Source organism: Lampetra fluviatilis, chromosome 26 (genome assembly GCF_964198595.1).
Source record: "Lampetra fluviatilis chromosome 26, kcLamFluv1.1, whole genome shotgun sequence".
NCBI classification, from domain to species: domain Eukaryota; kingdom Metazoa; phylum Chordata; class Hyperoartia; order Petromyzontiformes; family Petromyzontidae; genus Lampetra; species Lampetra fluviatilis.
Genome location: NC_136300.1, coordinates 7,509,255 through 7,653,433, shown reverse-complemented (window position 1 = coordinate 7,653,433; position 144,179 = coordinate 7,509,255). Strand labels below are relative to the sequence as shown.

The 144,179-nt window shown below is 48.3% G+C and overlaps 1 protein-coding gene and 1 long non-coding RNA gene across 6 annotated transcripts; both read left to right on the top strand.

The window, feature by feature from the left end:
• The first annotated feature begins 65,311 nt into the window (after positions 1-65,311).
• LOC144942024 (uncharacterized) lies at positions 65,312-72,988 on the top strand. Of its 2 annotated transcripts, XR_013639306.1 has the most exons (4): positions 65,312-65,594; positions 67,965-68,663; positions 69,063-69,112; positions 71,558-72,988. It is a non-coding gene; the product is annotated as an uncharacterized LOC144942024 (long non-coding RNA). The 2 variants fall into 2 exon arrangements; XR_013639307.1 differs by lacking the exon at positions 69,063-69,112.
• Positions 72,989-74,486: 1,498 nt separating this feature from the next.
• LOC144942022 (uncharacterized) lies at positions 74,487-120,435 on the top strand. 4 transcript variants are annotated; one of them, XM_078868633.1, is made up of 8 exons: positions 74,487-74,806; positions 78,662-79,039; positions 98,990-99,241; positions 102,751-102,955; positions 103,163-104,302; positions 105,548-105,679; positions 112,342-112,402; positions 117,783-120,435. In XM_078868633.1, exons 1-7 carry the CDS (start codon positions 74,786-74,788, stop codon positions 112,374-112,376), a joined length of 2,163 nt encoding a protein of 720 aa, XP_078724759.1. In that variant the 5' UTR covers positions 74,487-74,785; the 3' UTR covers positions 112,377-112,402; positions 117,783-120,435. The 4 variants fall into 4 exon arrangements, with proteins under 4 accessions (XP_078724759.1, XP_078724758.1, XP_078724760.1 ...); XM_078868632.1 differs by lacking the exon at positions 74,487-74,806 and having other exon boundaries at positions 77,361-79,039; XM_078868634.1 differs by lacking the exon at positions 74,487-74,806 and having other exon boundaries at positions 77,363-79,039; positions 105,575-105,679.
• Positions 120,436-144,179: the final 23,744 nt, after the last annotated feature.

Here is a 144,179-nt window from a genome sequence, read left to right as displayed (position 1 = left end):
CGATACCATGCATCGCTCTTTGGTTCTGTCGGTAAAGTCACGTAATGAGAACAAATTTACTTGATAGAATACGACGTTTCGATTGCAACACAAGCAACCGTCATCAGGTACAAATGAATGAGAAAACACACGTAGTAAACTTGGAAATATAATGCAAAGCAACACAGAGATTCGGCCAACACAACAGTCAACACCCCACCTGGTGGATTACGTTCTTCCAAAGATTGCTAATTTTGAGAGACACGGAGACACACAAGCAGAGAGAGAGACTCACACAGAGACAAACAGAGAGAGACACACACATAGGCACACAAAAATCGTTAAATTGTCTAATATTGTCCGACTGACGTACACATGTCCACACACAACAGCTTCCATCCTCAGCTTCGTGGTGACCTAACCAATCCATCCGTGCCAGGTTAGGTGCACTTTGAGACCATGTAGACTTGGGTGATGAAGGTTTTATTCATGTAAAATTGCGGAGATGAGGGTGACTGGCAGATGCACACAAAGACAAAGATCCCCCGTGTAGATTGTTGGGGCAAGTGCTGTTAGCTAGTGCATATGACAGCCGGCACTGCACACGAGGTGGTGGGTGGCCAACACCACACCCGGTCGCCTTCACGTCCCGAGTGACGGTGTTTAGACACACCGCACCAGGTACTCATTTCAGGCTGAGTCGAACTAGGGGAGGCCAAAGGACCTGTTCAAATAATCCTCGCTGGTGAGGGGGAATCGAACCCGAGTGGACGGATTTCTAGCCCAGCGAGCTAACCGCTGCACCACCGCTCGCTCCCCGCTACCGCTAGCATGCACACACACAGACACACGACAGCAATGGCTCCCGCACAGACACACACAAGTTCTGAGCAACTGTTGTTAGCAAGAACCTCTTAAGGTCAGAATGGCATACAAGAAGGTGGTGTGATCAGCACCAGGCCCAACCGTCTTTGTTTGCCCACCGCTGATGTGTAGACATTGCGCCGAGTACTCAATGCAGGCTGAGTAGACTTAGTAGTGCCCTGGGGTAAGATAGCATACACAAATGCCCCGAGTGTTGTGCATCATGGTCATGGACCTGGGGTTTCCAGAATTGCAGTGTGATGCGCTAACTCACCACTACGCTATCAATTATCACACACACACACGTACCTAAAACAAAAGACAGACAGATGCAGCGCATCCCCAAAAACAAAGACAGCCGACACACGCTGTTGGGGCAACTGCTGTCACCGAGCACCTATATAAAGGCAGGAATAGCTCACGAGAGGGTGCTGTGGCCATATCCATACCCGGCCGCCTTTGTCTCCCCGGGGCCTTGGCCTCTCCGTATGAAAACCGCTGTCGACTTCTGATGAAGTGGTGCTACTCATTGTATCGACCCCAGAGAGATGGTGGATTAAATGGATCGATCCCCAGCTGACATCTGAACTCGCAACATATACGCGTGTGAGCCAAGTTCTCTCACCCACAGCGCGGCATCTGTGCCGACTTGAGAAGGCCACCGTCCAGTAGTGGGTAGAGCGTGGCTCGTGACGCTCCTGTGTGTGTGTGTGCTCGTGTCACTAGCCAGGACCAAGGGCAGAAGATTATGGCTCTCGTGGTTATTTTAGGGGGACCCCCCAGCCCGCGCTTCAGATGCATGAACTCCGAGTGTGCATGCATGTTGAACTTCATTCGCACCGTACGTAGCCAACCATGCTAACCGGAGGTGGAGGGTTGGTGGGGACAAAACACTAAACACAACAATCGGTTCTCAATAAACGAGTTTTAAAATCCGAATGATTTAAACGTGCATAGCCTCAGCGGCTTCCTGATATCGGAAAGGAAGAGCGTTCCAGACGGCCGCAGAAGCGCACCTTAAAGCGCGCGAGATGACAGCAGAGAAACTACACAGGAGACGGAGGCGTAGCGAAATGAGAGATGCAGACAACAGAGATGTGGCGACACATTGGACATGAGGTTAGCGATTTGAGACGGAGCGAAATGAGAGGCGCAGACGAGTGACAGCGCTGCAGCGACAGCAGCGACGTGAGATGCAGACGCGTTTATAGGAAGCGAGAGACTTAAATTCGCCGTGTTTCACGTTAATTACGATTTGAATCCGAGCGTGATATTTGGTTCACCCATTGTTTGGTTCGTCAATACCCCGGGCTCCCCCTTGAGCTGCTTTGGGGGTCCTTAGCATTCGCGTTCTTCGCTTACGAGTAGCGCCGAGGCTTCCTTGTACACGGTGTGGCCGGGGCCGGGGGGTGGGGAGCTAGGGAAGAGATGGATACGAAATAAAGAAACAAAGTGGCGTGCTCCCAGGAGTAGCGTGGCGTGCGCGACGAACACTCGAGCAGGACAATAGGCTCTAGCCTCCGTCTCGTCTCTACACACATCCCCCCTTTACCCTGACCTTTGCGGATAGTGGGGGCGGAGAAGGCAGTGGGTCATTGCCTGGAGAAAAATAAACACATCACTTCATAACCGCTGCCCTTCCAAATTGTTTGGTTTTAGGGTCGCGGGCTGCGCGGGTTAAGCACATATTTAAAATGTTTTAGAAAGTGTCTGATTTTCCATTGCAATATAAACACGTATTCTTTTAACGGCAAGTGAAAGATTGGAGTGTAAATTTGACACGGGAACCTGGCAGATCATTATAATAATGTGCCGCACTGATTTCTGGCCAAAATAAATTTACGACTAGAGAATAATATAATATTTTGTATATATGTGCTACATATCATTACTGGTGAAATAGTAAGAGATTTGCAAAAAAAAAAATCACAAGCGTGACCCTCCTTAATAAAAAAAAACATTTTGAGACCATACATCTTTCCTAAATAATTAGTATACATCAATAACAATTAGTATTTACCAACACATATACTACTTGATTAAGACGATTCTTAACGCGTACAAATCTCAAATCAGTTCTAACAGCTCCTGATTTTTATGTTCGTATATATTTCTGATGCAGTGCTTGAACAGACACCGCTATGAATTGGGGGCTATAAGTTCGATTCTTGGTTACAGTTGACATCAGTTGTGAGCGATATCTGAAGCAGTCCTGAGCCTCGCCCCCACCCCCTCCCCCCCTCCTTCACCAACCCGTACTGAGTTGCGTGGTGAAGTATGGTCACAAACCCCCCATGAACAACATGGCTTTGGGGCAGACTTCATTCAGAAGTGGATATCAAAAAGGGCTGATACGTGAAACGAAATGATTCAGGTTGCTCTGTTGGTTAAAGCACGTGGCTTCGAATCACAGGGTCGTGAATTGGAAAGCCAGTTGTCCGTCGACTCTTCCTGCAATTACCCTGAGGTTCATAACATAAGTATCACTGTTTCGGGAAATCAACCCTTGTTTTTTTGCGGAAAGACTGGCCCCCAGTATAGGAATGTGGAATTGTCATCAATGTCTTCGGGCCGTAGGCTTTGAATGTGGAAACACAGCGTTTGACTTGACGAAATAACATCGAACATATTTTAAACGAACCAAGAAGCACACGTCTCCCATACCAGCCCTACTCCAGTAGTGGACATTCCACATTGCTATGACTATTGCTAGTCTCTCCATATCACACCCGCGTGTGGCTTCCCACAGAGTGGCACGTATCACATTGAGCCTGTGGGATGATGGTGAGCGAAGGTGGCCCCCACCTGGATTGGAACTTGAAGCCTCCCGATGGCCTCAAAAGCCAACAGGCTGATGGCCTAAAACAACATTTGCATTTATATGTGGAGACAGAAAAGCCTTCTGCCTATATTTCATTTTACCCACAAAGCTTCGCGGCACTAACCACGACGCCGCACGGCCAAGGCTCGAGTACCCTGTAGGTGAAACGACATAAAGAATGAAGAGAGAAGCAAAAAGCCAAACAGCTGGATAGAGGGCGTGATCAATGAGTGGGCCAAGAGACAGACGGATGGATGTGTGCTAAGAGAGATAAAATAGTATAAATTAGTACCTCCACAGGCTTCCCGCGGCCCTGGCCCTGACTCCCATCCATTGCGAGCCTTGGGGTGACTCGCTGATTTATTGCCTGGCCTGCAGATCCATTGATATATCGTTGTAGAGACACACAGCAGAGGGACCCCTCTGTGCGGAGTGTGTTAAAATAAATATATGAACCGCCGCTTTATACAATCTGCAGTGTTGCCATGTGCGTGTTAGATTGCGGGTTTGGTGTCAAAGTGGTCGGCACTGTGATCCCGATATCCAAGTTCAATCCCTAGGCGCGCACATCGGTGGCAATTGGTTTTTCAACCTGGGCTCGGCATCCCCAACGTTGACGCTGCATAAAATGAACTTCTGTCACGGTGTGTGAACATCAGCAATAGTGTAGACGAGGGTGGATGGGGGCATGTGCGGTGATGTCCCCACAATCTCCGCAAATGTTTGGCTTGCTGGCCTCAATAGGTCCTCACGCAAGTCTATACGGCCACAATGGGATCTTTAAATCGGTGTGCTTTCAGATGCGAATTGAAATGGGGTGCAGTGGTACGATAGTTTTGCCAATCTGTTACGGGCTTTCTCTGAGGTCAACTTGGCTGTAAAGGAGTACCCGGCGCAACGTATTAACATCGTCACTTGGAAGACAAAGGTGGCCAGGCATGGAACTGGCCATGTGTTGTTTTTTTTGTTATTAAGAGGACCATAACGCACTTCTTCAGAAACTGTGAAGAGTTTTTTTTTTTTTTTCAAATGTTCAATGCACAAAGGCTTCGTGATTATATATTTTTTGTTAACACGTTATCGTGCGATGTTTGAAAATCAACGCGGTCACTAACTCTCATACTCTTTGTTTTTTTCGGTAAAGTCACGTAGGTAAAAAATTGAAGACGGAAGCTTGTGTTGCCTCCGAAACGTCGTGATTTAATTTATTTTAATTTTTTACCTACGTGACTTTATACCGAACAAACCTTGCAGTCACGAAAACTTCAAATCAAGAAACACTAACTCTGGGGTCAGTCATACCCCGGTTTACGTCGAGGATGCGTTCCTGAAGGCTGCGACTAATCTCGCAACAACGTAAATCAAAGCAATTTTTTTCTCCCCATTTACAATCACCGTGCGTTTAGAGTATTTGGCTGCTATTAATTTCCACGCGATAAGCCACTTTCTTTGAGCTCTCATTTGTGGCCCGTTTGCTTCTGAAAAAGAGCTAGATAGCTCAGTGGGCCTTACCTGGTAAAATAAATTACAAATAAAAATTGCTTATAGTTGAGTTTAATTTGCAGGACAGTTGGTGGAGGCGAAGGCCGAGAGGCGACGGTTACAACAGAGGGTGTACGATGCTGTCCGCGACGTGATTGTGGGGTTCAGGCGACGCAAACTCGGGGAGCGGTATGAAGAATAAAGTGACGACGCATTTGGCGAAACGACGTCAAAAAATGGGGGGGGGGATGGGTGCGAGAGACGTAAATCGGGCTATTGCCGTATGAGCCTACGTTCGTAGATTTGTTCGTGCAATAGTGTTCGTGCAATAGTGGTTATACGTACTCGTCAAAATTCAAAGTGCACCCAACCCGCTGAACACGCTCAATGGAGCGACGCTCATCTCCGTCGGCGGTCCGGAGCCAAAGTGGCCCAAAATTTCCCACTCCGCCGTTGACTTTCCCCCCGTCTCCCCCACACAGAGTCGGTACTCATTTTATAAGCCACGGAGGAATGATGATGATGATGATGGTGGCGGTGGGCTGAGTCGACACCCGGCTGGGATTTGTTGTTGTTGTTGTTGCTGTTGTTTAACTCGCGGCCTTCCGACCGCGAGCCAAATCGCTCTGGTCGACCGCGACGCCAGGTGGTGGCTGCTCTGAATGTAAACGTCGCGTAGGGAGTGCAGAGCAATCTTCGCTGTTGTTGTTGTTGCTGTTGCTGTGTTGTTGTGTTGCTGTGTTGTTGTGTTGCATTGTTGTGTTGTTGTGCTGTTGTGTTGCGTTGCTGTGTTGTTGTTGTTGTGTTGCTGTGTTGTTCTGCTGTTGCTGTGTTGTTGTTGTGTTGTTGTTATGTTGTGTTGTTGTGTTGTTGCTGTGTTGTTGTGCTGTTGCTGTGTTGTTGTGCTGTGTTGTTGTGTTGTTGTTGTGTTGTTGTGGTGATGTGTTGTTGTGGTGCTGTGTTGTTTCGTTGCTGTGGTGTTGTTGTGTTGTTGTGGTGATGTGTTGTTGTGCTGTTGATGTTGTGCTGTTGTTGTTGTGTTGTTGGTGTGTTGTTGTTGTGTTGTTGTGTTGTTGCTGTGTTGTTGTTGTGCTGTTGTTGTGTTGTTGTGGTGATGTGTTGTTGTGCTGTTGATGTTGTGCTGTTGTTGTTGTGTTGTTGGTGTGTTGTTGTTGTGTTGTTGCTGTGTTGTTGTTGTGCTGTTGTTGTGTTGTTGTGTTGTTGCTCTTCCTGCGTGGAGGAGCGGGAGCAGGAATGCGACGGCGCCATCGGATTTGCGCTGCTGCGCAACACCGCACAGCCGAGGAACCCCTCACCATGAATCACCGTGCTAATGAGATGTCACCCCGGCGCTAATGAGCTCGCTAACCAAGGCGTCGTCTCAAGACGTCGACTGGCCACGCAAATGTGCGCGGCGTGGCCGCTTGCGCGCTGCGCCACCCTCCGAGCCCGACCCGGGTTCGAATCCTGAGCCGTGGTGTCGCGACAGACCAGGAGTACGCGTGGCGTCACCCGGGCCTCTGCCGTGAGCTCGACGCATCCTCGATGATCAACTGGGGAAGACGTACGTGGCAGCACGTGTGCCGTTGCTCTTCTGGCCGTAATAGATGATTGCTCGAACAACCCACCAGAATGCATGACAGATGTGAGTGTATATGCGTCTCGACGTTTGTATAGGTCTGGGTGTGACTTTGTGCGCATATGTGTTTCTGTACATATTTACGTGAACGTGTGTTATTGTATACGCGTACAATATCAGCGCGCTAACCGCTACACCACCGATCCCCAGACTGCACACACACAAAGACTCTCCCCTCCCCCCCCCTTAACTTGTATTTTAGGGCTTCTCTCTTGGATTTTTCCTCACTTGACACAGTAAATTTAGCTGTGACGGTCCCACCTGATGACGGAGACTTGTGTTTGCCTCCGAAACGTCGTGATTTATTATTTTATTTCTATTATTATGTATATTATTTGTATTAGTTATTTTTATTTTTTACCTACGTGACTTTACCGAAAAAACCTAAGAGTGTGAATCCTTGCAGTCACGAAAGCTTCAAATCTAGAACACAAAGACAAGCCAAAAATCACTCGTCGAGCCTTAGCAGACGTGTAGGGCCAGTGCTGTTAGCGAGCACACACACACACACGTGGGCAGGCATGACCATTCGAATAGCGGTGTCCTATTGTTTTTTGTGTTTAGCCCGGGGCATATTGGAACACACAAACACACACGGCACGGCACGGCACGGTCGGGGTGCGTGCACAGCAAAGAGGCTTCAACGCATGGGGCGCATGGGGTGCACGTTGTTACCACCACGCGAGCTTTGTCTGCCTCGCGACAGCATCTGCTCCGACTTGGCCGGTTGTTTGCTGCTGGAGCTGCGGTTCACCCGTTAGCCTTCAATTAAGAGACGTTATGTAAATAATGTGCATGAGGGTTGGGGCGGGGGGCGGGGTGCTGCCTTCATCTGCTGCTGCTGCTGCTTTTACGCAATCCGCAGCCACGCATCGCCGTAGCGAGGGTCAACTCCGACGATGTACTCCAGGATTTGTCTTCACCGTGCGGCGGTACGGAGGTGGGGGGGGGGGCGGGTGGATCGCACACAGTTCAACTTGGGTCAGTAGTAAGCCCCTGTCCGTGATTACGCTTGCGGAATATTTTCTTCTCCGAAATTTGCTCATCGTTCCAACGTGCATGTTCATGGCACCGACGGTTGAGTTTGGTAATATCACTGCAGGCCGAAGTTGATATAACTATTAACCACCGCTCACAGATCCTTGAGCAGATACACGGTTGAAAACCAAGTGGCGCCTTGCGACGAGTCTAAACACAGTGACATGCTCGATATATTAACAAAATACTCCTTTGATATCCCCCCTTCTATCCCAACTGGTGTGCTCCTTGCCATGTAACTAAAAAGGAGTCCATCTGGAAGTCGTACAGACCACCGTGCATCACCCTGTGTGCCGGAGAATGGCTTCGGAAGAGACGTTTCGCAGAATTGTACGCACAATTTGAATCGGGAAATCCATTGCAAAACGTAATTCGGCGCGCGGTGACAAATACGAGCCCGTGCAACGATGGTACCTTCTGCTTAGGAGAAGAGAAGACTGCGTGGTCATTGATGACTGGGCTAAGACCATCGACTCACTACGCTTAAGAGCCCAGTTTAATCAAGGGTGGCTAACCCGGATTCGAACTCAGGTCATCGGCGACGCTGGCTCCGTGCTCTGAACCTCTGAGCCACTCGGTTACCTGCAGTGTTAGAGGCAGCACTGGCTGCCGTGGGCCCTTTGCTTCTGCCCTCCAAGATTAGGCCAGGATCTTTGCGCAGAGACACGTTGATGGCCTCGGTTAACGAGGAGGACGGTGAGGGCTTCTAATGCAAACGGACGTTTAGTGTGGGCGACAATGATAAGAGGCATTGATGGCTGTGCCGGTGGAAAGGTAAAGGTACATCCGTGGAATTGCCTGGTAATGCCACTGCAGACGGAAGAAGCTCCAGAGAGCCTGTCATAGACGTATGTGGGCCTACTCGTCAATGGTGACCAGGCGTCTTTGAGGAGGCGAAAGCACCCGCACTCTACCCCCCACCATGTGCGACCCACCAAATCGACTGACTGTGACCGATCGTGGCCGAGCGGTGTGCGCCGCTGGGTGGGCGGAGTTGCGGTTGGGGGGGGGGGGCATTGAGGAAATTTGTTACCGTCGTCTGAGCTGCCGCGCCGGGAGGTTTGAATGGAACCGTCGCACTTCCCGAGTGCGAGCCCGGTGCGCTCGCTGGCCGTTGACGCGATGGGAGCAATGTTGGGATTGTGGTTTGGAGGTACGGAGACCGAACGGAGTTGTTTATTCTTCGATTTAAAGCTTTCGTGACTGCAGGGATTTATCTTCTTGGTTCATTCGGTAAAGTCACGTAGAAGGGAAGTAATAAAATAATAAAAATAAAACATAATAAAATAATTCACACGACGTTTCGGCCACAACGGGGAGACCTGGTCTTCACCTGAGGACGGATGCTTGCGTTGTGGCCGAAACGTCGTGAGAATTATTTTATTATGTTTTATTTTTATTATTTTATTACTTCCCTTCTACGTGACTTTACCGAAAGAACCAAGAAGTTGTTTATTCTTATTTATTTTCCCTGTCATGATGATTTTCTCGTTACGTGCCTTTGTTTTCTCGTTATTCGCCTACTCGTCTGCTAGTTTGTTGTTTGCCAAGTAGGTGTTTTTTTTAATGTAATCTGTGTAAGGGACTGGCTCATTGATGTGCAGCGTTGTAGGATGCAATTGCATGAATGGCGCTCTATAGAAATGTTTTTATTATCCCATCGTTGAGTTCCTGGTTTCACATACAGGTGTCGGACACCCGGACCGTGCGACACTGCTTGCTGCCGCTGCTTCTCGCCACACGAGGAAGGGCCCCTCTCGCAGCGAGATTCGAGCCTTGCTCACCACTGGCAGGACGTTTTGACGTTCAGCTGTAGCGAGCTGAAGAGGGTTACCAATGACAGCACTGAACATCGCAACAAACTTGGGTTCGGGCCACATTCGCTCATCTCTACGGCTTAAGATATCTCTCACCACCGGTTGTGTAAGACAGACCATTAAAGGACATCAAATGCCTCGTGTGTTAACGTGACACGTGACTGTACTGTCTGCAAGGCAGGCGATGGATTCGTGCCGGGGGAGGGAGGAGAAATAAAGTTTTAGCTTTGTGCTCAGCTGCCGGCAGCATAATCGCGATGACATCGGTGAAAAATGCAAAAGCGAAATTTCAACATAATCACGAGCTGTGTTCGCATCGCGAGATTGACCGACCCGTGTTGTGTTCGCCTGCCCGAGATGACGACGGGAACCCAAGTGGAAGCCACATTTCTATATTTTAATCACAAGGAATTAAACATGTGTCACTGAAATTGTAATGAAGCCCTCGCTAAGCATTGTGCTGCATGCATTTGAACACTACCCATAACATGCGCTCACACTATATATATAGGATGCACCTGACACCAGCAAGATCACACATCCCAGGGGTCTTAAGATAAAACACACACATACACACACACACACTCTATGCCGACATGTGCATGCACCTATGGACATATATATTCCTTTTATATTGCTTAGGCTGCTGATGTAAGGATCGTTAGTGAGTGCCTATTAATGCTCTGCACAACACGTAACCATATCATTCTTTCATACACACGCACACACACACACCTGCATATTTCGACGAAGGTCCTCTGTGCTGACGGCTAGGGCAAGCAAGTGCTGTTAGCGAGCACCCATTAAGGCGAGTAATGCATCGACGGGAGTGGTTTAGCCAGAACATGTGTACAACTTACATGCAGACCGTAACAGGTGCTTTACTTACGTCTGAATTGACCTAGGTTCAGAAATAAAACCTTGTTTTTTTTAGGACTGTAGTGCAGTGTGCTAACCACTGCACCAACGATCCCCACTCATATGCAAAGGCAAATATCTACCGTATAGCCTTTAACAGACTGCTGGGGCAAGTGCTGTTCGCGAGCAGCGCCTATGAAGGCCGGCACGGCACACGATGAGGTGGGTGGCCAGCACAAGGCCCGGTTTGCCTTTGTGTCCCCAGTGGCGATATTTGCACACGGCACCAGGCACGCATTTGAGGCTGAGTCGACCTAGGGGAGGCCCAGGACCGGTTCAGATAATCGTCACCGGGCGTTGGTGACCGCGAGCGGGAATCGAACTCGGGTCACCGCAGGAGCAAACAAACATCCCTCTGCCATAAGTGAACACGACGGCAAGTGCGAAGACGACGCAGAGACCGCACCGTCTCGCTCCCACCTTTCCCTCCACAGTGACAGAGTCACCGTCAGCCTGACGGAGTGATTAGCACCCAGCAGTGAACACAGGCAGGCAGGCAGGTGGGGGCGATAGGGTGGGTGGGGAGCAGTGGGGTGGGTGGGTGGAGGGACGAAGGGGGAGCAGAGCGAAGTGGCCATACATCATTGAGATGCACGAGCGGAGCAAGGCAGACGTATTACTTACAGCGCCCCGCGTGAAACTGATAAGCTTCTGTGCGGCTGATAAGAGCCGCAGCCACCGCCGCCACTACTCGGCTTGCCGATGGATTTAATAAAGAGAGAGTGAACTTGTAACGGCCAGAGCATTGGGAGTAATTGGCTGGGGTACTCTCCGATAAGCCTCGCAACAGCATACTGCCAAGTGATATTTAGTTTTTATTTTATTATTTCAATTCGACCAATTTGGTCGTGCGTTTTTAAGCCGGCTAGTTTTTTCGCGGCTGTACGCACCAAGGCTTGTCATCTTGTCGGATTATTAAGCATCGTGTCTTCATGTATTTTCCCATTACTGTGTCATTCATTGTGGGCAGCAGACCTTTTGTGTCACCCCCCCCCTCTCTCATCCGCCTCTCACTTAATGTGGTGGTCGTAAAAATAAATGAAATAAAATAGCTGTTTAATACGTTAGCGTAATCCCGCACTTTGATTTCGGCGTAATTAATTCTCCGTTTGATTTCCCGCGTAATTATGCCCCATGACATTTTTAATCCTTTTTATTCAGCAATATGATTAACAAATCATTTCTCCACCAATTATACATTTGTCCAGAGGCGTATGCATAAAGGCATGCGGGCCAATTCTGGAAGGCGCAACTTTGATGATTAATAATGCTTTTCTTTGTTCTGCAAAATGCTACCAACCGAAAAAAACGTACCTATTATTATTATTTTTTTTGCTCGCAAAGAATTTCAGGAAATTAAATTCGGGCTGCGCTATCTGCTTGTACGCAAAGTGCTTTATAAACGCCCGTAGATGCTCAACTGAGGGTGCAATATTGCGCGAGGGTGAACACATTTTTTTAAAAAATCGCCCCACCCAATAACGACTCGTAAAGGAACACTGCGCATTAGCCATTAATTCTCCCTCCTCTCCCCCACTATAGTCCTTTGATTAGAAAAAAATGCAATTACCCCACCTTCCACCCCACCCATTCCATTTTAGAGTATACTATTGCAAAAAAAGAGGGCTTTTCAGGTGTAATCCTAAAAGCCATCAGATAGATTTTTTTTTTACAAAAAAACGCACACAAGCACAATGCAATTTTGAGCAACGGATCTCAGTGAAGCCCATTGTGAATCACGCCGTTGTTATGCACACAGAGCTCTCGGCTGCATAAAAGGGCACAACATCAAGTGCATGGCATGATTGAAGGAAGCGGAAATGTTGAAAAACCACATGCATCAACTTTGGAACAAGATAGCGCCGAGGGAACGCATCAAACGGCCTATGAATGAAAGCAGAAAAATGCTAAGTGTGTGTGCGCGTGTGTCTGCACAGTGGGACGTTTTTAATGATGGGCAGCCAGCATCCCCTCATATTCAAGAGCCGCTCCGGCTTTCGGAAAGTTATACCGAGGCGGTTAGACAACAGTGACATTGATGAATCGCGTTGCACGGCAGTGGAACGGGTGTCCGCCGTGCAACATTCAACCGAACCTTCTGTCAATCCACTGCTGGATGAGGGCCTCCCCACGCCGTGCAGGTCGTGGGGGTTATTTGACCATACTTCACCACGCCGTACAAAAGAAATTGTTACTGCACCACCCTCCGCTGTCAACCGCATGTTGGTATGGGGAGGTGGGGTGGGGTATAGGAATATGGGATATCCAGGACTGGCTGAGAAAAGGAACTGGAACGGATGCCACGGTGGCGAGATGTAAACTCCTTCGCCTGGATTGCAGGAGGTCGTGGGTTCGATCATGACCCTGACGCCTTTATATTTGGAGTCAGCATGTCTCTCTTTCTCCCTGTTGTTGCATGGATTTTGCTCTGGGTCCTCTGGTTTTCCCCCTCCACGTTTGGAAACATGCAGTATTTAGCTGCTTTACCTTTTCACACTATGAGCTACTTCATTGAGCTATCATTTGTGGACAGGTCGCTCCTCATATAGAGCTATATAGCTCAGTGGGCCTTGCCTGGTAAGTTTGTTTGTTTATAATTGACCAATGCCTCATGCTGAATTGAGCAGCGAGATACTTTTGGTCATTGAAGATAAGGGATTCGTTTATTCTGTACAGAGTCTCAAGACGGTTTTTTTTTTATCTGAGGAAGGTCCTATTTGGGATGTTTGGTAAATCCGTTCGTGAACATTCGTGTCCACGTGGGGGAAGATCCAACCGACCTGGAGGACATCCAGACGCAACGGGAGAATCCTCTAAACGCGGCACGTGGAGGTCAGAATCCTACTCGCTGTGCTGCATCACACAGGCACCTCAGTACCCCATAAACAAATCCATATCCCTTTTTGCAAAATGACGTGAAAAGACGTTCAAGGTTAGTGTGTCTGTCAAATACAAATACGTGTGATCATGGCCACTGTCATATAAATTAAGAGTTTCCAGCTCTGACTCAAGGCTGCTAGTAGAGTTGAGTGCCAACGGATTGCTCATGAGAACGGAGGCACTGGATTGTGTATGTACGTACACAGCCAACCGTGCTAATTACCGTGGAGACTGGGACTGTAATGAAGATTCGGCGAATGTCAGAAAGGTGGGAGCGGTGGCACAGTGCACTTTGCTCATAAGTTCGATCCCTGACCACAGTTAACGTCAGTGACAAGCGGTAACCGAACCCCAACACAATTCCCCTTCATGAACTGGCTATGTATGACCAGCGTGGTAAAATATGGTCAAGCAAATCCACGACTCCATCTAGCAGTGAATTGATAAAAATCTGAAAATAATATAATTCCCACGAATATTTTTTGTAAATACGTGTTGTTTCAGTGATTGATGTCTTTGATTTAACCAGATTTTGGTCCCTATTTGTTTATGGGTGAGGCCACATAGCAATACTACTGCCATGGGCTCAATTCTATTCCAATGTGTAACGTAAGGATAATAAAATAATGTGTATATCGGCCCAACGTTGGCCTAACATTGCATATTTACCGGGGAGATGCCTCATGCCAGTGGTATTGTATACCATGGTCAGGAGTGAAACCCAGGTGGTTGGGATTGTGGCGCAGTATGCTAACCACTATGCCACTGTTCCACACATAAACATACACTACATAGATAAACACAAACACACATGTACGTAACTACGCACAAATACAGGCGCATTACCAAAGTCAAAGTGAAAACGTATCTACGCTTAACACAAGGCGGAAAACATATACTTACCTACACTGGTGGCAGAGCGTCAGGGGTGCACACTTGGGTTCATACCAACACACCGGGATGCATACTTATGTAGTGAGTCCATCTGAGTCGCAGACATTATTATTTAGAGGCAACACATTTAATTAACATCAACACGTTAACACAAAGCGGTAACTGCCCTTTCACCAGATACAGCCTTGGCTGGTGACCACCCAGCTAACTACGCTATACGTAGGAGTTACAGCTACGAAGGGTCGGAACCTCACTCGGGTCCCCGACCACGTGTTGATGCCTCGTAGGACGTGGAGCTTCCAGCTTGTCGGACGTAGAGCTTCCAGCTTGTAGGACGTGGAGCTTCCAACTTGTAGGACGTAGAGCTTCCAGCTTGTAGACGTAGAGCTTCCAGCTTGTAGGACGTAGAGCTTCCAGCTTGTAGGACGTAGAGCTTCCAGCTTGTAGGACGTAGAGCTTCCAGCTTGTAGGACGTAGAGCTTCCAGCTTGTAGACGTAGAGCTTCCAGCTTGTAGGACGTAGAGCTTCCAGCTTGTAGGACGTAGAGCTTCCAGCTTGTAGGACGTGGAGCTTCCAACTTGTAGGACGTAGAGCTTCCAGCTTGTAGACGTAGAGCTTCCAGCTTGTAGGACGTAGAGCTTCCAGCTTGTAGGACGTAGAGCTTCCAGCTTGTAGGACGTAGAGCTTCCAGCTTGTAGGACGTAGAGCTTCCAGCTTGTAGACGTAGAGCTTCCAGCTTGTAGGACGTAGAGCTTCCAGCTTGTAGACGTAGAGCTTCCAGCTTGTAGGACGTAGAGCTTCCAGCTTGTAGACGTGGAGCTTCCAGCTTGTAGGACGTAGAGCTTCCAGCTTGTATACGTAGAGCTTCCAGCTTGTAGGACGTAGAGCTTCCAGCTTGTAGACGTGGAGCTTCCAGCTTGTAGGACGTAGAGCTTCCAGCTTGTAGACGTAGAGCTTCCAGCTTGTAGGACGTAGAGCTTCCAGCTTGTAGACGTGGAGCTTCCAGCTTGTAGGACGTGGAGCTTCCAGCTTGTAGACGTGGAGCTTCCAGCTTGTAGACGTGGAGCTTCCAGCTTGTAGGACGTGGAGCTTCCAGCTTGTAGACGTAGAGCTTCCAGCTTGTAGGACGTGGAGCTTCCAGCTTGTAGACGTGGAGCTTCCAGCTTGTAGACGTGGAGCTTCCAGCTTGTAGACGTAGAGCTTCCAGCTTGTAGGACGTGGAGCTTCCAGCTTGTAGACGTAGAGCTTCCAGCTTGTAGACGTGGAGCTTCCAGCTTGTAGGACGTAGAGCTTCCAGCTTGTAGACGTGGAGCTTCCAGCTTGTAGACGTAGAGCTTCCAGCTTGTAGGACGTGGAGCTTCCAGCTTGTAGGACGTAGAGCTTCCAGCTTGTAGACGTAGATCTTCCAGCTTGTAGGACGTAGAGCTTCCAGCTTGTCGAATGCAGCGACCCCGGTCCCTCTCAGGGACCCGCCTTATATCCCCCCCCTCCACCCAGGTCGGGGCTGGCTCTTCCCTTGGCCCCGCGCGCCTTCTCGAGCGTTCCAGCTCTCTCTCGATCCCTCTTGAGAGATCTCCCCAGACACGTGATCACCCCCTAGCCCCCCCCCCCCACCTGGGGCCCTCTCTGTGGACACTCCGGATCACGTGGCTACGGGGTCAACTAGAGTGCTATGGCCCGGGGCAACCCTGTTCCTGGGCTGACACTCTCCTTCTCCCCCTTGTGGGAGCCCGCACTACACGGTGCAGGGTGCCCGCGCTATCCCAGCGCTCACCAAGCTCCGCTAAGGCTGGTACTACACCCGCCTACGGGGTGTACACGATGACGCTGCATCGCACGCTTTGCCATGCTAAAGCCGGCATCACACAGCAACCTACCCGGTGCTGTCCGCGATGTAGCGACATCGCACGCCACGGCCCTCCCGGGCTGGCACCATACAGTGACATCCCCAATGTCACTACATCACCCCCCCCCCTTTCATAGCATTCAGCCGTCCCGGTTCTCAACTCCCCCTCCAAGCGAACAGGTAAGTGAAATGCAAGTAAAATAAACAGTGTGACTCAACAATAACAAGAACAGAAATAAATACCCCAACCCACCTGTACAAAAATGACACTATCCACAAATGTACAAACCAATCAGGGAGAAGGGTGTAAACCGACGAACCCATAGCACTAACACATCAACAAGCAAAATAAGCGCGTGAAACCTCGGAATCCCCCTACCACCACACCAACTGAGTCACAGACGTTATTCTTTAGAGGCAACACATTTATTTAACATCAACACGTTAACACGAAGGGGTAACTGCCCCTTTACCAGATACAGCCTAGGGTGGTGACCACCCAGCTAAGTTACAGCTACGAAGGGTCGAATCCTCACTCGGGTCCCCGGCCACGTGTTGATGCTGCATAGGACATAGAGCTTCCAGCTTGTAGACGGAGAGCTTCCAGCTTGTAGACGGAGAGCTTCCAGCTTGTCGAATGCAGCGACCCCAGTCCCTCTCAGGGACCCACCTTATATCCCCCTGGGTCGGGGCTGCTCCGCCCAGTTCCCGCCCACCTTCTCAAGCGTTCCAGCTCTCTCTCGATCCCTCTTGAGAGCTCTCCCCGGGCACGTGATCACCCCCTAGCCCCCCCCCCCAACCTGGGGCCCTCTCTGTGGACACTCCGAATCACGTGTCTACAGGGTCAACCAGAGTGCCATGGCCCGGGGCAACCCTGCCCCTGGGCTGACACTCTCCCGCTCCCCCTTGTGGGAGCCCGCACTGCACGCTATGCGTGGTGCCCGCGCTATTCCAGCGCTCACCAAGCCCCGCTCGGGATGGTACTACACCCGCCTACGGGGTGTACGCGATGATGCTGCATCGCACGCCGTGCTGTGCTAAAGCCAGGATCACACAGCAACCCACCCGGTGCTGTCCGCGATGGAGCGACATCGCATGCTACGGTCCTCCCGGGCCGGCACCACACAATGACATCCCCGATGTCACTACACGTACATAAAGATAATTGCCGTTCACCACGAAGTGGCGGTGATGTCACAATGGTGCTTGTGCCATGCTAAGTGCACATACGTGCAATGACAAAGATTCCCCCTGTAGCCTTAATAGACTGTTGGGGCGAGTGCTGTGAGCGAGTACCTATGAAGATCAGCACGGCACACGAGGGGTTTGGGTGGCCAACACCACGCCCGACTGCCTTTGTCTCCCTCGTTACGATGTTCACAAATCACACCAGGTACTCATTTTAGGCTGAGTCGACCTAGGGGAGGCCCAGGACCGAATCAGATTATTCGTCACCGGTTGTTGACCGTGAGCGGGATTCGAACTCGTCACGCAGCGCGCTGACCACTACACTACCGCTCCCACAAACACACAAACGTACACAACGTGCAGACAAACATTAACACTCCACAATTTAATTTCTAACCGAGCATCAAATAAATGTTGGAGACGTGCGATATAACTTAAAGACTCGGCTGACTTAAAAGTCTTCCTTGTGCAAAGAAAAAAAAATGCTTTCAAAGTTGGGAGGGGGGGGGGACAGAGTAACGTGCTCTGTTTAGATAACATTCGAAAAATATGTAGGGCAATAAGTGTATGTAAGTGATTGCGGGCCCCACCTTCGTGACAGATTTGTTGTCTGCCTTCATTACAAACACGTGGCGATAACGGGGCCCTTCTTAAGCGTACAGCGGTACATGCGGCTTATGATAACGCCGAACGTAAGAAGAAGGAGAACGCAAGTTTGTTTGCGGGCGTCAGGGCGGTTCGCTTCGCGGCTCATTTATCACGCAAGGCACGAAGGGAGAAAATTGGGGTCAGTTACGAAAAAAAAAATCCGACAACAAACAAGGCGCGTGCATAGGTGGGTGCCTTGGGTGGGCTCCGAGCTTTCATGGAGGTCGTGTCAGAGGGGCAGAGCCGCTGAGTTCAAACGCAGGTATAGCCCACCCGTCATTAGACTGGCTTAGCCTGTCACCAATGACTGCACACACACACAGACACAAACGACCCGTCATGTAAAATATTGAGTCAAAATTATGTATCGCTCAATTGAGCATGTGATGGGAATTCCACGTTCCGATGATGAGGGCGATTCGATGCATGTACAACGGCTGTTGACCTATCCACTATCGTGGTACCTATTTTATCGACCCCCGGAGAGATGATGGGCTGAGTCTAACGTTCCAATTGCGACCCGTTCCGTCTGCAACTGAACCACCTGACCTGAACCAAGCTGAAGTGAATCTAAATTTTATAATTACTTTTAATTAATAATTAATATCAACTATTAATTATATACTCGTAATTAATCTCTCTTGGCCAAATATATTATTTGACAAAGGATAACAAATAAATTATATGGCAATTATTTATTTTAAATGTTGACATAGTGTGTTAGTTTAATTATTGTTTCATTTTACATAATGCATTAAATCCATGAATGTATTTATTTCATTATAATGAGGAATGAAACATAATGCATATGATTTGCCAATTAGGGCATAATTGAAATTGTGAAATGCATACTGACTGCTTAAATATTAATAATAATACCAACGCACAAATGTATCCTGGACCTCGCCATAGCAACGTGGAATTGCTACCACGACCGTTGGTTGACAATGCCGATAAATGCCACCAAAAATAGACGATTTTGAGAAGGGAGACGCTTTGGATTGACTTCCTTCGTCATACTGGCGCTTGCTCATTGTGCGTACGAGTAGATACCGGTGTGCGGTCGGTTTTGTTTTTCTTCGCTTCGGTGTAGCGCTGGCTACGTGGCCAGAACATCGCGCTATGAACCCGGTGACCTGACTTCGATTCCAGGCCGTGGCTTACATCATCAGCGACGAGTGATATCTCAACTGTCCCCCGCCCCGCCACCCCCCCCTCCCCACCACCACCACCACCAGAGTGGTGAAGTATGGCCAATGAAACTGCCATGACTAAAAAAAATTGAGAGGCTTTATCCATCAGTCAATTGACAAAGATGAATAATAATGATAATTATTATAATCATGATTATGCATATTTGTTATTTTACCAGGTAAAGTTTGTAGAAACTTAACAATCGTTGTCAAGGGAGATTTGGCCTAAAGGTAAGCACATGGACTTAATCAGAAAATACACTCACCGTTCAACACAACGGACGGAATAAAACATGTTTTTTACATGAACACAATCAGCACTAATTTGCGCTGCGCTCAATAACAAAGCGTGATGCAGCGGGTGCTGCAATACTTGCCTCTAAGTTTGAAACACGTCAAACAACATGCCTGTGCACATCCACTCTATACCGACGTAACACAATGTATACGCGTTGTACGTCGACATCCGCCAAAAGCATTCTGCACAAAAACAAAAAACCTATTTAAAATTGATGTTTACCGATGGCAACGCTGCAGCAGCAGCAGCAGCGTGTGATGGACCGCGCGCTGCGAGAGTTTGTCATGAATGGAGGCAGTAGCAGGAGTGTTTGCTGATAATAGATTAAGATAGAGGCAGTGCGGCTGAACGATAATCGCACATCATTCCGCAAGAGAAAATTTCCTGAGGCAGAGCCCGGCCTGGGGAAGTGATGCTTATCAGCCAAATTCAATCACCCCATTACAGCCAGAGCTCTCAACGCTTCCTCCCTGCGCTCTCTTAAAGACCCAATCTGCTGGGACTCCAATCTCTTCTGCTTATCTTTTCGCTGCTCTCTCTCTCTCTCATTAACAAGTTCCCAAACACACCTTCTCTCTCCGCTTCTCTCCTTGTATTCTTGATCTCTCTCTCTCTGTGTGTGTGTCTGTTTCTGAGTCTCTCTGTTGATTAGTCAATATGCTTCTTTACAGCAACAACAAACATCACAACTTCTCTCTGCAGAGTGAGCCTACTCTTCCTAATGTTGTCTTTTGTTTTCCATTGTTTCGCCCAAAGGCCCTAAATGCCAAGTGGTCAGCAACAAGCAGCACTGTTAAGAAGTTACAATAGTCTGCTATCGCATGGCAATATGTTCTTGTATGGCCATATGTTCAGGAGCGAAATGCCAGTGTCGAGGTCTGGTAAGCTACCTGGTAGCCACGATGGGCTTTAGGAGAGTGAGCGAGAGAGTGAGCGAGAGAGTGAGCGCTCACTCCTCTCTCGCTCACTCCTCTCTCGCTCACTCCTCTCTCGCGAGAGAGGAGTGAGCGAGAGAGGAGTGAGCGAGAGAGGAGTGAGCGAGAGAGGAGTGAGCGAGAGAGGAGTGAGCGAGAGAGGAGTGAGCGAGAGAGGAGTGAGCGAGAGAGGAGTGAGCGAGAGAGTGAGCGAGAGAGTGTGCGAGAGTGTGTTTACATAATGCAAAGTTATTTTTTTTTAAATTACGAAATGATGAACGAAGCAAAGTGCCGACTACACCGAGCATCTTCTTGTTTCCACTGATCGTAAAAAATAAAGAGAGAGAGTTTGTGGAGTGTTGCTATTCCGCTACTGAAGGAGTGCAGGCTGCAGCGGTTTACGATGTGATCCATCGTGTGGGTTGCACGGCCACAATCACACGACCGTGGCTTCTGTTTCAATGTTACATTTATGAAGATGTTGCGGATCGAGCTGGCGATGTTCTGATGCGGTTGATGGTTTACACCACCAGCTTCTTAGAAGTGGAGGAGGAGTGTCAAATCCTACGAGGTGCGATGTGTGGAGCTCGAACGAGGTGTTTGTTCTGGACGTTGTTCCACTCTGTTCGCCAGCGATCTTGTGGACACGGGTGAGCCTCCAGGATGATGAGAGCGACGCGATCTCCTCGGAGGGACCGGGACTTGAGTCAGCGGCGCGGTGCTTTTTGACGTCTTGATCGATGTGTCGGTGCTTGTCGTTGTCAAGAAAATAAAACGTGATTTAGAGAGAGAGAAAAAAAGTGAGGCTCTCTCTTTCTCTATTCCCATAGGAGGTGGCTGGTTGCACAAACTTCTGGCAAGAGTCCTCCAATGTTGGTAATCATCATGACTCAACTGGTGCTGATGTTTACATGACATCCCTCTCCATCCGAATGACTCCTCCAACTCAAGTCGGTTTTTGTTTAGGTTTAGGCCGTGTTGACTCTCTCTCTCTCCAGGTTATTTCATTATCCGCGACCACGTTGATATTATTTGATTCTACTATTAAAAATGGCTCTCATAACAAGAACCCAAGCCCTCTCTTTTTCATTCTCTCTCGGTTCCTCTGTCCATTTTGACGAGTTTCTTCCGCCATAGCAATGTGGAATTTCTACCACTGACCGAGGGCTGCGGACCGGATATGAGCACTGCCTCAACGCTTCTTTGAGCAAGACATCATGTTTGATATATTACAGCACAATTGTGATGTAGTTGAACGTAACATATACATTTGAAATGCGTTCTTGTGCCACGTGATGTTGGGTTCCCCTCTACATTGTAAGGACGTTCACCCATCCCCTCTTCTGGCTTTTTTTCCATCTCCACTGCCACTACTATGTCATCATTGCTTCCTTATCTTACACCCTTCAAAACTGTTTACACTCTGCTGCAATAATGGCTCTATAAATCAATTCAAATGGATTTACGACGGGAAATAGACAAAACATACAATTTCAAGCATTCACAGTCAATACGCTTTTTTCTATTAACTAAATCTATTATCACGAGTACACCAAATACCAGCTGTAGTGATATCACCTCATTGTTATTGCCGACAATGATGTGACTTGGAATTCTGTAAAAACATGAATTGCATTTTTTTGTTTAAATTCATGGTGTTTTTTTTTATCAGCCATGTGATTCATTCCAAAGGTTGATACTCTTATCTTCTAAGACATCTGGCCAGCTTGGAAGAGTTGGCCAAGTACCCCCAAAAGGCGGGTTATCTAGAGCCCCCAATGCCTTCCACCATCAGTGGCATAAGCAGCAAATGCAGGGCTGCACCTTTATCTATGCACTGTGGAAATTTGGTGGAAATGTTCCATTGTTATGGCAGAGGGAAGTTGATTCATAGGACAACAAACCAGTACTAATTTTATTGGCCCTAAAGAAACGACGGGCTGAGTCAGCCCCCATCTGGGATTCACTCACTTTTTTAATGGAATTAATTACAATATTCTATTAAATAACTAATTGAAAAAGGCTACAAATTTGGGCCCAATATAATATTACAATGGATCTCTGGCTACACAGAAAAGCCTCAGTGTCAAAACCCATGAGCAGAAGGTTCCTGCAGTGGGTTGTTTGGCCATTTTTATTCCAATATATTTTTGCCACGTGACCGAAAACTGGAATGTGCAGAGGTAACCCAAGCAAGCTAGCGGAGAATACCAATACCAATGCCCGCCCTTCGCCACAAAGTAACGGTGTCGTTACCACGGCGTCTGTGCCAGGCCAGGTGCACTTTGAGGCCACGTGAAGTGTTGACGGTACACTGACATGAGGTCACGGGACAGACCCAGCAGGTGCCATGTGTTGGCTGACTGAGATGACTGGTAGATATATCAGCTGTACCCCCCCACTGTGCCAACTTGCCGCATTTTATCCGCCCGGCGCTCCGCTGGTTGTTGTTGTGAGCATCGCTCCTCTGCCATGAGCTGTTGTTGGAGGGACGACTGCCTCTAACTGCCCAATAGCGTCCTTCAAATACACACACGCACCCACTTATTCTCTACCGATTGACTACCATAACCCCCGCGTGCTGTATTCCACCTGCAGGCATCACCTCATCGCTCCGCAGTCGTTTATCAAACGGTCGATGACTATCCTGGGAGGTAGTGAGTGGATGGGTTGGTGCGTGTGTGGGAGGGGGGGGGGTCTACGCAGCCTCCGTCATGATCGCGCGGTCCACCAACCCCACCCTACAGCACCACCACCACCACGCCCTACAGCACCACCGCCACCACCACGCCCTAGAGCACCACCACCACTACCCCTACGCCCGTCCACCGGCGAAACAGGCCCCGGCCTGGACCGCACGGTGGGTGTTATTGCGCGCGTGCGTGCGTGCGTGCGCGCGCGTGCGGCGGTGACACGCGCCATTCTGGGCTGTCCCCGCTCGGGTTCACTCCCGGCTCGCTTCATCAACACTGCCCGCAGCCAAAAGCAACATCGAGGAGGAGGTGGAGGGAGGAGGTGGGGGCCTCCCTTTAATTTCCTGCAAGTTAACACCTCTCCATAAAATGAGCACAATCGTGCCGCTTCAGACTTGCTGCGTGTCCCCCGCCACCCCTCGGCCGCCCCTCGATGTTTGGACAGGCCCGCCAGAGGTGGCCGTGTGACGTCGTTTTTTCGAGGCCTTTATTGTTGTCCGCAGGAACACCGGGGTTTTTTTTGTGTCTGTCGCCGTTTAAGTGTCTCGGAGGTGGGAGAGAAGTGTGCCGCGTGATTAATGTGTTGTTGATGAGTCTGGCTCGCATTGCCAACAGTTACCCCCCCCCGTCCCCCTCCATACTCGCCATGCGGTTGTTTATTTATTTATTTTGCTGGTTACGCTTCGAGTCTGATATGGTTGAGTCCAGGAGTGTCCGTGTCTCGCTGCCGCTGCTGGACTTTGTTGTACAGTAATTGGTCGCGCACCGCGATTGTCAACTAATAAATTATGAGTTTCAATTTTCTTTTAGGCGCAAACTGCCAAGCGGCCTGCAACAAATAGCACTATCTTTACAAACAGAGCGTTTCTGGATGAGTGTGGATGTGCGGGGGGCCGTCCTCATTTGTGTTGACAGTCCTGAGATGTCTTCTTCTTGGTTCTTTCGGTAAAGTCACGTAGAAGGGAAATAATAAAATAATAAAAATAAAACATAATAAAATAATTCTCACGACGTTTCGGCCACAACGCAAGCGGCCGTCCGGAAGCTTTACATCAAAAGCTTTAAATCAAAATTTTGCCCTGAGATGGGCTTTGAAATTCCACATTGATATGCCAAGGCATCTGTTTGTCCGTAAGACGATCAGTGTTGACTAAACGGCAAAAAGACACGTGAGAAGGAATTTGCCAAACGACTCAATGCAGGATCCTGCTGAGAAGCGATCCTTTAACTCGGTCACACTTACACGGTTGTATCATCGACATTCAGAGATTGCACTTGTGCATCCGTTTCGTCAATCCACTGTTGGATAAGAGCCTCCCCATGGCGTGGGTCAGGAGGGTTATTTGACTATACTTCACTACGCTGGGCAGTGGGGCTTGTTGAACGCAGGGAGGGAGCATGGTGCAGTACAACAATGCATTTTGCTGCACGGCCCTCTGTTGACACCATAGCCGCACATCAAGCCTATAATACCTGTTATATGCATGGGGGTCGTTCATCCAAGCACTACCAAGGCCAAAACCCTGTTTGCCTTCTGATATCTGATGAACAACTTCAGATATTTGGATAGTTTGGACTATGCATGAATGTTATGAGTCTGCGTGTTAACACATATATCGTCACCCGATGTCGCTTGGTGTCCCTTTTGGTGATAAATCCGAGAGACAGAAAGAAAAAGACATAGATTATAGAACAAATAGACTCAGGTGATAGGTGTCAAATTGGTTGTCAAAAGTGGCCTTGCGTAGGACACTTCCTGGCTAGCAGAACACGTGGTGTCTAGCAGGACACGTGGTGTCTAGAAGGACACGTGGTGTCTAGAAGGGCACGTGGTGTCTAGAAGGGCACGTCGTGGCTAACAGGAGACGTGGTGTCTAGAAGGGCGGCCAGTGGCCGAGATTAACGGCGGAGTGACAGCCAAATGAGGAAATGCGCGCGAGAGGGCGAAGGTAACACCTCGTGTGGAGGTGTTACATGGATTATGGCCGCCTGTGAAATACTGCACTGGTGTTCAGGTTATGTTACTAACTTACAAGGCCCTGAATGGTACATCTCCTTTGTACCGGAAGAATCTGCCCTTCTGCTGTGTATCCGAACGTGACCTTCGCTCATCACACTCTGGACTCTTTCTGGTCCCGACAACGAGGCTTCTCTCTGTGGGTCACAGGTAATTACGTTCCTGCACTCTGATACTGTGGAATTCATTAGATGCCGTTGGTATTTTAAGATATAATCTCAAAACGAATGTTATTCACTTGGCCTTTTAAAATAAAATAAAAATCCTGCCTCGTGACAGCGTTTGTTTTGTCTTTGTGAATTTATTCTGTTTGTGATCGTACAGTGCTTTGGAACATTTGGTTTTGCGCCATACACAAATAACTAGGTTTGTTGATGTAGACTTGGCAAGACAGTGGAAGCCGGTAACGCCACGGGGAGGCCTTCATCCAACAGTGGATAGATGATGACGATGATGATGGTGACGAAAAGAGCATGGGGCAAGAGAGAATACAGCATAATCTCTGTGTCGTCATCTTCCAGGTGTTGATCCTTGACTTGGTGCGAAGTTCCTCTGTTGACTCCGCAAGGGTTTTCTTCATCTGTTGCTGGCGCAAAATTATCGAGCACCTGTGACGCAACTGGCAGTCGTAAAAAAATAAAACGGCGGAAGAAAAGTCCTCGACAGCGAATATTTTAATATTTGTTCAAAGCGCGTGGGCACTTGAGTAGTAACGTCACAGCTATTGTGTATTAATGCAATATTCATCGGAGACAACATGCCAGCATGAACACTTTGAAATTAAAATGAGAAATTGGATGGGTTTCTCAGCTGACAAACGCGCATCACAAATGCAATCATCATCCAACTTTACCGTTGCACGCACAGATTGTGCATCGCGGCTGCCTTGGCGAATTCAGCGAAAGCACAAATGGTGGTTGGGCACGTGGCCGTGGTGCAATGGTTCGCACGCGACTGGCGCCATTTTATTAACCGCCACCCCCCCCTCTGTGCACCCAGCATTATAAGGGGCCACCCATTGAGTAGATATGCAAACATCTGTCAAAACTTGACCCTCCCCCCCTCCCTGTACGCAGGCGGACTTTGTACACCCCCCCCCCCCACCTGCGTACGTACGCTTGACGCACCCCTCCGAATCCTATAAAACGGCCAATATGTAATCCACGCAGAAACAATTAAGGATTAATAATATTAAAGTGTTTAAGCAAACAGATAGTCCACCGCCGGACTATCTAACTCATTTGAAGGCCAATGTAGACAATTATTATCGAGGCTTCACCCCCCCCCCCCCCGTTTCCTATGCGTACGTACATTGTCAGTAGATCCCCCCATATGCAAGCGTACGCATTTGGGTTAACCCGCCCCTCCCCCCTCCATGCGTACGTACTCAATGAATGGCCCCTAAATGGGTGCCAGAAAAGTTTGTCGATCGGCAGGTCGCGCGGAGTGGGCAAAAGCGTGGCTACTCCCACATCTTCGAACACGTCTGGACGTCGTGGAAGAGGAGGCGAATGTCGCCTCTCGAGAACTTATTCGAGAGCAGGAGCTTCTGTCAGCAATGGTATGAGCGAGCAATTATAGGGCTGCATCTTTATACAAAATCGAGATACAAGGTGACGGAATCGGCCAAATATCTCCTAAACAGGGGCGTTGGAAGTCAACAATTTTTCTTAAATCGCCATCTCATCGCCCCACGGTTAAGTTTCTAACAGTTGATTCTCAGGAGTCGACTCAGCCCATGTTTTTTATGCGTGATCCACGAGCCTCACCTCTTTATCAAAGCCAGCGTCCCAATGAACAAGAATGTTCATATGCATTGGCGTGCGTGAGCCAGTGGTGGAAATTTCACATTCCCACTGCAGGGACAGTGTCTCCACAAGACGATTATTGTTCATCATTTATTCATTTTCAGCCTCTGCTCGATGAAGACCTTTTGACTCGACATCGAACATCGCAAGATTTCAGATGCGCGTCTGCGGGCGTCTGGAACCCTCATTCCTTCGATATTAGGAATTCACTGGAGCTATGCACTTTTAAATCATCAAGATTGAAAACTTGTTTCTTTAGAACTGCTTTTCGCGTTTAGTTTGTTGTCCTTCCACACGCTCCTCCGATTAGCACGGTTGGCAACGTACGGTGCGAAAGAGTGTTCAACATACATACTCTACATCTGCATGCCAAGTCAGTAATGGATGTTTGACCATACTTCACCATCAACACCGAAAAGACAGTTGGCAAGACATGGTAGCTGTCGTTGCCACACCATCGTATGTTGTCCAGTTTTAATAGGCGCTCACTAACAGCACATGTCCCTACGGTCTAAAAAGGTTAAATAGCAGGACATTTGTAGAAATTATGCATATACTCAACACACAATCCCTCTGGGGTAGATACAAAATTAGTAGCGCTACTTTGTTGAAAACCAACAATGTTTGAACTATCGGAGAAATGTTCCCTGCCACATGAATGTGGAATCTTTCACCAGTGGCTTAGGTTTGCTTATGGAGATGAGCACCACACAATGCGTCTGCATTCAGCGGATAAACTTTATCTCTTGACTAGAGTGAGAATATTCACGGAAACCTATTATCACAAACAAGTCATTCTGCTATATTCTTTGGGTTTTTTGGTAAAGTTACGTAGATAGGTTCAAAGAAAAATAACAACAATAACTACGACGTCTCGATGGCAACACAAGCGGTCATCTTCAGGCAAATGAGTCAGCCTCTGAAGGCCGCTTGTGTTGCGATCGAAGCGTCGTAGTTTGCCTTTTTTAACCTATCTACGTGACTTCACCGAAATACCCAAAGAATATGAATTCCTGCAGTCACGAAAGCTTTATGTCAAGATTCAAGTCACTCTGCTATATAAATAAGAAATATGTCCGTACGCGTGTGGTGCATACAAACAGCACCGCGTGTAACACTTTGCGCCGAGTCCTTTGGCCACTAATTGCTACATGAAATAGATTAAAAGGGCAAATCAACTCACTGTGATCTGTTTCAAACTGCGGTTTGAGGGGCGCAGACTGTGGGATGGCGACCGCGCAGGAGAAATGTCGAATGTTGCGGTTACAAAACACACCAACAAACAACGCGAAACGAATGCCTTACTAAGACAAACCACCCCGAAACACAAACATGAAACGCATGCCTTAGGGGCCGTCCATAAATGACGTCACGCACCTAGGGGGGGGGGGGGTGTCAGACATTTGTGACGATGTCTGACGAGGGGGGGAGGGGTTTGAGAAATGTGACGTCACATCAAAATGCGTAACTTTAAATAAATATAGACAACACGTTCCACTTAATTAAATATACTTATTAATAAATGTTATCTCTCACAACATCAGAGTGCACTACAATGACAATAGTTGAAAGCGATTTGAAGCATGTTTTATTTTCAAAATGGAAATATGGTTTTGGGGGGGCAGAGCTTTGTGACGTCATATTTGAGGGGGGTCTGACTTTTTGTGACGCCGTGTGACGAGGGGGGGGGGGGTGTCAAAAATCGTCAAAAATCGCGTGACGTCATTCATGGACGGCCCCTCACTAACGCAAAACACACCTATACACAACGTGAGACATAACTTACCAAGACAAACACACCGAAACACAATGTGAGAGATGCCTTACCAACACAAACACACCGATACACAATGTGATAGATGCCTTACTAACACAAAACACACCGATACACATTGTGAGAGAGATGCCTTACTAACACAAAACACACCGATACACAAAGTGAGAGAGATGCCTTACTAACACAAAACACACCGATACACAAAGTGAGAGAGATGCCTTACTAACACAAAACACACCGATACACATTGTGAGAGAGATGCCTTACTAACACAAAACACACCGATACACAAAGTGAGAGAGATGCCTTACTAACACAAAACACACCGATACACAAAGTGAGAGAGATGCCTTACTAACACAAAACACACCGATACACATTGTGAGAGAGATGCCTTACTAACACAAAACACACCGATACACAAAGTGAGAGAGATGCCTTACTAACACAAAACACACCAATACACAAAGTGAGAGACATGCCTTACTAACACAAAACACACCGATACACATTGTGAGAGAGATGCCTTACAAACACAAAACACACCGATACACAAAGTGAGAGACATGCCTTACTAACACAAAACACACCGATACACATTGTGAGCGAGATGCCTTACTAACACAAAACACACCGATACACAACGTGAGAGAGATGCCTTACTAACACAAAACACACCGATACACAAAGTGAGAGAGATGCCTTACTAACACAAAACACACCAATACACAAAGTGAGAGACATGCCTTACTAACACAAAACACACCGATACACATTGTGAGCGAGATGCCTTACTAACACAAAACACACCGATACACAAAGTGAGAGAGATGCCTTACTAACACAAAACACACCGATACACAAAGTGAGAGAAATGTTTTACTAACACAAAACACACCAATACACAAAGTGAGAGACATGCCTTACTAACACAAAACACACCGATACACATTGTGAGAGAGATGCCTTACTAACACAAAACACACCGATACACAATGTGAGAGAGATGCCTTACTAACACAAACACACCGATACACAAAGTGAGAGAGATGCCTTACTAACACAAAACACACCGATACACAAAGTGAGAGAGATGCCTTACTAACACAAAACACACTGATACACAATGTGAGCGAGATGCCTTACTAACACAAAACACACCGATACACAAAGTGAGAGAGATGCCTTATTAACACAAAACACACCAATACACAAAGTGAGAGAGATGCCTTACTAACACAAAACACACCGATACACAAAGTGAGAGACATGCCTTACTAACACAAAACACACCGATACACAATGTGAGAGACATACCTTACCAACACAAAACACACCAATACACAAAGTGAGAGAGATGCCTTACTAACACAAAACACACCGATACACAAAGTGTGAAACATGCCTTACCAACACAAAACACACCGATACACAAAGTGTGAGACATGCCTTACCAACACAAAACACACCGATACACAAAGTGTGAGACATGCCTTACCAACACAAAACACACCGATACACAATGTGAGAGAGATGCCTTACCAACATAAAACACACCGATACACAATGTGAGAGAGATGCCTTACTAACACAAAACACACCGATACACAATGTGAGAGATGCCTTACCAACACAAAACACACCGATACACAATGTGAGCAATATGCTTCACTAACACAAAACACACCGATACACAACGTGAGAGAGATGCCTTACTAACACAAAACACACCGATACACAATGTGAGAGACATGCCTTACTAACACACAACACACCGATACACAGCATGACACAGCATGGGACACGTGCTGTGTCATGCTGTGCATGTGGTGGCTTGCATGGCACGTCGCGGCCGACCGCCTCGGCTAGAGGTGAGGCCATCTGGCCTGAAGGTCTCCCACCACCTGATCTTAGGTCTTCTCTTCCCCTTGGTCGCCGGCTTCGTGGAGACCGCTCCGTTTCCGGTTGTGGGCAATCGGTCCTCATCCGTCCTCAATATGAAACAAACATCAATGTGCCTCGCGTTTTGTTTTGCATTAGAGCAGAGTACCAAGTAGCGTCAGCGAGCACCTAATATTCAGGGCCTACCTTGGCTCCTCCCACCCTCAACCAGTATATATATAAAGATACGGTTTTCTTGGAATTTATCTCACTTGATACAGCTATCGTGCTGTGACTGTTCCACGTGAAGACGGAAGCTTGTGTTGCCTCCGAAACGTCGTGATTTTTATTTTATTTTTATTTTACTTTTATTAATTTAAATTTTTTTACCTACGTGACTTTACCGAAAAAACCTAAGAATACCTATTGAGGTCGCGCAGGATGCACGACGATTCGGTGGATGTGCAGGTGGCTCCGTGACATCGCAACGTCGCGGCTTGGGGATGCCTTCATCCAGCGGTGGATTAGATATTTAAGACAGGACAAACATCAGACGTTTCTACATCCAAAACTCATCCATAATAGCTATATAAACACACACACATTCACAAGGGATGAATTTTAAATTCGAACATTTTGGATTTTCAGATATTTAAGGATAATTTTGTATATTTTTCGGATTTTCGGATCGTTTCAATTACGTGCATACACATGTTTCTTATCATCATCATCATCACTGCGTGGTCAGGAAACTAACCAAGTTAGCTGTAATACAGCTATTGGGGATTTAACAACACATTTATACTTACGCGATCTAACCCCCCAAAAAAACCTGCATTATGAATGGTATTGGTCGCGAAAGCCTACGCGTTAAACCAAGTTAGCTCTTATTGTAGAGCAGTATACAAACCACTCTTTAAACACACACACACACACACAAATTTCGACTTAAAGCTTTCGTGACTGCGGTAATTCATAGTCTTGGGTCTTTCGGTAAAGTCACGTAGATAGGTTCAAAGAAAATAACTAAAATAACGCACACAAAGACGAAATATTGGGGCAAGTGCTGTGAGCACATATGAAGGTCGGCTTCGCACACCAGGGGGTGGTGTGGCCATAAGTAAATGCGCGGCCACCTTTGTCTCCCGACTGGCAATGTTTTACACACCGCACCAGGTACTCATTCGAGGCTCAGTCAACCTAGGGGAGGTTCAGGACTCGGTTCAGATAATCGTCATTGGCGTTGACCGTGAACGGGAAACGAACTCTGGTCACCGATTACGTAGCGCAGGGCGCTAACCACTGCACCACCACTCCTCACTTCACACACACACACTCACAGACGCGCGCACACACGAACACACACACACACACGCGTGTGTGTGTGTGTGTGCATGCATAACCCCGGCAAAGTTATATTGCTGAGCAGATGAAATAAATATATATTCATGCCCGGAGCGATGTGTTTTCCAGCTCTCTAACAGTGTGTGCGTGATTGACACTTTAACAAGGCCACCCTCTAAAGAACCCTTCACATCAGTGAGTTTTTCTCTCTTCGAGTCGCTCGCCCAAGCGCGCGCGTGTCTCCGCCAACCCAACCACTCCCACAGCCCCCCACCCCACCCCCCCCAAACGCCCTTCCCCAACCGCTCTCGCATTTTTCATATATTTAAAAAGCCAGGAAGCATTTGACTTGCAATGTGGTCCCCTTTGGGAAGAGGGATGACAATTTTTGAGCGAATAAATATTAATGCGTAGGGGAAGGAGGAGGCGGGGGAGGGGGGGGGAAAACTCCCCTACGCGGAATGGCAAAGCCGAGCAGACTGCGATCCCCCCCCCCCCCTCCCTGTGAAGGCAAATCCGAACAGGTGGCGTGCATGCTAACGAGCCGTTCATAATAATTACAGTCACACTTGGCGCTAAATGATTTGCAATCGCTCGCTTCGAGGTTCACCCCCCCCCCCCCCCGGTTGAAGTCGCCGTGTGATGATGCGAAGTTCACCCGCTAATTCTTGCGCCCGCAACGCACCGCGCGCGAGTCCGTTTCGTTCCGTTTCGTTCCGTTCCGTTTCGTTCGTCGCGTGCAGGCTCCATCGTCCAGTCGTCGTCGTTGTTGCGGGCGAACCAGCCCATCGGCCTTTCCAGTGTCGGCCAAAGTGTTCCGTGCGTACGTGGGATTCTAGAGCGCTTCTGCTTTGCAGAGGCTGTAACCCCCCCCCCCCACCGTTTTGGAATTTGGAAGAAAAAAACCACGTGACACCAACTGCCACGTGGGCGATAACGGAGATGAACGTGCTTCCTATAACATGCCTTCTGGAGGTAGAAGTTGAAGCCCCTTGCAATTGTTTGCTGACGCCACTGCTGGCAAAAGGGGCCTTTGCTCGAGGCAGCCCGAGAGAGGCCCTCCCCAGTGGGTTTTCGGCCTACTCTTCCACGCTAGCCAGATGTCTTGGAAGAGATGGGTGTGCCCACGCTTTGCCCACCATATGCGACTTGCCAACCGACTAACTGCGGCGCAGACATTCATACTGCTGGGTGAAAAGCACCGGCGGGGCATTGTGGGGGGGGGGGGGGGTGCGATTGAAGCAACTTGTTCATGATCTCAATTGCCGTGCCGGGAAACGGAATCGAGCCGGCGACTTCTGGAATGCGAGTCCAGCTCGCTCACCAGTTACACCGCGGCATGCAAGCATCCTCTGAGAACGTGAACACTTTAAATTTGACTCTGACATTTTGACTTTTGTCGCTACAAGACCAAGCGCGGCGGCTGCTTTATCGTCTGTGGCCATTCAGGCTGAGGTTCTCAAAATGAGCCATTCCATTCTCTCCACCGGCGTTTTTTTTTGTGATCACAGCCTTACCTCTCCATTGTGTGCAAATCCAGCCAGTAAGTAATGTATTTCCCGCAGAATGAAAGGGATTCTCTTCAAATTAGTGGGAACCGTTACTCACTGCTGCGAGAAGCTCTGCAAAAAGGGGACGCGTTGAAATCACGGTCAGAACACGTGGATGCGTTTGCAGACTGAAGCGTGTCTTCCTGCTGCATGCTGCAGAATTTGGTTGCTTTGTTTGATTCCAGGCTGCAAGATCCCTCCTGTACGAAATCGCATTGTCCATTGTTGTAGAGCATTATGGGTCAAATCATATATATATACGGATATTAAGCAAATCTAATTCTGCTGGAGAGACATTGAATGTCTAACCGGTCTACAGTTTGCTTGCAAACCAATGCCTCTAAAAAAATTCACTCCCAGAAGGCAATGCAACATGACGCCCAATGGTTATTATGTGCTGTACAACATATATAGTCCATCGGCCTGTTGCACCTCCGATGATAAATGTCAATATTTGTTTTCCAATTTGAAATTTAAAACAAATTGCAGCAATGTTATGTTATTTGATGTGTATGGTCACGTGGTTGAATTTCCAACCCTTTATAGGTCGATAAAATTATTACCATTTTATGTGGAGGTGAAGTGTCCTTTGATTGTTTTGGTCGCTACCACCTGGCCATGCCATCGCCCTAGAATCACGGCCCCTGACTGGACATCGAGACAACTGAGGTCGATTCCCGTGGGCACAGTTACCATCAGTGCGCACGTGCTAACTCAACCAAGGCTGGCAACCATCTCTCATTCACCAATCCGCACTGACTAGCTAGCGTACGGTGAAACGATTTCCATGGCAGTCGCGGTGACCTTAACGTCTCCGGTGTAGCTTGTAGAAAGGAACCTTCAAAACGGACGACTGCACCGGCCAATGGGAAGGCACCGTGGAATGTACTTACGTTCGGATCTCTGTTGGAGAACATCCGATTGGCTCGGGGGAGACACACCATTGGCGTGCGCTCGTACAAGATTCAGTTACGAACAATGCTGCTTGAAAAAATAACTAAATAAATAAATGCAACTTCCTCTCTTGGACATTGTAAACAAATGAGATGAGATTTGGCTCATGGTCATTTCGGGGTGTTGAAAGGAAGTGAGCCCCATTAACCCGCACGTGGCACCAAACCAGAGACCAACACCCCAATCTGGCACGGAGCGATGTTTTCGTTGGACGGGGCAGCGTTTCTTTTATTGTGTCAAATGAAAACACAAGCCACGCGCTGCCACGGAAACACGAGTAACCTTTGCCCAAGACAAGCAGATCCACCTGCTTGAGAAAACAAAGGCCCCGTGCGCAGACGTCACCGCGCCCCGAGCGCGCGCGCTGCCGCCCGCATACCTCCACACGGATGAGTTGGACTTCAGATTGCGACGGTAGCCATCCGTGTACGTACGGGCACTAGGCACAAGGGAATCGTTAGCGCCGTCGTGGAGAATTTAAGTAACAACACGTACACAAAATACGCTTGACACATCTCATCAGCCTTATCTGAGTGCATCATTTCAGAAGTATTCGTTCAAAGCAACGCATTGGTTCTCCCAGAAGGCCGTGTGGCTGATGGTATGTGTAAACATTCCTTTATTTTTATGCGGAGGGACACATATCTGAAGGAGGTAAATTTTTGCTTATTGTGAGTGTCAGATTTCCTTTTTTTTTGGACTTCGATATTTTAAGCACAATTTAAAATGTATAACTATTTTCGTATCTTCGGGAATGTCATAATCACTGCAGGTCAAAACAACTTTCTCCTTAACCAAACATTGGACAGTTGCTAATTCCTGTTGGCCACCCATATTCAGCAGTGGAACATCCACATCTCCGGGGTAGGGAGCAAGTTTATCCATAGGACAGCCAACTGCAGTAGACTTCACACAAAGTGGCAGCTATATTATCGACCCTGGAGAGATGATGGGCTGAGTCGACTCCCGACCGTAATTTAAACTTTACGATTGGTTGTCGAGCGTTCTATCCTCAGTTTCATTGAAGCTGGGGATATTATTTCGGAAAGGAACATTAACCGGGCAAGAGAGAGAAAGAGAGAAGGGTGACGCATTGCACGCGTTTTATATTTTACAAGCAGCCTAGGAGAATGATGGGTCTCGGCAGAGACAATGTAAGAAGTCTGGCCCTTCACTCGTCTATCCGCTGATTGGCGTCACCACACACACACACAAAAAGTCGGCAGGCGGTGTCAATTCTGCCCATTTGAGCAACGGTGGCATGGTGAAGGGTGCATGGTGAAGGGTGCTTGCAATGGGGGTGGGGGGGGGTGATGGAGAGATGGCGTGGCACATTGTTATACGTAGGTAAATGGCTGCTGTGGCACGGGGTTATCAATGTCAGCATCTCTGTTCCTGAAAGTCAACGATGATATCGTGTCCCGTGCTCGCGCACGCTATGGGTGGCGCTCATCATCGGAAGGCCACCCTGAATCAGTGGCGGCAATTGCACGTTCCTATGGCAAGCGCCGGTATCTCCGTGATGTGGGGATACTGGCAGTTAAGAGCAACCACTGTTGACTTCTCGCACTCGTTTGATCAAACCTGGAGTGGTGATGACCCAAGTCGATCCCGACCCGGATTTTAACTGATGATCTTCAAGTCTCAGTTGAGCTTTCATACCCGTTATGAGTCCATTGCTTGATAAAGGCATCTCCACAGCAGGTTGGTAAAAGTTTTTTTTTTGTTCTACCATACTTCATCACGCTAGTGCATTGCGGCTCGGTGAAGGGTCAGGTGGGCATTGGGGGTTGCTGGGGGTGGGGGGACCCAGGACCACTGTCGCTACCGATGTTAGCCATGGCCAGGAATTGAACTCAGATTTCCAGGTTTATTGTGCAGATCGCTTATCACTGCCCCACCGCCACTCCACTCCGGAATGGGTTTAAAGTCTTTATTTAACAAGGCAAAGGTAATGGAAATAGTTTCATGAACTACACCATTTGTTCAGCCGTTGCATTCCTGTATTGCAAAAAAATACTCGAGGTGCGTGCCTCTGTTGTTTGCAGTTTTAGGGTTTTTGCCGAAACAACATCCAACAGTTTAAAATAATAATGATGCCATTACACACGACCACGCACAACGAGCATTTCAATCACGTGACAATCGCGGGAAAAGCTGAAGAAGGCTGTGTTATCACGCCTGCCAACTTCCCCTCTGAATGTGAGGAGGTGCGCATAAGATATATGTGTATTCAATGTTCCCCTGTCATCTCAATTTCAGATTCTGAATTTACATTCTCTCCGGCTCTTCGCCCGTCCACACTCCCACACGCTCTCCTTTCATCTCCAAACCTTTGCCTCCTTGAGCTAAGATTAGAAATAATTTGATTCAATTCGTTGTCCTTTATTTAACTAGGTGAGAACCCAATGAAATTCATAATCTCTTTTGCAAGTCAAGATGTGGATAACCTTCGTTATGATGCAAGAGACAGGCAATATTTTTAAAGATGTTTTTTTATATACATATTATATAATTCATAGAAGGGTGATTTTACAATGTGCAATTCATAAGCGGCAAATTTCCTGGAGGGAGACTGACCGTTGCCATAGGAATGTGGAATTTACATCGGAAGACACGATAACTTTGACGTCACTATTTGACTCTGGCTTGCTCTTGTGAAATACTATCATCATCATCATCACTTCTTTCTCACATAAAGAAGGGCCAATTGCCCAATGTGTCACCTATTATATATCTCCACTTCATGGCGATGTTATGTACGAATGTGTTGAGTTTTTTTTTGTTAGTCGTGTAAGAGCGCTGTTTGTTGATGACTGCTTGGCGCTTTGGACCTTTGGGCATGTGTTCAGAGACCATGGAAAAGAACACAGAATCGCAAAAAAATACATGCAAATACAGTGCTGTCATCATAGTGTCTTTAACATCCACTTAACGGCAGGTGGTACGCCTTGGCAATTCCCATGCAAAATTACTGGAGCACTGGAGCAATGTCGAACCATTGGCACCAGGCAGACTGACATCGTGGAAATCTGGCTTTAAAGCAGTGCACAGCCAGGGATACAATGACAACTTTAACGGCTTCACGTCTCGTCGGTCCATAATGGCCATGAAAGCAGCTGATGATGATGATGTTGGCCTGGATGACAATCCGTGTTTCGCCCACCGATGATTGAACCATAAAAATCCCAAAGACCAAAGTCAACGTCAAATTTTGACTTAATAACCAGGCTACAGTCTACATTATAGACTGCCAGTACACTCACTCCGATTAGGAACCAGGCTACAGTCTACATTCATGTTTTTGTTTCATTTTTTTTCATCATTTTAATTTTTTCACTTTATTTTTATTATTATTTTTCTATCTACGTTACATTACCGAATGAACCAAATAATACAAAGTCAACGTTATTCTCCAGCTGCCCGCAAACCTGTCACGCTACCTACTGTATGCACATCGTGTCTCTGGACTCATGCCCTATTGAGCAGCTTGACAACTTTAAATATCTTGGCATTATCCTGGACTCGAAACCAGATTTCAAGACCCACATTGACCATATGGTCAACACGATGAAAACAGAAAACAAATGCTGTGTTCCACCTCGACACCATCTGAAGATAGTGAAAGCCACCATCCTGCCCATATTTGATTATTGTGACACCATCTACCGCATAGCTTCTGAATCTGCCTTCAAACGTCTGGTTCCGAGATACGACCCCGCTCTCTATTCTGCCCTTGACGCTTCCTTTAGAACTCATCATGCAACCTGTCCATTAACTCAGATCTGCCCGCCCCTCCCTCCCCCTGGATAACCAGTGACCATCACTGTGCTGTCTTCATCCTCAAGGTCCTCTTAAACCAGGGGTGGGGAACGTCCGGCCCGCGGGCCGTGTAAGGCCCGCGAAATCATTTGGGTCTGGCCCTGCCAAGGCAACCGCAGGCGGGACTCGAAATTCAATAAATCTAGGAGCAAACCTGGAAAAGCAGTTGCGAGTAGCAACATCATCAATACCAGCTAACATCACACGCCTCGCCAAAGAGAAGCAGTTCCAGCCATCGCATTAGGGGCGAGTTAATTAAATGTTTGACCAAATATAACGGGCTAATTTTTAAGTTGATAATTTGGTACGGCCCGCGAATGATGTTATAAACATCCAAATGGCCCTTGGCAGATACAAAGTTCCCCGCCCCTGTCTTTAACAATATGATTATTCGGCTGCTATAAATTCCCACGTGTGATGATAATAAGCCATTTCGATGGGCTATCAAGTGTGGGCCAGGTCGCCTCTGAAAATGAGCTGAGAGCTCAGCGAGCTTTACCTGGTAAATAAAATAGCTCAAGTTGATATCCGATGGGTGACAGAGAGTGATGGAGCCCCATCTAGTGGCGGGAGAAAGAGGTCTGTTGAAGTAACGCCAGGAGTCGTTACATGCTAAAATCATCCAGAACCAACCTCTGATGTGATGTGACGCTCTCCTGACAAAGATAATCTTGACGACGATGATGACGATGATGATGATGATGATTGAATAAAAAGAGATGCTGGTGAATACTTCATGAAGGTGATGATTGTGGCGGTGACGCGGCCCATCGGCAGCGCGTTTGCCGCTTGTTGCAGAGGTCCGCAGTTCGAATCTGGCGGGCTGCCCTGGTTATTACTGCGGGTGTATTAACCATCAAATATTCGCCGTCTTATTCACATTGGATATAAAAAAATATATATTCTGAAATGACTAGGCCATTGCGTGCTGGCACCATGATCACCAGTTGCCAAATTTGTCAAAAATTACTCACAAATCACCCAATTTGGATTACACACAACACTCATTGCTGCCTATTGGCAGCAGACTAACGCCCGCTCGAAAGCTGCTGGGTGACTTTGTGCCACACAGAGGACAGCTGTCACTGGGGGAGCCCTTCGAATGTTTGACATGAGATGTAAGCCACTTCGAGCTGCTGAGGCATTCAAGCGAGTGGCATTTAAATAAAAAAAAATCCTTATTACTAATAGGGTTTTTCCCCTTTTTTCTGGCAACAAAACTGACACCTTTTGCAAGGAATCATGCTTACATTAACCACAATACTTGCAGTCAAATGCAAACAAAAAACAATACTCTGATAATTTATGCATTGTCTTTAACTGCAAGTATTGTGGTTAATGTAAGCATGATTCCTTGCAAAAGGTGTCAGTTTTGTTGCCAGAAAAAAGGGGAAAAACCCTATTAGTATATTTTGGTACTGGCAAAGGAGGTCCCATGATGTTAAATCCTTATTAGTTTAAGATGGTCATGATAATAGTGATGATGACGACGACTATGAAGTTCCATAGCACGACGGCCTGCAATCAAGCGACAATTACAAGGGTGTTTTCATCCTCACGACAATCCCCGAGGCGAGGGGACCATCCCGTCACGGAGGTCACGGAGGTCCCTGATGAGCGATGATTGAGTGCTCAGGCTCCACCCCAACCTCTAACCCAACAGCGTAAAGGGCCGGGAGGAAATAAAAACAAAAGTGAGTTTCCTTCAAGACATGTGCAGTAAGATCAGATAACGGTGGCCCTCTTTTTCCCATGTTAGGACCTCCCATGCGTCGCCTGTTGTTTTCATTCGAATCAGAATCTCTCTCCTCCAAAACAAACTAATTTTCAGCAGCTGCCATTGCCTCCCTTGTCTCCCCCCCCCCAACCCCCCCGTGACCCCCCCCCCAACCCCCCGCTACTCCCGCCCCACCCCCGTTATGGAATAATTCAGAGAGTAATTGCCTGGCCGTTTCAAAGATTACGCCGCTGACTTGATGAAGAACGATAGCGTGCATCGAACAGTCCCGCTTGTTGCTCGAGCAGATAATGCGCCGCAATAAACTGACGGCTTCATTCGCCTGATCGGGTACGGCTGGGGGCTTCCACAGGGCCGGTGGAATGGCAGTGCAGCCAACCCCCCCCACCTCGCCTCCCCCCCCCTTCGCTAATTGATCGTGAACCATAATCGATGCTTGCGTGGATTTTGTGAAGACAAGGAGATCACGCGTGTGAAATTCACGACAACAGCCGACCTTTATTGTTGACAAAATAAAGAAGCAGATCATTCATCTGCTTCGTATATTTACGTGTGTATATATATCTGTGTATAGAAATGTGTGTATGTGGGGAGCGGTAGTGTAGTGGTTAGCGCGCTGCGCTATGAACCCGGCGACCCGAGTTCGATTCCCGATCACGGCGAACACCAGTGACGATTATCTGAACCGGTCCTTGGCCTCCCCTAGGTCAACTCAGCCTGACATGAGTACCTGGTGCGGTGTATAGTAAACATCACCACTGAGGAGACAAAGGCGGTCGGGCGTGGTGCCGGCCACCCACCCCCTCGTGTACCGTTCCGGCCTTCATAGGTGCTCGCTATAACAGTACTTGCCCCTACAGTCTGTTAAGGCTACACGGGGGATCTTTATCTTTGTATATATATGTGTGTATATATATAAATGAGTATCTCCTTCCATGTAGAACAAAACAAATGAAAAGTACAAATTATTCTTGACGCTTCCCGTCAATCACGAGGTGAAGAATAACAGCGGAGTGGCGGCCAAGGAATGGAACTCGTCCGAGCGTCGCGTCCACAGAGGGAGATGGAGCGATGAGATCAGCTCGCGTGCAGCTGCTGGATCGATTATTGCATTTGCAGGATCGCGAGCGGCGGGTAACAGGTTGGGGAGGTCTTCATCCAGCAGTGGATTTATCGTGGCTCACGTTGATGATGAATCACGCGGTGTCTCTGTGTGCACGTGTGTGCCAGGCTCCACCGTGTCACGATCCCAGTGATTATATTCTAATTCCTGACAGCCTAAAATGAGAACCTAGTCCAGCGTGTGATCACCGGCACTTGGTGAGTGGTGCTTGCCCTACCACTTCAACCTTAATAGGTGCTCACGAACACCACTTGCTCCCAACTGGCTACAAGGGTTTTGTGTTAATCTTGCGTGGCAGAGGGCAGGGGGGGGGTGCGGTTGGTTGTTGCTTGTGTGTGGATGTGTGCAGACACATGTGTTGAGTGGTCAATGAAGACTCGGAGGCAGATTTGCAGGTAAGGGGCTTGCGCCGGTTTATTAACAAAGAAGATGGTAACTAAACAACAACCAGGGGTAGGTGCCCTACACTCGGTCCTTCCCGTGAACCCTCGGCTCCATCTGTGCCGAGCCTCGGCGATCTCTTCGGCTCTCCTACTCGCAAAACTCGGACGGGGGATCAGCCAACACCGCCCGGTCAAGAGCAGCAGAATCTTTCTCGAGACGCTCACCAGAGGTCGCAAACGGGTTTTGATTCCTTATCCGTACCCGTACCCGGCCGCACCAGGGTCGGAAATGGGTACCCGTACCCCGGCCGGGTACGGGTAGGGTACGGGTATCGGGTACCCGATTGCGACCTCTGGGATGAAGCCATGTTGCAGGCGCGGGTGGGTTGATTCTAGGAACTTGAATTGTGAGAAGAGACAAGACGTTGGGAAATGAGTGACAAACGGTTACTCACCAGTGACTCACGGCCTACCCGTACCCGTACCCGGCCGCACCAGGGTCGCAAACGGGTACCCGTACCCAGCCAGGTACGGGTAGCCGGGTATCGAGTAGGGTACGGGTATCGGGTTGCCACCTCTGACGCTCACCATCCCCGGGGTCCCCCCTTCCTTAAATACCTCAGGTGACATGACGTCATCGCGCCTCACCGCGCGCATGACGTCACGTCGCCATACTACTCCTCTACACATGCAGTAGACAAGGGTCCTCAATTAGCCATTGAGATTCTCGTGGCAAGCGCTGTACGCGAGCACCGTGCAAGGCCACCAAGGGCTCAGAAGGAGGCAGTTGTAGCCGGCACTGCCTCGAGTCCACCCTCTCTCTCCCCAGTGCCACACCAGGGCCTCGTGTAGTGCTGCCACTGTCAATGACTGGGATTCAAACCCAGCTCACCACGTCTACAATGAAAAAGATCCCCCGTATGGCCTTAACAGACTGTTGGGCAAGTTCTGTTTGCGAGCAACAATGAAGGTCGGCACGGCACACGAGGGGGTGGGTGGCCAGCGCTACGCCCGATTGCCTTTGTATCCCCAGTGGCGATGTTTATGCTCTTCACCAGGCACTCATTTGAGGCTGATTCGACCTAGGGGAGGCCCAGCACCGGTTCAGATGATCGTCATCGACACTGGACGTGATCGGGAATCGAACTCGGGTCGTCGGCTTCGTAGCGCAGCGTACTAAACCACCCGGACTCACACACACACGCGCACACACACACGCGCACACACACACGCGCACACACACACGCGCACACACACAAGGAGTATATGTACCAGATACGGCACATGGTAAATCCCTCAGAATGTGTTAAAAAGAGTTTCGGAATCCTGAACGCTCTTGCCGCAAATAGAGTAGACTGGACAGCTCAGGGAGGTAATGCCCATTCCAGGGGACTGAGCCAGTCTGGCTTTAAGTGATTTGCCCTCACTTGAGTCTCAGCCCATCCATCGATGAAGTGTTCTCCCTATATATGGCTCGCTGTTAACCTGTGGCTGTGCCTCTCTTGAAACTGGCTCGCTGAGCCTCCGAGCCTCTGGCATTAAAGCTGAACCTTGAGAAGTCATAAAGGTGCCTTGGCCCAACTTTGTCATCTCCATGTGTTAACGATTTAACACAAAACCCTTCGGAACTTAAAGGTGACGTAGTCTGGCCCCGTGAGCCTTGGATATAAATAGTGAACTCTAATAATCTGGGACATGTTAGACTTACTCTATTAAACTCAGAGACGCAAATACTTAACCATAAGAATAATATTGGCACCTTAGACTTGGGGAATGACATTGAACCCTCATCATCATCATTATCAGCCATGGTCAATCCACTGCTGGATGAAGGCCTCCCAAAGCCACTGCCACCTCCCATGATCTTACGATGTGCTAATTCACCGAGAACCTGCACAAGAGCTGATTCCATCGCTCCATCTCCTTAGAGATGGCCTTTACGGGGATGCATTCCATTCCTTGGCGGCCACTCCAACATTGGTCTCGACCAATTGGCAATCGTCCCTTCGAGCGATGAGTTTTTTGCCCGAGCCCACTTGTTTTTTTAAAACAGAATGAATGACGTCAATAACCCCCTTTCGTTAAGTAATTATCAACGTGTTCCTCTTTCTGTGGAGCAATGTAAATGAGCATGTCCCTGCGCTTCTTTGCACACTTTTCGGTTTTTGTTGTTATTCATGACAATGTTTGCGAGCCACGTGTTACATTCAAGTTCAAGTTCAAGTTAATTTATTAGGTATAGCCCTGTGAGCCATTCGGCTCTTGAATCGGGTGCAACCGCAACAAACAGAAAACAAAAACATGAACAAGAAAACATCTTAAAGTGACTATGTGCAAACAGAAAATCCAAGAAAAGACAGTAAAATATTGCAGAATAAGCACCGTACACCAACACTGTGTGCAAAAATCCCAGTGGGATGCAAGTCAAACAACAACAACCACAAGACAACTTAGATTAAGGCCATCAGTCTAACTCTGTACTACAACAAACAAACATGGCCAAACCAAAAAAACTTTCGAAAATCACCAAAATAAAGCCATAAAAGCAATGAAACAGTGGTCATAGGAACTGTGACCGAATTTTCACAATAAACGACGTAAAGAACATGTACTACCAAACTCTGCAGCCATAGCTGGCTGCATGAGTCACTCCACAACAGCAGGAGCATCAGTCGGAGTATCAACATTTTTCAATGCACCTTTAAGATCAGCGCACTAAATCAAAACACAGATCATACTTTGCAGCGATCATCCAGAGCGAAACAACCTGCTATATTGCAGGTTGTACGAAATAATATAAAATAAACGAAGAATCCTAAAGGTGCCTTAGTTTGGTTCTCTAAGCCTCATGCATTGACGTTAATCTCTTGGAATATAACATGTCCTTATACTCAAAAACGTCAGTTTAAGCATCTCGCTATTCAAATGCATCTGCAGCAACATTAAATATCATTGGTGGGCCTGAGCCAGTGGTGGAAATACCACATTCCTATGACAGTGAATTATTCGATCAAAAGCACACGCACTGTTGCTTTCACGCAAAGCGGTCCACATTTTTTGTTTACATCACCCGAAGGGACAACGGCCTTGAAGTCAACCCCTGTCCACGATTGAACTCGGAACGTTCCAATTGCGATATGTTTCCTGGACGGCAGATACAAGGTGCTCATTGTTGTGAGCCGTGGGGGCGAGGGCTTCACTGTGGCTAATTCCAGGCCGGTTCCCCGTCAGGATGTGTCACTCTGCTCTCGCTAGGAAGTGACAAGAATAGGCCAGGCCCTGACGTCAAAATCAGAAGGACAATACGTAAACATGTGATGTTACCAATGCCGTTCGCGGCAATAAGAGACTGGAAAACACGGTTCTGGCGAGTGAATAACAGCGCGTACGGAGGATGCTGGGAATGTAGTGGCAGGAGAGGGTTAAGCAACTTGGAAGTTCTTAAGTAAAACGTTTCAATAAGCAAATGCCAGATGCAATTAAGGAGAGGCGCTTGTGATGGGTGGGACGTGTCTACTTGGGGCGGAGGAGCGCAGGTGAGCGAGGCAGGCATTGGGGTCAAAGGTCAGGTGGGAGACCTGACGCCAGATGGTGGTGCTGATGAGCTGCAAGAACGGACCTTGGAGGTTGGGTGTCAACGTGGTAGCAGCTGTAGGATCGAGCAGAAGGAAGGAAGTGATGGCAAGGTGCGGTGCGATCAACGATATTGGCCACAACGACCTCTTGATCTTGACAATGGCCTTACAACTCTGGTGTTCGTGACTCCAGTTGGGAAAACATTTGACTCTATGAATAGTGGCATTGCAAAAAGGGGCGAACCCCTTTCGTAAATCCACTGCTGGATGAAGTCCTCTGCAAGCAGCGACGAATCACGGGGGGGTTGTTAACCATACTTCACCGCACTGGTCAGTGCGGTGAAGTGGGGGAGGCAGGCCTGGCTTAAACGTCCCTTACCGAAAATGTTGGCTCGGTTTCGCCACACAAAGGCATTTCCATAGTCGAGGTTTTTGGATTAGATCGCGTAAATATAAATGTGTCGTTAAGCCCGCCACCACCCGACACAGCCAATTAGTAAGGTTGGTCGCGTAAACAAACCATGCCAGCTCGTTTCCTTCGCGCGGCAAACCTTATTAATCGGCTGTGTCGGGTGGTGGCGGTTTTAACGACGCATTTATATTAAAGAAAACAAACTATTATGGGAAATATTGGTCGCAAAAGACTCCGTGTTAAACGGACAAAGAGGGCTTTTTCTGGGTGCTATGTTGAAACAAAGAAGTGAACTAAAATGCAATGAAAAAAGAAAAACGAGGCTCGCTGCTAAGTGGTCGAAACTGATGTAACGTAATTACAGGATGCTAATACCGAATGAATTGCCGGGGTTGCGACACGACAATTCGGGGGTGGTGGGTGGGGGTCCGTTAAGCTGAGACAATTTACCGTGATTAAGGACCGTAAGTGAAGACATTCATGACGGAGCTCTTCATTGCCTACGCGATGCCATCCCCAGCCGAGGCCGGGGATGGCCTCTGCGAGGCGCCTGCTTGGGGCGATTCGTCAATGGAGGGAGATTGTCCGCCTCGCCCGGAGCGCAGGGAATCAGGCAACGCGTCGTCAGACGCCGTGAGCACAAAGGCGGGGATACTGGCGCAGGCCTGCAATAGCTTGCCCACGTCACTTGCCGGCAGAAGGGCCCTCCGCTATAAGGCGCTGTAGTGGGGTATTTGGACTACCATTGCACGCTGGCCAGATGTGTTCGAAGAGGTGGGAGTACCGGCGTTTTACCCCAGCAGAAGCGACCGGCCGATCGACTAACTGTGATGAACCCGTTCATACTGAAACTAAACTCAACTTTTTATTTGACCAGGTAAGGCCCACTGCGCTATGCAGGCATTTTCCAGAAGCGACCTGGCCACAAATGATAGCTCACCGAAGTGGCTTATCATGTGGACATTATGACAACCAACTACGCTAAACGCATGATTCTAAATGTGGAGCGAAAACCCGGAGGACCCGGAGAAAAATCCACACGACCACGGTGAGAACAAGGAAACTCCAAATATACAGGGTCGGGATCGACCCCGACGCCTGTCACTGCACAACAAGCACAATTACTTGTTGTGGAGTGCTCGTCTCTGTTAATGGCAATGAGCCAGTGGTGGAACATTCCACATTCATATGGCGGGGGCCCGTCTAGTCACAGGACAAGTAGTGTCATGTAGAGAGATTATTGATTCCTGACTGCCACGCGTACAATGCGATGCAAGTACCTTGAGAAAAAGAATGTACTTTGATCAATGAATCGGTGAGTGCTTACATTTCTAGCTGTATGCACCTTAGCCTGGCTCGCTGAGCCTCGGGCATTAACAATGAACCCCCGGGGTATCGTATGCAGGAGTTCACAAACGATAGAAGCCGGTTTGAAGCCACACGAAGTATGAACTTGTTGAACTATCCCTCAACAAAGACACCGAGCATTATGGGATCACAGCTGCCTTACAATTAACTTCTTTCGTGCATGACAGCTCACCGCACAATATTAGGCTTAGCCAGCTTTTTTTCCCTCCCCCTCCCCTTCTCTTTAAGGCCGTATCCGCATCAGAATAATGTACGTGCCATGTGCTTTGTCTTTGGAGGTGGCAGAGTGACGCATAGGGCTCACGGTGGCCGTGTCACAGCTATTGAGTCAGCAGCAATGCCGACTTGCGACCATCAACTTGCAAGTCTAGAAAAATTGATTGTCTCAGCCCAGCCACCAATGGCACATACCTACCGGACAATCTGTGAAAAGGATCTTCATGGCTCATTGGGTTCTTCCAGTCTAAATAAAGATTCTTATATACAGGTGCAGCCCGGCAAATATCATGCTCACTCCGCTTTTAGAGGAAGGTGGCTCTCTAGAGCTCCTTTGAGTGGGTAATTGGACTACTCTTCCATGCTGGTGACATGTATTGGATGCCAGGAGAGTACCCACACTTTTCCCCATCACATGGACAGGCGATATAAGTGTAATAAAGGACTTCGTTACACACTGCTGGTCTCCTTTGCTCTTTTATTTAGCTTCTTGCTCGCACCCCGCTGGTCCCGACAGCGGACCAGTGTCTCCTCACGCGCGCCCGGCACGCGCTCCCTCGTCAGTCCTTCCGCTCCCCCACTCCGCACACCGCTGGCCGACGCTGTGCCGAAGCTCCTCAAGCCACGTGGCTGATGGCGCGGATCCCCTCCGGCCACCCAACGTGGTCCAGCTTCTTCACTACAACAACTGACCCGGAGCTCTTCTGGGCTCCCACCTATATCCCCTTTACCACGTGATCCTGTCTCCTCCCCTTCCGGACCGTCAGATCCGGCCTTCCCATAGCACCCTGCTGGCTCCACCCCTATTCACCTCGCTTCGGATTGGGCCAGAGCCCAGCAGCGAACCCCGTTTACGCTCGCATTACAGAAGTGTAAGAAACTTGCGCAGTTGTTGCAACCGTCATATCGGAAGATCGAACCCGCGACCTCTGGATTGCAAGCCCAGTGTGCGAACCGTTTCACCACGGCAGCGTCATTCACCACTCACTGACTGCATGCACAAAGATCAAAGACAAAGATCCCCCGTATAGCCTTAACAGACTGCAGAGGCAAGTGCTGTTAGCAGCACCTATGAAGGCCGGGACGGTGCACAAGGGGGTGGGTGGCCAGCACCACACCCGACCGCATTTGTCTCCCCAGTGGCGATGTTTACACACCGCACAAGGTGCTCATTTGAGGCTGAGTCGACCTAGGGGAGGCTCAGGACCGGTTCAGATAATCGTCACTGGTGTTGGCCGTGAGCGGGTATCGAACCCGGGTCGCCGGATTTGTAGCACAGTGCGCTAACCCCTACACTACCGCTCCCCACTGCACACACACACACATCACAAACAAACACACACACAGACACACACACACAAAAGTGTTCACTTATGTTTTGTCCAAAAGGCTGCGGCGGGTTGTCGTGTCTCCCATCCTCAAGCAAACGTGTAAGCCGGTGCCTCTCAAAACGGAAATAAGGGCAGACGTTCCACAATTTTATGGTGAAGGCCAGTCACCCTAAAGGCCAGCCGCCGTTCGAATTCACGCCGAGCGAATCTCATTTTATTGGCAACACGAAGGGATGATTAGCTTGGAGACGATCCCCAGCTGGGTGATGAACTCGCGACCCTTAGACTGTGAGTTGCCGAGGGGAACCGCTGCGCACAGCGTTTGGGACGACAGATGCCCTGCGGGAGAGGGCCTCTATAAATAGTCACGTGGCGTCATCCTGCAGGGCTGCCCTCTCGTGTGGATGTGAGGGCTCTCTCCTGACTGAAGGAGCTCCAGCAGCGGGACGCTTCACTTCCTCGTGATACGACTCCCGATAGCGCTAATGGAACTTCGTTGGTGATAAGATTTAAAAAAAATATATATAAACGGACTCGACTCATTATATATGAGCAGCATTTCATATTGCGTCACCATATATGTGTGAAAAATGAAGGTACATTTTACGAGTACATCATCCTTTTCAGAGCAATATTAGCTGGCAGCTTTTAATCAAGCGAGCAAACTCCAGACTGGTTTCGACCTTCTGGGTCTCATGAATCTGGAAATCCAACAGGCTTATGGACTAACAAAATATTTGCATGTATTTTTTGGAGACACTGAATGGAGTTCTGCGTATATAGGCGCATACCCACAATGCTCCATGGCAACACATGATGAGTTTGTAAACGCATTTTTCACTGTTGTGTTGAAATGTGGGTACAATGAAAAAATATATACGGCTCACCACGTACAATGTAAATTAAATTGCATAGCCTTCAGGGATGTGCTCGGAAACTGTGATTTAAAATAATATTTCCCTTTCCTATATCTTTGTATTCCTCCCTTTATCCATCTCCCTTTTCAAACTTGTGTATTATTTCTCAGATGCTAGCTGGGGGTTACTGTTGTAATCCTTGTTTGCGGACCCTGCGCGGTTATCTTCCGCTCTGTTCTTAACCTTCTCGTTGAAAGTACAAACGATGAAGGAACATCCACACGGCCACCCAGGGTGAGCGAGTCAAGAACGTCAACAGCTATCTACGCAGAACGAGTCAAAGCGGATGCGTTCAACCTAAAATACGATTTGCCCACACGACTAAGTTAGCATGAACGAGGAGATGGGTCGCCCCCGGCTTAATGGCGTTCGAACAACACGTGGCAGGTGCGCTTATTTCATTCACACAAGCTGGGGAAATGAAAGAGTCGCCCAGTCGATTGAGAGGGCGCCTAAGTCGCGACACTATCCCTTCATCACACAACCGAGCGCTGCCACCGAGGCTACGTTTACACGCGAGGGAGGGACGCAAGTTCTGACAGTGTCGAACAAACGGTTATATAATGATGTTGTGGTCAGGTCATTTTCGAACGCCTTCCGAGAGAAGCAATGTTATACTGGTAGGAATGAAGTGGACCAGACCACCAATAGATTAATGTGTCCGTCCGTCCGTCCGTCCGTGTATCAACATCGCCCCCTACTGCAAACACTTGGCATGACCCTGTCCGACAAGATGGCCGCCCGCTCCCCCTGCGATCTGTGAATTAAACAAGATGGCCGTCGCTTCCGGCGCATCACGGCAAAACTTTAAACTTCGCTTCAAAATTACTTTACTGAAACGCAGCACGTTTTTAAAAAAAAATTACTTTACTGAAACGCAGCACGTTTTTTTAACACAGAGACAAGAAACATTTATTAACACAGAGACGAGATACATTTAATCGCCTTATTTGTGCACGAAAAGCACGGCGCGAGGCCTAGTGCGGCAGGCTTCGCGAGGCCTAGTGCGGCAGGCTTATTAACACAGAGATGAAACGCAGCACGTTTATTTAAAAAAAAAATTACTTTACTGAAACGCAGCACGTTTTTTTAACACAGAGACAAGAAACATTTATTAACACAGAGACGAGATACATTTAATCGCCTTACTTGTGCACGAAAAGCACGGTGCAAGGCCTAGTGCGGCAGGCTTCGCGAGGCCTAGTGCAGCAGGCTTATTAACACAGAGATGAAACGCAGCACGTTTATTTAAAAAAAAATACTTTACTGAAACGCAGCACGTTTTTTTAACACAGAGACAAGAAACATTTATTAACACAGAGACGAGATACATTTAATCGCCTTATTTGTGCACGAAAAGCACGGCGCGAGGCCTAGTGCGGCAGGCTTCGCGAGGGCTAGTGCGGCAGGCTTCGCGAGGCCTAGTGCAGAAGGTGGTGGTGGGGGGTGGTGGGGTGGTGGTGGTGGGGGGGTGGTGGTGGAGGGTGGTGGTGGAGGGTGGTGGTGGGGGGTGGTGGGGGGTGGTGAGGGCTGGTGGGAGGGGTGGTGTTGAGGGTGGTGTTGGGGGGTCTTTAAATCTCACAGCGTTTCTTGTCAAAACAAACACTTTTAATTAACATTACACTAGAATACAGTAATTTTTTCTTTAACTCCTCTATACCCGGTCGATATCCCTGTACCGGTACTAAGTATTATTCCTACCAGCCCACCCCGCAGGGTCCTGTTTTACACACACATATATATATAAATAACCTAGTTTAGTGGTGGGTTAGGGGTAGAGTCAGCCCTTGAGTAAACGGCGAATCGAAGCGACCGTCCCGGGCCCCGCGCTTTGGGGATGAGGCAGGGGCAGCGATTCGACGCCACGTGTCAGATGTGATACTTCCACTTTAGATTGAAGGCGTCGTGGGGGGGGGGGGGGGGGTCGGGGGGGTCGGGGGGGGCGGTCCCCTTACCTCCCGATGGGCGGCCCCGTTCATGAATATATTTTGAGATTCGTTTATTTCATTTGTTTCGCGTAAAACAACTGCTATTAGGCATCACCGCAACGAGCGCGCTCGCCGGTGAAGGCGGCGAAAGGAACGGCGCAACTCTGAACTTAATAAAAAACTGAGCGAAGCGCCAGGTCCCAAACCTTCGTAGCGGGCCTCGGTTCTGTGACGAACAATTCCAGATGTTGAAACGAGCGGTGGTGATAAATAAATAAATGAATGCTTCAGAAATGAAAATACCGCAACTTGTAAAAAAAAAAAAACTTGAGCCGCTGTGAAACTCGATCCGGTCTCGTGCACAAATTCTCAAACGTGTGCCACTTGGCAGCGAAAGAATGGGACTGCATTTTTGTCCTTCCCGCAGTAAATAAATCCATGTCATCTTTAATCACCCACAAAAGCCCCACTGAGCCTCAATATTTCTGTTCCAATAGAATCCTGCAATGGGATGTTTTCCCATTATTTGGGCATATTTTGTAAAGGTACGCTTGTGTTCCGACCGAAACGTCGTGTTCTATTATAATTTTTTCTACCCACGTGACTTTACCGAAAGAATCAGAGAGTATGGAATCCTGCAGTCGCGAAAGCTTCAAATCAAGATTGTAAAGGTGCAGCCCTGCAATGCCTTTCGCATGCCACTGCATGGCAGAAGGGCATCCATAGGAGGGAACTCTGGAGTTATAAGGCCTACTCTTCCACGCTGACCAGATGTCTTGGAAAAGGTGGAAATCCCCACACTTTTACCCCACCACATGTGATCTGCTGAGTGACTAACTGTGCTTCACCCATTCGTACAGCGAGGTGGACAGAGGCGTGGCAATTTAAGAATCCAGTCCACCTGTAAATTGATGCTGAAACCCATAATAGCATCGGCGTTGGCCGGAAAAAAATGACGGGAAAATCGGTGTACGCCGGAAACACTAAGCATTTCAAACAACACACATGCAGGTGCAGAACAAGCATTCAGCCTTATGCATTATGCAAAAAAGCCATCATCAGATCCTGAAGTACTGCATTGTTTTCCCCATGTCGGAGTTCACCATCAAATACATATCAGCAAATGTAACCGACTGACAGCAGCAGCAGTAGTGAGACAGAGACAGACAACGGTAGGCTGGTTTCATCCGTTTTAGGACCCATCAAACTTGCCCGTTATTTAAATTTGCCGTGCTGGGGGGTGGAATCGAACGGGAGACCGCTGGATTGCAAGTTCGATGTGCCAACAATTGCACCACTGTGGCAGAAAATACACGCGCACCAAGGGGATAGCATTCCAGAGTCTGGAATTGTCAGGTCACACGCCTACTTGCTGTGCCGCCGTCTCGTAACTGTTGACACTGCTTATTCGTAACCGCAAGGGCTTTAAGAGCACAATGAGGGAGTGACAGCAATTGCGTCCGATACTAAAACTGAACCTCGAACAGCAATATAAACTGTACGGTGATTTAAACAGCTTCAGCAGTACTCGAGTGTAGAGAGTTGCAAACAGAGAGAATGCAAGTGGGCGGTTAAGAACACGTGACCACAAGCACACGTGCGTGTTTACACACTTGAATGCAATGCATGAATAATAATAAGAATAATGTTTAATGTGGCCGGATGGCTTAGGGGAACCATGTTGTGTTAGTGCACTGAGCCGGCACTGTTGAGATCATGGGTTCAAATCCTGGCAGCCACCCGTAATTAAACCGTGTTCTCAAGTGGAGCGCGTTGAATGTCGCAGCCCACAAACAATTACTGGACAATGCTGCTGTGTATGCTTTGCTGCCGGTTGCACTGCTGTGAAGCACTCCGCTGGTCCAACTCATATGAGACTAGGCTCTAAGGCTCTAAGGAAAGCTGTCTCGGGTGTGGACCAATCAACTTCTTCAAGGACAGTGCATACATTATCAGAGTTATGTTTTTGTTTGCATGATGACTGCAGGTATTGTGGTCTATGCAAACATGACTCCTCGTAAAAAAGGTGTCAGTTTTGTTGCCAGATAAAAGGGTAAAAAAACAATTATCATATTTTTTACTGGCAAATGAGGTATCAATGGTGTAAATGCTTACCCCGAGCTCTCATACTCTGATGGTGCATTGTCTTTGAGTTGTGCACCTTTTGGCAGCATCTGGTCCAACCCATATGAGACTAGGCTCTAAGGAAAGCTGTCTCGGGTGTGGACCAATCAACTTCTTCAAGGACAGTGCATACATTATCAGAGTTATGTTTTTGTTTGCATTATGACTGCAGGTATTGTGGTCTATGCAAACATGACTCCTCGTAAAAAAAGGTGTCAGTTTTGTTGCCAGATAAAAGGGCAAAAAAACAATTGTCACTCCGCTGTGGTTCGCGGGTCGTACCGTATTGTGTCCAACGTTCCGCTCCAGGTGCCCCGAGGGATATTTTTTTCGAATTCAGTTGCTGAAGAAAGAAGCTTCCCAGCGCATGAAGCGAAACGTCGGACATCGTGCCATAAAATAATTGGCATGAACAGAAAACACATCAGAGAGCAATTACTCGACAACAAATATATAAAATTCGATGTCACTTAATTCGCTATAGTCCATCTCGGAGGACTACAAACATTCGTCCTTGATGAACCATGAGATGAATGCCTCTGCAGCTAAACGATTTGCAGAAGAGAGGGTATAACTGAATGTAAATGAATTGTGTTGAGTGGTGTATACTTGTTCTTGATATTATTACGCAATTGATAAAAAAACGGGGGCTTTGAATGTCCCCGGAAGACTGAGAGATTTCAGAGGAAAGCAGCTGTCTCAGCAAGAAGACACTTCTTGGAAAACCAGGACAGGTGGTAATCCTGTGGTCCTCTGTTCGGTGTGAAAGTTCCAAATGGACATCTGTTGCTCTTACAACATAAACTCAGGAAATCATGTCGTCAGCACATTTGGTATTCGCGCCGTCCTTATAGTGGCAAGGCCATCACAAATACCCTATATTTCTAGATTTGAAGCTTTCGTGACTGCAAGGAATCATCTTCTTAGGTTTTTTCGGTAAAGTCACGTAGAAAGTAAAATAAAATAAAAACAAAAATCACGACGTTTCGGATTGGCTACCATAGTCTGATGAGCTCCCCCCTCCCTCTCCCTCCCCCCTCAACTCGCTTTAAAGGGATTACATCTTGAATCATTGCCTCACTTGATACAGCTAATCTGGCTGTGACGGTCCCACCTGATGACGGAGACTTGTGTTGCCTCCGAAACGTCGTGATTTTTGTTTTTATTTTATTTTACTTTCTACGTGACTTTACAGAAAAAACCTAAGAAGATGACCCTATATTTCGCAGACAAATTCACTCTACAGTATATTCACAATCAGGGCCGATGAATGCTACGTGTTTTTACCATATTAAGTAACTTCTGGGCAGTTGTTCCAAAATTGGACCATGACACCGACACACACGGTCTGTTGTTGTTCGAGTAACATCACTGGAATCTCTAAGATCTACTCTGAAGCGGACGGCGCAGAGTGTAATTACGGTTAACATACCCCCAGTATTAACCAGGGCAACCGCACGGGGGTTCGAACTGCAAACTTTTGCAAGAAGCGGCATACGCGCTGCCACCCGGCCATGAAATGACACCGTGAACACAGCTGGAATACAAGTGAGATGATGAAACCAGATTCTCGGGAATCAGGTGGTGTCACCTGAGACACACACAAGTCAAACTAAAGACATTAAAGTTTCTTTGGCTTCAGTGCAATCAGACAAGACTCAACAAAAACCCGAAGCTAATCTTTCGGAGAATTCTCAGTCGAAGGGCAGAAACATCCCACAGCTACCCTAACACAACTGTCCTATTGTTCTTTTTTTAAACAATGCTTTATTTTAATCTGTGTTTGGCAGGTCAGCGACTGAATGCGACGCTTTGTGCTTGAGAGCAGCATTCTGTCAACACCTGCGCAGCTCGTGGAGACAGAGGGCTCCTCTGTTGGAATCGTCGAAGAAAATAGGTGAGAAGTCCAAAACTTTGGGGCCCTGTCATCGGAGCACTCGACTCACAATCAGAAGGTCGCAAGTTCAAATCCCAGTCGTCGTTTCAGCCCCTCATTATCCCTCCTGGGGTTGACAGCAGTTATCAGGTAGGCCCACTGGAACCCTGCCACACGAATGTGGACTGTCCTCCTCTGGCTCAGTGCCACCAACAGAGATGAGCTGCCGATGCACACACACACGTGGGTTTACAACGGTTATCGAATAGTCCGACAGGCCCCTGGCATACTAACGTGGGATATCCTCCGCTGGCTCAGTAAGATGAGCGCTAATCTAGATTTGAAGTTTTCATGACTGCAGGATTCCATATACTCTTTGGTTCTTTCGGTAAAGTCACGTAGGTATAAAATAAAATAAATTAAATCACGACGTTCGCACCTGATGTTGATTGCTTGTGTTGCAATCGAAACGTCGTGATTTTATTCATTTTATTTTATACCTACGTGCCTTTACCGAAAGAACCAAAGAGTAAGATGAGCGCTGACCCACATTTGTGTGTGTGTGTGAGACACTTTGAGACATTTCCAATAGCAGCGTTTTGACAGTGGCTCACGGAGCAGTAATGGGTGACACCTTGCACAACACGCATCGCTTAGCGACAATTCACTGTGGTTGTGTCACGTACGACTTGAGCAATCTATAATAGCGCGCGTAAATTGACAAGTGAGCAAGACATCTAAGCGTAGCTTAACGGCCTCGGAGTTGTGATGAGAAAGTGGGACAGGTGCGATCTCAGGTTGTCCAGCGTACATGTACAGAACTGTTCCATTCTTGTTTTGTAAGCCCCCGCCGCCCCTACCGATTCCGCCAATTATATTGCAATTGTACGACCGTATCCTACGGAATACTCGACGCACCATCTCCCCTGTATTTTAAAGCAAATGTTGGAGTCGGTGAACGTGAGAGATCAGATTTGTAAAACTTCGTTGATAATGAGGAACATGTATTTATTTGCATCTTACTTTCTGGAGCGTCCTACAATTGGGAGGATACCGGCATCGCGTCTTGTCACCGGATTACAAATCCATTCGGAGCTTTTGCAGAACAGTGGATCACTCCGAGTTAGAGAAGGGCCCGTGGAATGGGATATCACAGAACTGTTGCTGAAATCTGATATATCTTCCAGTGGCCACTTATTCACACTGGGAGAGGGGGGGGCAGTACTTTCCCACCCACCCTGTCAAATAGTAATGTTTATCGCATGTGATTTGGCCAGATTAAGTAAAAATAACATTACGATGGAGGTGGTTGTGTGCAGCTATTGATAATTCCCAGGCTAAGACCATCAACTCACGACACTTGAGACCCCGGGTTTGATCACAGGTTCGAAGTCGGAATCGAAAGCGATGTCAGCACAGCACTAAGATCTTTCAGCCGCCCGGCCACCTCCTCGTGTACGGCACATTACAAGTTTCTTATTCATTCTCAATGTGTCTCCTTTGCAAGGGAGATCTGGGAATATGGGGTGAATAAAGACGCAGTCCAAAAAAACGCACTGCTATCACAGCAACGCAGCGGTTGAAATTTGCTTCTATGGGGCCGTCCATAAATGACGTCACGCACCTGGGGGGGGGGGGGGTCAGACATTTGTGACGATGTGTGACGAGGGGGGGGCGGTTGAGAAATGGGACGTCACATCAAAATGCGCAACTTTAAATAAATATAGACAACACGTTCTACTTAAATAGACTTTTCATAAATGTTTTCTCCTACAACATCAGAGTGCAGCGCCACATAAAATACGCACTGCAATGACAATAGTTTTACGTTTTTTGAAGCATATTTTATTTGGGGGGGGGGGCAGAGCTTTGTGACGTCATGTTTGAGGGGGGTCTGACTTTTTGTGACGCCGTGTGACGAAGGGGGGGTGTGGTCAAAAATCGTCCAAAATCGCGTGACGTCATTTATGGTAAAAAAACAAAGTGACAAATTGGCTCTCAAATTCCCGGCTTCCTTCTACAGGAATACTTACGGCAACATCACAGACTTCAAATCCCCCTATTCGCGCTGAGCTCCATAGATGAACATATGAGCACAGCGTTTGCCGATATACCTAGGATCGTGAAGTTCCCACCTCATAAGTGGAAGTAAGGGGATTATTGCGCGGCTGTGACGTCCCCATGAGGCGCTCTGGCAGCGCACCTGAAAGTTTTGCAGCGTTCACTTTCAGCTCGTCGCCCTGATTAGAGACGTCTTTAACTCGTGGAAAAGAGATGACGTGATCACTCTACCTCTTATTGAAGAGATTTCTCAATTAGATTTCAGGAGCAATTCTGTGATATCTCCTTCCACGGGCCATTCTCTAACACGGGGTGAAACAGAGCCCAGGCAAATATCACATCCTTACGTTGCTTCAACAAAAAGCATGGCTTAGTTACGGCGTTTTTGGTGATTCGGATGAAAAATAAATTCGAATTGTTCCACAAATGTGACGTCACAAGAAGTGAGGTCACTTCCATGACATCACACCGGTGCTTTTCCCACGAGAAGCGGCGTAGCGTGGTGTTAGGTGACCTCACTGTCGTTGGTACGAAGGCACGAATAATAATTATGACGCGATGAAAATGTATACGGGAATCCCAATGATTCGATAACACTTACAAAGTACTGCAACTATTGTTTAACGATGTGTACGACGCTTGAAAATTGTATAGGTGTTTATACACTCATGTAATTTCTAACAATTTTGGATTTGGGATGCGATTCTGTGAAAGCAATATGTAAGTGGAGAGGACAGACTTATGTGTGCGATAACTCATGAATACTGGTCTCGTGGTGTGTGAACGGTGGAGCTATTTAACAACGAGTTCGAGTCAGCGAGAGGGGAGAGTGCAGTATTTTTAGACATCTGCCTGACAACAGGACACAGCGGAGGCAAGTCGAATCTTGCCGATATAGTCACTCGGGCAAACGGAATGACGCAACGACATTATCCGACACATCCTCTCGATGAATGGTCAGTGTGAACGACGGCGTGGCCCTGTAATCCAGCGACTTAGAGGTGGGGTTAACGGATCGCATAGAGATGGAGTCATATTGTTGCATGAGACATGCGACTTGAGGTTTAAGTGTTCTCTGCGGAGGGTGAGTTTTCTCAATGCACTCTGGTCTTCTTCCCACGAACTGACTTGGTCAAACATTTTCGATTTAAAGCTTTCGTGACTGCAGGGATTAATATTATTAGTTATTTCGGTAAAGTCACGTAGAAGGGAAACAATAAAATAATAAAAATATAAAAACAATAAAATCTATAAAATTCTCACGACGTTTCAACTGTAACACAAGCAATCATCATCAGGCGTTTTATTGTTTTATACATTTTTAAATTATTTTATTGTTTCCCTTCTACGTTACTTTACCGAAAGAACCAAGAATATTTGGTCAAACATCTCAAGCAGGTCCACGCCGATGATGCCACAACCTCCCCGTTGCTTCCTTCCTTATGCCAGAGCCAATTGCTGTTGTGGGTTTGACATCCAATCTCAACTATCTGCTCTCATAGTAACGCCTCATCATCTGATTGTAGATCTTCCCTCTCGTCGTCAAACTATGATTGCAACTCCACTGGCGGTGTCGGTAACAATCCCTCCTCTACACAAGTGTCCCACTCATCACAACCTTATCTCTCCCATATTCTTAGGTTTTTTTGGTAAAGTCACGTAGGTAAACAAATAAAATTAATAAAAGTAAAATAAAAATAAAATAAGGACGTGATTTTTATTTTATTTGTATTTTATTTTACTTTTATTAATTTCCAACACAATTTTCTGTGATGTTGTTGTATTGGCAGTCGTGCATGGACACACAAAACGAAACCGCTTCAACATATCCGTCAACAGCATTGCCCCCCCCCTCACCCCCCAAAGAGGAAATATTATACAATCGGGGATGTTTAAGGCAATTTCCCCTTCTTCATAGCGCCTGTAAAAGGTAAGTAAAATATTTCGTGACCGCAGGAATTCATCTTCTTTGGGTCTTTCGGTAAAGTCACGTAGGTAGTAGATATTTTCAAAGAAAATGAGAAAATAACAAAAAGCTACGACTTTTCGATCGCAACACAAGCGGTCGTCATCAGGAAAATGAAAAACGACCGCTTGTGTTGCGATCGAAACGTCGTAGTTTTTTGTTGTTATTTTTTTTTTACCTATCTACGTGACTTTACCGAAAGACCCAAAGGATACTTAAGTAAAATGTTTCTGTTTATAATTTCAATACTTTTTAATGTATGGTCAACTTCGTTCGCACTGTACGTGGCAAACCGTGCTAATCAGAGGTGCGGGGGACGGACAACAAACTAAGCACACAAAGCAGTTTTAAAGAAATTCGTTTTCAATCTAGATTTTAAAATGCATAGCTCCTGTGGCTTCCTAATGACGGAACGAAGAGCGTTCCAGACGGCCGCAGAAGCGCATCCGAAAGCTCGCGATGTAGTGACCGCCCTTCTTCGATGGCTAGTCAAATGCCGCTGCGAGGATGACCGGAATTCGCGTGATGGTTTATGTTCCTTGACACCTGAAAGATACTGAAAAGAACAGATCTGCATTCGCTAAATATAAATATTAAGTCTCACCTGTTTAAATGAACACAAGAAACAAGCAATTCGGCTTTTCTAAAAACAAACAATGCATATTCTTTGGTTCTTTCACGTAGAAGGGAAATAATAAAATGATATGAAGATATTTATATAAATATTTTTATATAAATATTTTTATATATTTATATAAATATATTTATATTATTGTATTATTTCCCTTCTACGTGACTTTACCGAAAGAACCAAGCATATGAATCCCTGCAGTCACGAAAGCTTTAAATCAAAATACAAACAATGCAGTCAAAGTTTTTTGTCCACCAAAGTTGGTGCTGTCATTAGAGATTCACGTCACAAGGGGAAAGTTGTAAGTTCAAGTCCTGGTCCAGGGGGTCATCCTTCTGTGCTTAATACATTGAGTACCACTGTCTGGGACATCAACAGCAGTCTCTCCAATGGAGAGACCTGCTTCCGCCATGGGAATATGGAATGTACACCACTGGCTCACGGCCACCAAAATACATGAATTCCAGGCAACACTCGGTTGAGCGTGATGACACTGGCGACCTTTTAATAGCTTGTTCAATAAATCAGACACGTTTGGCTTATGAAACGATAAGTTTCTGCCAAAAAAATATTCCAGAAACAGCGATCCTCATGCAAGAGTACTGCGCGATACACCCTACATGCATGCATGATTGTGCATATCTGACTAATGGACTGTTTAAACTTGTACGACCATTAAAATGCACAGCCACATTAAATAGAGATGATAAACATCTGCAAATTGCAGAATTAATTGGCTCCACAAACTCCTGCATATATGTTTCTTAAGCAAAGATATTAATCCGTTTTTAGCAGGCTACATTAGGCAAACATTAGCATTAGCCCACAAGGGATAATTACAGTCGAGACCACACAAATATAGTTGTGGGTAGCATTTACTTTGTGAGATATATTACCCAACATTAATAACCTTAAATGGCAATAATTTAGGAGCTGGTAGACTCTACAAAGCACTTACACTTATTAAAATGTAACACACAGCACTGGACACAATGAGGCTTTATAGAAATCAGATTTCTCTTAATAAACTACAATGCAAGAGAGAGAGAGAGATTGTATGCGGCCAGGTGGCACTGCGATTAAAATGTTTGGTGCGCATACGGAATTTGCAAGGTCATATTTTGGTCATGGTTCGGCTGAGCCTACCTATATAATCATTCCTACCACTGTGGGAAGGCGACAGTGATCGTTATGTGGAGAGACCAGCCCCAGGCATGATGACGTGGAATTTCTAACAGTAACACAGGGCCGCCACTAGAGTTGACCACCACTGCGTTGCTCATTCTTGACTTTGGCACAGACATACAAAGACAAGCCTCAACCGACTTTTTTGACAAACGCTGTTAGCGAGCACCTATTAAGGCTCACACAGAACATAAAGAGGTGGGGTGGTCAGCATCCACGCCTGGCCGTATTTGTCTCCCCAGTGCTGATGTTAAACACTGCATCAGTGTCATTATTTATGGCTGAGTTGACCTCGGGGAAGGCCAAGACAATTTCAGACGTGATTTTTTCCCCCTAAAGTTGAGCATTATGGATGGGATTTGAACCTAGATCTCTCAGATCGTAGCACAGAATACGAACCACTGCTCCACGACTCCAAAGACAAATATCCCGCCATATAAGCTACATAGGCTGATGGGGCAAGTGCTGCCAGCAAGCCCCTACAAAGGCCCGCACAGGGCTCGAAGGGGTATTGTAGCCAGAAATATGCCCTGCCGCCTTTGTCTCCCCAGCGCCAGCCTTAACAGACTGTGGGGGAAATGCTTGTTAGCGAGCACCTATGAAGGCCAGAGCGGTACACGAGGGAGTGGGTGGTCAGAACCTCGCCCGACCGCATTTTTCTCCCCAGTGGCGATGTTTACACACCGCACCAGGTACTCATTTCATGCTGAGTCGACCTAGGGGAGGCCCAGGACCGGTTCAGGTCATCGTCACCGGTGTTGGCCGTGAGCGGGAATCGAACCCGGGTCGCCAGGTTCACAGCGCAGCGTGCTAACCGCTACACCACCGCTCACCACTACCCACACGCACACACAAACACGTGCACAAGGCAAGAGAGAGAGGCGAGTCACAATATGCCAGCGAAACAAAGACAGTCGTTAATAAAAAAAAATCCTGAAATTGTGCATTTGCTCAAATTATTGGGCTCTGTTGATATCTGAAACAATGAACCCTCTGTGATGACCGACGACCGGGCGCTTCAATTCAAAGCACGGGGGAGCTGGCAACTTCGCTCACGTTTCCACGTGTCCACAGTATCACGAAGCTCGATCGTCTGAGGTCACAATGTGGGGAGCAAAACAAAAAGGCTGGGAAGAAAAATAAATCCGGGTCAGGTAACAAGTGGGGACTGGAAGGGCTTATAAGGCTGGGGTCTTCAATAATACTATTATTATAATGTATAGCACAATTTACTTTTGTCAAAATCATGAAAGGAAGGATGCTGATGTTTGATGATGATGCCATTTTAGGCCTTTGGGATTGTTCTCAGCAACTTTTTTCAGTAAAAAAATCGTCATCAGCAGCCACGGACAATCCACTGCTAGATGAAAGCCTCCCCAAGCCATCTGCATCTCTCACGATCCATCATCGTCAGTCGCTTGCCTCTGGCAGTGCCCCACGAGGTGCCATCAGAGCGAGTGGTTGGTATTTGTCGTCAGCATCGACGGTGGCGGTGCGTCCAGGTCAGCCGTGGCCTGCTCCGAGGTCGGCTGCAGTCCCGCCGGTAGCCCCGTCGCCGCGATCGATGGTGGTGTTGTTGGTGGTGTTGGTGGTGTTGGTCGTATTGGTGGTGGTGCGGGTGGTCGTGGTGTAGTTGGTGGTGATGTTGGTGGTGGTGTGGGTGGTGGTATTGGTGGTGGTGTAGGCGGTCGTGGTGTTGTTGGTGGTATTGGTGGTGGTGTTGGCGGTGTTGTTGGTGGTGTTGGTGGTGTTGGCGGTGTTGGTGGTGGTGGTGTTGGTGGTGTTGGTGGTGTGGGTGTTGGTGGTGTGGGTGGTGGTGGTGTTGGTGGTGGTGTTGGTGGTGGTGGCGTTGGTGTTGCATCTACCAGTCATCTCAGTCAGCCAACCCATGGCACCTGGGTCACTCCACACACAAACAAATCCGTGTACAAGCCCATGCACTAGCACTAGGAGCATTAATTATGCAATTGATTTATACAGTATATAACGTTGTATTTATATATGTTTCAAACATACACGAATTAACCTATACGCTTATGCACGTCAAATTGCGTGTATTCGTGCACTCCACGTGGCCTTAACGTGCACATAGCCTGGCACAAGCGCCGTGGTGACGTCTCCGCCACTTAGTGGCGAATGGCGCCTGGAGATCGAACCGGTGACCTCTGGGTTGCAAGTCCGGAGCACAGTAGGTGCAGTGTGTTGTTGGACGTGCGATAATCCTTGTTGACAGTTGTTGTCGAGCAGTCGCCTCTGCTCTCCCCTGAACCAGCAGTGGAAATTCCACATTTCCATGGCAGGGTAACGCGATATCAAAAACGGACCACTACTGACTTCCGAAAAAGTGGTACCTATTTTATAGGCCTGAGAATTATGATAGGCTGGGTCGACCAAAAATCCGGAATGGTAATTTTAAATAATCAGAGTGTGGGTATATATCGCTCTAACCGTACAATTAGGGGTTAATAAAGTGACAAATTGCGCAAATTGTAACAGAAGTGAGAATTGAGAGCCCATTGTCAATCCACTGCTGGATTAGAACCTCCCTCCCCACGCCGTGTCGTTCATGGAGGTTGTTTGATCATACTTCACTACGCCGATTATGCGCGCATTGGTGAGGTAGGGGTGGAAGGGGTCGCTCCGGACCGATATCACTCGCCATTGATGTGAGCCGTGGCTTGCGCGTTCACAGCGCACTGAGCTCACAACATCGTCACGGCTCCCTGATGTGGTCAACCATTAATTTGAAAGACGTGACGTATGTGCATTTACGTGGCCTAACGATCAGTTATCGTCTGTTGCCAATGTTTACACGCATTGTATCATCTGTCCACGTCGAATTGTGTTGTTTTGATGAGAGCGTGATAATGAGAAGATTGTCCCGTGTCGGCCTTCTGCGGTCCTCGCTGGCAGCACTTGCCCCAACAGTCTGCTAAGGCTATACGGGCGATATTTGCCTTTGTGCATATGTACGTGTGTGTGCATGAAGTATGTATGAATAAGTAGGTGCGTAAATATCCACTGATGTATTTTCATGCATATACGTGTGCGCAGATGTATCCACGTGTGTGTACACACTCGCGTGTGTGCATTTGTATAATATCGATCATGATTGTACAACAACAACAACAAAACCTGAGGTTTATTTGCAAGTCTGATGATCGTTAATTAAACACGGTAAAAATCGGTTAGCCGTTTGGCGCACGTATATGTCTGAAGAAATAAAAATTTTAAAAAATATAATGTAACCTTTTAAACTCAGAAGCGAATGGAGTTGCCGTGGTGTAGCGGCTCGCACACTGTGACTGTTCCAAAGTGTAGCAAATTCGAAATCGCGATCGATTTAAAGGTTCGGGAAAAAACCCACCAACCGGACATCGTTTCCAGCGGAATTGTCGAAATGAACGTCCCGAACGTACAAACGGCACGGCGGCCCGAGTCACCGCGTGGTTACATCTTGCCCTCGTTTCTCAGTTTAAAAGGGTGGAGATGTGCAAGCCCTGCTATTGCTCACGCCGCTGCTGGCAGAAGGGTCCTCCGCTGGGGCGAGGGTACTTGGTCTACTCTTTCACGCTGACCAGACGTTTTCGATAGGGAGGGCCGTTCTCACACTTTACCACGCCACACGCAACCTGCCGATATAATTACTGTGGCATATCCAATGTATCCTGCTGAATGGAACACGGGCGGGTGGGATTTAACACACTGGCTATACTGTTTCAACCGCTGCGCCGGGCGATAGGACCGAACTGGGGTCCTTTCATAGGTGCTCGCTAACAGCACTTGCCCCAACAGTCTGCTAAGGCTATATCGGGGTGAGATCTTTGTCTTTGTACTATAGTGTAGTGGTGAGCGCACTGCGCTACGAACCCCGGCGATCAGAGTCCACCTCGCGCTCTCAACCCACATCGGTGACGAATATTTGAACCTGTCGTGGGCCTCCCCTATGTCGACTCGGCCCTAAATAAAAACTGCACCTGGCGCGGTGTGTAGACATCGTCATTGGGCAGGCGAAGGCCACCCACACCAGCGCGTGCCACGCGCGCGCGCGCGCCGACCTTAAGAGGTGCTCGCTAACTAACAGCACCCCCCCCCCCCCGCCCACCAAGCAACAGTCTGTAAAAAAACAAGGCTATACGGGGGATCTTTGTCTTTGTAATACATGGCGAGGTGGCTATAGGTGGTGGTGGTGGGGGGGGGGTCACACGAGAATAAATATCACGAGGGCGCTTTGGCTGGCGTGCAGCGTCACCTTTGGGTCACGCATCGAACACTGCCGCGAGCGCTGCACTGGGCGCGAGAGACAGACCCCCTCTACCTCCTCCTCCCATCGCAGTGCCTCTCCCCCACAACGACACAAAGATCCCCCGTATAACCCACGCAAGGCTGCTGGGTCAAGTGCTGTTAGCGCGCGCGCACCTATGAAGGTCGGAACGGCGCACGAGCGGGGTTGTGATCTCAACCACGCCCGACCGCCTTTGTCTCCCCAGTGCTGGTATTTGCACCGGGTGCCACACGCGTTTAGCTATACGGACATCAGCGCAACCATCCGGCTCGCACGCGTGTGTGCTATGTTTGTGTGTATGCGTGTGCGTCTCACGTGTGTACGTGCGTGTACGTGTGCATCGTGGGGAGCGGTGGTGTAGTGGTTAGCGCACTGCGCTACGAACCCGGCGAACTTAGTTCAATTTATGCGAGTTAGATTCTGAGGTGCGTTCTATATGGACGTGTCTGTGGGCGCAGTATTGTGTACGTGTGTATGTGTACGTATGAGTGGGGAGCGGTGGCGTAGTGGTTCGCGCATTGCGCTACACCGGTGACGATTATCTGAACCGGTTCTGGGCCTCCACTAGGTCGACTCAGCCTCAACTTAGTACCTGGTGCGACGTGTGAACATCGCTACTGAGGAGACAAAGGAGGCCGGGCGTGCTGGCCACCCACCCCCTCGTGTACCGTTACGCCTTCACAGGTGCTCGTTAACAGTACTTGCCCCTACAGTCTGTTAATGCTATACGGGGGATCTCTATCGTTGTATGTATATGAGACCCAAGTTCCATTCCCGCTCACGGCGAACATCAGTGTCAAATGTCTGAATTTGTCCTGGGACTCCTCTAGGTTAACTCAGCCTCAAAAAGAGTACCGGGTACGGTGTGTAAACATCAGCTTACAGCACTTGCCCCAACAGTCCGTGAAGGCTACATGGGGGGTGGGGGGGGTATTTGTCTTTGTGTATTTGTGGACGCATCCGTATGAAAAGTATTGCATGCGCATGGCCGTATATGTCTGTGCCTGTACGCAGTTCTTTTCATATCGAACGACAATATTGCCGTGTTTACGTTCCATGTACATACCTGCTATGTAACTTGCATGCCAAGAGGTCATCGCTAACAACGCTTGCCCCAACAACGCTCTATGGGGGATCTTTGGCTGGCTGCCTTGCATACATATGTGTTTGCGGCGGTGCAGCTATTGGTACCAAACGAGTTGTGGGTTTCTCGAGACGAGGTAGACTCAGCCTTAAATAAACATCTGGTTCGCTGTGTGAACATCGACACTGGGGAGACAAATTCGGCCGGCGGTTGGGTGCCGACCACACCACATCGTCGCGTCCTGTCAGCCCTAATAGGTGCTCGCTAACAAAAAAAGCAATTGCACTTACAGTGTATCAGGATAATCCGATACGAAGGTTAACGTGCACGTGGGTCTTGGAGCGGTGGCGCTGTGGTTTGCGCACTGCTCTATGAGTCAATGTAGCTGACCGAGTTAGATTCTCGGATGTGTCTTGAACTGGGAATAAACAAAGCCTCACTCACCAGCGTGGTGAAGTATGTTCAATCACCCCCCCATTACCAATTTGGCACGGGGATGCCTTCATCCAGCAGTGGATCGATAAAGGGCCGTACGTGATTACGTGCTTGTGTTCAGGTGTAGTTATACATACGTGTTTATGTATACGTAGTGAATATGCACGTGTGGATGTGTGCATACACATGTGGTACTGTTTTCCAGCACCGATGAAGCCGACAAGCCGAACGGGGGGTGTGTGGCTAGCACCACTCCCGGCCGCCTTTGTCTCCCCAGTGGCGATGTTTACACAACGCACCAGGTACTCATTCGATGCCCAGTAACCGTTTCAGATAATGGCCAATGGTGTTGGTGGAATCGAACTCGGGTCTCCGGGTTCGAAGCCCATTGCACTACCACACACACACTTACAAGCAAACGTGAACGTACACGCACGTCGAACATTTACTCAAAAGAGATGATCCATTGAGCCATTTAAACCGGATGAGAAAACGTGTGTTAGCGAGCATCTATTTGGGCGGACGTGACGCACACTACACAAGGTAATTAGTTCAGGCCGAGTCAGCCTAAAGGCGGCCCAAGTGGCCTGGAATCGTAGCGCATTGCGGTGTCCCACTGGACACACAACACGCGCGCACGCGCACATATCAGCCACACGGATTGAAGACTGCATGTGTGATGCTGCTGTTTATTAGATGACAAAGATCTTCCGTATAGCCTTAACAGACTGTTGGGGCAAGTGCCGTTAGCGAGCACCTATGAAGGCCAGAACGGCACAAGAGGGGGTGGGTGGCTAGCACCACGCCCGGCCGCCTTTGTATCCCTAGTGGCGATGTTTTTACACACTGCACCAGGTAGTCATTTGAGGCTGAGTCGACCTAGGGGAGGCCCAGAACCGGTTCAGACAATCGTCACTGGTGTTGGCCGTGAGCGGGAATCGAACCCAGGCCGCCAGGTTCATAGCGCAGCGCGCTAACCGCTACACCACCGCTCCCCACTACACACACGTACACACGCGCATGTAAATATGTGCACACGTGCCCTTGCATGTGTGATGCAGGTGTTAGGTGGATTATTGCATCGCGGGATCGTCAGAAGTGGCGTCGTCTTGGCGAGTGTTTCATCCAGCAGAGAATTGATCATGGCTGATGGTAATGATGACGGTGCGCGCTTACTACATGTGCACGTATAGCTTCACAGCGTATCGGATTCCTCCATCCTCAATGAAGATTCCGTATCTGTACGTGAGTCAAATCCACAGCTGAACGCGTCTCCCGCTGTTCGCTGACGCCGGGGTGCGTGTGTGAAGCAACTCTCATCGCCGGTTGGCGGTGGCCAACCGGCGATGGCAACTCCACGTTCCCCTGACATTGAGCAATATAATGTACCTACAGTATACACAGGCGCTTGAATTGCAGTGCTGTGCCGTTTGCCCAATATCGCGTGGGTCGTCATTACGGCGGTCTTTGACATACATGGAGATGACGCGCTCGACATAGCAATGTGGAATTTCCAACCGCTGGCTCAGCGCTTTGACCTTTGACGCCGCATACACGCCTACACGGCAGATGCCACAATCCCGCTTAGCCAGAGGCTGCACGACTGTTGTGGGAAAAAGCGTTGTTTGCGAGCACCTGTTACAACCTAACGATGGCGCGATCATCACCATCGTCATCACGACTACCACCAACCACCACGCCAGCAAGTCACTTGACATCTGAACCTGCGCCCACCACCCTCTACCTCGACTCGGACTGAAGTGAGTAAAGGTACCTCGTTGTGTTGTGCCAACATCGGCACTGGGGATACAAAGGCGGCGAGGGCGTGATGCTAGCCGCAACAGTCCCGCCCGTGCCCGCCTGCCCGCTTTCATCGGTTGCTTGCGAACAGCGACTTGGCCCAAAAGAACCCTGCAATGTCTATGCGCCGACACACGTCGCGTGCTGTAGGTGCTTGCTCAAAGCACCTCTTGCGATGCGGCGGGCAGTATATTAGGCGGCTCGCTCTGTATGCTCGCTATTCAAGAAGGCGCCCCATTATTGTGACTTATGAGCCTAAATGCCAGGCGAGGCTATACTTAACAAGGGCGAGTTTGTGTCCCGAAATTATAGCTCTCTCTCTCTCTTTCCCCACTGCCGTCCCCGTGCGATCGATTAAGGACGAGGGGATTAGTGAGGGGCGGAGCGGAGAGCGTGTTACTGCACAGGGGTGAGACACGAATTTGCCCTGAAGACATTTGAACACAGACACACGCACTACACACATTACATTCTGACACACACGCACACTCACACCTGCGGCCACGCACATATATATACACAAGACAAATGTCCCCCGTATAGCCTGCGCAGACTGTTGGGGCAAGTGCTGTTAGCGAGCTCCTCTTCACACGAGGCGGTGGTTGACCAGTACTATGTCCGGCTCCATTTGTCTCCCGTGTGGCGATGTTTACACTCAGCACTAGGGACTCGTTTGAGGCTGAGTCGACCTAGGGGAGGTCCAAGATCGGTTAAGATAATCGTCACTGGTATCGGCCGTGTGCGAACCGGGTTCGTAACGCAGTGCGTTAACCACTGCACCACCGCTCCCCAAAGACAAAGATCACCCGTATAGCCTTCAGTAGACTGTGGGGGCAAGTGCTGTTAGCGAGAAGTATCGCTCACCACAAAGACAAAGATCCCCCGTATAGCCTTAACAGACTGTGGGGGCAAGTGCTGTTAGCGAGCACCTATGAAGGCTGGAACGCTACACTAGGGGGTGGGTGGCCAGCACCACGACCGACCGCCTTTGTCTCCCCAGTGGCGATGTTTAAACACCGCACCAGGTTCTCATTTCAGGCTGAGTCGACCTAGGGAAGGCCCAGGACCGGATCAGATAATCGTCACCGGTGTTGGCCGTGAGCGGGAATCGAATCCGGGTCGCCAGGTTCATAGCGCAGCGCGCTAACCGCTACACTACCGCTCCCCACACACACTTGCATTCATTCACGCACACACATACAGCCACGCACACTTATACACAAAGACAACGATGTTTCCACAGCCTTTGACAGACTATAACTATTGGGGCGAGTGCTGTTAGCGAGCACCTATTAAGGGGGGGGGGGGGAGGTGTAAGCTGGCTACACACCCGACCGCCTTTGTCTCCTCAGCTCTGACCTTCAGCTATTCACACAGCACCACGTACTAATTTAAGTCTGAGTCGACCTACGGAAATGCGTTGACTCAGATATCAATTTCATCTGATAAAACACACATACGCACACACATAAAGCAATAAATAAATCTGTACTAGTAAAAGTGTATAAATATCGTTTATATAGAGTCAACGTGTCCCGGTGCCTCAACCAGCATCGGAATTTGCTCATATCTGTTACGCATTCACAGCTTCCTGGACATTCCACGTTTCCTATATGATGACTCGTACATCCATACACGTATTGACTGCCCTCCTGCATCAAGTGAAACAGTATCGCCAGTTAGTTGATACTCATCTTACCGACCGCTGATGGATTACAATAATTATTATTTGAAAGATGCGTTGACCATTGCTGTGGGTTTGAACTCATGTTTTCAGTCGTGGACGGTCAATTTACTCGGGAAGAGCTGACACATACACTGCATAGGCCGCCGCGGTGGCGAGATGTTAACTACCTCGCCTGGTATACAGGAGGTCGTGGGTTCGATCCCGATCCCGACCCTGGCGCCTGTATATTTTGAGTTTGCATTTCTCTCTCCCCGTGGTCGCGTGGATTTTTCTCCGGGTTCTCCGGGTTTTCCCTCCACATTTATAAACATGCCTTTAGAGTGTTTGGCTACTATAACTTTCCACATGATAAGGCAGGCACATCGTTGTGGCTATCATTTGCGGCCAGGTCGCTTCTGAAAGAAAATCGATATAGCTCAGCGAGCCTTACCTAGTAAAATAGTTTATAATAATACACACACGCAAGACATCCCCATCTCCTGGTTCCAGTCCTAAGCCAGGAATGGAAATTCATCGTTCCTATGGTGGGGGCGAGTCCATCTATGAAGCAACCACTGTCGACTTCCCTCGCAAAGTAGTAGGTGTTTTAGCGACCCCTGGAAAGATCGATGGGCTGAGTGAACCCTCAATCAGGATTTGAACTGCTCACTCTATTGAGTCACCTCGCCGGCTATTAGCCCAGTAGACGTTGTTTAGTAGCGACGATTGTGTGACTTGTAAACTATGTTTACACTGGTAAGTATTTCACACGACATATACTATATAGACTGTATAGCACGAAGTCAATATCGCACACAGTCTATACAGTATATAGATTAATGTCTACTGTACTGCATACACAAACAATAATGTATATTGTGTATGCAATGCCGTACATTAACAGTACTGTGTACTGTATTAATATGCAATCATCTTAACACATGTGCACACATACTGACAGCTCCGTTTACGGCACTAAGCCCAGTGATGGCAATTCCACGTTCTTATGCTGGGGTGCAGTACTATCCATTGGACGACCACTGTCGCCCAATTTCACGTAGATAAATCACACATTGAAGCGCTGATTAAAAAAAAAACATGTAAAAATGAATATGCACGCAGAGCGGTGGCGCAGTGGTTAGCGTCACCGCACTGTGAACACAGCGACCGTGAGTTTCTGCTCCCCAGTTCGGCAGCGAACATCAACAACGGCGGGGAGATGTCTAACGCCAAGTCAGCAAGCCGCGCAGGCCAGCGTGGTGAAGTATGGTCAGACAACGCACGTGATCGACACGTCGCTACGGAGCAAAGGTCAATAAATCACGCGAATTTATTTGTACACCCATCAAGAATACAACACAAACCTTGCATACACCATTCTGTACTAACGCCGTCTGTGTGTTATTGCATTTCAATTACGCGCAGACCACACAACTCACACACGGTGTAGGCAGTGTATTATGCAATCTTCATATTAATATCCTGTATGCCCCCGCCATAGGAATGTGGAATGTTTCTCATTGGATGATGGCATGCCACGCAGCGCGTCTGCACGCTAAACATTTAGCGATAAGCGGGGAAGTCTCCTGCACACCCCCCTCCCCTCCCCCCAAGCCGACCACTGCTGATTTACCGCAATGAGATAGTGCGTGAAAGGTTCCACTAAGCGGCGCAGTGCGTGAGTTGGTGGACTACACAGCAGCAGCAGCAACAGAGGGTGGCAGAAGATACCCATTGGCATTTAGCAGACGCTGTCGAACGCCGCAGGATCGCGTTCGCAGGCTCGATCTCCTGGTGCGGCAGTTGAAGCGATAGTAAGACGATAAAAAAAAAGTTCTGCCCGTAAGTCGATCGGTATGCGGATGTGGTATGTCGTGTGTGGTGGGGTACAGTTTGTGTGTGTGTGTACTTTCACTCGTTCCGAGTCGTATTGGCTGGAGTTGAAGAGTAGGCCGAATACCAATCCGGAGGGTGCTCTATGGAATAACGAATAAGGCAGAGGCAGCCAAGGAGTGGCACGTGGACGGGAACACGTGCACCCGAGGAGATGGAACGGGTGAGATCAGCTCGACATTTGTGCATAACAGCACAACAAAACGACGCGATAACTATGACAGTACTACGTAGTCACATACAACAGCATAAAACATGCCGTGTAAACAAAGCGTTTATTTATTAGAAGGTTAAACAAAACAGAATCGGCCATTGGTTAAAAAAATAACCCGTTACAAATACAAAACAACCACGACAGGAACTGGCTACAAGAATGCAGGACCGCCTAAAAAAAACATTGCCTTAAGACTTAGTGAAACTCTTCTAGATGAGCGAATATGAACGCGTTACGATACACCGTATAGATTACATTTCGCTGTCGTCTGCTGACCTAACATAACGTCGTCATTCCAGGGTCGATACAGTTTGTACCAATGTGTGGAGAAATCAAGAGTTCCCGGAGACGACCTTACTGCTTCCGCCTCGAGAATGTGAAATATCATCCCACAACTGGCTCATGCAAAGTTCGTAACAAGCATGAGCGCTGAATAAGCTCTATAACTAGACCGCATGGCATAGCTTTTCGATAAAAGCCTTAACATAATCTTGATTTGAATCTTTACATAATCTCAAGCGGCCGTGCTGTATTGCGGGGAGCGTTGGCGTCGTGGTTAGCGCACTTCGGAATCCTGAGTTAATTTCCTTCTTCAGCGATGATTACCTTAACCGATTTAACAACAGCAACACACGAGGATTCAGCACGTACCAAGAGCTCTGGGCCTTATCCAGACCATCATCTCAATAGAACTGGATGTGTGGTCGCGTTATTGTTTAGAACCCCAACTCAAAGGCTTGACACAACGTGGCCATCCAATGAGTTGCTGTTCTGCTACATATTTGTATGGTAATCTTAACCGCATACTCGGTCGACTCAGCCTCAAGTGAGAACCCATAATGCGGTTTGCAAACATCAGCACTGGGGAGTGCGTAGTTTCTGACCACGCCACTCACTCGTGCGCCTTAATAGGCTCTCGCTTACAGCACTCGCCCCAACAGCCCGTGTAGGGGGAGGGGATCTTCATCCTCATTGTTCGCGATGTACTGAAGCCGTCACACTCTCCTACGTAAGCTTGAAACACCTCAGAGCTTGTGTGTCTTAATCTTGATTTGTCTTGTCGCACACGTTTGAAGGGCGCGCGCGCGCGCGCGAGCAGGAAATACAATCACATCTGGTTGTCTCTCCTCGAGCATGCATTTTCTCACGGAACATGATCGGGGAACGCTGGCAGACTGGAGTAGACACGTGACTGGTTGCTGGGAGCCACAGCCCTAGCGAGAGGGATACTCGACGTGGTGGGCCGGGTGCGGAATCTTCCCCCCCTCACTCCAGGCTCGCCAACCCGGACTGACTCGGAAGTCCCTGCCTTCAGTTTAGGTGGTTTATATAAGTTGCAATAACAGGTTACAGAGCACAGCAAGGCATACGGCTTGCTGTTCATACATTGCACGAGGCTTAGAATAGCGTTGCACACTTTTACCTGTGGAGTAGATAGATGCTATGGAATAACATAATCCAACCTGGGGCATTGCTTTGTTGCATGTGTATATATATATATATTTTGTATAACACGTAATTAATGAGTCCCAGGATTAACGTTTCAGGAGGTTCCTACATTGGCGACATCACTTTTGCAAAGGTCTTTTGTATATTATTCATTCGTAACTGTACATGGGTACAAGTATTCATTTATCAGCGCTTAGGTACGCGAGTGTGCATTTGCACTAATAGCAATCCCGCCATTCGCCACCACTAAGTGGCGGAGACGTCACCATGGCGCTTGTGCCAGGCTATGTGCACGTTAAGGCCACGTGGAGTGCACAAAAACACGCACTTCAACGTACATAAGCATATAGGTTGATTCGTGTATAATTGAAACATAACAACGTAAAAACTGTAAAACTCAATTGCATAATTAATGCTCCTATGGCATGGCATTACACACGTACATGTTTGTGTATGAACTGAATATGCTTAAAATGTACAATATTACACATTCTATCTGTATACATTGGGTATATATGAATGTGCGATATACTCAATTGGCATGACGCGCACCAATCATCGCCCCTACTGGAAGATTGCTGCCCACTTGGAGACCATGGGGGTGCTCTTTAAATGTTTGACATGGGATGCGATCTCAGGCGATGGGTTGCTGTGGCATGGTATTCGCATCGTCCGTGTACATATTCATGAAGTACATATGCTGTGCGCGGCTGTGACACATTGCCCGTTAATCAAGTATACATCCGTGTGTATGTGCCGTGAGTATCGATTGAAGGTATGATTGCCAACGGCGACGAATAATCACAGGGGGAGCAAGCCACGGAGCGGAACGCGCCCGAGAGGGGACATCAAGGGGGGAGATGGAGCGATGGAATATGCAGGTGCTGGTATCGCAGGACCGTGAGAGATGGTGACGGAACGAGGAGGACCTAAACCAGCAGTGGATTGACAATGGTTCATGATTATGTCATTCCCATGCACACGTGTGCATATTCATACATACGCAATGTCCCATATCTCACGCACACGTCATCTCGTTATCACGGCTGTGACTATCACAGCCGTCAGTTTCGATGCATACCAAACCAGCAACGTGTACATGCTCGCATATAACAACAGCAGACGCTACGCGCAGAGGTGTATAATGATATATAACGTGGGGATAATTATCTATTCATCATTTTAATCCTCTGGCACACAGAGTCAATGATCCATATACAATGCGATGCCTGTAGTTAAAACACGTTACATTCACACCAACATACTTCAACACGCTTTAAAATAAAATACATGATACGTATTATATCAACAGCACACGCGCGCGCGCACGCACAAAAGGGCAAAGAGCCCCATATAGCCTTACAGATTTTTGGGGCAAGTGCTGGGAGCGAGTACTTCTGAGGATCGGCACGGCGCGCCGGTAGCACGCCCACTGGCATTTGTCTCCCCAGTGCTGATGGTTTAACACAACGCAGCAGGTACTCATTTCAGGCTGAGCGAACCTACGGGGAGGCCTCCGTTGACGTTATGCATCGCCGGGAATGGAACTCGGCGACAAGGAACACACACACACACAGATCACAAGTGGAGCTTAAAGACGGTTGGGGTAGAGTGCTGCTAGCGAGCGAAGCTCTCATGAAGACAGGATGACACACATGCACGAAGGTCCCTCAATCAACCCAACAGACAGTCGTGGAGAGGGTAGTTAGCGAGCACCCATTCATTTAGGTCGCTACATATATGTGTGTGTGTTTATTGGGGTGGAGCTGCGGGACAGCGGTTAGCACGAGTTCGATTCTGGGCCACATGCGGAACACTGGTCCAGGCCAGCCACTAGACGAGCGTGGTGAAGTATGGTTACACAACACGTCCTCGTCCAGCTGTGGATTGCTCTATGTATGTTGAACTTCTTTCGCACCGTACGTTTTCTTACCGCGCTCATCGGAGGTGCAGGCGAGTGACAACAATTACAAACTTGCACACCCAACCGCCTTTGTCTCCCCGGTAATGTTGTTGAAATGCACACCACGCCACCAGGCAGTAACCTACTCGATATTCAGCCGACATTGAGCCCGGGGACTTTCAATTGTGATTGGCCCACTGGTGATCTTGATGATGTGCCATGTAATGCACGTCACTGGCAGGGGTCGAACTCAGTTTTCTGGGATTTGTAGTTGAATGCAAATGTGCTCGCAGCTGCACACATTCTTACACGAATCGTAACCTACGCTTAACCCTGCAGACCACAGGAGGCAATGCTGTTAGCGAGCTCCTATTATAACAGACATGGCACACTTCGCGGTGGTGTGGCTATCACCACGCCCGGCCGCATTTGTCTCCCCGTTTAAGGCTGGACTCACCTAAAGGTTGCCCAAGACGGGTTCGCTTGACACTGATATGTGCATGGTCAGGAATTGAACTCAGTTTGCCAGACACACACACACATAACGTACACGCAAAAGCAAAGGATTCAGCATTTATCGTTGGAACCTCAGGGCAAATGCTGATCACACACGCACACATGCTCACGCCCATGTGCACTCATGCTTATACACACACTTACACACTGGTACATGCACACGCATCACACATGTATTTACACATGCAAATACAAAGACACACATACTTACACATATACACCATATATGCAGGCACTATACTAATACACACGCGCATACCCACGCACGCATACATGCATACCCATGTACATAGCCAAAAGACGCACGTACACAAATGTTTGCTTGCACACACACGCATTCTTACACATGCGTGTGTACGTACGTACACACGCATACTTGCACGTACATTATGTACGTATGTGTACATACGGTGCATATATGCACAAAGACAAACTTACGCACATACCGTATACACAAATGCATTCTGACACACGCGTACACACTTGTATACACGGGCACATACAAAGACAAAGATCCCCCGTATAGCCTTAACAAACTGTAGGGGCAAGTGCTGTTAGCGAGCACCTATGAAGGCCGGAACGGTACACGAGGGGGTGGGTGGCTAGCACCACGCCCGACCGCCTTTGTCTCCCTAGTGACGATGGTTACACACCGCACCAGGTACTTATTTGAGGCTGAGTCGACCTAGGGGAAGCCCAGGACCGGTTCGGATAATCGTCACTGGTGTTGGCCGTGAGCGGGAATCGAAGCCGGGTCGCCGGGTGCATAGCGCAGCGTAGCGCTAACTACTACACTACCGCACCCCCAAAGGTATCTATACATACACGCCAATGCGTTCACACATACACACTAACGCGCACTTACACGTCTACACACGTGTGTGCGTGTGTATATGTATGGGCCAATATACCGTACGTACATACACACATTCGCATTTAGACACAAACGCATTCTCCAAAAAACGATAGCACTCACGTGCACACAATGACAAAGATCCCCTGTATAGCCTTAACAGACTTTTGGTTACAAGTGTTGTTAGCGAGCACCTATGAAGGCCGACACGGAAGCGCGGGGGGGTTGTCATGCACCACGCCCGAACGCCGTTGTCTCCCCAGTGGCGACGTTTGACACACCGCGACAGGTACTCATTTGAGGCTGAGTCGACCTTGGGGAGCCTCAGGACCGGTTCAGAACCTCGTCACTGGTGCTGTTGGTGGCCGCTCTAACCGATCCACGACGTGACACACGCGCGCGCATACTTGCACACACCCACACGCGCAAGCCAGAAATACAAGCTAAACCGTCTCCACCCATCCCAGCACTAGAGGCGGAGCTGGTTTGTAGTAAAAAAAAAACCCGACGAGACCCCCATGGGCAATGAGACGCACACACACACAGAGACCACAGCAGTTTGCGCTGCATGCACAGTGCAGAGAGTAAGGGACGCGCGCTTAGAGCACACAGGCAGTGTAGCCCCACGCCGTACGCATCGTGTACACACGCGGAGTAGAACGCACGGGGACACGGGCGAGCTAGAGGAGGTTGGCGGTGTTGGTGGTGGACGGGAGCGAAGGGAGGAGAGGGAGAGAGAGAGAGAGGGGGGAGAGAGAGAGAGGGGGGAGGAAGGAGCGAGGCTGGATGAAGTCATACCGAGCCAGCAAGGCTGCGTGCGTGTTGTGTCAGACTGTACAATAGCCTGCACGGCAGCGAGGGAAGAGAGGACGCTGTTAAGGAGGGGCAGGAGGACAGGCGAGTAGGTGAGTGAGTGAGTGGCTAGGGAGGGTTATGTGTGCGTGCAGCCCTTTCTTTGCTCATAACAACAACACCGGGTCAAGTTGTCAGCGCACGACGCTAGCACGTTGCGAATAATCGCTACAGCGGTGAATCTACCAAATTGCAATTACAATAGCTATTAAGGACTCAATAGCCGGGCCGCGTTAGCACATCGGGGAGGCATAGCAGGGGCCCCCCCGACGCAGTGACAGCGCTCGCCACGCCGGGCAAGCGGTGCAGCACAGCAAGTAGCGCGGCTCGTTTTAAAGAGACTCTCTCTCTCAGTGCTGCTCAACGCCAGCCGCTCTGAGTGTACACACAGAGTGAGCGGGGGCCACACATGCGCACGCCGTAGCCGTGGGTTGTTACCCTGCCGTGCCCCCCCCCCCCAGCCCCAACCCACCCAGTCGGCCGCACGCCACTGTGCATGCTGTGCGCGTGTGGCTCGAGCCGTCTATGTAGTCGGAGCCACCCCTCTCGTTGCCCGCGAGCGCAGCAGATCGTCCGCCAGACATGTCTTACCAGCACGCCTTCTTGTACCAGTCTCCCGCCGCATCGCTCGCTGCGCTCTACCCATCCGGATCGTCGTCGTCGTCTTCGGCGGCCGCCGCGGCTGCTGTTGCAGCGGCGGCCGCGGCTGCTGCGGCCGCGGCTGGAGGCGCGGGGCCAGGGGGGGGAGGAGGAGGAGCGGCCGCGGCCGCGGGGCTCCTGATCGGCTCCGCAGCCGGCGGCGTGGGATCCGTGAGCGCCGGAGTTGGTGGTGGTGGTGGAGGGCCAAGCGGAATGCTTCACGCGGGACGAGGAGCCGAACTTGGACGTTCAGGGTCTGCGTTCAGCCCCTACCCCGGGCTAAGAGCCTCCCTCTACGCAGGCCCCTTCCAGTACGCGGCCGCCGATGGCCCCCCCTATGCGGCGTACATGGTGAGTGAGCAACCTTTACGCTCTTTTACACACGAGGGACATTGCCCGAAACGTCGACTGTTATATTTATATTTGGGGGGGGGGGGGTCACAGTGTTATTGTGTTTTTTTGTGCATGTACATAATTTACAACGCAGTATCATGCTATAATATACAATCTCGTTGTATCATACAGGGCGATCCATTCGTAGATACCCCATCAAAATAAACAGGGGGGGGGGGAACTAAAGAGAGAACAAGATATTATATTTCAAAGCCTCCGCATGACACCCGCCCAATCGCAATGCGTGTGTTCAATATTCCAACACCCTTCCGAAACACTTTGACCAACATCACACGGCTGCGTTTGGCCCAACGTGTTTAGAAGTAACAGGGGTCATGCGGGGGGGGGGGGGGAATCAGTGGGGTGTCCACAAATGGATCGCCCTGTACGCGGACACGCAAGTCGCGCAACATTATATCGATGGTCCCTTCCGAGGCCATCGATATCATTTAAACCCGTCTATCGTAGAGATCTGCAATGTTGCGCGAACACAGTCGCCGACGCTCATAATTTGGAGCAATCTGAAAAGGCAACGTTCAATTAAGGAACTTACAAAAACATTTTGCGAGCTCCCAGATATTGATGAGGGGGGGGGGGGGGTATCGGGAGGTTGATCGGTGGCACTGACTCCCCCCGCCACAGCGTCAGAGTCTAGAACAGCGATCATTTGCGTTGCGTCTCGCCACACATCGACGCACCGTACGATTCAACTCGCCACGCATCGACGCCTCACCGTCGGCGAGCCGAGCCGTCTTTATCCGCCTCTTCGCGGAGCGTGCAGAGGGGGGGGGGAGTTGCGATCGGAGAGCGGCGCGGTGATTCGCGCACGTGCCGCTACGAAGCCGGCAACACAAACAAAAACAAACGAACCTGGGATCGAATCCTGGCAAATGTGCGCATGTTCCGTTAACGATTATCAGCGGTGCATGCCGAGGGCCACCTCTAGGTCGACTCGGCCCCGATACGCATTTGGTGAACCGTAAACATCGCCGGGCGTGCGTTGTTCCTCGCCACCAACCACCTCCTCGTGCCCGTAATAGGCGCTCGCTAATAGCCCGATGTCCCCACGGTGTGTGACGCCGATAGGCGGATTTGTTGTCGTTGCTGTGCGTGATGAACCGCTCCCCGGCGTGCACGTGGCGACGTTGATAGGTGCTCGCAGACAAGGGCACTTGACTCCGACAGGTTGATGCGGCTGCGCGAAGGCTTCCCTGGTTGTGAATACGGATGTAGCGTGCGGTGGGTACTTCGCCCGGGTTTATTCTTCAAATTACGACGCCTTATACCATGTGTGTGTGCGCGCGCGCGTGTGTGTGTGTGTTTTAAGGAAGGCAATGGATAAGTGGCATTCAGCTTGTGTTACCGAATTTGTTCTCGTATTTTGACAACACTTACACAGACGTGACTGGTCCTACATTCGTTGTTGATATTGACAACAGTCTACGCTGGCGTACACACACTGTTTTAAACACCCCCCACCCCCATACAATCACATACCCGTGCACGGTTAACGTCAGTGACGAGTGGTATCTGAACCGGTCCCCGCTCCCCTACCGGAGCGTGTTGACCAGCCTGGTGAAGTATAGTCTAACAATAGGGGGACGATGGGTCCCGTCATCCAGCAGTGGATTTAAAAAGGGCTGAACAGAAGTGCCATCATGTAAACATTGCACAATTCTATCCGTGTAAACTACGCGTTACAGCGTTTCAACAGATGTAACTGTGTTGGATAGTCGTACACGTGCGCAGGTGTGTGCGTGTGCGTGTGTTAATCGTAAGCAACAGTTGCGTACATGGTTTCATATAACTAAGACACCGTATGTGCATTACACTATATAAGCATAAACGTAGGTACGTATATACATACATACACAAAGATTCCCCATATAGATCCGGCCGGCTGCTGGGGCAAGTGCGGTTAGCGAGGGCTGAAGAAAGCCGGCAAGGCACACGAGGGAGTGGGTCACCAGCAACCACGCCAGACCGACTTTGTCGCCCCAGTGTTGATGTTTACGCATCGCAGGAGGTACTCGTTAATGGCTGAGTCGACCTAGGGGAGCCGCAGGATTCCTTCAGATAATCACCGCCGATTGTCAGCCGTGTCCGGGAATCGAATTCTGGGAGCGGGATCCGTAGTGCAGTGCGCTAACCACTTACGCCACCGCTCCCACGCCATTCACAAACAAAGACAAAGCTCCCCCTTGTTTTCTAAACCCAGGCTATTGAGGCGAGTGCTGTTAGCGAGCACCTATTAAACCCGGAACGGCGCACGATTGGGTGATATGGCCCAGCACATACACAGCACACACACAGCACACACACACACACAGATAAACTCTGTACGGATATCAGTCACGTGCGCTCGTTAATTGGAATCATCTTACCGCCCAATAGTTTCACTTTGACCTCGTGGTCATTTCAAGTGATTTTTTTTTCAGGAATATATATATTCCCCTCCCCACGTCAATCGGAGGAGATGCGACAATTAACACAGCGCACGGACACTGTATCGCGTCAGCAGTGGCATCGAATGTGAACAAGTGTGTATGTATGTGCGCGCGTGTGCGTGGTTACGTACATGGAATAGCGAATTGTGTAGCGAATAGCGCACTGCGCTACGCACCTTGCGCCCAAAGTTCGATTCCCGCTCATGACCAATAATAGTGGCGACTATTTGATCTGGTTCCGGGTCTCTCCTACGTCGACTCAGTATTAATTGTGTGTCTGGTGCCGGCCTCAATAGGTGAGCGCTAACAGCACTTGCCCTATTAGTTTGTTAAGGGTATACGGGGGATCTTTGTCTTTTTCTCTACATGGTAGAATTAACGAGCTCGCGTCGCGTGTGTGAATGCGTTTCACGAATGTGCATTTAAATATTGTTGACATGTATATTCATTCCGTGTTTGGGTGAGCGTTAAATAGTGTATGCAAGGTGCGGCGTGTGTCTGTGCGTGCTTCAAGTGCTGTAATAAATGCCTTTTCGGCAACATCAACCATTGTCGATTCATTGCTGGATGAAGGCCTGACCACTCCATGGTTTGTTATACTCATGCAACAGTTGGGTTACTAATTACCGTGTGCACACGTATTAAGTTGCAATCGATGTATGTGTTTGTGAAGTTATAGATATGCGTGTGGGGTTAAGCTAATCTCGTATGTGTGTGTATACGAGTGTGGAATAATTCATACGCCTGTGTTTGTTTGAGAGGTATAAGTTACTAGGCGAGTGAATTCATTTATATTTCAAGCACATAATTTGATGGGCGTAGCGATACATTCAGTTGCCGCGAAGAAAGTCCATTTCCTGAAACGTCGGCTATTATATATTTGTTTCCTCTAAAGGCTTCATATATGTCAAGTTATTTCTGCGATATATATGTCCGTGCGAAGCAATTTGTACGTGGGTGTGTACGTGCATGAATGTGGACTAACTATAGATATTCGTGGGTGTGTGTTTGTGTGAAGGAATGTCCGTATTGTGTGTGTGTGTGCGCGCGCGTGTGATTATAGGTGCTCGCGAACAGCACTTGCCTCAACAGTCTGTTAAGGCTATACAGGGGATCTTTGTCTTTGTTACGTGATTCTTCTCTGGATTATAAGGACGCTCCGAAAAAGTGAGATGCACTCAAAATGTGTGCTCGGCGTGACTCCAGTTATTATAGAAAGTTTTGCATTAAAATATGAGGAAGCAACTGCGTCTTAACGTCCTCGTTGCGTGGATATATAATAAATGCTGAGCGTTAATTAAATTATTCATAATAATCATCATCATGATCCGTGGGAAGAAAGCCCGAGGTGCCCACTGCACATTTCGTCATTTGTTCCCTACACTTATCATTCAATAATATTTAATTTTCAAAGCGCCTATTAAGTTATACATGTGTACGATTGTCACGGCAGGTTATTGTCGTGTGTGTGTGTGAAGTTGTGCGCGCGCGCGCGCGGGGAGGAGCGGTGGCGCAGTCGTTAGCGCCACGACCCGAGTTGGATATCCGCTCACGACCAATAACAGTGGCAGGAAAAAAAATGTGAAGTTGCCCCGCCCCTATCCCCACCCCTCCAGGTTGACTCAGCCTTAAACGAATGTGTAAAGATCAGCGCAAGGGAGACAAAGGCAGCATGGCGGTGCCGTCTATGGTTAATTGCATTGGTGAGCGATATCCAAACCGATCTTGAGCCTTCGTTTTCACCAATCCGTACTGACCGGCGTGGTGAAGTATGGTCAGAAGTCAAGATTACCCCCATTGCCGAGACGGCTTGCGTGATCTAGCAGTGAATTGATACAGAGCTGAAACTTGTTTTTAAAGTGAAGTTGTGTTGTGCAGTTTGGGTTTTGAAGTTATACTGTACTCAATATTAGTACAATAAAGCCGTGCTTCGGAACTATGTAAGCACGTATATGGCTTTATTGAACCAGATAATTCCTAAATGATATATATTCTCGTTCAGCCTATCCGTGTCATCCAACGGTAATTCACGTCTGCCTTAATAGGTGCTTGCGAACGACCAACAACTAACTCCGACTTTCTAAGTCTAAGCGAGGGATCGTTGTAAACGTTTATGTGTGTGTATGTCTATATGTGTGCGTGAAATGTGTGAGCGGCAGTGTAGCTGTGAGCGCTCTGCACTACGAACCTGGTGACCCGAGTTCAATTCCCCCTCACGGCACAACACCAGTGACCATTAACTGACCCGATCGTGGGCCTCCACTAGGTAGACTCAGCCTCAAATGGGTACTTGGCGTGGTGTGTAAACATCGCCACTGGGAAGACAAAGGCGGCCGGGCGTGGTGTTGGCCACCCACCTCCTCGTGTGCCGTGTCGGCTTTCATAGGTGCTCGCTAACAGCACTTGTTAAATAGACTAATCCCACCTCTTGCGGAATGTACAGGTGCTCGCTAACAACGCTTGCCCCAAAAAACAGCCTGAAACATAATTAGTGGGGATCTTTGTCTTTCACCTGTTAATTATGTATTGTGTATTTGTGCGCGAGCGTTTGTGTCTGCGTGTGCACAGACACTTACAGAAAGTTTTACAACGCAATGTGTTGGAGACTATACAGTACACGTATGTGTGTGCGCGTTTGTATTCTGCGTATCGCTATGTGGGGGGAGCGGCGGTGCAGTGATTAACGCGCTGCGCTACGAACCCGTCTACTCTGGTTCGATAACCGCTCACGGCGACCCAACAGTGACGATGACCTGAACAGGGTCCTGAGCCTTGCCGAGGTCGACTCAGCCTCAGATGAGTTCCTGCTGTGGTGTAAGCATCGCCACAGGGGGAGGCAAAATCATCCGGGCGTGGTGCTCGCCAACCACAAGCCTCGTGTTTAGTGCCGGCCTTCATAGGTGCTCGTTAACACCACTTGCCCCAAAAGTCTGCTAAGGCTACACGGGTGATCTTTGTCTTGTGTGTGGTATGCGAAAATGTCCACGCGCGTGTTTGTGCAGACAATTGTTGTGTTCTGAAAGTGCGCGTTAAGTTATTTGTAATTCTGTGTATTTATGTGTGTATGTATATGCATGCAAATATAATTCTATATATATACAGGTCTGTGTCAAAGTATGTGTAGGCGTATGTGTGATGCCATTTAGTTTATAGATTTGTGTACAGGTGTGTGTTAATGTATACGTACGTGTGTAAATAAAATATAACTCACAATTAACTAATAGGATAAGTGTAAAGAAGTTGGTATGTACACAATATCAACCACTAACCAATTTTTCTGGAATGCGTCATGTACGCTTGCGTTTGATGCACCGTGCACAATTTGCATTAAATTACATTAATTAATCTCTGTTATATATATGGATGCTATTCGCGGCATTAATTATTCTGAACGTTGGTTTTATATTCACACGCTGTGTACAAAATCCAGCTCTTTATAAATCCACTGCTGTATGAATGCTTTCCGACGCCGTGTCGGCTCATTTGACCATACTTCACCACGATGGTCAGTGCTGGTTGGTGAAGTTCTGGGAATCTAAAAATGCGCTTCTGATATTACTCGCCACTGATGTGAACCGTGGCCTAGAATCTAACTATATTATTCTGTCGTGCAATGCGCTAACTACAGCGCCACCGCTCCTCATTTGTTCGTGTGTGTGTGTATAGACCGTGATACGCACCAAGCGGTTTCATACTGATTTTCCAATCATAATTTGTTTAAATTCCACCACGCAACGGAATAAAAACGGGATTTTCCTATTCTTAATCTCTACTTGCTAGGTTAAATACTTGTCAAAACAAATTTGTAAATATGTTTAAAATATGCACACGGTTTTGAGTTGAACATTTAAAAAAAAGCTATTTGTTCGGCCCCATCTCTTTTCAAAATTAATGTTGCTCAAATTATTCTCCTGATTATGCAATTATGATCCTCTGCCGTGTTTTAAAGCAGAACTTGTGGCTGCGTCTTCTAGTTAGATGTGTGACCAGATCTGTATAACTTTATTAATATTGGGCACGAGTTTGGGGGTACGTCTTACTGTCTGGGGTGTCTTACAATTCGCAGTCTAATGAAGTCACATTGATTATTCGGGCCGAACAAATACTGAAATGTGTTAATTTGTTTTATATATTCGCACATTTCAGAAGCTTATTTTCATTCATGTTCGCAATACGATCAGCCCAGTGTCAGCGGAAATAAGAACCGTTACTTCGGCTAATGTGTAGTTTTTTTTGCGGTTTAATAATTATTCGAATAATTTAGAGATATGCGGGATATTGTAATTATAGTATTGCTGTAAATCCAATATTGTACGTAATGCACGTCTTTACTCTTTTAATTAACACATTTGAAACCTTAGTTGCGTAACCCGTGTATACAGTATACGTAACATTAACCATCATGCATACTTTAACACCGTTATGCATAGAACTGAGCAAGTTGATCTGACAACAATCCTATTTATAAAAACACGGCTCGTATATACCATTACAATATGAACTGTCATCGCAAGCGGACGGATGCATTCAACGCTTGCCTACATTCGTGTGTGTGCGCGCGCACACTCTGTGGTGTATACGACAACGTGCGGCATTCAGATCTTGTGAACAACCCGTCGACCGAAGTTTGATTCCCGGCCACGGTTAACATCAGTGGCATTTTAAACCGGGCCAAAGTCTTCCCCTACACCACCCCGCACTGACCAGCGAGGTGAAGTATGGACTTAAGCGATCCCCGACGACCGATACGCGCGTGGGGAAGGCCTTCATCCAAACCCTGGATTGATAAGAGGGTCCCAGTTAGTTGCGTCGAACGCATGTCATTGAAGCATTCCATCTCGTGCCCATGTGTTTTAAGTTACAGTATACACCACTGTTTAGCATGTAGACTGTCGGGGCAACTAACATTTAGCGAGCGCCTGTGAATGCAAATACGAATACCCTCCGTTTAGGCAAATGAGGTAACGCATCCGATAAGCAGGGAGGAGATGGAGCGCACAAGTCAGTTCGTGGGCAGGTGACATGTGGATTGCTACAGAGCAGGGCCGTCAGAGGTAGCAGCGGTGGCTTGGAAAGTCCTCCACCAAGCAGTGGATTCACCATGGCCGATGATAATGATGATGAGCCGAATAGACCCGAGACGATGATGATTTGTTTGCGAGCACCAATTAAGGTAAAACCACCCCGCATAGATGTGCTCCGAATTCGGAATGCCATATACAGGTGGAAATGTACTATACAGTATATTAAAGCATTCTTAGTGCCAGCCTTATACGCCATCATCACGAAATACCGTGTTTCGGAGGAATTAAGAGTGTATTAAAGGTTACGCTGGCTGTTTGTGATGAATGCGTATTAACGCTCCGTATGTGTGCAATTATGTGAATAGTTCGAATTCCGTCCGTGCAATTTTGCGCTGCGCAATTTTGTTGTTTGCAGGTGAACAGTACGTCTGTATGTTTGTAGTGCACGCAGCGAAATAGAAAGTTAAACGACATTTCAATCATTGTCAACTTTTGGGCCGACTTTTTTTTTCTTACGCCAATCAAGTGCAAATATTCGTTTACAATTACTGAAAATGTAAACGTATTCATTTTGTAATTATAAACGGAAATAAATGTATACGGCTCATATATGGTATACACACGTGTGCACGCAAAAATATACTTCGTGCAATTTCAACCATATTATTATAGTAATGAACAGGATAATAGTAATGAGTAATGTTTGAGGTCTTTGTTGTAATCCACTACTTCACCACGCTGGGCAATGGGGGCGGGTTAGGTATTACTCAGATGTCACTCACCGTCGATGTCGGTCGTGGCCGGGAATCGAACCTAAGGGTTGGAAAGTTCTATAGGAAACCGCGCTCAGCTCTGCACCAACGCCCCACGAACAACGCCCATACATTCGTGAGCTGTCGCGGAATGGACGTGGATCGATTAATTGTTATCATGTAGCAACAGCAATATAACCGTAGAGACAGTCCGTATTATAAGACGCTCCGGAAAGTAAGACGCACCCCTAAAAACCTGTGCCAAGAGAGCGCTACACAAACCTAAATTTCGATTTAAAGCTTTCGCGACTGCAGGGATTCATCTTCTTGGTTCTTTCTGTAAAGTCACGTAGTGTGGCCGAAACGTCGTGAGAATTATTTTATTATGTTTTATTTGTATTATTTTATTACTTCCCTTCTACGTGACTTTACTGTACAAACTTGTTCGCACACTGGCACCGGAATATAAGACGCAACCCCCAACTTCACAGGAGCGCGGTGCGTCGTATACTCCGGTGAACACGGGTTTTCCCACTCTTCTCGAGATGGATGCGAAACTTACTTTTCTTAATGGATTGTGGCGATAACGCAAGTTAGTTGACTTGACAGTGGTACACCACGTGGGTTGTATGTGTGTACTATACATGCATGCATGTATATTCATACATTCATACACAGACAAAGATGCCCCCTTCACGTGGAGCCGACGTAGAGAGTTGGGTTACAAGTGTTGTTAGCGAGCGGCTTGCCAAGCCGATCCTGGCGGCGGACGAACCGCCCGGCCACCTTTGTCTTCCCCCAGTGCTGATGTTTTACACTCATTTCAGGCTGAGCCGACTTACGGGAGGCGCATTGCTGGTTGAGATACGTCATGACCAGGACTTGAACTCGGGTCACGAGCCACTTTGCTCAACCGTTCGCACAGACAAAGGCAAAGATCCCCCGTCTACCCCATACAATCTGTCCGGGCAAGTGCTGTTAGCGAGCGTACACTTCTGGGCCTACACACGAATACATAGCACCGTAAACATGTTATCACCATCGGCCATGCTCAATTCACTGCTGGATGAAGGCCTCCCCAAGCGGTCCGCATCTCTCACGATCCTGCGATATAACAATCCACCCAGCCACCTGCGCAAGGGCTGGGGTTCATCGCTCCGTCTCCACGATGGTCGTACCCTCGGATGTTCATTCGCTTGGCTTCTTACTCGGGCAATATTTTCCACACCCCGGGATGATCCTTGCAAGCGATCGGTAATCTTCATTAGCGGCCCTGAGCGAGCGGTGGTAATTCCACATTCCCATGGCGGCGACTTAGTTATATTCACAAGTCGACCAAATTGAATTCGCCACAACGTGGTAGCTATTTTATGACCCCCCCCCTGCTGTCGCGATGATAGGCCGAGTTTATCTCCCCAGGACCGGGGTTCGAACTCACGAGCTGAACTTTCTAACCGGACGGACCAATTACACAACAACAACAACTGCCGCCATTCGCCACCAAGTGACGACGTCACCACGGCGCCTGTGCCAGGCCACGTGCACCTTTGAGGCCACGTGAAGTGTCGAAGGCTCGCTGATAGGTCACGGGACAAGCCCAGGTGCCATGGGTTGACTGAGTTGACTGGCAGATGCACCAGATGTGCCCCCCGACTGTGCCAACTCGCTGTAATTATCAACCCGGAGATCCGCTCGTTGTTGTGAGCGTCGCTCCTCTGCCCTCCGTTGTTGCTGGAGGGCGACTGCCTCCAACTGCCCAGTAGCAGCAGCAGCAGCGTCCTTCACGAGCCTCCTCCACAGAGGCCGATCTTGACACCGCTGGTAGCGTTCTTCGGCAAGTCCACTCAGCTCCACATCCTCCCGAACCGCACCAGCTGCATCTCTTCCCCAGCCCGTGTCGTGCCCGTACACTCGCATCAACGGACGGCGAGATGATCGCGACCGACTGATGTCAATTCTAATGCTGCTCTGGAAGGGGCTATAATGCCTGGCACGCGCCTCGTGACGTCTGTTCCTCGAACAACAAACCATCTGAAAAGCGACATTTTTCCAATTTGCATCTCCATCTATTAACGATCCGAGGCTTGATTGGTTCCGCTTGTTCTGGGGCTAATTTACTTGTCCGCGCTGACGCCCGATGTACGAGCGCAATCATTGAAGCTAATTTCGAGTACGGCAGTTAGTTCGCGTCCCGTATAGCTGGCAGTGTGACGCTAAAGCCGATAGAAAGCGGTTACGAGTCTGCATGCATGATTATTGTTATTATTGTTGCACGCGCGCGCGCGTTCTTTGCGCGTGAATAATTCTTGCGCTCCTTGCAGCGAGGTCGACTCATTGTTTCAAGTGGATTTTGTTGAAGAAGCTGAGAACTCCAGAGAGACCCAATTTGCTCAGCGTGACCTGGAGCAGTAGCCAGTAGGAGGCGTTCGTTGCCACGCGTGGTCCCATTTAAGAACCCGCGCGGGTATCTTTTAGGGTCCATTTGAACATTTAGCGAATTTTGGACCCTGACGGCCCGCACCGCAGAGGTCGCAACCGGGTACCCGATACCCCTACCCTACCCGATACCTGGCTACCCGTACTCGGCCAGGTACGGGTACCCGTTTGCGACCCTGGTGCGGCCGGGTACGTCTAGGCCGTGAGTCACTGGTGAGTAACCGTTTGTCACTCATTTCGGGTAGGGTACGGGTAGGGAACGGGTACCCGTACCCGGCCGGGTACGGGTACGGGTACCCATTTGCGACCCTGGTGCGGCCGGGTACGGGTAAGGAATCAAAACCCGTTTGCGACCTCTGCCGCACCATGGACGAGACGTCGCGGAGTATTAATCAGGGCGGCCGCTCACAAAAGATCCGAACCGCGAACGTCTGCAACAACAAAGCGACGATCGTGGGGGCGGGGCCGAGTCGGCCACCTCACAATGCGCACAGCACGCGCCCTGGTGTGGTGAGGATTGAGCGGTGGGGGAGACAAAGGCAGCCGGGAGTGGTGCTGGCCACCCATCCACCTCGTGTGGCCGTGTACGCCCTCAATAGGTGCTCGCTCACAGCAAGGCTGTTCGTAAAGCGATACGGGGGGGGGGGGGGGGGGGGGTCTTTGTCTAATTGTGTATAATCTTGCGTTCCTTAGCACTGTTCAGCTTGACTAATTGGTAATTAGGCTTTTGAAGTCTGATTAACAGTGACGGAGATACGGGGCTCTTTGCGACACTGATAATACATTAATTAAACATTTGTTCATGAATATATTCATGAACAAATGCATTTGCATGAATATATATATTCATGCGAATTTCCTGGAAACTGCATAATCAATTTATGTAGGCATCTTCAGTAATTTGACAAATTTTGTTACGTTTAATGTGCCATCCACACTTGCAGTTATGGGCTGTACGTACGAGTAGAACTTTTTTGCGAGCAGTTATCAACGTCTGTAACTGCACACGCCGAGGAATGTGGCAAGGTTCGTGTTTGCGTGCCTGACGTCTTTGTTGCTCGCCACGTGCACACAAAGACACATCTCACATTTATTCTTGTCGACTGTCAGGGCAAGTGCTGTTAGCGAGCGCCTATTAAAACACGTGGTGTTGCCGTAACCACCTTGGTCGCTGTTGTCTTCTCAGTGTTGACGTTCACACGGCGCAGAAGGTATCCATTTAAGGCCGAGTCGAACTAGGGGAAACCCAACACCAGTTCACGTACTAATTGACTCTCGTGATGTACTTGCTCTAGAATTGAACTGAGGTGGCCCGGACTGCAAGGGCTGCCGATTTAAAGCTTTCGTGACTGCAGGGATTCATAATTTAATTATTTCTCTTCTATACGTGACTTTACCGAAAGAACCAAGAATACGTTGTGAGATGTATTCCGTACTTACAAAAAAAACAATGCACGTGATAACCTTAATTACATTTCCATAATTAAATACATTCACCAAATCCATTTACGGTATGGTAGCAAATGTGAAATGAGAATAATATACTTCACCGCGCAGGACAAGTGCGGGTTGGACAGTTTCAGATATCACTGATGTGAGTCGTGACTGGGAATCGAAGTCAATTCGCCACCCCCCAGAATATATTTACCAACCTAAATAGGCGCTCACAACACTTTCCACGAATGCCTGGTGGGTGATGTGTTTATACCGTTCGTGATTTAAATTCCTTTCCAATGGAACAGCTCGCTTACAACACGTATTGCAAACACACATCGTAATGAACACGCTTATACTATCACGGTAAAATGTTCAAGTATGAATATGATCACTGAGATTCGTATATCGTACCTGGGTTCCATGCCATGTTATATTTGACCAAATATATACAGCGCGTAGCGTATACACTCTCAACCCAAGCACATAGATGCTGATTATTATATGTGCATACTGTGCTAATGTAAATCCATGATCTAAAGCCCTTTGTCAATCCACTGCTGGATGAATGCCCGCCCCACTTGATCACTTGTCGGGCTATTTGACCATACGTCACGCTGGTCAGTGCGGGAGCATAGACGTTGCAGCACATGAGCAGAGAAGGGTCTTGCAGCACGGCCCATGGCAGTCACACATCCCAGGCCTTATCCAGGTTGAAATTCTGCTTAGCTTGCGAGATTTTTGCGAGGTCGGGCGCATCCCCCGGGTGATTTTTGTGGAATGTACGTATGTACGGAGCGTCTGACGCGTGTTTGACGAGCAAAGGTAAACATTTGAGTTCACATCCCGGTCTGTGGCCGTCCCATCAGTTGTCATCATGCCCGCCCGGGTCGCGAACATTAGCGACACTTTTGTCAGAAGCTAACGGCGGTTGTCATGCGAAGGCACGTGCCTTTCCACGAAGTTGTACGAGTTTTATCGACCCCCAAAGGAATGATATGAGCCGGGCTAATACAACGTAATACACTTATATACAACTTACATTGTAGGTCCGTAACTTATTAGAAACTGGTGGGCTTACCGCCTTTGTGGTGGTTTATACTGACGTCGTTACGATTGCGAGTGCGTCAGTACATTCACTATTACAGCAATGTCTTTATTTGTAGTACAGAATAAGTTAATTGGAGCGTTGGCGCAGTGGTTAGGGCACTGAACTCGGCTACGTGGGTTCGATACCCAGACGAGTGGTATGTGAATCGCTGTCGCTACGCCGCACTGCGTGGTGGTATATGGTCAAGCAACCGCCCTGACCGCATGGAGGAAATTCTGTAAACATATTCACACCATGGGAGTCGAAATGTTATCTATTTGTACGTATGTATGTACCGCATTATTAATTGATGTTTGCATAGTAGTTGCAGGAGTGAATTCGTAATACTTTATTATCATTAGCGAAATATTATTTCAGTTATAAACCTCCTCCTTAGGATTATACTATACATTGGGATTAGTATTAATTGGCGTGACCTGTATCAGAGTGGCGGTGCCTTACACCAACAATTCCCGACTCCAAACCAGCCTAGCAGCGATGCGGAAAAATATCAAGGGATAAATTAAGCTCTGGCCATTGGATTGATCTCTGCGAGCCTGGTGACCAAGGGGGAATGAAGACCCAAGAGCAGATGGAGGTGGTGGGAGGTCGTCAGGGCAGGTCTAGGACGTCACTGTGCGTCCGCGGTGGTGAGATGTTAACTACCTCGCCTGGTATGCAGGAGTGCGTGGGTGTGATCCAGACCCTGATGCCTGCTGTATATTTGAAGTTTGCATGTTCTCCCCGTGGCGATTGGGCTATCATTTGTGGCCAGGTCTCTTCTGAAAAAGATATATCGATCTAACTCAATGAGCCTCACCTGATAAAATAAACAAAATGGTTGTTCAGTTGGGTCTATTTCAGACTATATCAGTATCAGTTTGTTTTGAACAACTATATCAGACTATATCAGTTTATTTGACAAGAAAATGCCAGTTCCCCCTCTGGAACCCTGTCTGATGGGTAGCCTGTACCAGTTTTCCCCCTAACCCAGGGGATTTGATGTTTTGTCACAATTCGGAGTTGCAATTACATCACAAAAAAAATCTGTAATTTTTTTGTCGGTACACTTTTTACCATCTCGTTTGTATATTTTTCCATTGCTCTGCTGCAATTGTAGCCAGCCATTTACTCGCTCGGCGAGCCCCAATGTAACTCTTGCCGACAATTTTGCAGAATGAAACCAATAGAATATGTAGTAACAAGCGCTGTTAAGTCAGCAACATGCTAAATCTGAATGCCTAGCACATGCCCTGCTGCCTTTGTCTCCCCGGTCCTGACATTTGCACACAACACCAGATACTTACTCAGTCCATCGGGAAGCTCTGGAAACTGTCTATATATGCCTCGTTCGCCACGAATGTTGACTGTGGCACGGAGTCAAACCCAGGTTACTAGAATTGCAGCACGTTTCCCGAACCACTGTGCCACCGCTACCGACACAACACAGTGAGAGTGACATCACTATAGCGCTCGTGCCAGGCTGGGTGCACTTTGAGGCCACGTGAGGTGTGGAAGGCTCGCTGCTGGCAGGAGGTCATGGAGGGAGACCCAGGTGTTATGGGTTTGACTGCACGTGGTGACTGGTAGATGCATAACCTGTAGTCCCTACTGTGCCCAACTTGTGTTTTAATCACCCGGCGTGGGAGCATCGCCCCTTCGTCCACAAGCATTGGAATAAAACCACACACACACGTCCTTGCGCACACGCACAGACACACACATACATGGCTGTGCATACACACACACACACATTATACACACACACACATTATACACACATTATAATCGCTCATCTGCCACAGCCTAATTGCCACAATGACAGTTAGTATTGTCTGGGCAATCACCTGCTCACGTCCCTAAGCGATTGCCCATAATTACGTTTCGCAGCACAAGTTAGATCACTGCAAGAACAAACACACGGGTTGCCGTTACATAACTGTGACCCGAACCAACAGAATTACGCGGGATACATAAATGTCGCCTATAAATAGAAGCCTGCACACCAAATGTCTGATAATCACCATGTGAGTAGAGCACCAGTAAAATAAATGAGACCACTTTTTTTTTATCTCGGAATAACTTGTTTAAAATTTTGTTCGGATAGATGCTTCCGCGTTTTAGGGCCACGTAATTGGAACAAAGCAAGCCTTTCGCAAAGTTACCTTCCTGGATATGTGCCTACTTCATCATGCCTATTAATTATGCGCCATGTCTTTCCATTGCTTCAATTATTTCCTGTTCTCGGCATACTTTTCTGCAGTCCGGTTACTGGGAACTTTAGGACATCTGAACAGCATCATTATAATTGTTTCCTTTCGACTGACATGTGTGTCACTTTATATGAAGCCAGCTGAAGTCATCATATAGACGGACGGACTGGCACCTTCCGAGGTAATGTGGAATTGCCTCACACTTGTTTTGTGCGGAAGGGTAAAGGCGCTGCACTGCAATTGCCTGCTCGCGTCACTGCTGGCATGAGGACCTTCGCTCGAGGGAGCTCTAGAGAGTCCCTCCCTAGAGGTTGTTGAGCATACTCAGTCACACTGGAAAGACGTCTTTGACGAGGTGGGAGGATCTACACTTCACCCCACCACACACGACCTGCCCATTGACTAACGGCGGTGTACTCATTTATACGGCTGGCACGTTTGTGTAATTTGACTTCATACACTGAAACCCAGTCTCAATTAAATATCCATTATTTTTTACAACAGAAAATAGATGATTCACTGGAGTAACATTTTATTCATAGTTTGCATGCTTGTCTTATAAGTTATAATATGTAATAATACTGTTAGTACAAAGATAACTCGGAGAAAATACAATCTCATCACAGCAGAAACTAAAACAATGCACACACATTAACAATGTATAATTTCAAGAAATCCCCGTCACAAAAGTTGGCTCGGACAAATTCCTTTTTTAAATCATTGAGAGTCAAATTAAGGAACATAAACTTCAAAACAGGTGAGGGTGACTATTGCACCCCTCCGCGTTTCACGCGAACAAGTCACGCGCACACAATATGTGCCGAACTCTCCTGTCCACGGCTTGCGCCACCGACACGGACTTGTCCTGAGAGTGCAGACGAAGAGAGCGCTGCGGTTGATGATATGAACCACGCAGAATTGTGATTTCGTTTTTTTTTTGGGGCGGGGGGCGCAGCAAAAGAACGGATGTGGGGATGTGACAGGGTACAAGTATATTTGGGGGGGGGCAGTGGTGTTGGCAGGGGGGGCATTAAGGGGGGGTGAGGGGTATTGAGGGGGGGGGGGGGACGAGAGCTACAGGGGAAATGGAGAGAGAGACTACATCAATTATACACGGTATCCGGGAAGTCCTTGAGTGTGTTTGATGTGAAATAACACGATGTGTAACACCCTGGGAAGATCACAGCCATCGCGAGCAGCAGGTGTGGCCTTTCTAAAACGAATCCAGGCCGAGCTGCTCAAATTATCCACCGGTGCCCCCTGTTGCTATTGCACTTTCAATAATGAATTTTGCCTGCGTGGCGGCGTGCGATTTAAGTATAATGCGCTGGCGGTATCGGCATTTAGAGTCCATTACGGACAATCAAGTTGGCCCTTCTCAAGCTCTCTCTGATGCCGATTGGTGTTAAATATTAATCGAGTAAAGGTGAAAGTCAAAGTGTGTCCTCGCAGCTCTGAACGAACCAGGGCACCCGTCTCTGTTGGTGTCCCTGAGCCATAGGCGCAAATTAGCACAACTTCCTCGTCGCTGTCGATGGTGTAACGGTGAACGCACTGCACTTGCAATCAATAGGCCCGCCGGTTCGCTTCCAACTTGGTGCGCGAGATTTGCGGCAACGGTGCTCGTTTCCACTGTTCAACCCCAGCAGTATAAATGGGAACACCACAGTTGGCCGTGACTGCCGGTTTGTGTTCTTGTGGTGGGGTGAAGTGTGGGATCCCCCAGCTCTCTTCCACGACGCCTGGACAGCATGGAAGAGTAGGGGCTCTCTGGAGCACCCTCTGTTGGAGGTTCTTCCGCCAGTCGTGGTTTGCGCAAATAATTGTATGCTTTTTAGACTCTTTCTATGGTGGGGCCAGTCTCTCCCGGCATTGACCACTGTTGACTTTCGACGAGCCAGTGCAGATTTTATCGGCCTCAAAGTGGTGATGGGTTGAGCCTAACCCTGCCTGCGAATCGAACTACTTTGTTCACGTCAATCGATGGTGAGTTAAATGCGTTGGCACAGCGCCACCCATCTCGATAATCCGAACGATAATCATCGTGAAGATTCCACGTTCCTCTGGTGGGAGCTTTACTGCTCGGAGTAAATCAACCACAAAAGTCGGTGGTCGTTTTACCGACCCGAGATGGATGGTGATGATGGTGATGCAAACAATCGTAATAATGGACAGTCCTTTTTTAATCTACCGCTGGATAGAGGCGTCCCCATGCCTTGTTTGGCCTATACTTCACCACACTGGTCAGCGTTGGTTATTAAAAGGTTCATTATCATCAGGACTATTTCAGAAATCACTGACCACTACATAGCGGGGAATCTATAACTCAGTTCGCCAGGTTCACAGGGCAGTGAACGAACCACTGTGCGTGTTACCTCTCCACCCTGTATTTAAAACCATTAAACTGTTTCAACTATATTATATTTAACTATCCAATGTTAAAATTGTACACATACGACTCGCACACTTACAATTCGACTGAGGCTGCCGGGCTCGTTAGACCATGCGACAACCACGATACAATAAGCGTGCAGTACGTTCTGTCGTACGTTGCAGATGGATGTGAAATAAGACACAAAGCTGTTATGACCAGAGGTGGGACAAAGTCATTGTTATGCAAGTCCAAGTCGAGTCGCAAGTCATCAAATTCATGACTCGAGTCTGACTCGAGTCCAAGTCACATGACTCGAGTCCACATCTCATAGGTGGGACAAAGTCATTGTTATGCAAGTCCAAGTCGAGTCGAAAGTCATCAAATTCATGACTCGAGTCTGACTCGAGTCCAAGTCACATGACTCGAGTCCACACCTCTGGTTATGACTTTTATTTTTCCAAACGTCTGTCCAGCATGGAAGAGTAGGCCAATTACCTTCTCGAGGTACTTTCTAGAGCTCGCTCTAGTGGGTGGCCCTTCCGCCAGCAGTGGCGTGAGCGGGCACTTTCAGCGCTGCGCCCTTCCCCTGCTCAACATCACGCACTGTGCAATTAACTGGAATTGCGGAATTTACTCGTAACTCATTAAAAGTGAACGGAGATCGTTGCTTAACATTAACACGTGGCCTTTGTTGCATGAAAAGGTGTTGCCCTGAAGTGTCTCGTTGCTGTCAAAAGTGTCTCGTTGCTGTCAACAGCTGCACTCCACTTATAAACTACTATATAAACTGAATTTTTTATTTTACCATGTAAGGCCCACTGAGCTTTCGAGTTGGGGTGATTTTGACTGATGGGGCTAATTGGATTGAATACGTTGGAGTGCTCAGGACTTTCCTTGGTGAATGTTCCACTTCCCAGCAGTTCATTAATGTAACATTCCCAGGGAACGTTGTCTACTGAAGAGATGGAGCGTCGAAATCCAGTTAATGTGCAGGTCAAAGTCGAAGTGATTTCCTGCTCAAATGAGCATCGAGGCACTGCTCGTCTCTGGTTTACAGCCCTAAAGCCATTGGTGGAAGTTCCACATTCTCGTGCTGTGGGCAAGTCCATCCATAGGACAACCACTGGCTCATGCCATTGAAGAGCCTCCACTTGTGCGATTTCTAGAGAGACCCTATACAGGGTATTGGCCTATTTTTCCAACTTGGCCGGATGTCCTGGAAGAGGTTGGAGTACACACACTTTTACCCCACCGCACACGACTTGCCGATTGACTTAACTGTGCTTGTAGCCAATCATACTGCTGGGTGGACAGAGGTGGCGGTGTGGGGATTAAAGACACTTGGCGATTTAATTTCGATTTAAAGCTTTCGTGACTGCAGGGATTCATATTATTGGTTCTTTCGGTAAAGTCACGTAGAAGGGAAATAATACAATAATAAAAATAAAACAATAAAATTAGCACGACGTTTCGATTGCAACACAAGCAATCATCATCAGGTGTGAAAACCACAGCAAGACATTTTGAAAAAAGTGCCGGTTTTTTCTTAACGTTAAGAAAAAACCGCCACTTCTACGTGACTTTACCGAAAGAACCAAGAATATACTTGACAATTGGTTCACCTTGTGAATCGGGAGATTGAATCGGATTGGCAAACCTCGAGCTCGCAAGTCTAGTGCGCTGACCATTACATCGCACGCAGCATCCCCAGGTTTTTCCCGTTGCCGGACGAATGCGTAATGAGGTCGCTCTCATTACACACAAAGGGCTTGCCACAATCGAACCACAATACCTCGCTGATCTCGTCAAGGAGCATAAACCCTCATGCAAACTCCAATCATCCTCGCAGCAGCAGCTTTTGGCTGGCACATTGCGCGCATTTGGATGCGCTTCTGCGGACGTCTGGAACTCTCTTCCTTCTGATATTAGGAAGCCACTGGAGCTTTTCACTTTCAAAGCATATAGATTGAAAACTCATTTTTTTTTAACTGCTATTTGTGTTTCGTTTGTTATCCTTCTTCCGCACGTCCGATATGCATCGTTGGCTACGTACGGTGCGAAAGAAGTTCAACAAACGTACAGACATACGATGTAACTTTCTTTTTCAACGTGCCGTCTTTCCACCGCGTTTCCCGCAGAGCTCCCCCTACGATGCGCACCCCCTCACCTACCACCCCTACGGCGGCGCGAGCCACCCGAGCCTGGGTCCGGTCGGATACCCATACGGGGCCGGAGGATGCGGCGTGGCGGACCCGGCGTTCCGCAAGAACGCCACTCGCGACGCCACGGCCACGCTCAAGGCCTGGCTCAACGAGCACCGCAAGAACCCGTACCCCACCAAGGGGGAGAAGATCATGCTGGCCATCATCACGCGCATGACGCTCACCCAGGTTTGTGGGTGGTGGTGCTCAGAGAGCCGTGTGTGTGTGCATGTGCATAGAAGGAAGCTACATGGGAGTTGTTGGGAGCCGTTGTTGGGAGCCGTTGTTGGAAGGAGTTGTTGGAGAAAGTTGTTGGAGGCAGTTGTTTGAGGCAGTTGTTTGATGCAGTTGTTTGAGGCAGTTGTTTGAGGCAGTTGTTTGAGGCAGTTGTTTGAGGCAGTTATTTGAGGCAGTTGTTGGAGGCAGTTGTTTGAGGCAGTTGTTTGAGGCAGTTGTTTGAGGCAGTTTTTTGAGGCAGTTGTTTGAGGCAGTTGTTTGAGGCAGTTGTTTGAGGCAGTTGTTTGAGGCACTTGTTTGAGGCAGTTGTTGGAGGCAGTTGTTTGAGGCAGTTGTTTGAGGCAGTTGTTTGAGGCAGTTGTTTGAGGCAGTTGTTTGAGGCAGTTGTTTGAGGCAGTTGTTGGAGGCAGTTGTTTAAGGCTTTTGTTTGAGGCAGTTGTTTGAGGCAGTTGTTTGAGAAGTTGTTTGAGGCAGTTGTTTGAGGCAGTTGTTGGAGGCAGTTGTTTGAGGCAGTTGTTTGAGGCAGTTGTTCGAGGCAGTTGTTTGAGGCAGTTGTTTGAGGCAGTTGTTTGAGGCAGTTGTTGGAGGCAGTTGTTTGAGGCAGTTGTTTGAGGCAGTTGTTCGAGGCAGTTGTTTGAGGCAGTTGTTTGAGGCAGTTGTTTGAGGCAGTTGTTTGAGGCAGTTGTTTGAGGCAGTTGTTTGAGCAGTTGTTTGAGGCAGTTGTTTGAGGCAGTTGTTTGAGGCAGTTGTTTGAGGCAGTTGTTTGAGGCAGTTGTTTGAGGCAGTTGTTTGAGCAGTTGTTTGAGGCAGTTGTTTGAGGCAGTTGTTGGAGGCAGTTGTTTGAGGCAGTTGTTTGAGGCAGTTGTTCGAGGCAGTTGTTTGAGGCAGTTGTTTGAGGCAGTTGTTTGAGGCAGTTGTTTGAGGCAGTTGTTTGAGGCAGTTGTTTGAGGCAGTTGTTTGAGGCAGTTGTTTGAGGCAGTTGTTTGAGGCAATTGTTTGAGGCAGTGGCTGGAGGCAGTTGTTTGAGGCAGTTGTTTGAGGCAGTTGTTGGATGCAGTTGTTTGAGGCAGTTGTTTGAGGCAGTTGTTTGAGGCAGTTGTTGGAGGCAGTTGTTTGAGGCAGTTGTTTGAGGCAGTTGTTGGAGGCAGTTGTTGGAGGCAGTTGTTGGAGGCAGTTGTTGGAGGCAGTTGTTGGAGGCAGTTGTTGGAGGCAGTTGTTGGAGGCAGTTGTTGGAGGCAGTTGTTTGAGGCAGTTGTTTGAGGCAGTTGTTTGAGGCAGTTGTTTGAGCAGTTGTTTGAGGCAGTTGTTTGAGGCAGTTGTTGGAGGCAGTTGTTTGAGGCAGTTGTTTGAGGCAGTTGTTCGAGGCAGTTGTTTGAGGCAGTTGTTTGAGGCAGTTGTTTGAGGCAGTTGTTTGAGGCAGTTGTTTGAGGCAGTTGTTTGAGGCAGTTGTTTGAGGCAGTTGTTTGAGGCAGTTGTTTGAGGCAATTGTTTGAGGCAGTGGCTGGAGGCAGTTGTTTGAGGCAGTTGTTTGAGGCAGTTGTTGGATGCAGTTGTTTGAGGCAGTTGTTTGAGGCAGTTGTTTGAGGCAGTTGTTGGAGGCAGTTGTTTGAGGCAGTTGTTTGAGGCAGTTGTTGGAGGCAGTTGTTGGAGGCAGTTGTTGGAGGCAGTTGTTGGAGGCAGTTGTTGGAGGCAGTTGTTGGAGGCAGTTGTTGGAGGCAGTTGTTTGAGGCAGTTGTTTGAGGCAGTTGTTTGAGGCAGTTGTTGGAGGCAGTTGTTTGAGGCAGTTGTTTGAGGCAGTTGTTGGAGGCAGTTGTTGGAGGCAGTTGTTGGAGGCAGTTGTTGGAGGCAGTTGTTGAAGTCAGTTGTTGGAGGCAGTTGTTTGAGGCAGTTGTTTGAGGCAGTTGTTTGAGGCAGTTGTTTGAGGCAGTTGTTCGAGGCAGTTGTTGGAGGCAGTTGTTTGAGGCAATTGTTTGAGGCAGTGGCTGGAGGCAGTTGTTTGAGGCAGTTGTTTGAGGCAGTTGTTGGATGCAGTTGTTTGAGGCAGTTGTTTGAGGCAGTTGTTTGAGGCAGTTGTTGGAGGCAGTTGTTTGAGGCAGTTGTTTGAGGCAGTTGTTGGAGGCAGTTGTTGGAGGCAGTTGTTGGAGGCAGTTGTTGGAGGCAGTTGTTGGAGGCAGTTGTTGGAGGCAGTTGTTGGAGGCAGTTGTTGGAGGCAGTTGTTTGAGGTAGTTGTTTGAGGCAGTTGTTTGAGGCAGTTGTTGGAGGCAGTTGTTTGAGGCAGTTGTTTGAGGCAGTTGTTGGAGGCAGTTGTTGGAGGCAGTTGTTGGAGGCAGTTGTTGGAGGCAGTTGTTGGAGGCAGTTGTTGAAGTCAGTTGTTGGAGGCAGTTGTTTGATGTAGTGGCTGGAGGCAGTTGTTGGAGGCATTTGGAGGAGGCAGTTGTTGGAAGGAGTTGTTGGAGGCAGTTTTTGAAGTCAGTTGCTGGAGGCAGTTGGGGGAGGGTGAAGCCGCCGATGCTCGCAACGATGGGCGGAGCGACGAGTTGGCACAGTCGCAACCCAGTCAACCCACAACACCAGTTCCATCTCGTGACCTCCTACCAACAGGGGTCCACCTGGTTAGCACTAGGAATGCACGGGTATACCAGGTGTTGTAGAATAGTCGATTGACAGTTCACGTATGGTGAGGTAAAGTGTGGGTTACTTCCACTTTTATCACGATGTATATCGAGCGTGGAAGAGGAGGCCAAAGTATCGTCAATAGTGGCTCTCAAGAGCTCCGTCGAGGCCCTTCCACAAGCAGTGGCATGAGCAAGTCACTGCAGGGCTGCACCTTCACCGTTTGTATTCCTTCTTAGCCTCATTGAAGCCACAGTTCAATATGTTTACACATGTATTTGATTCTTAATCCCTTTTCAAATACTTCGGTGTATGCAGAGTGGTATGAAGGTACAACCCTAGCCCCGTGGGGTTCATTGTTCTTTGTAACCTCAACTCTGGACCCACAGCATTTGGCATAGTCAGTTCTATCGCAGCATGGATTTGTTGTTGTTGTCGTCAAACTTTCAAGTGTCTGCCAAACCCATGTTTACAGTCCCTATTGGTTACGCATACACACAAAGAGTCAAAGTGATTTCCTGCTCAAGTGAAAATAGCAGCGGTTCTCATCTTCTGTTAACACCCCTCAGCCAGTGATGAAAATTCCACATTTCTATGGTGGGACACGTCTAACCATAGGACTACTGTTGTTTCCTGATCGCTGCCAACATCAGTGGCGGGTGATATATGAACGGGTCATTGGAATGAGCGTTCGAAACTTGTTAAGCGAAGCGCTACGAATGTTTATGTAAACATACCACGTGGCCTGTCCGTTATCTGACACGGTGTCGCTGGCACCACCACTCGCCCCAAGTGTGCCCTGACCACGTCGTCAACCCCCCCCCCCCACATCCCCGCGCCCAACCCAGGTCTCCACGTGGTTCGCGAACGCCCGCCGGCGGCTCAAGAAGGAGAACAAAATGACGTGGGTGACCAAGGCGCGGAGCGACGATGAGCTGGAGGACGACGACAATGACGGCGGTGGTGGCAAGGAGCTGGGCGACTCCTCAGAGAGGAGCGATCGCGACGGAGACCTCATCCTCAACGTGTCGGAGCCGGCGTCGGAGTCCCAAGGTTTGTTCACCCAGCGCGCACAATCTCACACTGGGCGGTCGGAGCACGCGTGCTGGGTCAAGCGGAAGTTCCCCGGCACCTCCACCTTCTGGGGGATTGGGCGGGAGCAGTTGGCGCGGAGTTCACCAGCGACGCCCGCATCTCGAAAACTAAACTGACCCTCCACCCGTGCGCGACGATCGGTCCGTGTGTGCTGCTCGCGCGCAGATGACAGGGTCCATGGCATCGCCGTCTCGGGAGACAGTGGCACCTCGAAGTGCGACGCGGCGTCAGCGCGCCGCGCCGGCCCGGACTGTGACATGTCGGACGGGGATGACGAGCGACTCTTCCCGACCTCCACGACCGGCGGCATTGGTGGCGCCACCGTCGTCCTCGCGACTCCCCCGCCCGGCTCGCTGCAGCCCGCTAGCGCTCCCGACCGGCCCTCGCTGGTGCAGCACACGTCGGCCGCCATGAACGCGTCGCCGTCGATACTCACCACGTCGCCCGTCGCCGGCACGGAGGCGCCGCGGCTGGGCCGGGGATCGCCGGTGCTGGAGAACTCGAGCACGGGGCAGGCGCCGGCAAACGGGACCTTCGTAGCGTCGCAGTCGCCCGGCGCCTCCAGGATCAACGCAGGCGGTGCCGGCAGCGGCGGCGGCGACCGCGTGGGCGCTGCGGTCACCGCCGCCGCCGCCGGCGGCAGCAACGCCGGCAACGGAAACACCGGCGGAGGCAACGGCGCTACGCCCACCAAACCCAAGCTGTGGTCGTTGGCTGAGATTGCGGGTGCATCGGACGAGAGGAACTGTTCGGACGCTCAGAGCCACGGCCACCACCACCACCAGCACCACAACCACCACCACCATCACCAACAGCAGCAGCAGCAGGCGGCGATGCAGGCCGCGGGCATTCCCTGCATGCTGAGTGCGGCGGCTGCGGCGGCTGCGGCAGCTGCGGCGGCATCGCCCTCCTCCTCCTCCACGCAGGCGCACGCGTACTACGCGTGCGCGTCACCCGCGTACTTCTCGCGCTACGGCGTGGCGGGCTACGCCGCCAACTTTGGTGCGTTGCCGGGAGCAGGCGGCGGCGTCGTCGGTGGCGGAGGAGGAGGTGGCGCCGGTGGCGTTGGCGGCGGTGGTCTGCGAGGTTTGCCCGCGCCGCCGGGGAACGGACTGGTCTACCAGACGGTGTTCAAGTCTGGCCATCGCGTGCCACCGCCTGCGTACCTCTTCGCAGGGTACGGCGGCGGTGGCGGAGTTGGCGCTGGTGGCGTTGGCGCTGGTGGCGGTGGAGCGGAGGTGAGGATTTTGGAGACTCAGGAGACGCACGATGGCAAGGGGATGATCGCGCTCGACTGCAAGCGAGGTGAGAGGGGTCACAGCGATGTCGCGTATGTGTGTGTGTGTGTGTTGGGGGGGATAAAGCGCACCTAGCCAGGTACAATGGTGATGTCACCGCAATATAGCAGCTACTGGAGGTTGCTGTTGTGCTGGAGAGATTATGTGCGGAGTCTGTGTAAGTGAGTGAGTGTGCGTGTTGTGCTGGAGAGTGTGCGTGTGAGTGAATGAGTGTTATTGTGCTCGTGTCTTGGAACGAGCGTGTATGAGTGACGGTAAGAAAGTGACAGAGTGTATTCGTGATGTGTGTGTTAGGTATCTAACAATTAATCTCCCACCCCACTAATGCAATGAGTTCTTCAAAATGTTACTTCTGAAGAATTGTTTTGGTTGTTCTGCCATTGGTATAATTTTGTCTGCTCCATAAGTCCAAAATGTCACATTAGCATATCATTCGGAATGAATTTTGTTCGAATCCCAAATTGCCGCTAGCCATGATTCGTCTCTGGCCACAATGCACACGAGCGGCCGGAGCAATGTGAGGTCCGCTAGGGCTTCAAATGAGTACCTCCTGGTCTGTGTAACTTATCAACACTGAGGCTTTCAAAGGCATTTGATTGTGCCTTGCTATCCGCAATGACCTTCAAAGGCGCTCGCTAACAGCACTTGTCATTTTATGAGTAAAACAAAAAACGTCAAAGTAATTTCTTGCTCAAATGAGCATTGAGGCGGTTCTCATCTCCTGTATAAAGCCGTGAGCCAGTGGTGGAAATTCCACATTCTGTGGCAGGGGCAAGTCTCAACATAGGACAACTGCCGTTGATTTTTACAACAAGGTGGGGCACCTGGTGTATATACCCTGGAGGGTTGATGGACTGAGTGAACCCTCAACGGGGATTTGAACTCGCAACCTTTTGATTGCGAGCCGCTCGCTCTACCGCTGAACCACCGGGCCGGTTATGTTTACAATAGTTGTCTTGTTCTAATTGAAAGTAAGTTAGTCATTGTGGGGAGCAGCAGCAGCGGCTAACATCCGTGGCAAGTGATGTCCAATCCGGGCCTTAGCCACTCCTTTCGCCAAACCCACATTTGGTGAATTATGGTCAAATATTTGCCCGTAATGAACTCGGCATTGGGGAGGCCTTCATCCAGCAGTGGATTGATAAACAGCTGCTCATTCATAAAGTCTACATAACACACACTGGTCACAGAGCTGACCCTGGTTGCGATTTGAACCAAAGTATTTATGACTCGGATTCCTAATTGTGTACAGTATGTTCTGCGATATATCCTGTCCTAGGTCCACAAGGGGCAGGCGCTGTTAGCGAGCACCTTCTAAGGTGCACCAGGGAGTTGGTGTGGTCGGCACCACGCCCGGCCGCCTTTTTCTTACACACCGCACCAGGTACTCGTTTAAGCTTGAGTCAAACTAAGCGTGGAGAGGGGGACAAGTGGGCACGCACCTTGTGATTGAGCACGTGCAACGAGCTAACCACTGCGCCAGCGGCTTGCAGCACAAATAGAATCCCCCCCCCCGCCATAGCCTTAACAGACTGTTGGGGCAAGTGCTGCTAGCGAGCGTCGTTCAAAGCTAACACGGTGCACGAGAGGGTGGTGTGTCCAGCCACGACGCCTGGCTGCTTTATTCGCGACCCAGTGGTGATGTGTAAACACCGCACTCAGATACTCCCTTTAGGCCGCGTTGACCTAGCCGAGGCCCAGGACTGATTTGGATATTCGTCAGTGTTGTTGGCCGTGAGCAGGAATCGAACTCCGGTCGCCAAGGTTCCGCAGCGCAGTGCGCACACACCTCCACACAGATCAGATTGCGTTATGCACATGTGCAAAGTACTACATGCTGAGTGCATGGGTATTTACAATACACTTAATACTAATGCCCTCTTGATTAATGACAGGTCAGATAATTTCTGAAAGCACTTAAAATTCTATTATGAATCTATGTCAAACACCTGTATAATTAGCTGCACATCAGATTCATTTAACGATGTCGTGTTTTGAACAATTAACTATTGATACACAATCCCATCAAAATAATTCGCTCCCGCAATGTGGAATTACCACCACCGGCTCGGAGTCTCACCAACGGTGGTGAGCACCGTGCCCCCTTGTTTGTGTTTGGGCAGGGTCATCGCGTACCGCACTTTCACATCGTAGTTAAAACGTAAAAGAGTGTGAGAGAGAGAGATAGAACAGAGGACACTGCCGGGTCGTGTGACGGTTCACAGAGCGGACCGGATCGTCCTCCCCATGCGGCATTTCGAAACGTCGGGGAAAGTTTCTGGAATCCCTCGCCGGCCCCCTTGCCCACCCAGCAGCGGCGTGAACGGGCGACGCCACAGCGAGTCCCGTCCGCGGGTCGCGTGCGACGGTTTCGCTACTGGGCGGGGTAGAAGAGTAGGCCAAACACCCTCTGGAGAAATGTCCCAGCGCCTCCTCTCGTGGTCGGCCCTTCTGCCATAAGCGGCGAGAGCAAGCAATTGCGAGGCTGCACCTTTGCACGTGTTTCTTTTTACCTATTACATACATTGTATGTTAGATTTACATACCGTATCTGCAATACATGCGCATTGTCATCGCCAATAATAGCCGGATACCATTGTTCTTATGATGTCGGATATGATTATCATGACACGTCACTCTTACTTATGTAAGAATAATTACATGCTAACAATCTCAAGCTTTCTCTGGGGGCTTTAGGTCGCATATAATCACCAGCGAGCAGATTTGAAGTCTCTAATGCATGACAGGGTACCTCCGAACACTTTCATAACAGGCAGCGTCTCTATGCATATCGCTGTGCTGCATACACACGATGCCAGGCACGCAGTGCATTGCAACATGCAGTACATCCCTGTACTCCGTGAGTGTAACACAGTCATCAATTACAGTCGGGAAGTCTTGTGGTTAAAACGTTATAGAGTACTCTAACCAGCCGTGGGCTACGCTCGGCCCATCATCTTCCCTCTGAGGTGTAGAAAATTGGGTATCCGCTTCATGGCAAAATCCAGGGATTTGTTACTGGTTGGTCCCTGGCCGTGGGAATGTGGAATTTAAATAAAAGTTGGCTCAGGACCACCGATGTGTTTATTTTGCGAGGAAATTTATCGTCTTCTTTGGTCGTTGTTTGTGTTATTAGAGTTGAGTATGTACGAGTTTTCATGAAGGTGCCTGATTATGATGTTTTGATCCTTAAAAAAATAAAGCATTCACCGTTAAACAATATAATTTGTCACGCGTTAACAACCATTCTAACATGATATTTGGTCGAATTATACACGCTTTAAAAGTAATCACACTAATAACTATGCTTTGTTTTTTTTCACTTGTAAATATGTATATTGTATTGGCACATTCGGGATGCATTCCTGTTAGAGCGTACAAGTTCAAATCCTGGTCCGGATTCGACTCATCCCATGATCTCGACAGGATTGAGTAGAACCACTGTACGCAAATCAACCAGTGGTAGTTCTTGAGCGACACTTACATCCCACCACTGGAATATTGAATGTCCACAGCTGACTTTGAGAAGTAAATAGATTAACAGCCCTCACTTGTATGGACCAATTGGCAATAACCACGCAAATGTTAGTGTTACCCCCGTTTTCTCTAATGGAAAGGTAGTAGTGTCTTGTGCATGCTTGTGTGTGCTTGAGGCTATATGCATTCTAGATTTCACTGTGTATGTGAGTGTGTGTTGGGGGGTGCGGTCGCGTAATGGTTAGCGCACTTCGCAACGAACCTGGCCCCCCCGAGTTCAATTCCCGCTCGTGACTAACAAGAATGGCGAATATTAGAACCGGTGCTGTATTTATGTATGTTGAACTTTATTCCTACGTCGCCAACCATGCTCATCAGAGGTCCTGGGCCTCCCCTAGGTCGACTCCGACTCAAATTAGTTCCTGGTGCGGTGTGTAAACAAAGGCACTAAGGGAGACAAAGGCGGTCGGGCAAGGTGCTGGCCACTTACCCCCTCGTGTGCTGTGCCGGCCTTAATAGGTGCTTGCTAACAGCCCTTGCCCCAACAACCTTTTAAGGCTATAATATGGGGGATCTTCGATCTTTGTTTATTAGCGTTGTAAATGTTACGGGGAGTGATAGCGTGCTGGTTAGTGCACTTAATACAAACCCAGTGACGAGAGTTAACTTCCCTACCACGACTAAGATCAGTGGCGATTATCTGAACCGGTTCTGAGCCCACTGAATGTCGACTAATGCGTTGTGTGGGTATAATTCAGCACCGGGGAGACAAAGGCGGCCTGGCGTGATTTTGGCCACGCCACACCTATAAACATCACGCTGGCTTTTATAAGTGCTCACTAAAAGCACTTTCCCCTATTTTTCCTGCAAGGCTCAACGGGGATCCTTGTCTTAGTTTTGACTTGTGACCTCACACACGTGTGCAGACTCACGTGCGTGGCTGTATTCATCATAACATATGTTAAATGTACGGACATATTTATACGGGTTCGTACATTATTTTGCCGATGTCCGATCGTTTCGCTGTGGGGTACCGTATTGTGGGGAGCGGTGCTGGACATTAACAGATCTCATCGTTCCATTTCCGCTGCGGTCCCCGCATCTCGAGTCAGTTTCTCTCCTTCGGCTGCCGTTCTGTCACCAGTCTCGTGTATCGGCCATCACTCCCGTTTGCTAAGTGTCCTGCCCAGTTACTGGGGCCACCGCCGTGGCGAGATGTTAACTACCTCGCCTGGTATACAGGAGGCCGTGGGTTTCATCCCGACCCTGACGCCTGCTGCTGTATATTTGGAGTCTGCGTGTTCTCTCTTCCCGTGGTCATGTGGATTTTTCTCCGGATCCCTCCGTTTTTTTTTTGCTCCACATTTAGAATCAACGTGCATTCACAGTGTTTGGCAGCTGCTATAAATTTCCACGGGATAAGCCACTTCCTTGAGCTATCATGTGTTGTCAGGTCGCCACTGAAAAAGAGCTGCATAGCTCAGTGGGCCGGTAAAATAAAACAAAAACTTTTTATTGTTGTATAATTTAGTTTTTTAGTATAGTTCAGTTTTAGTTTAGTTTTTAAATAGTCACTCGGTGTTCCCTCAAGCCACGTGCTCCCCTATCTGCCTCTAGGTACAATTCTAAGCGTGCACGGCTCCAAGACTTTCTATCTTCGCCTTGGTCGGTGTCTCCGTCGTGATTCTTCGTTTTAGCAAGACGCACCGATTGCAAGCGTTATTGTTCGGTGTGCACGCTGATTTTCGCAAGTAAGCCCGGCTCGCCAATGTCACTCCCATCCTCCTGCGCTCGCTCATCCCCGTTATGTCGTCTATTATTTAGCTCATCCCAATCCGATTTCGGCAAACGTCACACAACTACACCGCGTGTGCGTCTGTTCGTGTGTGCGTGCACACATCGCTAAGTCACAATGCAACATTAGTACTATATGTGTTGTACGCATGTAGTCTATGTGTTGGATGCATGTAGTCTGTGTGTGCGCGTGTGTGCGATGGTTAGCGGACTACGCCTCGAGCCCAGCGACCTGAGTTCGATTTTCCCGCTCATGACCAGAATCGGTGACGATTATCTGAACCGGTCCTGGGCTGCCCCCCCATAGGTCGACTCAGCCGTACAATGGCGCGATGCGTAAACATCACCACTGGGGAGACAAAGGTGGTCAGGCGTGGTGCTGGCCACGCAAACCCCTCGGCCTTCATAGGTGCTCGCTTAACAGCACTTGCCCCTCCAGTCTGCCAAAGGCTATACGGGGGATCTTTGTCTTTTGTCTCTGTGTACACGCACGAGTGGGAAGCGGTGGCGCAGTGGCTCACGCACTGGCGTCACCTGGGCTCGATTCCCGGTCATGAACAACACCAGCAGTGGCAGATGGTATCTGCCACGTGTTCTGTGCCTCAGTCGGTCGACTCAACCTCGAATGGGTACCTGCTGCGCTGTGTTGCCATCAGCAGCAGGGCACACAACGACAGTTGCGCATGGCGATGGCACCATTCCGGAATGACTCGGAGCTCACAAACAGCACTTGCCTCATTGTGCCTTGTTGTATGGTTACACAGATGTTATTTATTTTCCACCGTGTATTACAATCGGATAGTATAGAGCTCTACAGGACACGTAGAATATACCATTATTTACAACCCCCTTTTCATATCCACTAGCTGGATGAAAGCCTTCCCACGCCGAATCGAAGGTTTGTTTTAACCTTCCTTCGCCACCACAGTGCGGGTTGATGAAGGGACGGATGCATGCCCAGGTCCTATTCAGATATCACTCGCCACTGGGTTAAAAGCACGGAAGCATCGCGTCGTGCGCGTCTCTCCTGCGCACCTACAGTGGCGTATTCGTGTGTCTACCGCGCGACTCCTACATTAACTGGCAGAGTAATCCATTAATTTGGAATAAAATGGAGGGGCAAACATTTTTTGTTAAAGGTATTCCTGGAGGCCAAGCACAAGTTAATGCATAATTTACCCGTCCAGGGTGGCGTGATAAATATTTCAAAACGCAGGTTTACCCAAGCGAAGAGTAAGTCACTTTGCCAAGAGCTGCGTTCGTGCGTGCGTCTGTCTGTGCGTACCCTCTGCGTTGATGGGGAGCGGTGGGGCGGCGGTTAGCGCACCGCTGCGTCCGAACAACGCGACACACCCCCCCCCCCTCCCTCCCCCGAGTTGGAATCTCGCTCGACGATTGTCTTGGGCCGGCGCTTGGCCCTCCCCGAGGTCGACTCAGCCTTAAAATGAGTACCCGGTTGCGGTGTGTGAGCGTCGGCACTCGGGAAGACAAAGGCGGCCGCGCGTGCTTCTGGCCATGCCTGCGCGCTCGCTCGTGCGTTCCGCCGGCCTTAGTGAGGTGCTCACTTCAAGCGCATTGCCCCGTCAGCCTGAAAAGCTTTTACGGGCAATCTTTGTCTCCGTGATTGTGTACGTGTCCACGTGTGCATTTGCAAATAGCAAGTCATGGGTATGATGCAGTGTATATCAAGTATATGAAACCGCATGTAGCCGTGCTCACGAACAGCAGTTGTCCCAAACATCCTGAAATGTCTATACGGGGGGTCTTTGTCTTTTGTATGTGTATGTGTCTGTTAGCCCATACACATGGCACTACATTAAACTCCATGTTATCAGCACCCACCCTGACTTACATCAAGAAACCCTCCCTCTTCCCTTCCCCTGGTCCACTCATTCATGAAAGCAATCAATTACTGGTGAAACGCCATCATTAAATAATGCGAAGCAAACGTGAAAATATAGCGTCAGTTTTCGTAGGGCGCTGTGCAACGCAGAATAAATCATCAAATGTTCCAACAGCACCCATTAATAACAACAAACCGTGTGCTGTATATATGTACGCTCGATTATAGACGATGTTATTGCACGAGGGTGGGTGGTGGTGGCTTAGCGCAGCGGTTAGCGTGCCGCGCTAAGAACCCGACGGCTCGAGTTCGATTCCCGCTCGTGGCCAACGCAAGTGACGGGCGGTCATTGGGCTGTCCCCTCTTCACTAATCCGTGCTGACCAGGGTGGAGAAGTATGGTCACTCCCCCACGACCGATACACAATCACCCGTGAGGCTGCCTTCATCCAGCAGTGGATTGACTTCATGGTCAATTGCCTAAGCAGAGGTGCGTCAAGGCGGTGCAAAGTGTCATCGCGAACGCCCCGGATTGTTTTCGTCTCCCTCGTGCTGATATTGACCACACCTTTACACTGGGTGCCTTGCTTCATTTAAGTTGAGTCGACCGAGGTGGAGTCCAAATGTTGGTTTAGATAATCCCTTGGTCAGGAATTGACCCCGGTAGCGCAAAGCGATAAACCACTACACCACCGCTACACACCGACACGTACAAAGTGCACAACGTTGTATGCTCACAAATGTACACGTACTGGCACATTGTACGTGTGTTCAGCAAGCCTTGAATTAGGTTTGCGAGGGGATCCAAGCAAGTAGGATGCAGTGGTCGCCCTACGGACAACGACCCCGACGTGAGAATGTGGAATGTCCGCTGCTGGGTGAGAGCACTTATTTGCATGCCGCCCTCAGACAAATGGAACGTTCTCTTTTCAGCCTTCGACGATGACGACGATGCATGCAGTGTATGAAGCCCACGCCTGGGTCAAGTCAGCAGGTAGGCATGCACTGCACCGTTACACCGTTTTTATATCACCGCGTGTGCCATGACCAGGAATCCAACCTGGGCTGTCGGTGCGCTAATCGTTGCGCCAGCTCGCGTCCTTAATATTCGTCCGTAAGGTTGCGTATTTGTAGAGCGGCACTAGGCACACGTATGTTCACTCGTAGAGTGTAGGGTGCAAGCACTGTTGGGGAACAACTATTTGGGCTGGGGGATGTTGTGGTGTAATTCCGCACCACATATGCGCACCCACCCACCTTTGATAGGTATACATTTCAGGCCGAGATGACCTAGAGATATCACTGGGGAAATTCGAATACCGGTCGCCGCACTTTCGGTGCCCGTGCGTCCATGGCCAGGAATTAAACGGATCATCATTTAGTGGCAAACAGCGGAAAATTCCATATTCCTGTGACGGGAGCCGTTTGACCTCCGTACAACGATGGCTTTTGACTGTGCACAAAGTGGCCACGTGCTTTTATCAACCCCTGAGGGATGATGCCGAACCAAGAGGCATTTTTGAACTCGCGATGTCTCCACGTGTCAGTCCGGCGCTTTACCCACGACGACCCTCGGCCCCGCGGTAACGCCTTGCAAATGACACCGCGGCGTTCCCCGGCCGTTCGAACTCAACGCAACGTTGATGGCGCTCGCGTGCGCCGAAATCGAGTCGAGCCTCGTGTTGAGCGAATTCGCGCCGCCGCGCGCGTCCTTTCGTAGCGCCCGCCGGCTCGCCGTTCATGATGTGCACGGTGGAATCGTCGCAACGACCGCGGCTCAGACTCGTCTCGTCAAATAGACGCCTCCTGGTGCCTTCGTACAGTCGGGGTATGTACGGTGCTATTGACGTGTATCGTGTTAGGTCTACAGTGTCAGGGTGAGTGTAATGCTCAGAAGCTAATTGTTTGAAAATGTATTTTCAAGCCGAAGTTGGAAAATGTAGTTTTCGTACATCGAAAGATAACGGTTACATGTTTTCTCTACAATACGGATGCAGTGTATGCGTATGTTAATGTACGTTCTCATTGCATGTCCGTATGTACTCAATGTATGTATGTGCACATATGTTTCTATGTGGAGAGCGGTGGCACAGTGACGATCATATGAACCTGGGCCTCCTCTAGGGCGACTCGGCCTCAAATGAGTACCTCGTGTGGTGTTTAGACATCGTCACTGGGGGAGACAAAGTCGACCCACCCCTTTGTGTGACGTGCCGACCTTCATAGGGGCTCGCTAACAGCGCTTGCCCCAAAAAGTCTGTTATGGCTACACGGAGCATCTTTGTATAATCCTCTACGTGTGGAACGGCGGCACAGTAGTTAGCGAGCTGCGCTACAAACCCGGCGACTCAGGTCGCAGAGTTGTTCTCTGTTAATTGTTCTTGTAATTCCATTACAGTGGCATCTCCCTTGTCATGTATACACGAAACAATGCGTTTGAGTGGGTGTGTGTGTGTGATGTGCACGTGCTGTGCTTGTGTCCAGTTAATGCTTGGCTCTGTGTCCACTTTAATAGGTGATTGGTTTATCCTGTGACAGTGAACCTGGTTACTTTGTAACTGGGGGCGCGTCACTGTTCATGTTTAATGCGCAGAATGCATCAACTCTCGGACTCCTTTACGTGAAAAGTCAAAGCGGGTGACCCCCTCTGCTCACACGACCATTGGGCGCGGTGGTGCCGAGCGAGTGGTGGAAATCTCCAAGTTGCATTGGTCTTCTTCTCCCTTCGCGTGGCTGATGTTGAAGCAGAGGAACGGGTCGTATCGTCATTGTTACGACATCATCTATTTGTCCAGGACAGATTGAGTCTCAGAAGTATTAGCCACGAGAGTGCTGCATTTGGGAGGTTTGGCAAACTCGTTTTTGAGTCGTTGGGCCGGCAGAAGTACTACATGCATCACAATCAGGGGATGCAACTCTTTTTTGTGTACCGTTCATGCCCACTGAAGCAATGGGGGAGACATTGCACGTTTTCGTGACCAGAGGTAGTCTCTCCAAAGGATAATGTTACTTATCATGCTTTTTCTTATGGTTGCTGATCACAGGGCCAAAAGCACAAAACGTCATCTGGCAAGCAACGCACAGCCCGATCAAAGTTGTAATAGATAATGCGTTTTGGTGAATTTAGTAACGTTTGACTCAAGAGCTTGGGACAAGACACAATGGCAAGGAATATAAACGAGAGCAGTCGCAGGGAATGAGCAGAAAGAGACATGTGATGAGTGAGTGAGTAGTCTAGTGAGTGAGTGAGCTGGTGTTTGGGTGAGTGTTTGAGTGAGTTAATGGGTGTGCATTGTTGTGACCTCCAGTGTGGTGAGTGTGTGAATGAACTAGTGAGTGAGTGAGCTGGTGTGTGGGTGAGTGGGTGAGCGTTGTTGTGACCTCCAGTGTTTTGACTAAATACAGTGTGGTGTACGAGACGAAAGAGTCAGTGTCTGGTGGAGCGAGTCTCAACACGGGTAGAGAAATCAACGGGGGAAATTCTGAAGAACAGTAACCGCGGTCGTGGTGATAGAGAAAGAGTTACTTGCGTGGAATTATTTTGTTGCTGCTTTCGTCTGTAAATTATTTAAAGAAAAACAAAACATTGAGTTGATGGGATTTAGGAGTCAAAGAAACCACCCCACAACGTGTTGATTTTTTTTCCCCCCTATAAAATTTCACAGCGGCCATATAACTCACAGCAATCCTATAACTCACGGCGGTCCACCAAAGGGGGCGCGGTGCTCGGTGGTCGTGCGGAGTAATCGGTGGCCGGGTCGCGGGCCTGGTGTGATCAGCAGCCCGCCGCGTATCCCACACGCACTTTACAATCAAGAACTAACTCCAAGCGTCTTTTGCAGAGAGATCTGTAAATCAGTGGCAGATTCCAGGAAGGGGTGGGGAGGTGTGGGGGGGTGAATGCTCTTTTTCTGAGCTCGGAGTGGAAATTCCACATTCATATGGAAGGCGTTTAGGAAGGGGAAAAAAACAGATACCGATTCAAGATTTTTTATACTTTGGTGCTCGACTTACAATTGGAATGTTGCGAGTACAAATCCGGGTAGGGAAACATCATCCCTTAGGGATCGATAAAATTAGTACCACTTTGTGGGGAGTCAAGAGTGGTTCTCCTGTGGATAGGCTCGCTCCTGCCATAGCAACGTGGTATTTCCACCACTGGCACAGCGCTGTAAACAGGAGATGAGCACCACCTTGATGTATAAACAAAAACTCGGCATTCTTTGGGGGATTCATTTCAGCCCATCATCTCTTTGTGGTAGGTACAGCATTGTAAATGAGGTACCGCGTTGTGAAAATTCAACAGATCCTCAGTCATGGGAACGTGGAATATCCAATATTTTTTCAGTGCGTGGCATGGAGTTAAACGCTGTACCGTTGCTTGATAGATGAGGGAGGTGGGAGACCCAATTCTAAATGTGGGGTTTCTAATAGCTGCAACAACAGACTGGTGATAAATTATGTTAATGCCGCTTCAGCCAGTGGTTATAAACCGAACGTAAGCTACGCTCTCTGAGCACGTGCAGCACACAGGCAGGAGCACGCGGTCACATGGAATGGATGAAGTCAATAAAAACATGAAACACTAAATATTGTGTAAAAAAACAAAAAATGAAGCCAAGTTGAGATCACAACATACCACCACCACCACCACCAAAAAAATCACCACCGCCATCGCCAGCACCGCACAAAGCACACGTGCGATGTAAATTATCCACGTACAATTTGAAGCCGGTCGTATAGCACTTCATACCGACGCTCCTTAAGCTGGGATTTAAGCTCTTGAAGGGCCATCGATCACGCGGAGAGGTCTGTTCCGTAACACGTTCCACATTTGTTTGGGAGGCCCACGGACGCAACGGCGTGGCCGCCGGCCGGAGGCGCCGCGTTTGTGTGGCGTGACGAAGGGCCCCCGTCGTAGCTGGAACTCGCGCGCGTGCTCTGATCATACAACAACCTCCGTTTGCTACTAAGTGGCGGTGACGTCACCAAGGCGCTTGGGCCAGGCTATGTGCATGTTAAGGCCACGTGAAGTGTCGAACGCCCGCTGTCAGGAGGTCACAGGACAGTCGACTGACTGAGATGAGTGGCCGATGCACCACCTGTGCCCCCTACTGTGCCAACTTGCTGTGTTTTAGCCACCCGGTGCTCCACTCGTTGTTATGAGTGTAGCTCCTCTGCCTCTGCCCTCCGTTGTTGCTGGATTGTGACTGCCTCCAACTGCCCAGTAGCAGCAGCGTCCTTCACAATCACATACACACGCACTCATTCGTGGAGTCGGCCAAAGCTTCCCAATGTAGGGCCGCAGAGGTTGAGCGATTGTTGGCGCTTGCTGACCCCACCCATACTTGGTCATCTGTAAAAAAAAGAGCTTCATAGCTCATCGGATTCCTCCGGTCTAAATAACGATTCTGATTACGTGGTTTCCCACGCCTCTGAATCATTCTCTCTCTCGAGTAAATTTAATCTATGCGAGTTACAAAATCTTCATTATTAATACCATGTATCTGCTAAATTGCAATTCATATGATGTTAATATAGTAACAGTGGCGACGTTTACACACCGCACCAGGTACTCATTTGAGGCTGAGTCGACCTTGGGGAGGCCCAGGACCAGTTCAGATAATCATCACCGGCGTTGGCCGTGAGCGGGAGTTGAACTCGGGAGTTGAACTCGGGAATTGAACTCGGGAGTTGAACTCGGGAGTTGAACTCGGGAGTTGAACTCGGGAGTTGAACTCGGGAGTTGAACTCGGGTCTCCGGGTTCGTAGCGCAGTGTGCTAACCGCTGCACCATGAGCCAATGGTACAATTACAGCTGATAGGACCTACGACCAGTATGTTACACCGCCGAGTGGTATAGCCAGCATCACGCACGGCCGCCTTTGTCTCCCCAGTGCAGATGTTCTCACACTCAAAGGTTTTTTCAGGCCGAGTCGATCTTGCGGAAGCCCGTGGTGGCGTCGTGAATTACAACCTCAGGCGTTGTGAGTCGTGGGCGGGGATGTAACCCGGCTCGCCGTGAACCTTCTTCCCACACACGGCACGTTTTCTGTTTTCGATATAAAGCTTTCGTGACTGCAGGGATTCATCTTCTTGGTGCTTTCGGTAAAGTCACGTAGAAGTAAAATAATAAAATAATAAACATAAAACATAATAAAATAATTCTCACGACGTTTCGGCCACAACGCAAGCAGCCGAGTCTGAAACTCTGCCTTCTCGACAGACCTGTCCTCCACCTTTTATTATTTTCCTTCTACGTGACTTTACCGAAGGAACCAAGAAGAAGGCACGTTTTTTGTTTATTATGAACAGACGCACAGGAGTGGTGCGCTGTGATCTAATTAAAATATCTGTTCTTTTGTCTCTCGCAGCTGGGTGTCGCACTCGCTCAAGATGGCTTTGAACGTCGTCGGGCGGAGGATGAGTGAAGCTGAGTGTATCGCAGAACTCCGCAACGTGCGTGAATATATAACTCCCAGCCAGTGCACGGGGGGGGGGGGGGTAGTGGGGGGCTCGGGAAATCCTCCCGCATTCCCTCCCTCCCTTCCCTGTCCTCTCCGCCCGCCGTCTCCCATCGTCAATACACCCCGGCCGCTTCGCGACAGCTTCGTTCCCGACGACGACAGCAGCAGCAGCAGTCCACGAGTCGCGTGACGTCAACCACCGCCCAGTCTCTGAAACCGCCGTCCACCTTCTGCGCTCACCGCCCATGGCACGGTGGCACAACGGAGACACGTGCACGACGCACGCGTGCCCCCCTGCTTCACATCGGTCGTTCTCAAGGTGCCGGCCGCGAAAACTCCGTGAGCCACTGCCGGCAATGAGCTTCCTAAAGGGCGATGACGATATCGAAAATGAACATGAAGAGGCAGGCATATGCCCCCCTTCTCTCCCACCGCCCCCCCCTTTCCCATTACGCACATGCCTCACCACATTTTAATATGATTATCATTCATTACAGTCAATCCTCTCCTGCATATGCGCATCCGGCATTTCGCTTTTCGCGACGTATTTAACAAAGGCAACTTAAAGTTCTATTTAATTCGGCAAAGCAGCCGCGGGCGACCCGGGCGAGTCGAGCGCCGCCAGCCCCACGCGGAACTCTGGAGACGCGGCGAGAGCGGCAGGCGGGGTTTTTGGCGTCGCAGAGAGAGCCTTTGCCGCTCATCCAACGGCTCCTTCGGGGACGCGTGCCGACGACGGCGCCGATGCCGGGTGACGATGGCGGTGACGATGGCGACTTCGATGTCGGGGCATTTGTGCGCGCGCGCGCGCGCGGAGTTACGCAGGAGCTCTTTCGCTCGACTTAACGCAAACCTGTTTACCCTGTACTTTATACATATATATGACTATATAAATGTACATACAGTAATCGTTTTCGACGATTTTCTTGCAACTGCACGAGTCATTTTGTTTTTCCCTTCACGGCGTTCGCTATTAAAGCCCCCCCCCCCCCCTTTTTCAAGTTGTGTTTGGTGTGCGTTAGATGCTGCGGGAAATATAGCACTTTAATGACTTCGTATGGACCGGGTTGCGCTGCGGTGAAGAGCACTTTGCTTGGTTCGCAATCGGGAGGCCGCAAGTTCAGTTCCCAGTTGCGCGCCGGCTCAGCCCATCATCCCTCCGCGGTAGATTAAAACTGGTATCAATTTGTGGGGAGTCAACAGCGGTCATCCGTAATGGGTGTGAGACTGGCCCCCAGCCATGGAAATGCAGGATTTCAACCACTGGCTTGATGTCCACCGTCGAATCGCTTACACGAACAGGGGGACTGACTTTGACTTTGGAAGAAGTGTTTGCCTGTTTTTCACGCTGCAGATTGTGTGTTGACTAACGGATAGAGTGGATTAATAGTGAACGCAGAGGGAAACGCATCGTGTGAAATATGGTCAGTCGGAAGTTTTTCATGTCGGTGTTTGTTTTGAGGCCGATGGCCACAGTTCAGCTCTGAAGGTGAGAACTTGCGGACAAGAGGTAATAGTGGAAAACACAACGACAAGTCCAGCTGTAGTGCAGTTTATTTCCTCGTTATCAAAACTAATAATGCCTCCCTCCAGCATTTATTTATTTACGTCTTATCGTTACCAGACTAAGTCGCGTTTTCTACAAATGCAACCCTGAAATATAAAGAGAAATAAAAAAGATAACGACAAAAATACTGAACGCTTATATTTTCTCAGAACCTGTGCGAACATGAAAATGCATGCAATGACGTGGGATTGTCTCGAGTCAATTGTAAATACACAGTATGTGTGTCTGTGTTTTTTGTTTGTTTGTGCGCTTTGAACATATATGCAGACTTGTTGATTTCGACATTTTGCTTTTGTATATATCTGCTGACGTGTACATACATAACGTGATAAAAAAAAAAGAAACACACTTATCAAACCTCAGGTTCAGCGCTATGTATTTCGGATTAAGAATGTGTTTATATGCTTGCAAACGTGACGGCAGATCGACTGCATAAACTATATCTCCGTACAGATGCATCAACAAAAACGTGGAAACACATGCGAGTATATGTACTCCACAATAAAGTTAGCTCAAATCTGTTTTCTTTTTCATTCGTGGGAAAGATATTTTAGAATGAAAAAGTGAGTCTCTTGGACTTTGCGTTTCTTTAGACAACGTAAGAGCTTGATGCTGATTTGCAGAATTTCTAATTCTCTCAAGCGAATGTACATATTTGTAACATATTTGGAATACAGAGTTTTAGCTCCGAACTACTGTCATGTGTATAAACGTGTGCTGAAAAACAATTGTAAAGTTTAAATAAGATTGTGTGTGTGTGTTCTATTCACGAAAAGTCGTTTGCTGTGTAAATATAATTATATAAGCATTGGTAAACTTAAGCTTTTAAACTCCTAAGCGTATTGTTTTACTCTTTGTATGACACATTGTATCGAGGTTTTTGTAACGGCATGCACATTATTACTCTTGCCAAAATATATTATGCTTTTTTTTTTAAAACAAAAATGCTCTTTTCAAATACACATATATGACGATTAAAAACATTCGGTAGTTGACACGGACACGCCTCTTCATGACTTTCCAGAGCTAGGCTTAAGAAAGAACATCGACTTAACTGAGCTGTACAGCAGCAAACACACGTGACTAAACAGGCAAGGGTTTTTTTTTAACTGCCGAACTAATGCCACATCCACCAGCCCATCGTCCCCGATGAGGCTCATAAAACGAGTGCCGCTTTCGTGCGAAGTCAACGATTGTTCGCCTTGCGGAGAGATTTTCTTCCCTTGACTGTGACGAAGATCCGACGACGGTGAATAAAAGTGCTGCTCGGTTTTAGCAGAGACTCGTAGTTGGTCAAGGCAGCCAGTGATACATGCGGGACAGATTTTACGCACAGCGTAGCCATGAATATGATTAGAATAAGCATATTCCCGGCACATTTTTATCATACGTTATTATTCTGCTTGGTTACCCAGGAAAGCCTCGCCGAGCCTCAAGACTCTTGTAAGGAGGATCCTGCCAAGTTGTGTGTGTGTGTGTGATCCCAGTTGGGTGATCTGCAGGCACATTTTCAGCACGTGGGATGTTTGGCCAATGCCTGTAGCATTGCGTGTCTTGGAATCGCGACTTTAGGTTTTACATTGAGAGGCAAAAACAACGAGGAACACGTGTACGAGGGAACATACACGTGTCACAATGGTACCATTAAAACTGTTCAGTAAGTGGGCTTAGGTGGGACATGTCACTCTAAGAGATGATGAGAAAAGAATAGTCAGTTGTGGCCCTATGCATAAGCAAAATAAGCAAGCGTTTAGGACCCCAAGCGGTGAGTGGATGGGTGAGTGAGCAGGTGAAGCGTTGGGTGGGGTGAGTGTGGCGTCACCAACAGTATGGCAATTGAAAACAGCATGGATGAGAAGAAACTGCCTGGTCTTCAACATAAGTGGTGGAACCAGATGTCTAATTTAGTTCAAATTCACAAGGTAGAGAGTTCCAATTCTGATTGGGGCTAGGCTCAGCCTATCATCCACCTGTGTTTGATAATTATAATATGACTACCACGCTGTGGGAGGGTAAGTCATTTGTGGACTGGTCCCCACCATAGTAAAGGGAATTTTTAACAACTGGTTCAGTGCTAGCAATGAGGAAGAATCACTTCCATGCTCAATTGTACCGGAATACATTTGAACCTTTAAAAAATAAATTGCACTGAGACATTTTAAATTGTCATACATTTCAAGAGTGAATTACACAGCGCTTCTATTGTAGCACAAATAATTAAGCCACTTCTACGCGTAACCTCCACTTTGTGGCATGTAAGTAAAAAGAATGCTCAAGTCTGTCAGCCTTTTGGCACTGCAGACAAAATATTACGCAGTAACATTCTAGATTTGAAGCTTTCGTGACTGCAAGGATTCATACTCTTAGGTTTTTTCGGTAAAGTCACGTAGGTAAAAAATAAAATTTAAAGTTAATAATGATGTATTATTTTATTTTATTTCCATTATTAACTTTGAATTTTATTTTTTACCTACGTGAATTCACCGAACAAACCTAAGAGTACGCAGTAGCATTTTTTAGCAAGCACATTCTTGACCGGTTTCCGTCTTCTGGGTCTCATCAGCAAGGTCAGACTTGTAAAAAAAAAACAGCTGCTGTTACCACACCACATGTTATTGGCAAGAGCAACTCATCTAAAGTTATGGGGCCCTATTCAATGCAAAACGCGATACTGTATTGTAATAACAACTCATCCGTTTACGTAGAGCATTTATGTGTGAAAGAAAATGAGTGAAACTATATTCTGTCCCCAGATATAAATACAAACACTTTGCCTATTGGTACAATTGGGTTCTCCACACCGATATACCGTAGCGTTTCTTAAAGCAAGACACATCTGCGCCAGAGTTTGCTTTTATCCATAATGCGAGTCGGGAGAAGCAACGGCATTATATCAATTACAAAAAAAGTTAATATAGGCTGGGCCCCACCATAGGAATGTGGAATTTACCACCGGTAAACGCCAACCAGTGGAGATGAGCACTGCAAATAATACTCATGGTAGAAGCTTTGGCTCGCACGTCCAAAAAAAAGATTGCTTTCTGATTTGAACCTGGAATATACATGCGGTTCTACACAGTCAGGAGGAGTTTCAATTACATTTAAAATAAGGTTGGTCACTTAAAAAAGAAACACACAAATCTTCAGCTTGCACAATTTGTTTTATAATGCATCAGCGTTCCGCTTTAACCCTGTATTTACATGGGGGGGGGTCCTACCTGCCCATAAGGCTTTTAAATTATATTTTAAAAATCTAAATAATCTGAGGATGGTCACTTGAACAAAAAAAATTGTGTCAGACAGGTCTGCAGTGTTTTTCCTTATGGGATCACACCAGGTTTTGCCACGGCGAAGCTTGCGCAACACATGTTGGAGTGCTTAACACCCCACTTTCCGCTAGCTTTTGTGCGTCTAGGGGGGAGTGTCAAGTTTAAAACCTGACTCAACTCAGACCTTGCAGCCTGCAAACATCATACGCCCTCAAATTTTTAATTTCCTTTCTTCACGAATTGCTAAAATAACACATGCCTCCGACCGCGCTTCCAACATTTCAACCCAAAAAAAATGTTTGAAAATTATTTCTTTGGGTCACCCAGGAAAACCTCACCCGAGACCCGGGACTCTTGAGTCTCGGGACTTGGTGATGTCAGGTTTGTGAATATAAAATAGTGCACTAAGAATTGATTGCCTTTCTGTGGTTTCACACTTAGATTGCTTGAAATTAATAACAGGCAAAGGTGCAGCCCTGAAATTGCTTGCTCACGCCGTTGCTTGCAGGAGGGGCGATCACTGCAGTAAACTCTCGAGCCCCTGTTGAGGGATATAGGCCTACTCTTCCACAATGGCCAGATGACTTGGATGAGGTTGGAGCACTCACAGCCCACCACACGCGGCCCTGCCAACTGACCTTTGTGAACCCACTGAAACTTGTCTCAGTGTTTCAACTGCGTGGTGACTCAAGGGGTTATACTACCATCTCTGAGCTGGCAACACTGAGATTCTGAGTTCTACTCTGGTTTTAAGTCACCCATGCTTAGACTGGGATCTCAAAGTTAAGTGAAATGATGGTCTCAGCTCTGTCACCAATGACTGAACAAACGAAAACAAAGCCTCGGTACATTAATTTTGGTTTTCACTTAAATAAGTACATGTCAACTTTGAAAATAAAATTAAACATGTCAGTTTCATTTATTGCGGTGAACAACTCATTTTCAAAGCGACCAAGAAGGCGCATAACCATACAGTGTGGATACGTGGTCTATATATTTATTCTTAATGCATCTTAAAAGTAGTTCTGTGATGACGACGTCTTCCAGATCAGTTCTCCAACACGGCGAGGTTATGCTCGGCAAGATTTCTGCCCAGAAACCTGCTTCTTTCACGGCTCAACTTCGGGGGCAGCGCTGCTGGAATATAATTTTCAGGAGGATGAAAAAAAAAGACTACGAAAGGAGATTGCCTTCAAATAAATTTGAATAACATGTACACGGGGTGGGGGGGGGCAGGTGGCGGTTCCGAATTTTCAGCGACTGTTTTGGGAGCGCGTCTCGCCATCAGGCCTGGGGCACTCACGCCTTCGCGACGAGGAATCGGGCACGCGCGTAACGACTGAAACAACAACAACAGCAGCAGCAGCAGCGGCAACAACGCAAACAAAAAACGCAACGCAACGCCATTTCTGTTTGCCGTGTGGTGTTGACTCGTGCCGCCGCTGGGAAAAAGTTTTGCGGCGTGCCGGGATGAGACCCGCGTTGGCTGGGAGCGCGGGGGCCTTGCGGTAGAAATTGCTGCCGTATGTTTTAACGTGGGTTCGTGATGGTGGTGGGGGAGAGGCAGCAGAGATGTGATGTGTGGGTTAAGGGCTGTCTGAAACACATGGGCGGAGCGGTGGCGCCGTGGTTGGCGCAGTGCGCTACAAACTCAGCGACCCGTGTTCCATTGGGTCACCGGGCGTGGACAAATTGAGTGGCGACCGAAGCCGTCTCGGGCCTCCCCCTCTCCTAGGTCGAGCCGGCCTTAAACGGTTGCCTGCTGTGGGCGTGCAAACATCAGCAGTGAGGGGACACCGACGGCGCCGTGGCGGCTTTGACAGCCGCTCGCTAACGTCACTTGCCCCAACAGTCGAGAAGGCCATGCGGGGTACCTTTGATGGAGGAAGGCAGGGCTGCGTTGCGATGTGTGGGTCTGTGGCAGTGTGGTTGAGGGGGCCTGTCTGACACAGGTGGTTTCATGCTGTGGAGGAGAGCAAAGGGAGGAGGAGGAAGCAGATGAGAGAGTGCCGGGGCGAGTGGTGGGGGGGGGGGTATGGAGAGACAGACAAAGATGAGGAAAACAACGAGAGGTGGAGGGGGAGGGAGGAACGGTTTCAGTGCTAAGAATTGAGGACAGGGTTGGTGGGGAGGAGAGACGGATGTCAAAATTCAAAGTGAAGTCTGCGTGAAGTCGCGAGTGTCAACGCATTTCCCGTGCTCGCGTGGGCGCTGGGGGCAGCGGCTCGCTTCTGTCGGGCGGGGCTCCTTGAGCCCTGGGACGGTGGACAAACTCCGCAGAGAGTCTCTCTGTCTATTTCTAGATTTGAAGCTTTCGTGACTGCAAGGATTCATATTCTTAGGTTTTTTCTGTAAAGTCACGTAGGTGACTTTAAATTCACTTGATACAGCTATCGTGCTGTGGCGGTTCCACCTGAAGACGGAAGCTTGTGTTGCCTCCGAAACGTCGTGATTTTTATTTTATTCTTATTTTACTTTTATTAATTTAATTTTTTTACCTACGTGACTTTACCGCAAATAACCTAAGAACATCTCTCTGTCTATTTAGTCGACACGCGGGAGGCGCACACAGACGCACGGATAGGCGGGAGAGGCCACACAGACAGACGTACAGACAAAAGGGACAGACAACGGGGCAGACAGACGAGCAGAAAGACGGTTAGGTAGACAGACGAGTAGACAGACAAGCAGATAGACAAGCATACGGAGAGACACGTTGAGAGACAAACGCGCAGACAGACAGGTAGACAGACAGACAGATAAGCAATCATACAGACACTAAATATACAAGAGGAGCGAGATACAAGAACGAACTCTAGGTGTTTTTGAAGTACAGCACCTAATATCGTAATCCAATACCCATTGTCGTCGTTACTTATTGGAGGACTTTCACGAGCACTTTCTTTAAATCAACAAACACGAGGATGCTTCAACTTCCAAGAGGACAGCGCCACAAATTATCCTGGGCAGGCTCCATCCGTGCAGATGCATTCGCTGTTTAACCCAACACGCTGACGATAACGACCGCTGCCCTGTGTTCGTTGGATAGCCTCTTATAAAACAAAATGAAAGTAATCGTAAAACAGTCGTCACCCAATACGTGTTCAGTAAAAGTAATCCGACTGCTTGAAATTGGAGTATGATGGGATTACTGCTGCCGGTATTGGGTACTCTGATTACAGTGACAGATTACTTCCCAAGACTGAGTAGAGAGGATGGAAACACAAATTGATGGCAGGTGAGGCAAAGATTCACACCTGTAGCATAGGTTCGTAGCCCGCGCTACGAACCGGCGGTACCCGAGTTCGATTCCCGCTCACGGCCAACACCAATTTACGATTATTTGAACCGGTCCTGGGCCTCAACCTCGATTGAGCACCTGATGCGATGTGTAAACATCGACACGAGGGAGACAAAGGCGGCCAGGTGTGATGTTGGACACCTAGACCCTCGTGTGCCGCACCTCCGATTGACGCGGTTGGCTACTTACGATGCGAAAGAACTTCAACAAACATACGTGTACATGCTGCGCCGTGCAGGCCTTCATAGGTGCTCGCTAACTTAATTTGGCCCCAAGACAGCAACCCACACAAAGACCACATTGCTCTGCTCTTCTGCTCAGTCGTTAACAATGTCTGTCGACAAAGGAGGGACGTGCCTCTGTCTGGGCGTCTGTCCATTCGTGTCTCTGCGATGTGGGGGTCACAGCAACTCTCCAATGCAAATGTAATATCAGTCTAAAGTGGGTGTCGCTATTGCGGACTCGCTCAATGGAAAATGTGGCCACATTGATCTCAGAGTTGCCCGCAACATGGCCATAGATAACGGCCATCGTCAACGAAGCTCCGTGACTCACGCGAAGACGTGACACGCTGCTCCATTTGGCCACTGCGCGTGACATCGCCGAGCAAATGCCTCCGAGGAACGAACGCGCATAGCAGAATCCACGCGTGATCATCCATCCTATAGCAGGAGGGACATTGCCTATGTACAACACAGGTGGGGTGATGGAAACGTACTCCGATGCTGTCGCTTGCAGAAACCTAGACCCATGAGTGAGTGAATCTGTTTACTCTGTGTTCATTGTCTCGGAGAGCATTTCATTATTTATTGAGCGTTGACCTTATCACATGTGCAGCGTTTTATCTTTCAATGAAATGCAGGATACGTATGAAATTAATAATCATCATCATAATAACGGATGTATTTCATCCAGATTGAAACATAGGCTCCTCCGTCTATACAGACCAGCACTGCATTCACTTCTGAGTAGCCTTAACCAATGCATCAATAATACATGAGGGAATGGACATTTACGAAGACACACACTGCGCGACACGGCCAGAGACACACGTTACACACACACGGAGAGCAGCAGTTGATAAGCTCACGGGATAGAGAGATAGACGGGGGAGAGCATCAGCCCAGCCCAGTTGGAAGCCAAGTCCATCGAGCCGTGCAAGCCGGCGAAGTAAAGGGTGCTTCAAAAACAAATGTTAACACTTCGGAGAATTTTGCAACAACAGCACAAGAAATGTGACTCCGGGCTCTGGAGAACACCTGGAGAAGATCCCAGGCACTCGTTGACAACGATGGCGAACAAGTGGGAGACCAAATTTCGATTTAAAGCTTTCGTGACTGCAGGGATTCCATCTTCTTGGTTCTTTGGGTAAAGTCACGTAGAATGGAAATAATAAAATAAAATAAATAAAACATAATAAAATAATTCTCACGACGTTTCGGCCACAACGCAAGCAGCCGTCCTCAGGTGAATAACAGGTCTGTCGAGAAGACAAAGTCTAAAATGTATTCTCGACAGACCTGTTCTTCACCTGAGGACGGCTGCTTGCGTTGTGGCCGAAACGTCGTGAGAATTATTTTATAATGTTTTCTTTTTCTTTTTTTATTATTTCCATTCTACGTGACTTTACCGAAAGAACCAAGAAAAAGTGGGAGACCCTTTGACTTTTTTGTTGAAGCTATTAACGCGTATTTGTTATGACGCTACGGTGTATTATAAATCCGTTCTTTTCCCATGAAAAAAAACCCGATAGTCCCGTCTAAGTGTTACCATTTTTTCTTGAAGCACCCTGCATAAGGCCACAGCCCACATGCTGCCGACAGCGATTGACGGCGTGACCAGTCAAGTCAGCTCCTGTTCACCTCTCCGCGGCGGTAAAGCGCTCGTCGCAACAACAAAACAAAAATCCTCACCGCTTGCCACGGGGCCCTTGCTGGTGGTGTCCAGTTCAAATGTTGGAGTAAAAGAACGTGTCCTTTAGGGTGCAGCCTCTGCGTAACGTAACGGGCCGATGGTGTATCGGTGCAAAAAAAAAATGAGATTCTTTTTTTTTAGTCCCGTATTAATTGAGATTTCTTTTTTTGCATTTAATTCGTTTTGTCAATAGCTTCGCTCGCGAGGCCGTGACGATACGCTGCCGCAGCTCGGAAGGTGCCGCGTGCCATTCCCCGACTCGCAATTGGTCACGGGTCAACCCTACGACGGAGTACTATGCGAAAGTAAAGAAATATACGAACATGCCGTCACATGTTTAGGTTGTTTCCTCTTGCTTGGGCCGCGATGTGGTGCGTCAGAAGGCTGTGACTTGCCATGCAGAGGTCGCCGGTTCGATTCGATGTCTTGAGACGACGCTGCGAGTTTCATAAACCCCCCAACCCGCCCACCGACTGCTGTCCACCCAACAGCATAAATGTCTACACCGCCCGTTAGTCGACCGCCGTGTCGCGTGTGCTGAGTCAAAGTGTGGGTGCTGTGTACTCCCACCTCTGCCAACACGTTTTGGCGAGCGTGAAAGAGTAGGCCAAATACCGTTTCGAGGATATCTCTGAAGCTCCCTCTGGTGGAGGCCCTTCCACCAGCACCTTACAGGTTGGATGAAAATGTAAATGTATTTTCAACATACTGGCGAGCGTGCTCTAAGTATGGTCAAACAAGCCAACGACCGATACGGCATGGGAAGGCCATGTTCCAGCAATGGCTTGGCAATGCCATTGCTATAGTAATAGGTTTTTACCCTTTCAACTGGTACAAAAACTGACACCTTTATAACCACAACACAAGCAGTCAAAATGCAAACAAAAAGAAAAAACTCGAAAATGATAATGATATGCACTCTCCTTGAAGTTGATTGGTCCACACCCTAGACAGCTTTTCTTAGAGCCTAGTCTCCATTGGTGTGGACCAGATGACGCCAAAAGGCGTACAGCTCAAAAACAGCGCACTATCAGAATGTTGAGACACCTTTATACAAAGGTGTCAGTTTTTGTACCAGTTGAAAGGGTAAAAACCTATCACTATATTTTGCCACTGGTAAAACGAGGTCTCATAGTTTAAATGACATTGCTATTTATTTTCTCTCTCTTTTTTTGTAAAGGGCATTAAGGATGCAGTGAGTAAGCTTTAGTCTAAATAAGCTACGCGTGATGGATTTCATCCAATTACAAACGTCTCTAATCAGGACGCTACTGCAAAAACAATGCATTAATCACAACACACCACTCGATCGGTGGCCATTAAAGAGAATCAATTCCACCGCGTAGGTTTTCATGCTAGTGCTGCTCTCACGGCTCTCTCCCGCTCTGATGTGTTGTTCGGCACGATGTCCGACGTTTCGCCCCATGTGCTGTGCACTCCTACGTGAAGTTTCCGTGAAGTTCCTGACGATATAAACATGCTTATTTGTGCATCATCGGCAGCATCGTCGTCGTCGTCGGCCATGTTCAATCTACTGTTGGATGAAGGATCCGCTAAGCCGACGCCATCTCCCACGATCTTGTGTTGTAATAATCCACGCAGCACCTGGGCACGAGCTGAATTCATCGCTCCGTCTCCACGGCGAACGATCTGCCGGAAACGTTCCATTCCTTGCCTGGCGCTCCACCTTTATTTACGTATCTCATGTTCATGATCGGCCACGGGGCTGTGGTTCGTAAACTTGTCTTTTCATTTAGAAGATCGGAAGGCCAAATTATTAATTCGGGTCAAATCACAGTCTCGGCGCATTGGGCAGGAGGGTGGTAACACAGTGGTGACGCTTGTGCCTCACAGCAAGACGAGGCCTGGGTTCTACTCCCAACTCAGACACCTTTCTGCGTGCAGGTTGTATGTCCTCTGCCTTGTCTTCATGGGTTTCCTGCAGACTCTCTGGTTTCCTCCGATATAAAACCCAAAAAAAAAAATCCATGCAATGTAAATGGTAATGGGCAGTTATATTGTATAGAAAAAAAAATTATCTGCACATTACTCAATGAGAATTACACATAGCAGAATCAGAATCCGGTTATTTCTTTGGACTGGAGGAATCCAATGAGCTACGAAGGTTTCCCGTAGAGGCGGGTCGGCGAGTTACCTCAACACGCAATAAATGTAACGATATTCGAGCAAAAACAGAGAAAACGTAAACAAAGTTGCTAAAATAAATACATTTAAATTCAGTGTACAAGCACAAATCACACAACTACATAAATTCCTGCCGATTTGTCAATACCAAAGGCAAGCTTGGGCAAGGCAGCAAAAACGACAACAACAACAGTCCCAGACCACACCAAGACGACAACAGCAACAACAGTCCCACACAATGACATTGCCCATTAAAAAGCCACCTGGCATGACCATCCTGATGAGAAAAGAACGCTGAGACTCAGCGAGACCTTCCTGAGTAAAACAAGCATTATCATTCTAGATTTGAAGTTTTCATGACTGGAAGGATCCATACTCTTTGGTTCTTTCTGTAAAGTCACGTAGGTGAAAATAATCATGATATAATTTTAAATTTAGTTTAGTTATTTTCATTTTTATTTTAAATTGTATTATTATTTGTATTATTATGTTTATTTTCACCTACGTGACTTTACCGAAAGAACAAAACAGTAAGCATTATCATGTATTTTGCATGAATGATAATAATCATGATAGCTCATCATCCCTGCAGCGATTGAAACATAAGTAGCACTTCATGGGACGTCAATAATGTTTTTTTGAACGAGATAATTACTAAAATGTCGACTGCAGCCGGTTCAGTAGCAAACATAGGGGCCGTCCATAAATTACGTCACGCACCTAGGGGGGGGGCAGATTTTTGTGACGATGTGTGACGAGGGGGGGGGCGGTTGAGAAATATGACGTCACATCAAAATGCACAACTTTATATAAATATGGAATTGTTATAACAACACTCCTACAACATCAGAGTGCAGCGCCACATTAAATACGCATTACAATGACAATAGTTTAAAGCTATTTGAAGCATGTTATATTTTAAAAATGGAAATATGGTTTGGGGGGGGGGCAGAGCTTCGTGACGTCAAATTTGAGGGGGGTCTGACTTTTTGTGACGCCGTGCGACGAGGTGGGGGGGGGTCAAAAATCGTCCAAAATCGCGTGACGTCATTTATGGACGGCCCCATAGAACAGGCGAGGCATTCAGCTCGACTGAGCAGGAGAGACAACGTCGCTCTGAAAAAGATCGTCAGGATTACGTTGTTTTGAACGTTGGTACGTAAACAATGAACGTCCAGTCTCTTGCTGCCTTGAATATTAATCCGATAAATGGGTCTACCTCTCTGCCACCCACTCATCCACGACTCACACGGCTCAGACACACACACGGCCCGATTATCTGTTTGCAAGTTTTATCTGCGCTCCCTCCTGCAAAGGCATTCACATTCGCGGGTTCGTGTGTTCCCCTACCACATCACGCGGGAACACGTGGAAAAAAGTCGTCGGTTATAATTGTAATAGTCGATTAAATCAACCTCATCCACTCGCCGTACCAGTAGCAGATAGACATTGCGTTTCTCATCACGCGGTCGCAAAGTCCAATCTCCTGTCAGGTGAGATTCCAGACTAAATTAAATGTGCTCTCCAAGCATTTATAATATACACTGCAACGTCGCACATTCGACCGTCACCTATCTGCCCTGACCAAATTAACTGCCCACGACCCAGTGCAGGGTGTTTCTTGTCCTTCCCCGTCACCCCCGATGAACACGGCTGGCCACGTACGGCGCAAAAGAAGTTCAACGTACAAACGTGTGCGCGGTGTAACAGTCATTTTCAATACAGTAGATGTTCACATATCTGACCTTTTTCTCACACCCGCCTATACCTCGGTCGCCAGCGAGTCGGATATGCGACGTTAGGCCGCATGCACACAATTCATCTCGTGCGTTTGGCCTCCATAATTCGTCTTTGCACTCTTCCCTGAGTAACTCGCATCGCACCGGCCTGACATTGATTCACCGTGCCGAGTATGACGAGGGGCAGCCCGTGGTCGAGAAATACCACGGAGTGGCAGCCAAAGGGAGGGCATCGCCCCGCAGAGACGGAGCGACAGAATCGGCTCCTTCGGGTTTCATCACCTCGCGAGACAGCGATGCTTGGCGACAATGTTTGCCGGATGACAGGTTCATCCAGCAGTGGATGGATCATGGCTGATTATGACAATTAATGATTACGTGTGTTTAGTGATGCTGTAACGTGTAAATGCGTGGAGTGGATGTGTGGCCATAGGCACAGCAGCATGAGGCCACGTTTTCTTCACCGCTAAGTTTGTAGACACTTTTTTTACGTGAACGCCATTTTAAATACATACTTTTTGAATGGCTTCGTCTTAACAAAATAAAAACTTTGTGAAATTGATTTGGTTTTCTGGGAGGCAAGTAAACAATATTAGATACTGTTTGACGCCACACTTTACAGGAGGTAGGAATTTACTAGAAACAATAAATAATATACTGAAGAACTCTTATCTAGAACTGAAAAGTAAACTATATTTTTTATTTTATCAGGTAAGGCCCACTGAGCTATATAGCTATTTTTCAGAAACGGCCTGGCCACAAATGATAGCTCGACGAATTAAATTATCACGTGAAAGTTTATTGCAGCCATATACTCAGCCAAGCACATGTTTCTCAATGTGGAGGAAAAAACCAGAGGAAGCGGAGAAAAATGCACGCGACTACGGGGAGAACATGCAAACCCCAAACACACAGCAGGTGCCAGGGTCGGGATCAAATCCACGACCTCCTGCATACCAGGCGAGGTAGTTAACATCTCGCCACCATGGCGTCACGATTACCAACAAATCAATATCCATGGGCCGTTTATCGGGTCCCTGATAATTACTATTATCCACAACCATAGTCTTCCTGTATCCGTGATCATCTCATGCTTTCCCAATCCTGCTTCGTGGAACAGCTTCCTGTTATCCAGATGGTTTTCGTAAATAAGAGGAGTTAATCGGAAACGTAATTCCATTATCCACGGATGAGTGGAGTAAATTCACGAGAAGATCCGCGATGTGTGTCTCCCACACCACCGCGGATGACGAGAGTTCTATTCCAGAGCTGTTGGTAGTCTCGGCTGGCACTAATACAAATAATGCATTCTTGTGCCCAAGTTAGTTCAGGTAAGCCAGAGGAAATCGTTCGGCTTTAGCCTAGAGGGTTGACTGATTATATCTGTACCCGTGGCTTGTTTGACAAAAAAACAACAACCCAGAGCTGCCCAACAGTGCAATTACAGCCATTACCGTGCCATTAAAAAAACATGGTACCTGTTGCTGTGTGTGTGGCAGCGTGTTTGTCACATTGTTCTACAAACCCAGTGCCCTTCGATCGCAGCCCATGATACACGCCAATGGTCACTCGTATCTAGATCTGTCCTAGACTTCCATCAGGTCAGGTGAAGGCGCAGCCACGCAATTGCTTGCTCACGCCACTGCTGATGGAAGGGCTTCCACGAGAGGGAGCTCAAGTTAGCCCTTCTCTGGAGGGTATTTGGCTAAAATTTAGACTTAAAACTTTCGTGACTGCAGGAATTCATAGTCTTGGTTCTTTCGGTAAAGTCACGTAGATATAAAATAAAATAAAAACATAAATAAAATAAAGTAAAAAAAAACAAATGTGTTTTCTCTTCCGCGCTGGGCAGACGTCTTGGAAGGGCCGCGAGTCTCCACACTTGATCCCACCGCATGTGGCGACCTGTCGATTCACCGTGGCGCACCCATTTGTACTACTGGGTGAAGAGGTGTGGTGGGGTGGGTCGATGAAACATGAAGTGCCGCGTCTGGAGATCAAGCGGCAACATCTGAAGTGCGAGTCGAGCGTGTGAAAGGGGTTCCCAGGACTAGTTCGGATATAAATCACCACTGACGGTGGCCGTGGCCGGGAAGCAAACTCAGGTCGGCGGGTTCACGGCGCACTGTGCTAACCATTGCCCCACCACTCCCCCCCCCCCCACCCCCCGCTAGACCAGCTTATTGTCTTAATATCTGTACAATTTGCCACGCCAATTACAGATGCGCATGTATGTCATGGGCTGGAAAGAGATTATGTTCATGAACACATCCTGCCTTGTAGCTGCAAGGCAGTGTGTGGCATTTAAATGTGTAAAGGGAAATGCTTCACAAAAGAAAACAAAAACTGTTTGGGGATTTTTTGTTGGGTTAGATTGCGTAAATATTAGATCGCGTAAATATAACGACACATTTAATTTAGGCGATCTAACCCCCCCCCCCCCAAAAAAAAAAAACACGTTCATTATGAGTCACTGGTGCGTCATGTGTAGAGTGTCGAGCATTCCCCCTGCCTTAGCACTGACGATTAATCCTCTGGCATTCCACGAAGCACACGTTTGAAAACACAACTCCTGCAATTATTCTCAGGAATTGTCAAAATGAAATGTATCCGTAAAAAAACCCCCATCATCGACAACAACAAAAACACAACAACCCCTAGCACAATATGTCCTGGATTATGAGCATAGAGTGGCAAGCACAGGAGGTAACACACCCCAAGAGGACGTCCACGTGTGAGATGGAGTGATACAATCGTCTCGAGTGTCGAAGCTACTTGGATCGTTGCATCGCGCGAGACCATGAGAGAGGTGGCGAGACGGATGGGGGGGGGGCCTTCATCCAGCAGTGGATAGATCACGACTAATTGTGACAATGACTAAAACAACTGTCTCCCAAAAACTTGTGCCCGGGGTCGATTAAGTAATACAAATCTGGTCTAACACACACACACAGGTCTAACACACACACAAAAATCTAACACACACACACACACTGGTCTAACACACACACACAGTGGTCTAACACACACACACACACAGGTCTAACACACACACACAAAAGTCTAACACACACACACACACACACTGGTCTAACACACACACACAGTGGTCTAACACACACACACACACAGGTCTAACACACACACACAAAAGTCTAACACACACACACACACACTGGTCTAACACACACACACAGTGGTCTAATACACACACACACACAGGTCTAACACACACACACAAAAGTCTAACACACACACACACACACACTGGTCTAACACACACACACAGTGGTCTAACACACACACACACACAGGTCTAACACACACACACACTGGTCTAACACACACACACACACACTGGTCTAACACACACACACAGTGGTCTAATACACACACACACACTGGTCTAACACACACACACGGGTCTAACACACACAGGTCTAACATACACACGCAGGTCTAACACACACACACTGGTCTAACACACACACACACACAGGTCTAACACACACACACACACTGGTCTAACACACACACACACACAGGTCTAACACACACACAGGTCTAACACACACACTGGTCTAACACACACACACAGGTCTAATACACACACAGGTCTAACACACACACACACACTGGTCTAACACACACACACACACACAGGTCTAACACACACACAGGTCTAACACACACACTGGTCTAACACACACACACTGGTCTAACACACACACACAGGTCTAACACACACACTGGTCTAACACACACACACACACAGGTCTAACACACACGGTAACATCACCACCACCACCACGCCAACAATTGTAGCACCACCACCACAACCACAACGGCACCACCACCACCACCACAACCACAACGCCACCACCACCACAACGCCACCACCACAACGACACCACCACCACCACCACAACGCCACCACCACCACAACGCCACCACCACAACCACAACGCCACCACCACAACGACACCACCACCACCACCACAACGCCACCACCACAACCACAACGCCACCACCACAACGACACCACCACCACCACCACAACGCCACCACCACAACCACAACGCCACCACCACAACCACAACGCCACCACCACAACCACAACGCCACCACCACAACCACAACGCCACCACCACAACCACAACGCCACCACCACAACCACAACGCCACCACCACAACCACAACGCCACCACCACAACCACAACGCCACCACCACAACCACAACGCCACCACCACAACCACAACGCCACCACCACAACCACAACGCCACCACCACAACCACAACGCCACCACCACAACCACAACGCCACCACCACAACCACAACGCCACCACCACCACCACAACGCCACCACAACGCCACCACCACCACAACGCCACCACCACCACAACGCCACCACCACCACAACGCCACCAGCACCACAACGCCACCACCACCACAACGCCACCACCACCACAACGCCACCACCACCACAACGCCACCACCACCACAACGCCACCACCACAACCACAACGCCACCACCACAACGACGCCACCACCACCACCACAACGCCACCACCACAACCACAACGCCACCACCACCACAACGCCACCACCACAACGACACCGCCACCACCACCACAACGCCACCACCACCACAACGCCACCACCACAACCACAACGCCACCACCACAACGACACCACCACCACAACGCCACCACCACAACCACAACGCCACCACCACCACAACGCCACCACCACAACGACACCGCCACCACCACAACGCCACCACCACCACAACGCCACCACCACAACGACACCACCACCACCACAAGAAAAGCAATACAATTCCGTCGTTACGTGTCCAAACAATTCCGCTAATCCGCTAATCTGGACGGGCCGATTTAACCTCCAGCATCTTTTTTCTTGCATTCGTTTTTTTTACTTTGTCCTGGCTGAACGAGCTCGGATTTGGCTACTTGCAGGTGCGGTGCGCGTCGCAGCTCCTTGAATCACGAAGGGGGAGCGCAAATGAGCAAGGATATGTGATGGAAGCTCTGGCGGTGGTGTCGGTGGTTGTCGTGGTGGTGGTGGTGGTGGTGGATGTTGGTGGTGGAGAGTAGGGAGGGGGCCTGGGGGAGGTAATGGAGGACTAGGGTAGGGTTTAATTAATTAAGGTCGCTAAAAAATTCAGCCCAGCTGTTAGGGGGTGCTGGCGAAAAGCCCAAGTGAATTTGCGAAAAGAAGGTTACCGTGTGCCTCTGTGTCTAAACAATTGACAAATGGAAACTTTTAACTCTTTCCTTTCCCGCGGTTGAGATTTTAAGTTTCGCACGGTTTCTCCTCTGGCGCGGTGTGAAACTTCACCACCACGGACAATAACGGGACGCCGACTTTGCTCTGCCCCGGCTGCCGTGGTGAAATGGGCGGTTTGCAATCCAGAGACCGATCTCCCGGCGCGGCAATTAAAACAATGGGCAGATTTCAAAAAGACAAATTCCTGCCGCCTCTGGCCACCCAGCTTGCATGAATGGGTCCGTCACAGCTCGTCGACTGGCAGATCACGCGTGGTGGGGTAAAGTGTGGGTACTTGCTACCACTTCAAAAGCATGCTTGCCAGCGTGGAAGAGTAGGCCATATTCCCTTCCGGGGGGCGGGGGGGGTAGGCTCACAGGAGCTATCTCGTGTGGAGGCCCTTCTGCCAGCATTGGCGTGAGCTGGCAATTGCGAGGGTTGCACCTTTAACTTTAGGATACATTTGCATTCAAAGTGTCTCTCGGCTCAAGTGAGCAATGCGCGACTCTTTGATCCATTGGTGGCCCTGAGCCAGTGCTGGAAATTCCACATTCCTGTGCTGAGAACCGGTTTCTCCACGAGACAATAACTTCCGACTTCCCACAAGAAATGGAACTCACGAAACTCCGGAGGGACGATTTGGCTGATTTATATTGAAGATCCATTCAGCATTTATTTAAGGAAATAACCTGAATCAAAAATGTGATTCTCATTTTTTTTTTATATACGGTATTTGGGAAGCCTTAATGAGTCTCACATTGCACAGAGACGAGTAAGCAACCCGTCTTCAGGACTGTCTCTGCAGTATATCGATACATCTTTAATGCATCTTTGGACATTGGGATCTGTGGGTGTGTGGTGGTTGCTCACTGCGCTGTGAACGCCGATAACCTGAGTTTGACTCCCGGACATGGATAACATCTGCTGTAAGTGGTGTCTGGACCTATGCTGTGCTCAGGTAGACTCAGCATTTAATGAAGAACTTCAATGTGTACTCAGTGCGGTAACGTCAGTAATATAACGAAAAATAGTGGCTGTGTATTTATATATATGTTGAAGTTGACTTAAAGCTTTCGTGACTGGAGGAATTCATGTTTTTTGGGGTCTTTCGGTAAAGTCACGTCGATAGGTTCAAAGAAAATAACAAAAAATTACAAAAAACGACGACGTTTCGATCACAACACAAGCGCTCGTCATGATGACGTGACTTTTCCTGAAAGACCCAGAGAATGCATATGTTGAACTTCTTTCGCAATGTATTTCGTCAAACGTGCTAATCGGAGTTGCGGGGAAGGACAACACAAAGCAGTTCTCAAGAAATGTGTTTGTGTCGTTCTGGCCACACCTCCCCTCTCATGTGCAGTACTGGCCTTAATAGGTGCTCGCTAACAGCATTGACCAAATAGTCCACAAGACTCCTGTGTACATGGGGAGGGGGAGGGGTAGAGCTTTGTCTTTGTATGCACGCGGACATTATTTATTTATATACGTGAAGCTTTGAGAGTTGATTAAAGTGATTAATTGCTTTCTTCATCTGTTAAAAGCGTCTACGAGCATTTGATTAAAGCCCTTAAAATTTGTGGCAGCTCTCCAGAATCGCTGACTTTCTGTGGCACTTGATACTTTTTTTTTCTAATCATAATCACCCCTCTGAAAATGCTTGCAGATTTTCTACAGCGCACGGTCCGCGCAGCCGGCAAAAGTGTGCGCCTGTGTGCGAGTGTATTTACACTGTGTGCTTCATTTAACCAGGGGGCTTCATGGCCGACGCGGGATGCTCCTGCCCTCGTCCCAAATGATTCGTGCGTGGCTTGAAATCCAGGGGCGAGGCTTGAAATCCAGTGGGGTGTTTCCGGTTCTTGTCGATCTCCCGGCGTGGCAGTTTAAACAACGGGGACACTTTCATGCAATCTCCGTCTTTCTCTCTCTCTCTCTCGATTGTGTTAACGTGTGAGTGCACGCCCACCTTTTACTACAAGGTATATCGTCAATGTGGAAGAGGAGGCCAATACCCACTCGAGGAGGGTGGAGCTCTCTAGAACGCCCTCGGGCGGATGCCCTTCTGCCAGCAGTAGCATGAGTAAGCAATTGCAGGGCTGCACCTTAACGTTTTTTTTCCCTTAACGAGGGCTTTCTTTTCACCTGTGTCTGGGACCTTTCGCCAATTATTGCTTAACGAGCAAGGGCGTGTTAACATGCAGTGCACTGTTTGAATGCACCCTTATAGCGGGGGTAATAAAGTCTCGAGAACAGAGCTTTAAATGAGTGTGCACACTCGTCCAAGATTCTTGACTTGTCCATGTTGTTTCCCTAACATCGCGGTGTTTGTTAGAAGGTGATTAGCACACAGGTAATGGCACTTAAACTCATCCCAACACGGCCCCGAATTTTACATTCAAAAGGGCCCGAGCACTGCACGAACACAATGGGAAAAAAACACACACACATCTAATTGATTAAACATTTATACTGCATCAAATATATCAAATGGGTCCAAAATAAGAAATGAGCACGGTGGATGTGATGAGAGAAAAGGCACAAAAGTACACAGAGAGTAATGAAACAGATGATAGGCTGCATTATATATGCTCTGTCTTAATGTCTTCATCATCATCAATCATGGTCAATACACTGCTGGATGGAGGCCTTCCCAAGTTGCCGCCATCTCTCACGGTCCTGTGATGTAATATTAAATCACGCACCGACACGTGAACTTATTTCATTGCTCCATCTCCTCTGTTGATGTACTCTTTCTCGGCAGCGTTCCATTCCTTGATTGATCCTCGATTTTTATTCCTGAGCATTCTTGGATCATCGGCCATCGTCATTACTAGCAATCTGTCATACCTACGCGTGCTGGATTAACGGTAATAAATGTATATACATTAATAAATATATAATCCGTTAAGGGTCTGTTTCTTTGCCAAAATAAAATACATCTTTAAGACAATCACCCAGTTGCACAGATGATGATTCAAAATCAATTTGCTTTGATGGACTGATCAAACTCGGAGAAATCCAAACTTGTTCCTGGTTTTCTTTCTTCAGAAATTATCCTGGAAAATATTGTGCAAAAATTCCAATCGGATGTTGAATTACGTGCTTATTTTATTTTGGTGGTGAGATAATAGCTTTTAATGTTTATATTTATTAGATTATCCCCTAATAATACACACGCGCACGTAAGTGTGTGTGTGTGTGTTTGTGTGCCACATGCATGAGCTGTGCGTATTAGGGATTAATTAATCACAATCTCGCCCAGACGGCATGCACACCAACGCAGCGAGGATTCGCACAAACAGCGGTCGGCGAATGGCAGCAGTGAAACGCCATCCAATTTGTTTGGTTGAATTATTGCCGGAGGCTTCTCGACACGTAACTGGACTTCCCGTCTTTATTTCCTTCACGATTGTTTTCAACTCACAAAATATATTTTGCAACTTGTTTGCATTATACAAGGCGCCATGCCAGTTCAGATCTTCGTTCACCAGAAGCCATGGAGTGTTTGAAACAATTCATATTGTGCCATGACTACGCCTTTGTTAATTATGTTTGCATTTATTTTGAGTAGGACGCTTTGCCCTCACGTTAGGGAATGAGTTTGCTATTTAAAATGTTCATATTTTGGATTTTCAGGGCACTTATACATATCATTTACACGTGTGCTAATAAAAAGCCAATGTTGCACTAATACTAGTGACATCATCCGATGCCACGTGGCATCACTTTTTGGAAGGAAAATCGTGGAAGTGGCACCATGAAAGTGCTGTCGTGTTTTAGGATGGATCTGAAACAACAGAGTTCAAAATGTCAAATCAGGCCCTATTATTCATTTATTTTATCCATACATCTGGAACGCATGCCTACTTCATATGTTTGAGCATTCTCCAAGGCCTATTCCCACTTGAAAAATTTACTCAAGATTGAAATGGCCAAATATCCCAAATAGAACCATCCTATAAAAATGGTTTGAAACTCAAGGATGTATTTTGGCAACCACGTGACCAGGTGTCACACCTAGGTAGCCAGGTTCACAGTGCAGTGCTCATATAACTCTGCTCTCTGTTGACACACGGTGACGTGACCCAGCGGTAGATACGAGATTCGAATCCAGTGGCCGCCCTGACTAATACTCTACAGATCTATTAACCATAACACTACTACTCGCTGTCTGCTTCATATTGAACATTCGATATCCCGTGATGTCATTTGCAAAAGAATGACATTTTGTGCCAGCGTCATGGTCCAAATAAAAAAAAATACCCGCAAGTGCCTCATTGGAGAGTATACATGGTAATCATTGTCCCCTCCCGCCAAAACTTAGCAGGACCATCCTGAAAAAAAAACACGAGACCCGGCCTGACTTTCTAGGTTAACAAGCGTAATAATAGACACGTTAATTTATATATATATATTTGCACTAAGCCCTCTTGTTCTCTGAACCATGTGTTCCTCTTTCTGCCTCTCAGTGTCGGTTACAGAATGCACTTCTCCATGCTTTGTGTAATTTTGAGCTATTGTTCAATTTTTTTACGTTGGTGCTCCTGTTTCTGACCCATGTGGCATCGCGTACGGATCGGGGTTCCACGCATTCCACCTGGCGAATTCAAACAAATGGTCCTACGTACATTTGGGAAATGCGGTTTGTGTAATGTATCCCTTTTTAATACTTTCATCAAAACCGTGACTCCAAATTGGACATGGTTTCCAGCCCTATAAGTGGTGTTGGTAATCTCTGGTAATCCTGATTCATTGCTGGAAATGCAACATTCCCTTGCCAGGAAACCAGTCTCTCAACATGTAGAAAAATCACTCCACCAAGTGTTGCGACCTTGCAAGATGAACCTCAGTTTCTTGTCACGAGGACGATAATGACAATAATGATTATAAATTGATGATGATGGCAGTGATATCAATAAATGAATTAGGACATCAATTAATGTATTAAAATGATGATGAAGACGACGATAATTATCAACACAAGAGGAATTCTTCATGCAGATCACGATGGCAAGCGTTTGCCACTCCAATCCCCACGGGAGGTGAAAAGTTACATTTTTCAAAGCAGCGCATCCTCAATTAGCTAACACGGCGCAATGTACCCCGATTTTCTGCGCCTCCACCTGCATCCCGCGCGCCCCGAGTCTTCTCTGTGTGCGACACATGCGGCGTCTTGTCACACGAACCTCTATGGGGAAGTGACATGCGCGCACCGCTGTGGGTTGGTGTCATTGCCAAATTAACCAAGCTGCGTTGTAAATACTATAAATACCACGCTGCACATTTGATCAGGCGGACGCGACGCAGCGGCACAGTGGTTCGAGCGTTGCGCTGTCAACCTGGCGAAACGAGTTCGGTTACTAGGCCATGGCTAACATTGAGCGTGAGCGATAACTTGACCCAGTCCTGGGTCTCCCCTAGGTGGGGAGTGATACTTGACCCAGTACTGGACCTTCCCTAGGTGGAGAGTGACACTTGAACCAGGCCTGGGCCTCTCCTAGGTGGAGAGTGACACTTGACCCAGTACTGGGCCTTCCCTAGGTGGGGAGTGCTACTTGAACCAGGCCTGGGCCTCTCCTAGGAGGGGAGTGATACTTGAACCATTCCTGGGCCTCCCCTAGGTGGAGAGTGACACTTGAACCAGTTCTGGGTCTCCCCTAGGTGGAGAGTGACACTTGAACCAGTTCTGGGTCTCCCCTAGGTGGAGAGTGACACTTGATTCAGTTCTGGGTCTCCCCTAGGTGGAGAGTGACACTTGAACCAGTTCTGGGTCTCCCCTAGGTGGAGAGTGACACTTGATCCAGTTCTGGGTCTCCCCTAGGTGGAGAGTGACACTTGAACCAGTTTGGGGTCTCCCCTAGTTGGAGAGTGACACTTGATCCAGGCCTGGGCCTCCCCTAGATGGGGAGTGACACTTGAACCAGGCCTGGGCCTCCCCTAGGTGGGAAGTGATAATTGAACCAGGCCTGAGCCTCTCCAAGGTCGTTTCAGCCTGAATTGAGTTCCTCGTAGGGCTGAACGATTAATCGATTTCGAATCGAAATCGCATTTTTAAACAATGCGATTAGCAAATCGCAAAGGCTGCAATTTTTTGCGATTTGAAAAGTCCTATTACTTTCTTTTTGGAATTGTTTCATTTCGTATTATTATAACTTTGTTTACTTAACTTAACAATTGTTTATGTTTGATTGTTGTATTTAAATTTAAACATTTTAATTAATACATGTTGGAAGCAATTCATATATTTTAGTTCTCATCCTTGCATTAGAATATATAGGGCAGTTCATAGTTTGATGCCATAATGTGGTAATGCTCCACCACATGTTTTAAATCTATTGCACAGTGAAAATTTAACTGAAGCTTGACTTAAACAAATCTAATCGCAAATCAAATCGCAATATCAGAAAAATCGCAATCAGATATTTCCCCCAAATTGTTCAGCCCTATTTCGTCGTACGGTGTGTGAACCTAAGAACCGGGCAGGAAAAAGATGAGACCTCAATGGTCCCATCCTATTAATTGTGGTCGAAGAATCCCCATGGCCTACAAAACATGGTGAGGGTTTCATGCAGTAGTGGATTGGCGTGGGCTGTAAATCACTGTTATTGTAATCATGCTGGGTGGTGCTGTCATTTAGCACTGCGCTCACAATGTGCTGGTCCACTTATTTATTAACCCAAACCATCATCCCTCAGCGGTCAATAGCATTCATACCACATTGTAGGAAATGGTACTTGTTGTCTTGTGTTGATAATGGCAGCCTCAATGGGAATGTGAAGTTTCAACCACAAGTTCAGAGCTGTTGTAGGATTCAAAACAACAACAAGAACACTTTGTTCACGTGACTTAGGAGACCCCCTTAACTTTCATTTCCCATCCCACTAAGGGGTGAAAACATTAATGATGATTACAATAACAATGGCATTGTTTACATCTTGGTTGCCGAGCATGGGCCAAAAAGGTACAGCAACCAGCAACAAACAACGATCTTGAATGTGTTATAGACGAGAGTCAATGCTTCTAGAATTGAGCAAGGTCATAAAACAACTTGTGAAAGGTGACATTTGGAGGGAATTGCCAA

Excerpts from the sequence above, each read along its gene's own strand:
- LOC144942022 (XM_078868632.1), top strand. The coding sequence starts at position 78,632 with ATGTCTTACCAGCACGCCTTCTTGTACCAGTCTCCCGCCGCATCGCTC. Across the intron at positions 102,956-103,162 it reads GCCGGCGTCGGAGTCCCAAG|ATGACAGGGTCCATGGCATC; the intron begins GTTTGTTCACCC and ends GCTCGCGCGCAG. Across the intron at positions 105,680-112,341 it reads TTTCTTACACACCGCACCAG|CCTTCGACGATGACGACGAT; the intron begins GTACTCGTTTAA and ends TTCTCTTTTCAG.